Source organism: Acipenser ruthenus, chromosome 50, assembly GCF_902713425.1.
Source record: "Acipenser ruthenus chromosome 50, fAciRut3.2 maternal haplotype, whole genome shotgun sequence".
NCBI lineage: Eukaryota > Metazoa > Chordata > Actinopteri > Acipenseriformes > Acipenseridae > Acipenser > Acipenser ruthenus.
This window is the reverse complement of record NC_081238.1, coordinates 3,181,148-3,296,650: the sequence shown is the minus strand read 5'-3', so window position 1 is coordinate 3,296,650 and position 115,503 is coordinate 3,181,148. Positions and strand designations below refer to the sequence as shown.

Below are 115,503 nucleotides of genomic sequence, written 5' to 3'. Positions count from 1 at the left end.
CTTATGGAAACTATAATAATATCCTATATGGTAACAGTATCCTGGGAGACAGTCAGCATGGTTTTAGGAAAGGGAGATTGTGTCTAACTAATCTGCTTGATTTTTTTTTTTTTGAGGATGCAACATTGACAATGGATAATTGCAAAGCATACAACATGGTTTAATTAGATTTCCAGAAAGCTTTTGACAAAGTCCTGCATAAAAGATTAATTCTCAAACTGAACGCAGTAGGGATTCAAGGAAATGCATGCACAGGGAGTGCATGGATTAGGGAGTGATTAACATGTAGAAAATAGAAAGTACTGATTAGAGGAGAAACCTCAAAATGGAGCGAGGTAACCAGTGGTGTACCACAGGTATCAGTATTGGGTCCTCTGCTATTCCTAATCTACATTAATGATTTAGATTCTGGTATAGTAAGCAAACTTGTTAAATTTGCAGACGACACAAAAATAGGAGGAGTGGCAAACACTGTTGCAGCAGCAAAGGTCATTCAAAATGATCTAGACAGCATTCAGAACTAGGCAGACACGTGGCAAATGACATTTAATAGAGAAAAGTGTAAGGTACTGCATGCAGGTAATAATGTGCCTTATAAATATCATGTGGGAGTGTGGCAAAGTGGTTAACAGTGCAGGTGCAAATGATCAATGAACAGACAGACCATTATAATCTAGGTGCCAAGTAGTTTAATGGGTTTGTATGTTCAGTGCCTGATGGCAAAATAAACAATAATAATGGTAAGTAATACAGTGGTGTGTATTACTTGCTTTGTAATCCCTGGGTTTGTCCCGAAATAAGTCCCGTTTATTGTACACCCGCACGAAACACAAAACACATACACAAGTCTATTAGTGTGTGAATTAGAGATCATGGTGACAATACAGTTATTTGTGCTACAAGTGCAGTGCTGTTCTGGGTTTGTTCTTGGTTTGTGCTGGCCTCTGGCGACAGCTCCAGAACGTGTTAGCTGTCTAATAATAAGAAGTAACAATTAGATAACAAAACAATCACGATACGGATACAGAAAACACAGGTCCTTTCGGGTTCTTTTTTTTAACCAAAACAAAGGAACAGATTACGTCGCTTCGACCCCTGCTTATACCGTCGCTCGTGTCCCCTTGGTAAACAATTGCAGCCGCTCCTCCAATCATTTCCCTTCCGAAGTGTCAGGCCGAAGGAACACTCAGCTGAATCTACCTTTCCCATTGCTCACCCCTCCTGGGAAAAATTATCTGCATTTTGGTGGTCTTTCTGTGCACGATGTACCATGTTGTACATGAAGAGCTGCAATGCCAGATACCACCGAGGTATCCGGGCATTGCTATCCTTCATTGTGCTTAACCACTTGAGTGGGGCGTGATCTGTGACAAGATCAAATGAATGTCCCAGCAGTTAGCATTGTAAGGAGTGAGTAGCCCATTTAATGGCCAAACACTCCTTTTCGACTACGGAGTAGTTGCTCTCCGAAGGGAGCATCTTTTTACTAACATACAATATCGGGTGTTCTACTCCGTCAACCTTTTGGGACAAGACCGCACCCAAACCCACATCCGACGCATTGGTGTGCTCGATGAATCTCTTGGTGACATTAGGTGTGATGAGAGTAGGGGCCTGGCAGAGTCTTCGCTTAACCGTATCAAACGCCCCCTGACACTCTACTGACCATTTAATCACATTTGGAGCACTCTTTTTGGTGAGGTCGACTAAAGGGTTAACCATTGTGGCATACTCAGGGATAAAACGGCAGTAATAACCGGCTAATCCCAGTAGTGACCTCACCTGAGTCTTTGTTTTCGGGATTGCCGCGTCTACCAAAGCTTGGATTTTGGTGACAACAGGTTTCACCCTTCCATTCCCCATTAAAAATCCCAAATACTGAGTCTCGTTTTGGCAAACGCGCATTTTCCCAAGTTAGCTGTCAGCCGGGCTACCCTTAGAGACTGAAGGACAGCTGTAACCCTAGCCAAATGCTCTCGCTGGGTGGAGCTGTAAATAACCACATTATGAATATACAGCAGTGTGTATAACTCTGGTAATTATAATCCCTGGGTTTGACCCGTAACCAAAAGTCCAGTTTTATACACACACCCACACTTAATACAAAACACAAACACAGTTTTTAGTGCCAGTGATAAGTGCTAGTGGTGCAATACAGTTCTCTGTGAATGCAGGGGTGAAGTGATGTCCGGGTTGATGCTGGCTTGCGCTACAGCTCTGGACCGTGTTACTGGTAGTCTATTAACCCTTTGCGGTCCATTTATTCAGAGCGTCTCAGGCACGTCGGGTCCAATTTATTTTCACACGACCAGTTTATTTTAGACGCGCTGTTTAAAAGTATTTCTTTCACAGTAAAACAGGTTTAAAAGGCTCTGCATATCAACAGGACACTCAGTACTGCATCTCCAGCCCCGTCCCACCTTCGCTGTTTTTTCACATACCTCTTGATAGTAGTGCATACCAATAAATCATCTCCTGATCACTCGTTTTATCACCAAACTCCTCAATAATGCGATCCAAGTCATTATTTTATTACTATAACATCTTAAAAAAAGCTCTGCAAATGTCTGTGATATTCTTTGAGCGCTGGATGTGGAAGCAGCTATCATGTTTGTTTATGTCCATGTTATCTATGTGCTGCCGGGTCTATCAGTATTCATGAGATACACCCCTTTTTTTTGGCTTCTCTCAGCTCCTATCGATCTCACTCAGCCATTGAATGGTTTTCTCGACTTTTTCCGGAGATAAAACAACTAGAGACCTGTTTTTTGCATCTTTTTGATGATATCGGACCCTGTCCGGACCGGAAATGGAAAATTGCAATGTCGGAGCATAGGTCCAGCATAGGACTGCAAGGGGTTAAAACAGACAACAGTTACAACAAACACAAGACAAACACTCACAGTTGGCCAACTTCCACCTAACCCAAGGAATAAATTGTCATGCCATTTTGTCCAGGGTACTCTGTTCCCTTTACACAGCGCTCTCACAGGTCGGGAGGGAGATCCAACACCAAGAATCATTCGATCTCTGTCACAGGTGCCCATACTCCAGGCAGGCGAGGCACCATGGAGCCCCTCCTTCCCTCAACCGCCGCTGCTGCTACAGTCTGCTTTCCTTCCATTCCATTCTTTTTCACTTTTTTTCTTTTTCAAATAAGCTAGTAGTTCTGTCTCTGAGTCTCCAAGGCCGCCATCCTACTGTCACGCCATATGTGACCGGGTGCGTGGGCAAGGAGACTCGGAAACCAGAATGCTACAGTTTAAGCGCTCTCACGCATTAATTTATATACGTCACCCGTGATCACCATTTAAAGGGGCAAGAAACGGCAGGACTTTTGTGTGTTAAAATTATTCGTCAAGTGCTGAAGATAACATTTCCCACTCAAACATCCTTGTATTTATCATATAACACAATAAAAATACTTCTAGAACTACGGCAGCAGGCACTTAAATGTTGATGTGTGCTGCCATATTGACAAAGTTTTCCCGTGACATCACTGGTTGGAGCACTGGACAGGCTGGTTTGTAAACAAAGATGGCAAATCTCACAGAGCACTGGAAGTGACAGTTCTTTGTCAGAATTTGAAGAGATAGAATCTATTGGTAAAAACTTTTCAGTGCCGTATGAATTTGAGCTAATCCTAGAGCGCCAAATAGGCCCTACTGAAACTGAAATAAAACACACAATGTGGAGATCCCTGCCTAAAGCAAGAATAATAATAATAATAATAATATTATTATTAATAATAATAATAATAATACATTGATTTACTTACCACAATATGAAGACCCACTATAGGTCAAGCTGATTGTTCCTCCAAAATTGCGTTTAATTTCAGTGATCGTCTATATATAAGATTGTTAAATATTCATTATATAACATTTAATTCAGTTTGTATTTGTGTTTCGTATTTCTCGTACGCATTACATTATTATTACTATTGTAATAATAATCCCCCTTCATAAGTTCATAGGTATTTAATACATATAACAGCTTTCGTGTTTTAAATTAAACAATATGTTGTTAACATATTATTATTATTATTATTATTATTATTATTATCTTTTACCGGTGGGTATAGTTTCTTTCTCACGAAACGGCACCGCTAAAGCCACCGCTTGTCCACCTTTTTTAAATTTTCTATTACACAAATAATATTACAGTTACTAGGAAACCTGTGCATAATGAAAACCAACCAAACAAAACATTATCCAATCACTGGTTAGCCCTGTTGTCTTTGCAGCCAATCATAGTAAGAATTAGAAATTGGAAGCGAGGCAGGTTGCAGCGTACACACCTCTACACAAAACCCAGCTGCAGCTATCGCAGACCAAGTTTTCTTTTCCTCTTTTGCATTAAGTTCTAGAAGGAATAAATGATGTCAGCATGGTAAACAAGTAAGTACTTATTTCTCTTTACTACTTTAAACTGTGTTCTAAGTTTTTTGCACTGTAGAAATACATTTCTAAAACTGCATTCTTGAAAAATACTTAATTTAATTGAGTTTACTGAAAACAAAAACTAATGAAAAATAATCATTTAAGTTATAAATCATACTTTTAGAGCTTCTTAATTCATATCATAAAGTGGTTGTGTGATTAAATATTCTGTTTATTGCTTCTAATATCCACTCGTTCCCAGCACACGCCATCACCGTTTGCAAACAACGTCAATGAATTCACCTGGCAAATTCAGTTGAAAATTGCCTGTCAACCAGATATATCAGACTGATAGGATAGAAGGAGAGATTGATTTAAAAAAAAGAACGACAGAATAACTTAATACCACTTAATTTACCAAAATGAAAATTATTTATTATGGATGTGGGGAAAACACATTAACAATACGCTGTGCAGTCTCAACCTAGAAATCTGTATTGTGTGAACTTCATGTTTTTGTTCCTTTATGAACATACACAAAGGGGAAATACCATGTGCGGACGGTTAACAGTGTTTGCTTGCTCGCTGAACCCCCAGTCTCTTCTTAATGAATTGCACTTTCCTTCTTCTGGGTAATGTGTGTTTCACTTCCCCCTCTCACGTGACATTGGCACATCAACAATGCCGTTCATCCCATCTGTTTAACGGGGTGAAGCCGGGCTGTGTAAATATTTATTTTGAGAAAACAATCAAGAGTAGAGTCCATTATTGTTTATAAACACCCTGTGAATAAATGTGTATTATGTCATTGCAATCACTCAGGTGAAACAATGTCTTGTAATCTGCCCAAACATCAATATTTTTCAACAAAACTTTCAGGAAGTATTGTAAGGTCCCTCAGGTCACAGAATAACACATTTTTATAAACGTACCTCTAAGCAGAATACATAATAAAAATTACTTTTAAAAAATATAAGAAAAAAAAGCAAAAAGTTTATATGGTTTCTGAAGTACTTTAAATGTTCCCCAGAGTGTTCGGAAAACAAGGACACCATTTGCAAGATGCTACTGTAAAATTTAGTAAATTTAGTCAACAACAGCCAAAAAGCACCTGGTCCTGGGGTAGCATCCCACTGAAAAATGTTTGGTCCTGAAAGTGTTAAAGCTTAACTATAAGCTTCAGGTACATTCAAACAGTATTCAAATTCTAAAAGACGATAGTGACAGACAAGTTGAAAAAGGCATGCAAATAGAATAATCTAGCTGGAAAAAAGAAATCAAATGATTTGAGTGTTTCAAGGACTCATACTCGACAATCGGGACCCGGACTCGAAGTTTAAGGACTCTACTACATAGGGTTACCATATGACTCCAGATTAACCAGATACAGTGAGACAGAACGGGATTTCAAAATTTAAATAAATAAATGTGTAAATGAACCATCCTTAGCTACAATTAATAATGTTCGAGAGTGGAGAACGGGAGAGAGAGAGGAGTTAAAATAAGTAAAAGCGTAAATATAAGTGTTTGTACTCACCGTGTTTGTTTGTCTGTCCGTGCACCGTTTGTTAAATGTTAGTGCGTTTTGTTTGTCTTTATTTTGGCGCAAGTGCCGTGTCCTGTTTTGTGTTCAAACCTTGTATTTTCTGTTCTGTCAATTAATTATTAAATGCTGAGCGCGATCACGCACTCAGCTTCACCAAAACCCCAAGTCTCTGTCGTTTTATTTCCTGGATCTGGTCTGACACCACCCACTCCGGCCGTCTTTGTGACAGCGTCAAATAATTGTATTACACTAAGAATGAATTGCAGCCAGTCGCTATTTTTTTCTGTTTGTTAAAATTCAATCGCCCATATTATCCTGCAAATACAATCAAAGCATCATCATCTTGTTGCTCTATCGATAGATTAGCTATTCGTTCATTAAGATCTGATCAGAAGCAGCTGATCAGTGTGACTTGTTTGCTGCGCCCAAGCAATTCCACCACAGCAGGATTAATCTCAGCAAAGGTGGAGCTCATTTATACGTGGATTACTTTCAGTTTAGGGGGAATTTTGAAATCCCGGTCTGTCTCAAAGCGTCCCGTTAATCTGGAGCCATATGGTAACCCTAGACTACAAGTCTGGTATTTATACAATTTGTTCTGATCCTAGTTCCTGAGAGTTGAGGCTACCCCTGCCACTTACATTTTTTGGTAGGAAATCACTAAATTACACTTATGGAGACATCTCTAAAGAAAAATTAAATTTGAGTACATTTTAAAACTTTTTTTTTTACATTCAAACGAGGTAATCGTAGGGTATATTCACCATAGAGTGAAAACGTTATTCTCTTAATAATCTTCAGATTCTCAGCTGTTTAGAAAGTTAGAATAGGGTGTATTTCAGTGGATATTTGTCCTGAATCACAAGCCGAAAGTCACATTATGTCAGTCAGACCTCAAACAGGTCGACTGTTCACCGGAGCGGAAAGGTTAAACTAGAGACGTGTCCGCATCACCGCCCACTTTCTCAAGTGACATAGAAAAATTATTATTACACAGGCACTCATAATGCAAGAATGCATTAAATAATGAGTGAGTGAAAAGTCCCACTGAACATGTGCTTTAAGGTTTCTCTCCTCTGTGAATTCGCTGGTGTATTTTCAGATCTCCTGAATGTCTGAAACTCTTCCCACAGTCAGAACAGTGATACGGTTTCTCTCCTGTGTGAATTCGCTGGTGTATTTTCAGGTCTCCTGAATGTCTGAAACTCTTTCCACAGTCAGAGCAGAGATACGGTTTCTCTCCTGTGTGAATTCGCTGGTGTATTTTCAGGTATCCTGAATATCTGAAACTCTTTCCACAGTCAGAGCAGCAATATGGTTTTTCTCCTCTGTGAATTCGCTGGTGTGCTTTCAGATTTCCTGATTCCCTGAAACTCTTCCCACAGTCAGAGCAGCAATACGGTTTCTCTCCTGTGTGAATTTTCTGGTGCGTTTTTAGGTTATCTAAACGTCTGAAACTCTTCCCACAGTCAGAGCAGTGATACGTTTTCTCTCCTGTGTGAATTGCTGGGTGAGATTTCAGGGGTCCCGATTGACTGAAGCTCTTCCCACAGTCAGAGCAACAATACGGTTTCTGTCCTGTGTGAATTCGCTGGTGTGTTTTCAGGTTTCCTGATTGACTGAAACTCTTCCCACAGTCAGAGCAGCGATACGGTTTCTCTCCTGTGTGAATGCGCTGGTGTTTTTTCAGGTGTTCTGAACGACTGTAACTCTTCCCACAGTCAGAGCAGCGATACAGTTTCTCTCCAGTGTGAATATGCTGGTGTGTTTTCATGTCACCTAACCGTCTGAAACTCTTCCCACAGTCAGAGCAAGGATAAGGTTTCTCTCCTGTGTGAATTCGCTTGTGTGCTTTCAGGATACCGGAGTGACTGAAACGCTTCCCACAGTCAGAGCAGCAATACAGTTTCTCTCCTGTGTGAATTCGCTGGTGTTTTTTAAAATGCCCTAACTGGGTGAAATCTTTCCCACAGTCAGGATATTCTCCACCGCCCACCCTCGCTTTAGTGCCTGGACTGGAACCTGGAAAATATAACCAGTAAATAAAAGTAAAAGGAACTGCTTGTAGGCTTAGGGCATGTAGCTAGGTGGTGGAGTGGATTATACATGTGAATTTAATCTGTAGAGGCTTGCGCTGGGTTACACCAGTTTAAAACACAAAGTTAAACTTAAAGCCTGTAAAAGCAAAGTCAGTAAAGACTGATGCTGGTGAAAGTTGTAAGCACTTTTTTATACAGCCTACTTTATGATTTTAATTCAATAACTATAACTCCCGTTTGAACAAGCGCGAATGATCCATTGATGCCAGCGCATAACTCCAAACCATGTGCAGTTGAGCTGCGCTCTGACAAAAAGACGATTCTCTTTAAAGCTTAGTCGAAGTCCACAGAGCTCCCTGCTGTTTTGTTTAATGCATTTTCTGCTCTCTTGCCACCTGGTGGCAGGACTAAAAGTGCAGCTGACTCAACGGCATTTTTACATTATCGCACTGGGACAGTCTCACGACAGTAAAAGCTGGCTTTGGCTACCACTGTATTCATGCTTTTCTGTACTGAATTTATAATGATATATACAGTACTTTCATTTCTCCCCCTTTGTATAATATCCCCTTCCATCCCAACACAATACAAAGAGAAAAAAACCCTCACCCCCCAGAGCAATGGCAACATTAGATCTGTATCTTAAGTTCACCAGCAGTGAATCATATCTTGAACTGGTTGAGGGGTGCAGGAATAATAAATACCTAGTAATCTAATCTATATGCTCCCTCTCTCTCAACCACACTGTGGATATCATGCAATCTAGAACGACAATGTCATAGCCACTGGGAGTCGCTCACCTGCTAGACTGTATTCTGAATATGACCGCCTGTCTTCCTTTCCACCTCCTTGCGTGCTGTTGAGAGAGTCTTCCTCTCCAGCGTCTTGCTCTCTCATGCAGATTCTCTCCAGCACCATGCTACCCTCCCGCAGGAGTACAGGCTCCAGCTCAGGGTTGTTTGGTTTGAAGTTCTCGTATTCTTCCTTCCCTGGTTCCATGTCGTCAAACTCTTCTTTCAGGGGTTCCTGTTTAATATGGACAATTTCTAGCAGCCCTTCTTCTTCTTTAATAGGAAGCAGTTCTTCTGTCTGGGGGATCTCCAAGTCATCATGCTCAGCTTTAATCTCAGAGACCTCTGGCTGACTGCTGTCACATTGCATCTCACTGAGCTCCTGTTTAATGGGGAGGGAAGCCATCCCAGAGAAAGCCACACTAAAGGGGACAGGTTCATGTTCAGGGAACTCCTCTTTAATTGGGACAGATTCCATCTTCACACTGTCCATGGCATCTGTGTAGCTGCCAAAACAAAAAGCACAAAAAATGTATTTACTTATTTATTTAAATACAGTACTGTTAAGGCTATTCAAGGGACTGACAAAATCTGGCCTTAACCCTTCAAGGACTGGGATCATGTTAACACAATAAAACAGGGCCACCATACTTTGCAGTACAGGCTTGAAACACACATCAATAGATAAGGGAGGGACTGACGTTCACTTCCTGAGTTTTTTTTTTTTTTTTCGTGTGACGTCACTGAGAAGGCCATTTAGTGTCTAAGGGCGGAGACAGTTTACAGCAGCCCGCAGAAGCAAAACATCACAGGAACTTGTTAAGAGCGAATAAAGAAAAAGGGAAACACTGTAAATCTGATGTATTTGACAATTACATTAGAACATTTATTCTGTCTCGTGTTTTAATATATATGTTATTACAACATTTATAAATATCAAGAAATGAGTTGAACTAAATGTATCAGGTATGTTTTTTTTTTTTCCTTATTACTGATAATAATGAAATGAGTAACTTATTTTATTTATAAATATTTACTTTGAGAAAATAAATTGAGAGTAGTGTCCATTATTGCTTATAAAGACCCTGAGAATAAATGTGTATTATGTCATTGCAATCACTCTGGTGAAACAATGTCTTGTAATCTGCCCAAACATCAATATTTATAGAATAACGTGTTTTTATAGATCTATCTCTAAGCAGAAAACATAATACAAATTACTTAAGTTTGTATGGTTTCAGAAGTATTTTATAATGTTCCCAAGAGTGTTCTGAAAAAGGACACCATTTGCAAGATGCTACTGTACAAAATTGATTTTTAGTGAATGTTTATAGGAAGAGAGTCAACTACAGCCAAAAAGCGCCTGGTCCTGGGGCCTCACACGTCATACTGTCATCACCAGGGATCCTAGTTTTCTGCATTAAAAGAAATAATAAAAAAATTCTGATAAACTATAAAAATCTGAGTTATTCCACAATAAAAATGAAAGGCTAAAATTGAGCCCCCACCGTCACATTATAAGACAAACAAATAGTACTACTGAATAACAGTTAACACAGGAAGCATGTATTGGTACTCTTAAATTCTAAGGAAGTTACACGCTCACCAGTGCAATCAATAACCAATATAAACAAACTGACCACTTTCCTTTAATCAGCACAAACACTTCTTTTAAAAATACTTCAATTAAAAAAAAAACACCACTAGATGGTGTTCATGCCAGTTTATCTCCGAGTTAGTCTTTGTTATCTGCATGGCTGTTGCCAAACTCTTTGACCCGATCTTAGGGGTCATTTCTATCGTTTTCTGCATGTTTAAGCAGCTCATTCAGTCGTAACAATGCACTGGATACTGAAGTAAACTGCAGCTATGATTCAGCCTCGTTCAACCTTGACCTCTGTACAACAGGAACAGTTTTATTGAACAAGTATGTTTACGTAAATTTAAAGCTAAATTGCCTGGGGGGATTCCAAAATTTTAGGGGGGAATGGCAAAAGGAAAGGCACTTTTGCATATAAAAAACTATATTATATATATATATATAATATATATATATATTTTTTTTTTTTACTGCATCATCATTTACACTGGTGTTGCTTTAAAATAAGCTGCTTTCAGGAGTCCTAACAGCTGTTCATCTCTGTCACACAGAGCACTCTCCATTGCTTTTGCCATTGCCTGACGTGAACTTTTTGCATGCAAAAGAAAAAGGTGTTTTACTTTTTTACCAGTGCTCCTTTTTTTTTTTTTTAAACTCTTTACACTCAGCTCTATTTCCGCCTGTTTTAAATAAAAATGTGTCACTATCTTTATTTCTAAAAACTAGAAACCCATTTTATAAGCACAATAAGACACTGCCAGGTGTTGGTTGTGGTGGAATAACCACACTTCCAAGGGCTAAAGGCTACGCCCCTGGGCGTCCGGCTATTCTAACACAACTAACTCCCTGTCGTGTCTTATTGCTTACATATGACTTAACCCTGTATACTTAATATGGTTAAATCATGCTAAATATATTTGCCAGATATACAAGTATGTGTAATATGGGATAAGTGTTCCGCAGTATATCGTTAACTACGGTATTTCATGATAACAAAATCCTATGATACCTAATATCGGGTTAAAATAAAAACATCATGAATTATTGAAGTATATATATATATATATATATATATATATATATCTATCTATCTGTATCTATATCTATCTATCTATCTATCTATCTACCTCTCTCTCTCTCTCTCTCTCTCTCTCTCTCTCTCTCTCTCTCTCTCTCTCTCTCTCTCTCTCTCTCTCTATATATATATATATATATATATATATATATATATATATATATATATATAATCAACCAGAACATCACAAATACCAAAAAGCAAAGAATTACACCGTGTAACAAATTATTTTTTTTTTGGTTCCTGGGTAGTAAGTGTTATTTCCTAATTGCTTATGCCTCAAAAGTATAGAAAATGGCTATTATTCCCCACAAACTTTGCTTTTGTGACCAGGACAGTGATATTTTGAAATTTGCCTATTTTCCAGAACATTCCAGATAGATTCAGTGCTGAGTAAACTTGGAGTAACTTCTAGAACTTTCTAGAACTTTCCAGTAATATAAATAGTAGTATAAATACAGGGGCCTTAAGCCCACCAGTTCAGTTTAGTTCCAGCTGCCTAAGTGGATACATATCTGCATTTTTCGGAGATGGCATCAAGGTCATAGGAGACTTCAAAATGGTGGCATTCCTGATGGGTCTCCAAGGCGGTTTTACCAAGTTTCCCTGCTATCTTTGCCTTTGGGACAGCAGGGACACCAAGGCGCACTACCACAGGCGGGACTGGCCACAGCGGACCGAGTTCTCTGTGGGGAGGACTAACATCAAGTGGGAGCCTTATGAAACAATTTGTCAGAGCTCTAGATAAGGAGTTGGCAGCCTTCAAGTACCTTCAAGACTTCTTCCCTAAGCTGTCTGAGGCAAAGGTCAAAGCGGGTGTCTTTGTCGGACCACAGATAAAGAAGATCCTGGAGTGCAATGAATTCCCCAAGAAGCTCACTAGTAAGGAGAAAGCGGCTTGGAACAGCTTTGTCGCAGTGGTTCGGGGCTTCCTGGGCAATTACAAGGCTGAAAACTATGTAGAGCTGGTTGAGACTCTGGTTAAGAACTACGGCACAATGGGCTGTAGGATGTCCCTCAAAGTCCATATCCTTGATGCTCATCTTGATAAATTCAAGGAGAACATGGGAGCGTACTCGGAGGAGCAAGGCGAGCGCTTCCACCAGGATATACTGGACTTTGAACGCCGTTACCAAGGACAGTATAACGACAACATGATGGGAGACTACATTTGGGGGCTGATTCGTGAAAGTGATTTACAGTATAATCGTAAATCTCGAAAAACTACTCACTTCTAAATCTTTTGTAGTCATTTTTGTATTACTTTAGTATAAATACATGTTAATTTGGATTCATATGTTGTTTTTTTCTGACTTTATGTGAACGAAAAGACACAAATTCGCCCGTTTTCTCATTGGAAATAGGTACATTTCAAAATATCACTGTCCTGGTCACAAAAGCAAAGTTTGTGGGGAATAATAGCCATTTTCTATACTTTTGAGGCATAAGCAATTAGGAAATAACACTTACTACCCAGGAACAAAAATTGTGTTACATAGTGTCGCCATTTTAAAAGTCAGCGCTCTCGTGTAGCAGAGCGTTAAATCATTTAAATTCACCTCAGTGTGCTTTCTGAGCGGCATCTCATTACGTTAGGTACGTGATATACATAATACTTTACTTTCTACATGTACTTATACATATGCACATACAAATTAGTTTAAAAATGCTGTGGCAACTTGTCTGTGGAAAAAATCCAAACACCAAGGCGGTCCCTACATTGAAAAGGTTGGGAACCCCTGAACCAACACACATATCTGGGGAGGTTTAGTTCATTGCAATCGGTTCTGTCTTGCAGACTATGAGCCCTGTCACCCGTGCTCACTACGAGATGATCTTACTACACTACTGTGTGAGCGCATTGCTGTCCCATTGCATAAACTGTTACACAAACCCTGCTGTTAAATTATGTGCCTACATAAATGAATACAAATTCACCCGAGGTACAACAAGATTCATTTCCCCGGCGCCTTTAGTTTATTTGTTATATTTTAAATTGAATCGTCCGTGTTCATTTTGTAAACAAAGCCTAGGTCCGCAACCCATGCGTCCAAACAGCTAAACAAAAATGTAACTTACTTTTAATCGTCCACGCCTAGAAAACTGGTGTAATAATAAAAATAATAATACTTCCGAATGGATGAGTCGTTTTATTTTTATTTATTGATTTATTTTTAACTTCTGATGTTTGAAATACGGCGCTTTCTTCTAAACACTTGCAGGCGCCATTTTAATACGTCACTGAAACTCTTATCACCTGACTCGGTCACATCACCGTGTTGCATTCCACAGTCACAGATGCCTAGAGCAAGAAGTAGGGTATTACTGCAGCCTGCAGCTGCTGTCTCATAGCAGAAGTTGAAGTTATCACATATATCTAGGAAATTTTAGTCTTGAAGGGCTACTGCAACAAATACCATCTTGCTTTCTGGTGGATGCGGGCGGGGGTGTTGTAAAGGTTCATTTAAATTGGGCACACGTTGAAGTAAAATGAGAATACTGTAAAGGTACTATGATACTGTACTACAATTACTACTACTGGGTTACAATTACATTACTATTGTACTGTTGTACACAGTATTGCTTGCCCTAATGGTTTATTACAAATAAAAGAAAACAAAAACTCTCCTAAAGAGATTTTTCATGATAGTGTGTTGTTTTGTAGGGACCCTGAAGAAATCCAAACCAGCCTCAAAGTGTGTAGATGTAACAATCAAGTTTATTATACAGAATTCTGGAGAGAAGTAATACAGGCGGTCTGCAATCAGTTCTCTGACAAGTAATCGCAAGATACAACATTTTATACCAGTGCAGACAAGATGATGACCAGTGCAGACAAGATGATGACCAGTGCATAGGCAAGATGATGACCAGTGCAGACAAGATGATGACCAGCGCAGACAAGATGATGACCAGCGCAGACAAGATGATGACCAGTGCAGACAAGATGATGACCAGCGCAGACAAGATGATGACCAGCGCAGACAAGATGAGGACCAGTGCATAGGCAAGATGATGTCCAGTGCACAGACGAGGACCAGTGCAGACAAGATGATGACCAGCGCAGACAAGATGATGACCAGTGCACAGACAAGATGATGACCAGTGCATAGGCAAGATCATGACCAGTGCATAGGCAAGATGATGTCCAGTGCACAGACAAGATGATGACCAGTGCACAGACAAGATGAGGACCAGCGCAGACAAGATGATGACCAGTGCACAGACAAGATGATGACCAGCGCAGACAAGATGATGTCCAGTGCACAGACAAGATGATGACCAGTGCATAGGCAAGATCATGACCAGTGCATAGGCAAGATGATGTCCAGTGCACAGACAAGATGATGACCAGTGCACAGACAAGATGAGGACCAGCGCAGACAAGATGATGACCAGTGCACAGACAAGATGATGACCAGCGCAGACAAGATGATGACCAGTGCACAGACAAGATGATGACCAGCGCAGACAAGATGATGACCAGTGCACAGACAAGATGATGACCAGCGCAGACAAGATGATGACCAGTGCACAGACAAGATGATGACCAGCGCAGACAAGATGATGACCAGTGCATAGGCAAGATGATGTCCAGTACATAGGCAAGATGATGACCAGTGCAGACAAGATGATGACCAGTGCACAGACAAGATGAGGACCAGCGCAGACAAGATGATGACTAGTGCACAGACAAGATGATGACCAGTGCATAGGCAAGATGATGACCAGTGCAGACAAGATGATGACCAGTGCAGACAAGATGAGGACCAGTGCAGACAAGATGATATCCAGTGCACAGACAAGATGATGTCCAGTGCACAGACAAGATGATGACCAGTGCATAGGCAAGATGATGAGCAGTGCATAGGCAAGATGATGAACAGTGCAGACAAGATGATGACCAGTGCAGACAAGATGATGACCAGCGCAGACAAGATGATGACCAGTGCGCAGACAAGATGATGACCAGCACAGACAAGATGATGTCCAGTGCAGACAAGATGATGACCAGTGCACAGACAAGATGATGACCAGCACAGACAAGATGATGTCCAGTGCACAGACAAGATGATGACCAGCGCAGACAAGATGATGACCAGTGCAGACAAGATGATGACCAGTGCGCAGACAAGATGATGACCAGCACAGACAAGATGATGTCCAGTGCAGACAAGATGATGACCAGTGCACAGACAAGATGATGACCGGCGCAGACAAGATGATGACCAGTGCACAGACAAGATTATGATCAAAGAAGCAGACTTGTTTTGTGCACGTACAAGATAACGATCAAAGGAGTAGAACGATCAAAGAAGCAGACCTGTTATCTTGATCGTGCAGTACACCATTTACTCGGGTTCCAAGGGAACCATAAATCACAAGCTGATTTGTGGGGGAAGGTATTGTATTGTCCCTGTTACATTTACGGAGACAGGTTACATAAAACAAAACGCTGACTCACCTATACTAGTTCCACTGTACATATAGGGTGACTAAATGTGGCTAACACATGCTACTCCACCTCCCCAAGTTACTAAATGCTTCCATGCATCATTTTTAAACATTAATTATTATTTTTTAATGTTGTTGTAATTAAGGGACCTATTGGTTTGATGTTCATTCCAAACTTATATATAATTCTTGATTTCATGCTCTGTGTTTTGCTAGGGGTTGTATGGCAGTTAGTTAATCTTTGGTTTGATCCTTCTAGCTCATCAAAACCTTATTCCTTACGTAGATAAGTGGGGAAATTAGACAATGTGTTAGTAAACGTTAAGCTGCCCTCTGAAATAACACCTACACCTCGTTCCTTACAGCAAAGAACATTTTGGAAAGCATCAGAGTGGAGAGCATTTTTACTTTGTATTCAATACCCTTGCTTTCACAGTTTCTACACATGCCATTCATTTGTTATTGGCAGATAAAATGACAAACAGCACAATCAGTAAAGCATGCTCTTAAAAAATGTCTTAAAAAAATGGAAATGCTCAATGACTTAGAAAATGTGTCTTTCAATATACACCTGCTTCTGCACCTGTCAGATAGTTGCAGAGACTGCGGTCCAGCATGGTGTGTGTCTGCATTTCATTATGAAGATAAAACAGAGTACTTCATCATTTATTTAGTATGTCCCTCATCAGATTTGCAGTGCATATCTTAAGAAAAAACATAAGAACATAAGAAAGTTTACAAACAAGAGGAGGCCATTCAGCCAATCTTGCTTGTTTGGTTGTTAGTAGCATATTGATCCCAGAATCTCATCAAGCAGCTTCTTGAAGGATCCCAAGGTGTCAGCTTCAATAACATTATTGGGGAGTTGGTTCCAGACCCTCACAATTCTGTGTAAAAAAGTGCCTCCTATTTTCTGTTCTGCATGCCCCTTTATCTAATCTTCATTTGTGACCCCTGGTCCTTGTTTCTTTCAGGTCAAAAAAGACCCCTGGGTCGACATTGTCAATACCTTTTGAGATTTTGAATGCTTGAATTAGATCACTGTGTAGTCTTCTTTGCTTATATGAGTAAAATCCAGTAAGAACACGTAGTGAATATGATAAATGGATGAGAATGATTTCAAATAAGAACAATTACAAAAAACATGAGTACGGTTACCTACAAGAGTAAAATCAAACACAAGATACAGTGTTATAGTTAGGACCAGTAGCTGAATGTGGCAAGGTATGGAGCAGTTCAGTGCCATGTAGTTAAGAGTTGTGAGGTTTACAGATGCTGTCTGAACAGGTGTGTCTTGAGGAGGCGCTGGAAGGTGGTCAGGGACTCAGCAGTCCTGGTATCCATCAGTAGGTTGTTTCACCATTGAGGAGCAAGGGTGGAGAAGGAGCAGGCTCTGGAGGCAGGGGAATGGAGGGGGGTAACTAGTCTGCCGGAGGTGGAGGAGCGGAGGGGGTGAGAGGAGGTGTAGGGAGAAATGATGAAAGTCTGAAGATAGGAGGGAGCAGAAAGGTCAAGACAGCGAGTTTTGAGTTGGATGCGAGCAGTGATAGCGTATGAGAAATGCAGAAGGGAAAAGACAATGCGAGCAGCAGAATTTTGGATGAGCTGGAGCGGACAGGTACCAGAGGCAGGGAGGTCGGCCAGGAGGGAGTTGCAGTAGTCAAGACGGTATCAGGGCCTGAACTAGGAGCTGCATGGAGTAGTCGGTGAGGAAGGGGCGAATTCTGTGTATGTTGCCAAGGAAGAAGCAATAGGAGGGTGCCAGAGCAGTGATGTGCTGAAAGTAGCCATAGGAGGGTGCCAGAGTAGAGATGTGCTGAGAGTAGGAAGCCTGTTAATTCATGTAGATTTAATTGACCATATGTATTCCATATTCCTTTATAACAAATGCTGTTGATCACATGTATAAGGCATGAGGAAGTGCAGAAGATATTCAGGTCTTATTTCTGTGCTATTCAGCCAGAATTCATTTGGAATGTGCAGCCTTTATTTTAAAGCGTTACAGAGGATTGTATTGAATAATGTAACTCAAGACAACTGGATAATGTAGCCTTAAGCTTCTCTTGCAATTTAAAGTGTGAAACTGTTGATAATATTGTTTGAAATAAATGTTTTTTTTCTGATTTGGCTTTCTGTTACAAACAGACAAAATCACTGAAGTAGAAGCATTATTTTCAAATAGTGATCTCATTTTATATAGAAACAGAAGCGGCATATGCATGAAACAGTTGTTCTTGAATCATGTTTATGGAAACGTGTTTCCTTGCGTATGCTGGGCTGCAGTAGACCAGCTTCTTATTCAGGAAACGCTTTATTTTTCTTCCCTGGCAACGACACTCTTTTCCTGACGAATGTAAAAGGTTGGGACTGATCCAGTGATACTAGGGACTGTTTGCATTGGCTTGGGCCACTCGTGTCAAGCTGAGTTTCTATAAAAGTGTGACACTACAGAGCATTCATTTTTAATTGATCTGACCCATATACCAGCAGCCATGGTCCAGGGAACACATACTGAGAAATACCGTCTTGCTGTGCTGAGGTTGCTACCATAAAAATAACATTCATAGTTCAGTTTTTCACTTGGACCCTTGTTTTGTTTAGGTTAGCTGTGAAACTAAAGGGCTAGGCTTATACATTTACCCATTAGGGGTCTACACAATGCAACACCTCAAACTCTTTGGTTTTATTTTTGAATGGATTATATTTAGAGCAGTGCCCAACCTGTGGTCCGCAGTTCTTGCAAAAACCCATTTCTACACAATCACAGGTTGTGCTACTACTAAGACTACTAAGACAGCTTTAACCACGTGAGATATAATTACAAGATATGTATGAATCTGCATTTCCCCCCTTTATCTATTCTTTTATTATGGGTGAGTTTATAAATTAATATATATTACAGCTCCCTTTGATGCAAGACCAGGCATCGCCTTCAAAGCTGCCATGCACATGTGTCTTTAGCCAGCATTATTTAGAATAAATAAATCAATCAATCTACATCTAACATTCACTAAATGCACATCTTTCTAATCTGTGCTCATTCTTCACTGTTCAAGGGAAAAAACGTAATCTGGCTTTCCCAGCCTTAAAAGTAGCGCACTGCATTGAATATTCCTAACTTGTTGGAATGACTAAATTAAAAAAATACATTAAAACCAGTTTGGTACTTTTCATTTTCAACAATATAAAATATGTGCTACAGTGTTGCCAGGGATATAGAAATACTTATTTCCGTACGTTTTTGGAGAGGTTAGCTGCATACAGTAATAGATGTTAATGTGGTACAAAGAGGCTATATTTGTAGCTTGACTTGTGAACTGTACCATAGCGTGAATGATTGATTTCTGCTCCATGATATTATATGGGTTTATTCAGCCAGGTTTAATATTTCACAAGACTATACCAAAAGAAAATTCTATTAACACTACCTCTGGAAATAATGTCGTCTGTTCTTGACGCTGTCATATTTAACCAAAATGCTATAAATCCCATCGACTGCGTGCCACCAATCACATTTAATTTACACATCACAGCCTACCAGAAGTGGTAACATCCTGTACACTCTCCAATCATTTTTAAATTTTTCAAATTGCTTCCCGCCCAACTCGTCTTTGTATTTCAGTGTTTTATTTATATTACATCGAACAAAGTTTGCACTCAGTGAGCAGAATAAATTGCGTTAGAAATGAATAGGTTAATTTGCTACAGAAGTAGACCAGCACATATTTATATTTACTGGATCTGAGGATGACCTAAGCCCCAGTGCATTATTTGTCACAAGGTTTTGTCAAACAAAACTCTCAAACCTGCAAAATTGAGATACCATTTATTCACAAAGCGTTCAAAATGTGAAAAAAAAATAAATAAACAAAAGAAACAGGAACTTTGCCATCAGCGACGATCCAAGCCCAGGAATATCATTAAAGTTTCTACAATTTCTACATATACACATAAAATGTAGTTGCAAAATGTTGTTGTGAAAAAATGTGGCAAGTGGTCCGTGGGAAAAATCCAAACACCAAGATGGTCCCTACATTGAAAAAGCTTGGGAACCACTGATTTATAGCCTTGAATGTCATTTACTGTTGTATGCTTAACTTGGCTGCCCTCTCAGGACAGATTGTGCACATGCACAGATACTGGTAAGAAGGGATTCTGTTCACCTGGCATCTAGCCAGGTTTGTCTGTTTCGAAATTTACAATACTAGAAATTAATTGTCGATTGTTTTGGGGGTTGAACAAGCAAACTGGTTGCGATTGATCAGTTTTTTTTCAGGTATTTGTTTAAAGTTGGAAAGTTGACCAGTTCTGTGGATTTGCTGAATTATTCTAAAGTAATGCTTCTGTATGTATGGGTGCATAGCTTGCAGAAGGATGTAGACCAGGGGTCTCTAACCCTGGTCCTGGGGGGCTGGTGTCCCTCTTTGATTTTGTTCCAACTGTACCTTAAAATGTATTAATTGGATCAATTAAGTGATTATTAGAAGCTTCATAGGTCAAATTAATTAATTGTGTACAGTTAGAACAAAAAACAGGAGGGGCACCAGCAATCCAGGACCAGGGTTGGAGACCCCTGCTGTAGCCTGATTAAAAGGCACGCCTGTGTTTTATTAACACCTGTATTGGACACTCTTCAAATATACTGAATTAAATATATTAACTAGACCATTAAAAAGCATCTTTTGCACCGGTATTTATTTATCTGTACTAAAGGTAAATAAATCCATTGCAAAATCTACAGAACGTTCTACAGAACGAAGTGACGTCCCAATTAAACAAATAGCATTGAGAAGAACCGCCCCCCCAAAGTTCTGATCCATTTAAGCAGAAGTCCCAATTATTAGTGTCCCGATTAGGCAGTGCCAACTATACAAAAAATAATAATAATAATAATTACACAGGTTAATGGTCCCCCCCCCCCCCCCCCCAAATGAGTGAAAAGTCCCATTGAACATGCTCTTTAAGGTTTCCCTCCTCTAATGAATTCGTTGGTGTTTTTTCAGGTTTCCCGAATCTCTGAAACTCTTCCCACAGTCAGAGCAGGAATACGGTTTCTCTACTGAGTGAATTCGTCGATGTTTTTTCAGGTTTCCCGAATCTCTGAAACTCTTCCCACAGTCAGAGCAGGAATACGGTTTCTCTACTGAGTGAATTCGTTGGTGTTTTTTCAGGTCTCCTGAATCTCTGAAACTCTTCCCACAGTCAGAGCAGCAATACAGTTTCTCTCCTGTGTGAATTCGCTTGTGTGAAACAAGGCTGTGTGACTGACTGAAACTCTTCCCACAGTCAGAGCAGCGATACGGTTTCTCGCCTGTGTGAATTCGCTGGTGCGTTTTCAGCTCTCCTGACTGCTTGAAACTCTTCCCACAGTCAGAGCAGCAATACGGTTTCTCTCCTGTGTGAATTCGTTGGTGTTTTTTCAAGTCTCCTCAATCTCTGAAACTCTTCCCACAGTCAGAGCAGAGATACGGTTTCTCTCCTGTGTGAATTCGTTGGTGTCTTTCAAGGTCTCCTGACTGTCTGAAACTCTTCCCACAGTCAGAGCAGCAATATGGTTTCTTTCCTGTGTGAATTCTCTGGTGTGTTTTCAGGTTTTCTGAACGTCTGAAACTCTTACCACAGTCAGAGCAGTGATACGGTTTCTCTCCTGTGTGAATTCGCTGGTGAGCTTTCAGATTTCCCAATTGACTGAAACTTTTCTCACAGTCAGAGCAGCAATACGGTTTCTTTCCTGTGTGAATTCGCTGGTGTGTTTTCAGGTGTTCTGAACGACTGCAACTCATCCCACAGTCAGCGCAGTGATACGGTTTCTCTCCTGTGTGAATCCTCTGGTGTGTTTTAAGGCTGTGTTTAACACGGAAACTCTTCCCACAGTCCATGCAGCAATACGGTTTCTGTCCTGTGTGAATTCTCATGTGTGCTTTCAGGCCTCCTGAATGACTGAAACTCTTCCCACAGTCAGAGCAGCGATACGGTTTCTCTCCTGTGTGAATTCGCTGGTGTGATTCAAGGTGTGCTAACTGACTGAAACTCTTCCCACAGTCAGAGCAGCGATACGGTTTCTCGCCTGTGTGAATTCGTTGGTGTGTTTTCAGGGAGTGTATCCTACTGAAAATCTTCCCACAATTAATGCAGCGATATGGTTTCTCTCCTGTGTGAATTCGCTGGTGTGTTTTCAGGGCTCCTGAATGACTGAAACGCTTCCCACAGTCAGAGCAGCGATACGGTTTCTCTCCCGTGTGAATTCGCTGGTGTGATTTCAGGTTTCCCGATTGACTGAAACGCTTCCCACAGTCAGGGCAGAGATACGGTTTTTCTCCTGTGGGAATTTGCTGGTGTTTTTTAAAATGCCCTAACTGGGCAAAACCTTTCCCAGAGTCAGGATATTCTCCACCACCCGGCCTCACTTTAGCTGCTGGACTGGAACCTGCAAAATATGAACAGAAAAAAAGTAAGAAGGGCTGCCTGAAGGTATAGGGCATGTTGCTAGGTGGTGGTGGATTAAAGTAAGTGCATTTCCTGTAATGTTTCTGTTCTACCAGGCAATGGTAACCTTCTATCTAGGCTTGCTACTATTCGATTTAAATTTTTTTGCCAAATCGGCGATTAATATCGACATTTATTTTACAAAGAATTTACCGTTTTTTTTGTTTTTTTTTAATCTATTTTTCAATTCAAGCAGCGAATGTGTGAAATCGACCTTTATGCTTTAAAAAAAACACTCTTATGCCATTGAAAAACATGCAACAAAACCATGGTTACCAACATTGTAATTGAAATAATGTTTGGTCACAGTTGAGCTATACATTTACAAACTAGTGTCACTGTATACCTATAGCAAAAGCTTATCTACACCTTACCCTGTTAATTTCAAAGTAGGCGTTTTGAATGACAGGTGCTGTAGCTGGCAAATGAGAGCATTCTAGCACTGCTTCAGTCAACGAGATCTGTCAGAACAGGGTGAAACTACAGTACTAACGGACCACTGAGATGACTGACAGCGACCCCCAGCCATTCAGAGCGGAACGGAGACGGGACAGACAGCAGGTATAAAAACTATACAAACTAGAGATGATTTCTAAATTATTTTTGGTAAGAAAATAAAAAATAGCGAGTGGTTTTACCAACGTTTATCGTATATAAATTGATTTCAGTCAAACTCATATTTTTTTGGGAACTCAACGTTTAACAAGCTTTATCGATTAATATCGAAAAGCAGCAAGCAGGGTTCTATCTGTATCTTAACTTCACCAGTAGTGAATCCTATCTTGAACTGGTTGGAGTGATACAGGAAAAACAAATACTAAGTAATCTAACCAATATGCTCCCTCCATCTCAAGCACACTGTCATTCAAGATTGCAAGATCTCCATAATGTCTCAGCAACTGGGAGTCACTCACATGCTAGACTGCATTCTGAATATGACCACCCGTCTTCCTTTCCAGCGCCTTGCATGGCGTTGGGAGAGCCTTCCTCTCCAGTGCCTCGCTCTCTCATGCAGATTCTCTCCAGCACCACGCTACACTTCCGCAGGTGTACAGGCTCCAGCTCAGGGATGTTTGGTTTGAAGTCCTCAGATTCTTCCTTCCCGGCTTCCATGTGGTCAAACTCTACTGTCAGGGGCTCCTGTTTAATTTCCAGCACCTCTTCTTGTTTAACAGAAAGCAGTTCTCCTGTCTGGGGGATGTCCAATTCATTGTGCTCAGCTTTAATCTCAGAGACATCTTGCTGACTGCTGTCACATTGCACCTCACTGAGCTCCTGTTTAATGGGGGGGCAAGCCAGCCCAAAGAACTCCACACTAAAGGGAACAAGTTCAAGTTCAAAGAGCTCCTCTTTAATTGGGACAGATTCCATCTCCACACTGTCCATGGCATCACACAGGACTCTGTTTAGTAGCGGCTGAAAAAAAAGAAACACAATCCAACCATTTATTTATTTAGTGATTGATTTATTTAAATACAGTGCTAATAAGGCCAGTTCAACATCAAGCATTGCAAACATAGACAACAGTCAGTTGTGCAGTTTTTTGCAATATGCATTATAACCAGATAGGATACATTCATCTCCTTCTCTGAGACAGTGACTATTTTTTTAAGAATGTCTTGCTGTTTAGCTAATTGATCAGGAAAAACTTGTGTCATTTCCCAACGCAATGTGGATGCCGTGTCTCAAGATGCCAGACCTTAGCTTTCATGAGCCAGTACTTCACAACAAATGACACATGAGGACGCGCATCATCCTCGTCACCAATGTAAGAAAAACTGAAGTTACTATAAGATGGTAATTGCGATTTTTTTGTTTTTGTTTCTTTGAGCTGCAGGTAGGATTAGACATTTTTCATTTTGCAGCGATTTTAACAACTGTTTTCAAAATCCCAAGTAACCGGACGTGAAATGTCACCTTATAATATATATATTTTTTTATAATAATTTTTTTTTGTTTCATATTTAAAACAATACATTGTTCACATAATTACTGCTAATGATTTGTTTGCAAATTATATTTATTTTGAATATAAGCATAACAGTTAAACTAAATCTTAATGTGCACTGAATTTCATATCTTTAGATTGTTTGGCGACCCATCAGAAACCTTGCCGCAACCCCCACTTTGGGAAACGTTGGTCTGAAGTGAACCCACCTATTGTACCAGTTAAGCAGTGTGTGCTGGAAAGCCTTGTCAGAACATGTGTCAGGTAAGGGCGCAGTGGCAGCCTTACCTGCCAATTTCCAATTTTGTTTCTGAACTGTCAGCTTTTACAGTCAAGTAAAACATTGTTTTGTGTTTAATATATATTATAGTATCCACCACTTACACCATCCATGGTTACTTCAGGCAGCCGTCTATATCAAGCTAATAGCGTTTGCCATTCCCACTGATTTCAATAACAAAGACATTGTTTATTCTGGGTTAAGCATGCCATATATTTCAGGTTTAAATAATAAAGGAGCACTACTGTGGTAAACACTTGACAGAACGATCAATCAGCTATTTGCACCCCTGTACTCTACCTTGGCTATTTAATCCTTGTATGCAGTGCTGGGTTTATAGTTTGAAAAAAACGTTTTTTTTTTAGTTTAAGTTAGTTTAACCCTTTAAATATAATATTGCCATAATCCAAACACAACATACTTTGAAACAAAATAAGGTAAATTGGAAGATTTAATATTGGCATTCTTTTGAAATGATTACACATAACATAAGATATATGTAGGGCTTCTGATTTTAGGTTTTAACCGATAAAACACCCCAGATCCAAAAAAAACAGCTTTTTGAGATGTTATAGTAATAAAATAATTACTTGGATAGCATTATTGAGGAGTTTGGTGATAAATCGAGTGATCAGGAGAGGATTTATCAGTACGCATGACTATGAAAAATGATATGTGATAAATACAGTGAACAAGGGGTGGGGCGGGTCTGGAGATGCAGTACTGAGTGTCCTGTTGATATGCAGTGCCTTTTAAACCTGTTTTACTGTGAATAAAATTACTTTTAAACAGCGTGTGTAAAATAAACAGCTTGTGTGAAAATAACTTAGACCTGACACGCACTGAATAAATGGACCTCAAAGGGTTAACCCTTGAAAGACAGGGGTGCCAAATATTACAGCCAGCTACACTATCGGACATCACCCCAGGAAAAAACAGCACAGCAGACACCCTTTAGGACGTACTGCCCCAAGGTCATTCCACATTGTATATCGTGTGCGCACATTTATCAATATTAAGAATGTTTTGAGACAATGAGTTTTATACACCTGTATCCATTAATAAAAACATGCCAGCCACAGCCCTCTCTAGTAGTAGTGCATTAAGGCTGGCCTTTCTATATGAAAACACCTTCCCCCGGGATAGTGGCAAGTGTATCATATTGTACGGACATAATGTTTTGAAAAAACCTTGCCAAACTAGCTGAGTAATTCCTAGTCTTGTAATGTTTAGTTTTTCTATAATACTAAGAATTATAAGAAGTGCATGGCCAGATCAAGCAATTTTGTGGTCCCCTGCAAAAAAAAAAGTAAAGATAAATAGGGGCTACAGAAACACATTCATAACACACACAATGTAATACAATATAATGAGCAGGCTGCATCAAAAGATCATATGAGGTAATCCTATATAATACCTAATATGGTTATACAAGGTTGTTGCTATTTTCTTCAATGTCTTTTTATTCACATTTTAGTAAAACTTACATTTTTATTATTAAAATGCCACCTCCCAAGTTATCTGAGGGTGAAATGCGATTGTTTTAAAAAAGAAATGAGACGAGATGCGCTTGCTCATCATACAAATGTTAAACAAAGGTCTTTTTTCTTTACAAAACACATCATTAAGAGACTTGGGCCATATTTACTATTATCGGGATGGTGAGTATTTGGTTAAATGCATTACCCTTCTATATATTCGTTCCATCAGAAGTAAATACAGTATTTAAAATGTATAAGTCCCATGATCAGCTAGTTTATTTGCTGCGTAATATCAATTTAGACTCCCCTTTGTACTCCAGCCCCCCCCCCCCCCCCCATCTCAAACTTATAAATAATGTTATCATTTTACTGGACTTCATTTAATTTAGATTTGTTTTATATAAAGATAAAGGTGGTTTCCACTCAGAATAACAGTCGATGACGTTGTTTGAAAAGTATGGTCTATGTAAAGACCTAGTATGTTTCAAATGTGTTAGGCTTCTATTTTTTTTATACTTTTAGAACTCAATTGACATCTGTTGGAGCCATTCGTGTATCTCAATCGCACAATAATAAAGTCAGAGTAGTGTGATTACACTCTGTCCGAAATCTATTCTCAGGTGTCATTTACACACTTAACTCCCTCCCAGCACACACTGGCGTGTGCTACAGTACCCAGTTTGACCGTCTGAGTTGATTTCTACATGTCATTGTTTAGGTAAATTACTTTACTAATACCAACACATAAATAAATAAATAAATAAATAAATAAATAAATAAATAAATTAATTAATTAATTAATTAATTGATTACACGTCTCCCTAAATTACTACAACTACTTAATGAAACAAAAAAGTCACTCAAAACGAGGCATATTTTACATTTTTCCCCAATAAACAAAGTCCTGTTTGTTTTCAAACAGCGCGGTGTATATCCTCTTGCAACACAATAATGTGCGCGCTCAGTGTCTGAAGGTTTGTAGTCTGTGTCGATATCAATTGTTTTGGCTACAATTAAATTCACCCAAGGTACAAGAGGGTGATAAATACAGTATATACACACATACAAATAAAATACAATTTCTATGTACACAAAAGGTTTGAATGATTCAAATGTTTCGGACAAAAGCCATTTTCTCCGCACTGCGTTTATACTTTTTTTTTTTTTCTACACAGCTGAAAGGCTTTCGTATACACCCAAAAAAAGAAAAAATAAAAGCATTTGTGTACACTGTAGTCATAACTCTTTTCAAACACAAACATACCTTTTGTGCGGGTGTGTATATAAACAACTCATTTTCCATTATTTTTCACCGGCGCTTATTAGTTTATTTGTTACATTTTAAACTGAATCGGCCTTGTACAATTTGTAAATAAAGCCTGGGTCTGCAACACCCGTGCGTCGCAAACAACTCAACTTTATTTAAAAAAAAAAAATGTAACTTACTTTTTTGTTATCGTCCACAACGAGCAAACTGGTGTGCAACACCACTTAAATAAATACTAATATTAATAACTCCAAATGGATGAGTCGAATGACACGGTCACATAACAGGATTTCACTCCACAGTCGCAGACGCCTCACGTTAAATGGCCGACTCGAGATCATTCAAACCAAGGATATTCTACAACGAGACTCAACTCCCCCTTTACTTCCGTCGCGCTGTGCGCAAAGCTAAGAGAGCGCTTGGGAGAAATTGTTCTATTGAGAATCAATGGAGCGTAGCGTGACCACTTTTAAAAAATGCAAAAACGGGACACCTGACATTTCTTATGCTGGGGTATATTTAAATATTTTTAAAACTTTTTTTTATCTGTTCCCCCCGAAGAGCGGGGGATGGGGATGGGGATGGAGGGAGAGGAGTAATGATTAGTTGTAGTGATTGTGAGAGTAAAATGATTAGAAATGGAACCAGCACATATTAGTGAGCTAGTTTTTCCTTTAAGTCTGTATTTCAAATAGGTTTATTTGTAGCTTTTATTGTTGTGGACTATTGGCTGTCACTGTAGTTATGTCATGAATGACCAAGTTGTTGAAATGGTCGGGGTGGAGCAAGTGTTAATCCATTAATATCGGGTCGATCTTGCGGGTCTATATTCCTCCTCCCTTGTCACGGTTCATTCATTTCTCTCTCTTCGCGTTTGTGAGTCGAAGCACTCTTTTTATTGTCTGTGAGGGATAGATTAGGGCAGGTGAAAACACTGGAGATGATTACTGTGGGAGTCGGGAGTCAGGGATCCCAAACTGGTCTCAGGTGTGGTGTTCAAACATGTTAACAATTCATGAATACAACAAAAACAAACCAAGCAGTATAAAAAAAAAGAAAGAAACTTCACACACAAGAATTATAACAATAAAAATCAAACACATCATAATAATAAAAATTAAACACATTAATAATAACCGTGAATATATTAAAAAATATATATTTAGTGCACACAATAATAATAAGTAGGGGAGCAGGTGGACAAGAGTGTGGGAATAGAGCTGTAGAAAGGAAAGAACAACATTTTGTGGATGAAAGAGTACGAAGATTGAGAGAGACGCGACTCAGGCAGCCCGCAGGGAAGTACAATACTAAAAAAAAGCCGTATTGATGCTCATGTTTGGCTGTTTTTTCGGTGTTTTTTTTTCTTTTGCATACTAAGACTTCTAGTTGGTTGCGTTGGACAAGTAGTTGCACCGCGATTTAGTGGACTTTATTCAATTGTTCTGCCAAATGCTGATCTTATCTTTTTAGTTGCTATACCCTCGTTATTGAATGATGTGTTTTAAAAATGTGTACTAAATATGCTATCCTGTGTTAACCAGATGAGCAAGAAAAAGGAATAATACTGTATGTTGTGACTGAAGTTTTTATATTTTAAAGAATTTTGTACTAAATAAAGCCTATTTATAATCGTATCTTGTGTTGTATGGTCCTGGGATAAAAAAAAAAAGAACCTGCAAAGAAGGATTTGGATAAAAGGATTTGGATAAAAGTTTAAGTATATTAATTTCGGGACCTGGTGCCCGTATATTCCACCAGGTGGCGTAGTTTGGCTACCTTCAGTAATTAAAATAATTATACTTACCCCTGACTTAATTGTCCTTCGTGACAGTTGCTGTTCTGTCTCGATGGCAGCACGCTGTGTTTATTCATTTTTAAAAGGGGAAACTCAGACAGAAATGCAGCAGTCTGAAACATGTGGCATATTGAAAAGAGTTGACAAGACCAAGTTTTAGTTCTCACAGAAGCTTTATTGATGCAGACACAAGACGGCCGCTCTGTCACAGGGATCCAACCTCCCGCTTCAACTATTCAGTCCCTTTTTTATATCAACTTGCCCTGCGTGGGGAAAAACCATACCGCAACCAATAAGAAACATGCACCTAACAACAAATAACTGCACAGTAATGCAATAAACATTGCCTTAAAACACAGCCCCCCCTTCTATTTTATTTATTTTCATTATTATTTTTTACAGATTTAACCTAGCAGGAGGTTTTATTACCCTTTTGGGATGCCAATTTACCCCTCCATTAGAAGTAACAGATTCTGTCATTTGCTCTGAAGGCTCCTGGTCTTAAACCTGGGTATTTCCTTCACTTTCCATTTGTTTCCCTAAATCCTCCCAGTCTGAGCAAGCTAACTCCTGAGTCCATTTTTCAATCATTTTGATTCACATGAGATTTTCTGCATTTCCCATTTCTCTCCCCCCTGTAATTTCTTACTAGTACCACCTGACCTGGAGAGAATTTTCTGACAGGTTTTATCTGATGCCTGTCTCTTTTCTCATATTCCCCCAATTTCTTACTTTCCATCACACTTGCTACATTTGGTCTAATCAAGGCTAATCTGGTGCGCACCTGTCTTTTCAGAAATAATTCTGCAGGTGATTTTCCTGTTGTGGCATGGGGGGTATTTCTATAATTAAACAGAAAATTAGCCTCAGTGCTGCAGGGACCATCCTAAATGTGCACTTTTATCCAGAGCTCTTTTAAAACTCTGCACCAGTCTTTCTGCAGAACCATTTGAAGCTGGGTGGTAAGGTGGTGTTTTAGTGTGCTTTACTGAATTTCTGAGTAAAAAGGTCTCAATCATCTGAAGTAAATTGTGGCCCGTTTTCAGAGACAATCTCCTCTGGGAGACCATATGCAGCAAACAAATTCCGCAAAACCTCAAAGGTTGTGTCTGTTACCACCAGAACCCTTTGTTTTTGCTTTTCAAAGTCAATGTGAACTCTTTGCCATGGACTTTCTGGCCACTTCCATGTGTGGAGGGGGGCTGTGGCAGGCATATTCCTGCTAGCTAGGCATACTTCACATTGACTCACCATTTGCTCTATTTCTGCATCCAAGCCAGGCCACCAAAAATAACTACAAGCTAGGGCCTTCATCTTAACTATTCCCCAGTGATTCTGTTGCAAAACTTTTGGCACAATACCTCTTTAACCCCATAACACACAATCCCCTTCCACTGTTAATTCACTTTTTCTGTTTGCAAAAGGCTTCAGTTCTTCATCTGTAACATGGTGTTGCCAGCCAGTTGAAATGTAATGCTTAATCTTGGCCAGCAGGGGGTCTTTTTTTTGTTTCTTTTTTGTTTCTCTAGCTATCTCCTGAGCTGAGATAGTGTCAATTTTAATATGGCAATCTGATATAGCTGCCAGGTAGACCTTAAGCGTGGAGGGAGATTTACCTTCATTAAAAAGGTCCTGCAAAAATTGGAGTAAATCTGCCATTGGGCAAGTCGTGGGGTCCAGTCCACCCATTTGCAACCATACTGGGAGCGTGCAGACGCTGCTCTGGCAGTCTCAAGAGTCTCAATGACTTTATTATTATTATTATTATTATTATTATTATTATTATTATTATTATTATTTATTTCTTAGCAGACGCCCTTATCCAGGGCGACTCACAGTCGTAAACAAAAATACATTTCAAGAATCACAGAACAAGTAATAATACAATTAAGAGCAAGATAAATACAATGACTTTGGTTCTAGCAAGTACAAGTATGACAAAATACGATTCAATAACGGAGCAGATAACAGTGTCAGTGATAGTTACATCAGGATATAATTAAATACAAAATACTACAGATTAAATAACACATGACAGATTACAGTACTCTAAAGTACAGGATTAAATGCAGTAAAATAGGAGGCAGATAAGAGCAAGTAAAGTGCATTTAAGGAAGAGTGATAATGGTCCAGAGGGAAAAAAGAGGAGTTCTACAGGTGCTGTCTGAAGAGGTGAGTCTTAAGGAGGCGCCGGAAGGTGGTCAGGGACTGGGCAGTCCTGACATCTGTAGGAAGGTCATTCCACCACTGCGGGGCGAGGGTGGAGAAGGAGCGGGCTCTGGAGGCAGGGGAGTGTAGAGGAGGTAGAGCCAGTCTTCTAGTGCAGGCGGAGCGGAGAGGTTGATTAGGGGGTGTAGGGAGTGACTCAGCACATATCAGCCAGTTGTCAAGGTAATTAAGCACTCTGATACCTTGAGTCTCAGAGGGGCATGGCGTCCATGCACTTTCAGAAAGAGAGAGACACGGTGCCTTGAAAGGCGAACCGCAAGTAATTGCTGCAGCCGGGTTTTACAGGGATGTGAAAGTAGGCATCCTTGAGGTCCACCATAGTGAACCAGTTGCCTGGCCTGGCTGACTGCAACAGTCAGCATCTTTGCTGGGGGATCGGTCTGAGGCCACCATCTCGTTTTGGCATCAGGAAGTACCAGGAGTAAAACCCTTCTCTCTCTCATTGTGAACAATTGCAATGGCCTGCAGGGCCAACACCTAAGATACAAAATAGTGTCTTGAGGGTTCATAACCGTTTTTTATGATCATGCCCTAAAAGGAAAGGGGGCGGAATCATAACTGCAGAGAGTAGCCGGCCCTGATGGTGGTAGCACCCAGGTGTATGGGTGCATGGACGCCAATAATCCAGCTGGGCCTGATAGAGCAGGTCCAAATTATTAGCATTAGCATTCAAAAATAAAATTAGACAACTCATTTTAAAAGTAAAATGACTTGTTTGTTTTAATGTTACAAAATTAATATCAGTATATTCTTTATAGTAACTAATTTTGTAATTAGTTGTGTTCAGAAAATAATTAAACCATATATTTGATCAGAATTCAAAATCTATCTAAAACATGGTGCATAGAAATTATAGGATTCGTTGTAAATGGTGTATAATGAATACCTGGCTGTGGTATTTTTAGAAACTCAATGATGTCCAGCAGGATAGAATCATGAATCTGTCCTTTCTAACAAGCCGTGCCGTGTTCCAGAAAAAGTTACTCAGATGATGTAGTTTTCAAAGGGATCTCCCCCTTGCAGTGTATTGGTGTGAGGATAGCAAGAGATGAGCAGAGCAGAGATTGTGGAGAGCGTGTTGAATGCAGAGCGTGTTGAATGGAGAGCGTGTTGAATGGAGAGCATGTTGAATGCAAAGCGTGTTGAAGAGAGTGTTGAATGAAGAGCGTGTTGAATGGAGAGTGTGTTGAATGGAGAGCATTCCTTACAAATTCTGGTCTATGATTTGACAGTTTGAAAACAAGCAGAATTGCTCATTCCACTGGTCCAGTGGTTCCCAACCTGTGGTCCGCAAACAACTCCCAAAATTTGGTTCCTCAGTTCTTGCAAAAACCCATTTCTACACAATCACACGTTGTGCTACTACTAAGACAGCTTTAACCACGTGAGATATAATTACAAGATATGTATGAAGTCTGCATTTTCCCCCTTTATCTATTCTTTTATTATGGGTGAGTTTATAAATTAATATATATCACATCTCCCTTTGATGCAATACCAGGCATCACCTTCAAAGCCGGCATTAACTGAAACAGCTTTCTAATGTGAAACAAATACTAACTCAATAACTTACACATTATGAAGGCACATGTGTCTTGTCAGAATTACAGTTTACTGCTCAGGGGGAAAAAAAAAACACCTGATCTGGCTTTCCCAGCCTTTTTGCCTCGCATAAAAGTAGTGCACTGCATTGAATATTATTAACTTGGTTGGAATGACTAATTAAAATAAAAAACACACACACAACTAAAACTACAGTTTTGGTACTTTCATGCCACTGTAGTACACTGTATGTACTACAGTGGCATATAGGAATATATCTATTTCCATACATTTTTGAAGCAGTTGGCTGCATATAGTTACAGAAGTTAATCTGAAACAAAAAGAGGCTATATTTATAGCTTGACTTTTGAACTATACCGTAGTGTGAATGATCAATTTCAGCTCCATGCTATTATATTGGTTTATTCAGCCAGGTTTAATATCTCACAAGACTATGTGCCAAAAATTAAATTAAAACTGCTTCTGGAAATAATGTGTACAGTCTGTTCTTGAAACCGTCATATTTAAGCAAAATCCTATCGACTGTGTGCCACCAATCACGTTTAATTTACACATCACAGCCCACCACAAGTGGTAACATCCTGTACACTCTCCAATCATTTTTAAATTTTTCTCACCCACCTCATCTTCGTATTCGGGTGTTTTTTTATATGTACATCGAGCGATGTTGGCGAATAAAAACTTGTGTTAGAAATAGAGAATTCGTTTGCTACATGAGGTAATGGTTGCAGGGACCAGCACTGGCATTTCCATTTACCGGAGCCCCAGTGCATTATTGGTCTGGAGGTTTTGTCAAACAAAACTCTTAAACCTGTAAAATTGGTATGCCATTTATCTACAAGGCATTCCGAATGTGAAAAATAAACATTTTAAACAAAAGAAACAGGAACTTTGCCATCAACAACTTTCAATGGCAAAATGACAACATTCCTTGCTGACCCGATAGCAAAGATTCAAGCCCAGGAATCTCATTAAGTTAGGTACGTTATATAAATATACTTTACTTTCTACTTTTTTTACTGTACTTGTACATATACACATAACTAGTTTAAAAATGCTGTTGTGAAAAAATGTGTGGCAAGTGGTCCGTGGGAAAAATCCAAACACCAAGGTGGTCCTTACATTGAAAAAAGGTTGGGAACCACAGCACTAGTTCATAGTCACTTCCCATCCTCTCCAGACAATGGCTTTTCACTCCATACCTGAAGACACCATTTCCCAGATGGCCATGGTCTGGTTCTACCACGCTATATGTTAATGGAAACATCCTTTTAATACACTGGTGGGCCAGTCTTTGAAGTACCACCCAAAAGACATTTTGAAAGAGATGGCAGTCTGAGAACAGGCTTTCAGACTTCCCCAGTACATCAGCGATTTTGTTTCAATGGCCTGTATTCATAAAACTTACTGTCTCCTTTATCGCACCATTAACAGTGTTTAACATGACAGTATTTCATCAGGTTATGCATAAACATCATTTACCATCAAAAAACATCACTCATTGCGACGTTAGAATAACGTGCCCTTAGAGACAAATTCTCATTAGCATATCATTTGTCTGATTAATAAATCTCTATTGTGCTGTTAATTGACTCTTACCTGCATCATAATTAACATGTGCCTCAGATCCGGTGTAGAATGAGATGCATCTTAACGGTATCATTTGCTAGCATAATTTCTGCATTTAGGAACACATTTAAGCCAATACTACAAAGAAAGTAGTCTATGTTAAATTATCCAGTAATTATTTTGTTATTTGTAACACATACATTAAATTGCATTCTTAACTCGTCTGAACAGGATAGGTTACTTACTGGTGGGAAAACATAAATCACATTTGTTGTATATTGTTGCTCTAAGAGGCCAGGCTTCGGTGTGCTTGTGTGGCACGATTTTACAGGAGCACAATTATTCACCTTTTTGGAGAACAAACATGTACTGAAGAGTTGAACTGCCAGAAACAAGGCTGACCCCGTATCAACTCATGAGTGCCTGAGCAGGATTCTGATGTTGGTGAGTTTTGCAGGATTAAAAACAAACAAACAAAAAAAAAACCTCTTACAGCTGTGGCCAAAAGTTTTGCATCACCCAATAGAATGAAGTCATTTAGCTTCATAAAGTCGAATGAAACCTGCTGAATAATGTTACATGTAACATATTGAATTACATACCGCTTTGTAGTTTTCCATATACTTAATGAGAAACTGACAAATTGAAAAATGTGTTTTTCAAAATCTAGCATGAAATACTGTACTACTTACAGCTTCAGGTAGACACTTTGTTTTGTAGTTTCTTTGAATAGATGATGTTAAATAAAATATTTAATTTGCCCAAACATCAATATTTCTCAACAAAACTTTCAAAAGTATTGTAAGGTCCCCTCAGGTCATAGAAAAGCATGTATCTCAAAGCAGAATACATCATAATAATTCTTCTTCTTCTTATAATAATACTTAATTTAAAAAAATAAAATAAAGTAAATATTGTTTTGAAAGAAAAAAAAGGGACACATTTGTATTGTTTAAGTACTTTATAATGTTTATATATAAATAAAGGACACCAAGATTCCATTGTAAAAAAAAAAAAGAAAAAAAAAAAAAATGATTTTTTTATAGTAAGAGAGTCAGAAAACGCTCAGTCCTTAGAAGGGTTAATTGTACAGTGACGTCTCAGTAGAACTCTGATTACACAAACATCCTCATTACATAATTTAACAAGGTCCCGGTCTAGCACTGTTATCTATCTATCTACCTCTATCTATATATATTTTTTTTATCTAATTCTCTACTAAAAGGTAAATAAATCCTTTTCAAAATCTATAGCCCCACCACCCACCCAAAACACATGTTTATTTCTATTACCAGACTGCATTTTAGCCTATATTTTTGTGCTCTGTAATGACAGCTTAATCCATTAATAGTAATTAATTGTAATTTGTCAGTCTAAAACATGTATGCCTCTCTGTACCTAAGATCCGTACACATGCTTGCTACACTTGCATTAGTTAGGGCAGTTTAAAAGCAAGCTCAAATAAAAGCATGGACAATGCACAGTGCAAAGCTACACGTTGCACAATATTCAGTGATTCAGCCACAGGACATTATCATTTTTTCATTAGTTCTAGAAACGTGATGAATTTACAAGTCAAATCATCCAGCTGATTGCCCAGTAAGGACGGTGCAGTCTCGTCTCTGGATGCTATATACAGGGTCAGGATAATCGTTCTGATCAATTTATTTATTTTCAGATTAATCAAGTTTAAATGCTAAACCCTGAAACTCATTTACCACACAAGTTACCGATTTCTCCTGACTGGTATATCAGATAAGCTGCGGAATAGTTTCCTTTCTGTATATTCCTGCTCCCAGGCACTGTCTGCATTGACACAGTTAAACTAGACATGTTCGCATCACCACCCACTTTCTCAAGTGCATCTTTACCATTTAAAATGCATGGTCTTAAGAGTGACACAGAAAAATTATTATTACACAGGGACTAATAATGCAAGATGTTTTTTCCCCCTTGAATGAGTAAAAAGTCCCACTGAACATGCGCTTTAAGGTTTTTGTCTGTGAAATCGCTGGTGTTTTTTCCGGCCTCCTGAATCTGTGAAACTCTTCCCACAGTAAAAGCAGAGATACGGTTTCTCTCCTGTGTGAATTCTTTGGTGTGTTTTTAGGTGTTGTGACTGTCTGAAACTCTTCCCACAGTCAGAGCACAAATATGGTTTCTCTCCTGTGTGAATTCGCTGGTGTGTTTTCAGCAGTCTTGAATACCTGAAACTCTTCCCACAGTCAGAGCAGCAATACAGTTTCTCTTCTGTGTGAATTCTCTGGTGTATTTTCAGAGTTCCCGATTCCCTGAAACTCTTCCCACATTCGGAGCAGAGATAAGGTTTCTCTCCTGTGTGAATTCGCTGGTGTATTTTCAGGTGTTCTAAACGTTTGAAACTCTTCCCACAGTCAGAGCAGCAATAAGGACTTTCTCCTGTGTGAATTCTCTGGTGTGTTTTCAGAGTTGCCGATTCCCTGAAACTCTTCCCACAGTCAGAGCAGCAATACAGTTTCTCTTCTGTGTGAATTCGCTGGTGTATTTTCAGGTGTTCTAAACGTTTGAAACTCTTCCCACATTCGGAGCAGAGATAAGGTTTCTCTCCTGTGTGAATTCGCTGGTGTATTTTCAGGTGTTCTAAACGTTTGAAACTCTTCCCACAGTCAGAGCAGTAATACGGTTTCTCTCCTGTGTGAATTCGCTGGTGTCTTTTCAGGTGTTCTGAATGACTGAAACTCTTCCCACATTCACAGCAGCGATACGGTTTCTCTCCTGTGTGAATTCGCTGGTGTTTTTTCAGGTGTTCTGAACGACTGAAACTCTTCCCACAGTCAGAGCAGTGATACACCTTCTCTCCTGTGTGAATTCGCTGGTGTTTTTTCAGGTCTTCTGAATGTCTGAAACTCTTCCCACAGTCAGAACAGTGATACGGTTTCACTACTGTGTGAATTTGCTGGTGGCTTTTCAGGGTTCCTTTATGTCTGAAACTCTTCCCACAGTCAGAGCAGTAATACGGTTTCTCTTCTGTGTGAATTCTCTGGTGTTTTTTCAGGTCTCCCGAATCTCTGAAACTCTTCTCACAGTCAGAGCAGGGATACGGTTTCTCTCCTGTGTGAATGCGCTGGTGTATTTTCAGGTTTTCTAAACGTCTGAAACTCTTCCCACAGTCAGAGCAGGGATACGGTTTCTCTCCTGTGTGAATTCGCTGGTGTCTTTTAAGGTGTGCTGACTGTTTGAAACTCTTTCCACAGTCAGAGCAGCAATACAGTTTCTCACCTGTGTGAATTTGCTGGTTTATTTCAAAATGCCCTAACTGGGTGAAACCTTTCCCACAGTCAGGATATTCTCCACCGCCCATCCTTGCTTTAGCTGCTGGACTGGAACCTGGAAAATATGAACAGGAAAGTAAGTAATTAAGTGTGGCTAGGTGGTAGAGTGGATTAAAGCATGTGAATGTCAGCTATGGAGGCTTGCACTGGGTTACATCAGGTTAGAAAAGCAAACAAATTTAAAACCAAAGCAATGTCAGTAAAGACTAATGCTGGTGAAACTGAGCCCTGAGATCAAAATCTACTTTAGAGTTCTCCTACAACGTTCCAGGTGTATTTCTATCCCACCCCACCCCAAAACAATGACAACATTATATCTATATTTCAAGTTCACCAGTACTGAGTCCCGTCTTGAACTGGTTGGCGTGGTAGTGGAAAAACAAATACCTAGTAATCTTATCTATATGCTCTGTAAGGAAATGTGATAGTCCATATTAATATTTGGGATGTATGGTACATTCAATGGAGAAATATTGAGCAGAGTTTAGGTGGGGTATTTTGGAATGCAGGGTCAGCAAATATGACCATTTATGGGCATTTGTGGAAAGTGTCTCTGTTCTGCTGTGTTTTGGTTGCATGGGGGGATGGGAGAATCTAGAGAAGTGATGCAGGGGAATGTTTGTGAGGCTTGGGGACTGGCCACACACACAGGTTCAGGTGGGGAGGGTCTCAAATGATGGCATTATAGGGGAGTGTTCCATGTATTAAAGTGATTGCAGCCATTGCCTGTTGCACAGTTTCCATCTGCTGTGACCCAGAGCATTTGTCTCTGCTTTCTTCAAATAGTTATATTCTTGTATTACAGCAATAACACATATTTTTGACTTTCACTATTGTTTTTCAGTTTTCATCAATTTTTCCTTATAGCTCCCTCCCATTCAAGCACACTGTAGATATCACGCAACCTAGAATGACAAATGTCACAGCTACTGGGAGTCACTCACCTGCTAGACTGCATTCTGAGTATGACCGCCCGTCTTCCTTTCCACCTCCCTGCATGCTGTTGGGAGAGCCTTCCTCTCCAGTGCCTTGCTCTTTTATGCAGATTCTCTCCAGCACCATACTACCCTCCCACAGGCGTGCAGGCTCTAGCTCTGGGATGTTTGGTTTAAAGTCCTCAGATTCGTCCTTCCCTGGTTCCATGTGGTCAAACTCTACTGTCAGGGGCTCCTGTTTAATTTCCAGCACCTCTTCTTGTTTCACAGGAAGCATTTCTTCTGTCTGGGGGATCTCTAATTCATTGTGCTCAGCTTTAATCTCAGAGACCTCTTGCTGACTGCTGTCACACTGCACCTCACAGAGGGCAGCCAGCCCAGAGAACTCCACACTAAAGGGGACAGGTTCATGTTCAGGGAACTCCTCTTTAATTGGGACAGATTCCATCTTCACACTATCCATGGCATCACACGGTATTCTGTTTAGTAGCTGCTGAAAAAAAAAAAACACACACACATTTATTGAGTGATTTATTTAAATACAGTGCTAATACGGTCATTCAAGGGGCTAAAAAAATCTGACCTTAATAGCAGGGGTGGCTTTACTATTGCAGGGACACAGAATTTCTAGTAATACGCTGTAGCAGGGTGATTGCCCTGCACATGTGTATTTAGTGTTGGTATAATCTGTATGGGAAAATGGGTTTGTGTGTTGTTTTGGAGTGGATTTGTTTAATTGAATTATTGTTTTACAGACGGGCGCTCGATTGAGACTTGCTCCCTGCTAGGCTTGGTTGAGGGGAAGGGCAGCAAGTGATTGGCTGTGCTGGACCTCAATCAACAGGTGGGCGGGTCTTGACTGAGTGTCCGTCAGTTCAAAAGCATCCACGGGAGATGGTTCGAGGCGACTGTAACGCCATGCCAGAGGGGAGCGGCGTATACTCGAGAGGAGAGGATACGCTCTGCAGGAACGACCGCTACGCAACCCTGAGACTGCAAGCGGTGCTTGTGAAGGCAATGCCCAGCCAAGGCCGTATGAAGCAGCACGAGTCATTGTATGAATAGAACATAAGAACATAAGAAAGTTTACAAACGAGAGGAGGCCATTCAGCCCATCTTGCTCGTTTGGTTGTTAGTAGCTTATTGATCCCAGAATCTCATCAAGCAGCTTCTTGAAGGATCCCAGGGTGTCAGCTTCAACAACATTACTGGGGAGTTGGTTCCAGACCCTCACAATTCTCTGTGTAAAAAAGTGCCTCCTATTTTCTGTTCTGAATGCCCCTTTATCTAATCTCCATTTATGACCCCTGGTCCTTTTTTCTTTTTTCAAGTCAAAGAAGTCCCCCGGGTTGACATTGTCTATACCTTTTAGGATTTTGAATGTTTGAATCAGATCGCCGCGTAGTCTTCTTTGTTCAAGACTGAATAGATTCAATTCTTTTAGCCTGTCTGCATACGACATGCCTTTTAAACCCGGGATAATTCTGGTTGCTCTTCTTTGCACTCTTTCTAGAGCAGCAATATCCTTTTTGTAACGAGGTGACCAGAACTGAACACAATATTCTAGGTGAGGTCTTACTAATGCATTGTAGAGTTTTAACATTACTTCCCTTGATTTAAATTCAACACTTCTCACAATATATCCAAGCATCTTGTTAGCCTTTTTTATAGCTTCCCCACATTGTCTAGATGAAGACATTTCTGAGTCAACATAAACTCCTAGGTCTTTTTCATAGTTCCCTTCTTCAATTTCAGTATCTCCCATATGATATTTATAATGCACATTTTTATTGCCCGCATGCAATACTTTACACTTTTCTCTATTAAATTTCATTTGCCATGTGTCTGCCCAATTTTGAATGCTGTCTAGATCATTTTGAATGACCTTTGCTGCTTCAACAGTGTCTGCCACTCCTCCTATTTTTGTGTCGTCTGCAAATTTAACGAGTTTGCTTAATATATCAGAGTCTAAATCATTAATGTAGATTAGGAATAGCAGAGGACCTAATACTGATCCCTGTGGTACACCACTGGTTACCTCACTCCATTTTGAGGTTTCTCCTCTAATCAGTACTTTCTGTTTTCTACCTGTTAACCACTCCCTAATCCATGTGCATGCATTTCCTTGAATCCCTACTGCGTTCAGTTTGAGAATTAATCTTTTATGCGGGACTTTGTCAAAAGCTTTCTGGAAATCTAAATAAACCATGTCGTATGCTTTGCAGTTATCCATTTTCAATGTTGCATCCTACTGGCTCATGAGCCAGTAGGATGCAACTGGCTCATGAGTAGGTTAGTTAGGGGATAGTGATCCCATGTGATGTATAGCGAGGGTTCAGTAGTGTAGCCGGTTCCTGGAGCGGGACACCTCATTTTAAGGCTAGCGCTCGCCCTCTGGGGCACCTTTTATTTGATCTAAGAAGTATACGAATTAACACCTCTACCTTCCCTGTCGCCAGACATTTTAACAGAAATGACCACACTACAGAAGACATCACAATTTGTGGGATGGTTCAATGCTATGGAACTAATGCTGCCAGGAAACAAAAGGAATGTGAACTTATTTTCAAACTAGGCACTTTGGAGCCATTTGGAATGAACATTCTATTCTGAGGTCGTCATCATCATCATCATTCTGGAATTTTGTTTAAAAGACTACTTGTTTGTTTTTTATCAGCTTCTTAAAGCACTGTTTTTTTGTATTCAGCCGATGAAGGACTTGTAGTCCGAAACGTCCTGATAATTGATTTGTAATCAATTATTCAACCTTTTTACGTACCTGAAATATCCTTTTCTTTTTTCTTATATATATAATTTCTGGCAAAGAACAGCTTCTGATAGTACTAAACACGCTGCTAACATTCAATCGTGAAATTCAAAAGTTAAGCATTATATTTAATGCTGCATTTCTAAAACAAAACGGGCTACTAATGTAGATGCCTTCCTCATGTGCCAATAGATGACATTTTACTAGCGAGAGGAGGCCATTTCGGCTCATCTTGCTCGTTTGGTTGTTAAAACTCTTGCAAATAAAGTAAATTAGATAAAAGACAACCCCTCTGGCTACTGTAGTAAACCATGTGCTTTTTATTGCTTTCATGCTGAACCTGCAGCCGTCTGCATTGGCGGACTTTTGCAGTGTGACTCGGAAGCTTCTAAAAGGTCCTGTGCGTTCCTCTGCAGGTGAAAAGTCACGTTGATCCTGTTATCTAGTGTAAGACAGCAGGGAGGGGGTTAGATCCTCCCTGCAGAAAACATGTGCGTAGGCACATTTGTTTAGTTTAATTGTTTAATTAGATTTGTTAATTGTTTTATTATTAATTATCCCCTGCACCTAGTAGTTATTGTTAAATTAGAACCAGGTGCAGGGTATTTAAAGAATGCACTCGATGCTGCTGTGTGTGGAGCCCGCTTGCCAGGGTGTGAAGGCGTACCAAGAGTAAGGTACTGTGAAACCTATGAAGGTGTGTTGGGGAAATCTGTGTTCATTTTGTTTAGAGTTTGTGTAGCAGGTAAACGGCTTAGCCATCCTGCAATTTAGTTAGGTTCCTGTGTGCTTAGTTAGTGCTCGTATAAGAGCTAGGTGTTTATTTTGTTTCGTTTATTAAAATAGCGCGTCAGCGCACTGAAAAATCCATTTTCTGCGTCCTGGGTCAATTTTTAAAGGGGCAACAAACCAGAGTGAGTTCCAGTCGTCTTACACTAAGGAAACTGACATGCTTCCAATGAAGTCTGTATTCATCCTGGTCTTTCCACCACTCATGCATGCAATTTAAAACCCAGGAGGTTCACAGCTATCACATTACTTACACATAAAATACTGATTATCACAAAATCCAAAATATAAAAACATTGCTAAGATTTTTGACATGCAATAATTTTAATGACACATGTCTGCAAAGTATTTTTTGCAGCTTCTAGCAAATGCACTGCAATGATGAAATAAACAAGCATCAATGAACTTCCTTTTGATCAGCTGCAAGCGCATTCCTGTTATGTTATCTTCGCTGTGCCATTTTTCATAAGTAATATGCACTGAACCCTAGAACCACCGAGATTTCAGACTACATACAACCGCCGCACCCGCAAAATGTGCGGCTCCATTTTAAAACAGCTTCAATGTGAAAATGAAAAACAAATCGGCTACAACTTAATATTCTTATTTATGATCATGTATAACATTCAGAGCAGAAACACCGTATTTACATTGAAAATTAAACTTCTTATTTTTTTCCCAAAAGAGCACAAACATGAAAAACTGTAATAAAATAAACTTTACGCAAAAAACTTGCGTAAACAGGTGTAGAAAGCTGTATGCACATATAAAATTATATAACATACATGACTAGTTATAAAAACAGCATAAAACAAAAATATAACAACTTATGCAAAGTGAAAGTGCTTTGAGTGAAACAGAGTTCAAAGGCTCCGTCTGTCTGTTCAGAGTTCTAGTACAGCTTTCCACGTACAATCTACGCAGAAAACACGCTTTTCAACTGTACCAGTGCATTTGTCACAGACTGCCTTTTCACAACGGACGCAGACATCAAAAGTTCTGTTTTTATTGCATTTAGCAACCTGGCATTGTCTTTTATTCCGTGTGCCAGTGGGCGCAGCGCTGGCTGAAGGTTGAGGGGCATTTACCAGCCGGCTTTTGTGCCTCATCAAAATGTTTCTGCCGTAGCTCCAGGGCTAGCTGCAAAATGAAGTCCCTACGAGTGCACTCCTTGTACAAAACCATAGCGCTGATGGCTGCCAGGTCCAAAACATTATAAAAAACAGACACAGGCCAGGTGTGAGTACCACCTTTGACAGAATACAGCCGTGCCATTTGATCCAGTATATCCACACCGTACTTCGTTGCATTTTACAACGCAACGAGTCTCTGGCTTTTGTTTAGCATCAGTGCAGAGAGTTTAGAATACGCATGTAGATGATACTAGACATGTGGGAAAAGGTTTTGTGGTCAGATGAGACGTCTTTTGCACCGTCGCACTCGGGGTGGCACAGTCGTTCTGTCCGAGAAACGTAGAGTAAATAATAATAATAATAATAATAATAATAATAATAATAATAATAATAATAATAATAATAGCGTAGAATGACTTTCATCAGTGTTTCAAGCACTCAACAGGATTATAATACGTTATTTCAAAATGACTTTGATTTTATTACAAAGCCCAGACTAAATTGTTGGCTATATTGTATTGATTTCAATATGCCGCATTAACTGCAGGTCTGGCGATTGAAGAAGCAGGTGCTTATAACTTCATTTTTACGATTCTGCAGCTGAAACACTGTATGGGGTAATTCAAATACTTAACACTTAAGAACGGACGTGCACAAGATATTCACATATGCGGAGATATTTAAATTTGAATTGCAAAAGCCATTCAAAAAGTGGCTATGGTGGTGCTAGTGTTAATCTGGCTTTGTGTACATTTAACATGTTTTGAGATTACAATATAAATAAAATGCATAGTTCTCACAGTAATACAGTACCGGTAAGAAATTAAAGTTACTTTCACTTTCAGATATTTCTGTACATTTTAATATTTGGACATGTAGCTGACAGCAGTTAAATGGATGTTAATATGGACATATTAATTGGACTGTTAGGGAACTTTGAAATTACCTACCTGCTTAACTGTTTTCATGGAGCAGTATTTGAAAGGCATCAGCTGCAATGTTTCGATGTTCAAGTATTCCTTTACAGTTCAAACACAAGCACATTTAAGAGCTTTCAAGCCATGAAAAGCATTTATGGCAACCATGAAGACTTTTCAAAGTTCAGCTGATCTGAACAGTTATAATTTCGTAATACAGTATTTACAAGGCAATCCATAATGATTTGTGGCAAATCGTGAATGTTTTTTTTTTTTTTTTCTGGTATGTGGTCACATTTTTCAAACTACTGTATTTTGCAAAACTACCGGTACCTGCCGATACTCTGACACCGACAACTGATATGAAACTGAAGATCTTGTTTGTGCAAGGTTTCTAGAAAGCCGCATGAGCAAAAACGAGGCCGTGCACAGTGCTCAATTTCAGATTGATATAAAAAAGTAGATTCAAAATATTTGTTTGGAGAACAAATAGAACAAAACTTTCTTGTAGCAGCTGGTACTTGGAAGTCCCAGAAAACAAAAAGATGAATTCCAAATGTGGGCGTGGTTTTAAACAAGCCCAAAAGGAAAGCGCATGGGTCGGGTTCAGCCAGGAAGCTGGACAAGGAAAAAAACTGCACGGAGGATATCTGGAGCTGCACAGAACCGCTTGGATTATTAACGCAAACAGTGTGAGTATCACTCTGAACCTCACGTTAATAATGTGTTTTTAATGCGAGTTTGGTTTGCGTGTCAGTGCGGAAGAAAAAACTAACGTAAAAATCACAGGACAAACACTGGACTTTTTAGTAGGGCATTTACTGGGCTGTTTTGTTGCATGGCAAGCGGCGGAAAGATACAATTAACATCTGCAACTATAAGGAACATTAAATAAGCCACTATGAAAACGGGAATTAATTACCTGGAGGGACTGAAAGAAGTCACTGTTCCTGGTTGGTCCACTGGGAAGCATACAAGTTAAATACTGTCACAGAAAAACCCTATACCGGCAGGGGGTGGTAACTCGACTACTAGAAAGCTCTTAGCTTATCTGGACATTCAATTCAAAAGGGATGGAAGCATATTCTGGGTGCTGCTGTTGTACTTGCACTTTGTAAATAATAAACAAGCCAAGTGGCTTACAAAATACTACGTTTCAGTCTAGTCATTACAAGGTACAGCAGTGACCTTGTCACACTAATGACAGATAGATAGGAGTTAGATACACACTCACACACACAATGAAAATGCAACAGTCTAGATTTTACATCAATAGCTCACTAGGCACATACATAATGTTATTTGCATTTTAAATGGTGAGCAGATAGGTTTGTTGATTGTTTGAGTAGTATTGTTCCTTGGGATAACAAAATACTGAGCTCAAGTGATTTCATAAAAATGCTCAGGGTTTGTTATTTGAGTCAAGTTAAAACGAGTTGATTAAGAATCTCTATAAAGAGCCATTCGAAAAGATTTAATTAACGCAAGAACAGTGAAAGATACGACCATGTCCCGCTTGAGTAATGAAGATCGCACGGTTGCTATCAGCATAATTGAAGGGGGCCTGTCTGTGATAAAAGTTGCCCGGAGAATGAGATGTTCTGCTTCAACAATCAGCAGACTAGTCCAGAAAAACAGGAAACCAGCTCTGTGAGGGACAGGCCACGTCCTGGAAGGCAGCGGGTCACCACACCGGCCCAGGACCGTTATGCCAACCGGTGGGGCAACCGCGACCAGCCAACCTTCGCCAGCTGGCTGCAGCAGCACAGGAAAAGCAGTGGAACATCCCACAGCAGTCTATCCAGAGGCTGATCAGGTCTATGCGTCAACGCTGCCAGGTCTGTGTTATTGCTCAGGGTGGTCATACCCGATACTAACATTGTAATGTTTTCATTTTGACAGTGCATCACGTTTTATACTGAAAAACTTCTTTGATCTGTATTTTTGTTCACATTTTCTATGATTTTTTTTGACATCTGTTTAAAATATCTGATTAAATCCATTACACCCAAGTGTTGCGTTTCTTTTGTGCATCAGTGTGTGTAATTATTATATATATATATATATATATATATATATATATATATATATATATATATAATTACACACATATATATATGTATATGTGTGTGTGTGTATACAGTGGTTTGCAAAATTATTCACCCCCTACTAATAAATGTCACATTTTGTTGAATTACAAATAATGAATGCATTGTTTTAAACAAACTTTTTTTTATTCAAAGCTGTAGTGGTTAAACTGAACACATACGAGGAGGAGGTTAAATGTCAGCAAAACTTGCAAAGAAAATGTACAAAATGAAATTTACTGGTTGCATAAGTATTCAGCCCCTTAAGTCAGTACTTGGTAGAAGCACCTTCTGCAGCAATTACTGCTATTGAGTCTTTTTGGATAGGTCTCTACTAGCTTTGCACAGTAGGATGGTGAAATGTTTGCCCATTCTTCATGGGCAAATTGCTCCAGTTCTGATAAGTTTGTTGGATATCATGGATGGACTGCAATCTTCAAGTCTTGCCATATTGGATTCAAGTCAGGACTTTGACTGGGCCACTCAAGAACATTAATTCTCTTCTTGCTGAACCACTCCAGCATGGCTTTGTGCTTCGGGTCATTGTCCTGCTGAAATGTGAATTTCCTCCCCAGTCTTGGCTGACTCAAACAGGTTTTCCTCAAGGATTCACCTGTACTTTGCACCATCCATTCTCCCCTCTATCCTGTCAAGCTTCCCAGTCCCTGCTGAAGAGAAGCATCCCCATAACATGATGCTGCCACCACCATGCTTGACAGTTGGGATGGTGTTGACTGGGTGATGTGCAGTGCTGGGCTTGCGCCAGAAGTAAAGCTTGGAATTTAGACAGGAAAGTTTAATTTTTGTCTCGTCTGACCACAAAACCTTTTCCCACATGTCTGTGGTATCATCTACATGCTTTTTCGCAAACTCCATACATGCTTTAAGATAAGGCTTTTTGAGTAATGGCTTCTTTCTTGCCACCTGTCCATACAGGCCTGCTTTGTGTAGGGACCAGCTTATTGTTGATGTGCGAACACTGACCCCCATCCCAGACACAGAACTTTGCAGATCTCTCAAGGTCATTGTTGGCTTCAGAGTGACATCTTGAACCAGTTTCCTGCTTGCCCGGCTGCTCAGTTTGGGAGGGCGACCTGATCTGGGTAGTGTCTGGGTTGTATGATGCATCTTCCACTTCTTAATGATGGATTTCACCATGCTGAGAGAGATAATCAGTGCCTTTGAAATGTTCTTGTACCTTTCTCCTGCTCTGTGCCTCTCTACCACTTTATCCCTGACTTGTTTCGAAAGCTCCTTGGTCTTCATGGTTGCTTTGTTGGATCACTATGTGAGTTGCAGCTTGAAAGTCTTTATATACCTGAGGGAGATTATCTACAAGTTAAACCACTTTGAGTACACACAGGATGAAACCATTTCACTAATTTTGTGACCTTTCAAAACACATCATTTGCACCTGAGCTGATTTAGGGCTGCAGTAGCAAAGGGGTTGAATACTTATGCAACTTTTAATCTGTTTTTCTCTGTAAATCTTACTTATTTATATTCTAGATGCATTTTTTAACTTTATCAATGTGGAGTAGTTTGTGTAGATTCTACATGTAAAGTCTAATTTGAAAGTGCCATGGAGTACGCTCAGGTGCCAACAAAATGTGAAAACTTTGCAGGGGTTGAATACTTCTGCAAACCACTGTATATATACACACACACTAAAAAAAGTCTACATCCCAAAAGGGTGTCAATTATTCATACTTTAATTCATTAAAACAAGGTAAAAACAGGTACGCCTACATGTCATCAGAGCATATTGAAAGTAGGACTCATTACATCTATTAAATGCACCCGGTACTTTGTCATTTAACACCATTACCAGATTACTAGAAATAGTTAACTAGCAATCAATGCATTCAATTCACATTGCACATACTTAACAATCTGCTATATATTGTAGTGGCAGCGTTCCTGGTCGGCAGCAGGATGAAATGGAGACGGTACAGGATACAGTTTAAAGCAGTGAAAACTGCTATTTTTACTGAAGCGTTGGAACAGCAGGCAAAGGAACGCTCTTATTAAATGGTTTAGCTCAGATCGACAGCTCCCGGACACAAAGCTACATGAAAACCACAACACGACCGCAAGCTGCACAAAGGAAGCTCCTATTTTTTTGATTGTGTCGTGTCCCCAGCCCCCTCCCGGCCCCCTCCCCTGGGTTCAACATTATTGTGTATTCGATTACCCGAACTCTGGTCCGTTACGCTCCCAAGAATAAAAAGGCAAATGCATGTGTACAAGCAGACAGCATAACAGTGTAAGCCAGTAAAGTTTAGCCGGGTTCACAAAATGTACAAACAAACAATGTCCAAGACGAGAATTTCTTCGTTCAATACCCTATTTCCTTACGCACAAGTTTTTCCTTTTGTTTACTGATTTAAAAATACAAAACTCAATGGAGCAGCAATGTCATAGGGCTCATCTTCCAATTAAAAGCAACAGTAGCATAATATTGCACAAACCACCAAATAAGTTTTGCTGTAGCGTATTGAGAATACAATAACACCCATCATAGAGTAACTTAAATATTCTACACCCGTTTAATTCTAACATATTTATAAAATAATCTTAATAGTGTAAATATTGTAACCTGGCCAAAACAATAGAAAATATTTTCCAACATTACAATAGTTTAACATTACTAATTACAACTAGCCATCAAGTACTGACATCAGATGAATCCAAGTCAAGTTACTTTGTTTATTCGATAACCTGTAAATAATTAAAAACAAGGATACCTGGTTGTAGTTTTAATGGTCAGTGCAAATGTTGACGTTACTCCATCCATTCATAGAAAGTCAACAGTAGATGTTTTACATTGAAATGCAGTCCAGAGTTAAAAAATAATTCCTTTCCAACTCCAAGTATCTTGCCTTTTCTTATTAGTCACTGCGTTGTTCTGCTTAACATTTAGTATGTCTTTATAGTCATCATAACATTTCAGTTCACGCTTTCAAAGTTTGTCGGTACCATGCTCCCAGAAGCTGTTTCACGACCGGCTAGCAACAGCTGCAGAAGCTGCTATGTACAGTCATTACAGCAGAACTCAAGCAGGGATCTGTTAACATTAGCTTTTACAAGGCAATACAATTGGCAACATTTTGAAACAGAATATGATTACTGTAGAATGTTGCCATTACAAGCATTGCATAATTAATTAGTCCTTATGTTTAATATGCAAATAACGGGTTTAAGACTGACAACACGTGTTAAGCGTCGACTTTAAAAAAAAAAAAAAAAAAAAAAAAAAAAACAAAAAAAAACGCGTTTGCTTCTACTAGTAGCTAATGTATAAGGTTTTTTGTGTACTCATAATATGCTATTCAATTTTTTTTTTTTTTTTAATTAGGATTATTATAATTCAGGTTTTAGCGTTGCTGTGACTATATGGTAACAGCTTGGTTGCATGTTTGCTTCTGAATAAAATGAGTATTATTTATACGCATACATTTTCAAATCCTGAATACAACATTTTCATTTTCTGCCAAGCACACTATGTGTGCATGCTAAATGGCTGAAGTAACATACTGAAGGCTTTGTTTAGCCACTTTCTTTTGAGACCTGGGCTCTCTTTGGTTACCATACACAGTTAGAAACATACTGAAAATAAAAAACATCATGAAAAAATATATAAATATATTGGGCTAGATAAAATTGCATCCCGGCCAGTAAAAAGCTCAGTGGCCCAAAGGGCCAGTAGTTAAAAATCTAAACGTAGAGCCCTGGAATGGGTAAAGGACCCAGGGTACAGCCAACACTGACCATGGTATGTTTACAACCTTTAAAAAATAAACAGGTTGACTGATTTGTAACTCTAAAGGAAATGCTTTATGTAACCAACGATTATACAATGTGAATAGCGTCAATTAATGAAGTATAATGTTGTTCCTCCATATGGGAGAGTATTTTCACTTATTTTGACACTTCCTCCAATGATCAATTTTCAGTTTGATTGCATGAATTAAGATTTGTGTGTTGAAGTGTCAATGTAAGGCAAATCAAACTTGTTAAATATCAGACGTGAGTGTTTGTTTGAAACACAGCCTGGTTTACTGACTTCCAGTTTCCAAATATAAGCTGCACAGACGACAACTGGCTGACTTAATCTTTCAAAACAGCACTGACGGTTAACACAACACGCTTCACAACTGAAGGTTGTAGGTTCAAATCCCACGTCTACCAGACCTTTTTATATTTATATAAAAAGTTTTGGGTTTTTTTGCCGGCAAATGTTCCATTTTAAAACAGAAACAATTTTTCACAATTTAATATTGTGATGTCTGTATCATTTATAAGTGTTTTCTCTAATTTCCACGTTGACAAAAACAAGTTAATGGTCATTAAAATCTGATGTCCTGTAACATACATACGTGTGGATAAAAGTGCCAGGGTTTTACAATTATTTTTTATGCCTGCGATGCGTGCGACTAGTCAATTTTTTTATTTTTTTTATTTATTTTTTTAAATCACTAAATCATTTAATACATGATAGACGTCAATAAGTGCGTTCCACTGTATACATATGCGAGGATAAAAGTGCCTGGGGTTTGCAAAAATCTGTAAAAATATATATATATATATATATATCTGGAGAAGGCGATGTACATTTTTACCTTCCTTTGGTGACTTACTTCTCTTACTGTAGGACAGGTGTTTACTTTTTTTTTCTACATTTCACGTAAGTGTTGAGATCTACAAATTAAATGTGGAATGGTGCTTTTGGCCGATTTATTTTTGCTGCGCCAATACCCTGAAAACATGTAAACTATCTGTGCTGTATAGACAGTAACTGGCAGTTCTCACGCGTCGCTGTAACCTGGCACAAGGAACTACCGTTCCTCTCGATATATAGGCTATATATTACACTGTGCATCAAAATAAACTTATCATAACATTTACTATTTTAAAAAAAAAAGTTATATAAATAATGGAATTTGACTAAATGTTTTTGGTTTCTTTTTAATCACCCGATCATTCATCCTTGACCATGACATGCTTGGAGTGACTGTCTGAAGCAGATGCACTTAATCACCTCATTAGTGAGACAGATGATTGGACACTGGATATGGAATGATTTCAGCTTTTGAATTGCAAGCTTGAACAAAAGCAATAAGTTACGTTTAGTTATCCTGGTTTATATAAACGTGTTAAAGCAAACACGTTTCTTCTTGTGAAGTTCTGCACTGAAACGCAATAAAGTACATCGGCTCCAATGATACAAATGCATTGATGTTCCTGTTATTGAAAGACTGTTTGTGGTACTTCGTGGTAACGTTGTGGCAGGTAGGTACGAAACAGATTGTTCTAGCTTTTGCACCCGAGATACAAGCGGGTGGTAATACAGTACCAGCATATACACACACACACACACAATACAATAAAGCAGTTGTTGTTGTTGTTTATGTACACAAAAGGTTTAAATCGTGTTTCTAACAAAAGCCTTTTTTCTCTGCACTGTGTTACTTTTCTTTCTACGCAGCTGAAACGCTCACTTCACCGGCGCCTTTCAGTTTATTTCTTACATTTTAAATTGAACCGGCCTTGTTCATTTAAACAAAGCCTGGGTACCCGTGCGTCGCAAACAACTCAACTTTAGTTAAAAAAAAAAACTTACTTTTTTACCGTCCACGACAAGCACAGTGATGGAACAGTGGTTTTTTTTTTTTTTTTTTTAACTTCTGAATGTTTGAAAAACGTCTCTGTGTTTAATATGCCTGCATGCGAGAAAGGTGAAGCTGCTTCCTCGGAGCCGCCTGGCTGTGATACATGTGCGCGCGCGCGGTCTCCATCCCTACAAAGACGCCCATTAGTATGGAGCGCCGTTTGTGCCAAAACGATTCATACTTAGATTAATTCGTCCATTCGTCCATCAGTTCACAAATTCATTCGTCAATTCGTTCCATTAATTCACAAATTAATTTGTCAATTGAAAAAATTAATTCGTTAATTCGTCCATCAGTTCATAAATTAATGCATCATTATTATAGCATAATAATTTGCACATATTACCTTGCTAAAGCTAAAATGCAAAACTTGTTTAGAACTTTGAGAGTTTAGAGTGTCATAGTTACTATAGAATACACAAATGAATCCATATATGCTCTATTAAAAAATTAACTTGACCGTGACCTTTGACCCGTCCTTAAGGTAAAATGCAAAACTAGCTTATAACGCCTAACAGAGTACAGATAGGGTAATAATTACTATGGAACACATATAGTAACACATATATGCTCTATTAAAAAATTCCATATCCAAAAAATGTGTTTGCATTCTGATTTATTCATATGTATTTATAAATATAACGGCGAAGCCGTATGTTTTTGTTATTGTTTTCCTTTAAATGTGTTCTGGCAGAGGCGCGGTTGGCAGCTCGTCTTCTGCCACTGCTTGATTTTTTTGAGGATGCAACATCTACAATGGATAACTGCAAAGCATATGACATGGTTTATTTAGATTTCCAGAAAACTTCTGACAAAGTCCAACATAAAAGATGAATTCTCAAACTGAACGCAGTAGGGATTCAAGGAAATGCATGCACATGGATTAGGGAGTGGTTAACATGTAGAAAACAGAAAGTACTGATTAGAGGAGAAACCTCAAAATGGAGCGAGGTAACCAGTGGTGTACCACAGGGATCAGTATTAGGTCCTTTGCTATTCCTAATCTACATTAATGATTTAGATTCTGATATAGTAAGCAAACTCGTTGAATTTGCAGACGACACAAAATTGGGGGGGGGGGGGGGGGGGGGGGGTGGGGTGGGGTGGCAAACACTGTTGCAGCAGCAAAGGTCATTCAAAATGATCTAGACAGCATTCAGAACTGTGCAGACACATGGCAAATGACATTTAATAGAAGTGTAAGGTACTGTACGCAGGCAATAAAAATGTGCATTATAAATATCATATGGGGGATGCTGAAATTGAAGAAGGGAACTATGAAAAAGACCTAGGAGTTTATGTTGACTCAGAAATGTCTTCATCTAGACAATGTGGGGAAGCTATACAAAAGGCCAACAAGATGCTCGGATATATTGTGAAAAGTGTCGAATTTAAATCAAGGGAAGTAATGTTAAAATTTTACAATGCATTAGTAAGACCTCATCTAGAATATTGTGTTCAGTTCTGGTCACCTTGTACAAAAAGGATATTGCTGCTCTAGAAAGAGTGCAAAGAAGAGCGACCAGAATTATCCTGAGTTTAAAAGGCATGTCGTATGCAGACAGGCTAAAAGAATTGAATCAATTCAGTCTTGAACAAAGAAGATCTGATTGAAGCATTCAAAATTCTAAAAGGTATTGACAATGTTGACCTAGGGGACTTTTACGACCTGAAAAAAGAAACAAGGACCAGGGGTCACAAATGGAGATTAGATAAAGGGGAATTCAGAACAGAAAATAGGACACACTTTTTTACAGAGAAGTGTGAGGGTCTGGAACCAACTCCCCAGTAATGTTGTTGAAGCTGACACCCTGCGATCCTTCAAAAAGCTGCTTGATGAGATTCTGGGATCAATAAGCTACTACCAACCAAACGAGCAAGATGGGCCGAATGGCCTCCTCTCATTTGTAAACTTTCTTATGTTCCGATGTGCCTGAGATCAGGTGGAGAATGAGATGCATCTTAACGGTATCATTTGCTAGCGTAATTTCTGAATTTAGACACATATTTAAGCCAACACTAGAAATAGTCTATGTTTAATTGTGCAGTAATTAAGTATTTTGTTGAACAGGATAGGTTACTTACTGGTGGGAAAACATAAATCACATTTGTAGTCTATTGTTGCTCTAAGAAGAGGCCAGGCTTCGGTGTGCTTGTGTGGACTGTACATCAAGAGGAGGGAGATATCCTGGAACATGATCCTCCCAGAAGAGTGAGTAGATCCCGCAGTTCTGAGTTGAGACTTGCTCCCTATTCTGATGACGTGACTTGTAGAAGGTACGATTTTACAGGAGCACAATTATTCACCTTTTTGGAGAACAAACATGTACTGAAGAGCTGAACCGCCAGAAACAAGGCTGACCCCGTATCAACTCATAACAAATAAAAGCATAGGAGGGCTTTTTTCTTCCATTTAACAAGTAATTGTATTTTAATATAATTGTGCAGTGCTGTCCTTCTGTGCCTTTTGTCATTTGTCAACCGTAAAGAAAAAAAAATGGCAGTGTGAAACCTGTGTGGTTTATTTTGTTTTATTCAAACCCACGCCTCCAGAGAGACTGGAAGCATGGGTTTGAATCCCACTGCTACCACCATATGTAAACTTGCTGTACTCGCCACGGTTCATTGCCCCTTTAAAAGCAGACCCAGGATTTGTAGTTTTAAAAGTGTTTACGCACTATTTTTAATAAGCAAAATAAACAAAAACCTTTGGAGCACTAAGTACACACTTATGCAGGTCCCTGACTAGCTCGCAGGACGGCTAAGCATTTTACCTGGCATAAATATACCCCCCTCCCTGCTGTGTTACAACATGTATCTCAAAGCAGAATACATAATACATAATAAAAAATAAAAAAAAAAGTAAATTTTTAAAGTAAATTTAAAGCGTTTTGAAAAAAAGGGACACACATGTATGGTTTCTTAAGCACTTTAATGTTTATATCTAAAAAAAGGACACCAAGATTCCATTGTAAAAAAAAACACACAATTAAATAATGTTTTTATTGGAAGTCAGATATAGCAAAGCAAAAAAAACCCCAAAAAAACCAAGTGGTACTGGTGCGCATTCCACTATAAAAAGCTTGGTCCTTAACGGGTTAATTGTACCGTCAAGTCTCATTAGAACTCCGATTACACACGTCCTCATTACACAATTTAACAAGGTCCGGGTCTAGCACTGGTAAATATATATGTACTAAAAGGTAAATAAATCCCTTTCAAAATCTCTAGACCCACCCAAAACACATGTTCATTTCTATTATCACTGCATTTTAGCCTATATCTTTGTGCTCTGTAATGACAGCTTAATCCATTAATAGTAATTAATTGTAATTCGTCACAGAGTGTAAAACCTGTATGCCTCTCTGTACCTAAGATCCGTACACATGCTTGCTACACTTGCATTAGTTGGGGTGTTTAAAAAGGAAGCTCAAATAAAAGCATGGACAATGCACAGTGCAAAGCTACACGTTGCACGATATTCAGTGATTCAGCCACAGGACATTATCATTTTTTCATTAGTTCTAGAAACGTGATGAATTTACAAGTCAAATCATCCAGCTGATTGCCCAGTAAGGACGGTGCAGTCTCATCTCTGGATGCTATATACCGGGTCAGGATACTCGTTCCAATCAATTTATTTATTTTCAGATTAATCAAGTTTAAATGCTAAACCCTGAAACTCATTTACCACACGAGTCACCGATTTCTCCTGACTGGTACATCAGATAAGCTGCGGAATAGTTTCCTTTCTGTACATTCCTGCTCACAGGCTCTGACTGCATTGACACAGTTAAACTAGACATGTTCACATCACCGCCCACTTTCTCAAGTGCATCTTTACCATTTAAAATGCATGCTCTTAAAAGTGACATAGAAAAATTATTATTACACAGGGACTAATAATGCAAGATGTTTTTTTCCCCCCTTGAATGAAAGTCCCATTGAACATGCACTTTAAGGTTTTTGTCCTCTGTGAATTCACTGGTGCTTTTTCCAGCCTCCTGAATCTGTGAAATTCTTCCCACAGTAAAAGCAGAGACACGGTTTCTCTCCTGTGTGAATTCGTTGGTGTGTTTTCAGCAGTCTTGAATACCTGAAAAACTCTTCCCACAGTCAGAGCAGAAATATGGATTTTCTGTGTGAATTCTCTGGTGTGTTTTCAGAGATCCCGATTCCCTGAAACTCTTCCCACAGTCAGAGCAGTGATACACCTTCTCTACTGTGAATTTGCTGGTGTTTTTCCAGGTCTTCTGAATGCCTGAAACTTTTCCCACAGTCAGAGCAGGGATACGGTTTCACTACTATGTGAATTAGTTGGTGGCTTTTCAGGCTTCCATTATGTCTGAAACTCTTCCCACAGTCAAAGCAGCAATACGGTTTCTCTCCCGTGTGAATTCGTTGGTGTTTTTTCAGGTCTCCTGAATCTCTGAAACTCTTCCCACAGTCAGAGCAGGGATACGGCTTCTCTCCTGTGTGAATTCGCTGGTGTATTTTCAGGTTTTCTAAACGTCTGAAACTCTTCCCACAGTCAGAGCAGCAATACGGTTTCTCTCCCGTGTGAATTCGCTGGTGTCTTTCAAGGTCTCCTGAATCTCTGAAACTCTTCCCACAGTCAGAGCAGGGATATGGCTTCTCTCCTGTGTGAATTCGCTGGTGTATTTTCAGGTCTTCTGAACGTCTGAAACTCTTCCCACAGTCAGAGCAGCAATACGGTTTCTCTCCTGTGTGAATTCGCTGGTGTCTTTTAAGGTGTGCTGACTGTCTGAAACTCTTTCCACAGTCAGAGCAGCAGTACAGTTTCTCTCCTGTGTGAATTCGCTGGTTTATTTCAAAATGCCCTAACTGGGTGAAACCTTTCCCACAGTCAGGATATTCTCCACCACCTGCCCTCGTTTTAGCTGATGGACTGGAACCTGGAAAATATGAACAGGAAAGAAAGTAAGTAAGCGGGGCTGCATGTTATGGCATGTGGCTAGGTGGTGGAGTGGATTAAAGCATGTGAATGTCAGCTATGGAGGCTTGCACTGGGTTACATCAGGTTAGAAAAGCAAACAAACTTAAATTCAAAGCAAATGTCAGTAAAGACTAATGCTGGTGAAACTGAGCCCTGAGATCAAAATCTACTTCAAAGTTCTCCTACAACATTTCAGGTCTATTTCTATTCCGCCCCACCCCCCAAAAATGAAAACATTATATCTATATTTCAAGTTCACCAGTACTGAGTCCTGTTTTGAACTGGTTGGAGGTGTAGTGGAAAAACAAATACCTAGTAAATCTAACCTACACGCTCCCTCCCTCTCAACCACACTGTAGATATCACGCAACCTAGAATGACAATGTCACAGCTACTGGGAGTCACTCACCTGCTAGACTGCATTCTGAATATGACCCGGCTTCCTTTCCACCTCCCTGCATGCTGTTGGGAGAGCCTTCCTCTCCAGCGCCTCGCTCTCTCACGCAGATTCTCTCCAGCACCACGCTACACTCCCGCAGGTGTACAGGCTCCAGCTCAGGGATGTTTGGTTTGAAGTCCTCAGATTCTTCCTTCCCTGGTTCCATGTGGTCAAACTCTACTGTCAGAGGCTCTTGTTTAATTTCCAGCACACGGGATTCTGTTTAGTAGCTGCTGAAAAAAAACAAACAAACATTACAACCACTCATTTAAACAGTGTTAATAAGGCCATTCAAGGGGCCGACAAAATTTGAGCGTAATAACAGGGGTGGCTTTACTGTTGAAGGGACACAGAAATTTTAGTAATAAGCTTATAATGCCAACATTTACACAATTTAACCATTCCATATATTATTCATTTTAGATTTATAAGCTGTTTATATATATATATATATATATATATATATATATATATATATATATATATATATATATATATATTGTTTTGTAACAGTTACACACACAGACATGTGTGTGTCTCTCTATATATAGATAGATGATTGATAGATGACAGGATGGCCAGATGTTTCATACAGGGGTATCTTAGAAGTGCTCTAAAAATGTGAGCAAGGAATGAAAAAATGAAGCTTGGTTTTGTGGAAGCTGATTCACACGGGTACTGAATGAAATGGCTTGATGCGGTCCTTGCTTGGATAAATAAACAACCAAAATGAGCAAGATGGGCCAAATAGACCTCCTCTTGTTTGTAACATTTCTTATGTTCTGTACTGTTCAAATATTTTAGAAAGTAAAACAAGTAAACAGTATAATGCTAAACTAGACTAGCCTAACAGATTCACATACACTTTTTAAAAAAAAGTGATGTATTACATTGGGGAATACACACAAACATATTTATTCATTTTAAACACTATACATTCATTTTACAATTTTAGTGTTGGATATTTTGAAAATTACCACTTCCAAATATTTAAATACAATTATATATATATAAAAAAAATTCTGGCAAAGAACAGCTTCTAATAGTACTAACGCTGCGAACATTCAATAGTGAAAAATTCCAGTTAAATCATATTTAATGCTGTATTTCTAAAACAAACGGGCTATTAATGTAGATGCCTTCCTCATGTGCCAATAGAACAGAATTGTGTTTAAGCGTATTCAAGCCAAATGTCTCCATCAAAACAACGCCCCAATGCACCTTAAATAAGAACAGATGACATTTTACTAGTGAGAGGAGGCCATTCAGCCCACCATGCTTGTTTGGCTGTTAATCTTGCAAATAAAGTAAATTAGACAAAAGACAAGCCCTCTGGCTGCTATAGTAAACCATGTGCTTTTTATTGCTTTCATGCTGAACCTGCAGCCGTCTGCATTGGTGGACTTTTGCAGTGTGACTCGGAAGCTTCTAAAGGTCCTGTGCATTCCTCTGCAGGGGACGCGTCACGTTGATCCTGTTATCTAGGGAAACTGATCTGCTGCCAATGAAGTCTGTATTCATCCTGGTCTTTCCTCCACTCATGCATGTAATTTAAAACCCAGGAGGTTCACAGCTATCACAGGGCAGCAGTGTGGAGTAGTGGTTAAGGCCCTCGACTCTTGACCGGAGGGTCGTGGGTTCAATCCCAGGTGGGGGGACACAGCTGCTGTACGAGCAAGGTACTTTACCTAGATTGCTCCAGTAAAAACCCAACTGTATAAATGGGTAATTGTATGTGAAAATAATGTGATATTTTGTAACAATTGTAAGTTGCCCTGGATAAGGGTGTCTGCTAAGAAAAATACTAGTAATGATCTATGAGAGAGAGAGAGGGAGAGAGAGAGAGAGAGAGAGAGAGAGAGAGAGAGAAAGAGAGAGATCCACAGAAAGGCTTACTCTACCCACATACAGGATATTCCATTGGTTTGTATACATGTGGCTTTTTTTTTTTTGTTTGTTTGTTTTTTTTAACAAGCCCTGACAGCCCATAAGTATTGCACTTTAACTATTAGAACATTTACATTAGATGTAAAAACTGCTGTTAGAACCATGCTGCATGATTCGTTTATTAATAGTGCTATAATTACATTATACCAAATCACGTTTTTATTTACAACGAAGGGAAAACATAATGCATGTTTTTGCTGACTTTAGAAGCATTCGGGTGACACAGTATAGGTTCCCTTCATTGTACATAACGTGATTTGGTATAATTTAATTAACGCTATTAATAAAATTAAATCATGATTACAGCAGCAGTTCAATTATGTAAATATTTCATGTAATAGTTATAAAGTTCAATGCTTATGGGGCTGTCAGGTCTTGTTTTCAAAAGATATCGGCACGGACATTGTATACAAACCATTGGAATACCGTGTGTGTGTATTTAATAGAGAGAGAATACATGCATGTCTCCAGTCATATGTGGTTTTCACAATCACTTCGTCTTACTTTCTAGGCAAAATTGTAGATATGTATGCATTAGTACTGCCATAGCCTTGTTCTCCCTAGATTAGTACAAATAGTTAAATCAAGCAAACAAAACATAACTTAAAACGAGGCATACTTTACATTTAATAAACAAACAAGAACATGTTTTAAAACAGCACGGTGTCTAGATATCCTGTTTACAACCCACAATAATGCGCGCAAACAGTGTCGAGGAGGTTTGTAGTCTGTGTCGACATAAAGGGGTCCTGCTATTTACCCCAAAGTACCACAAAGCAGCACAACGTTACCAGAAGTACCCCAAACGATCCTTAAATAACAAACAATGCATTTTACTCTTACAAAATCATGCATTCTACATGAATATAACACATAAATATATAATTTGAGGCGACACACACACTTAATGCTTATTTCCATTACCTGTACAAAAAAAAAACAAAAAAAAACACAAAGTTACGTTTAGTCGTCCTGGTTTATATAAACGTGTTAAGCAAACACTTTTCTTCTTGTGAAGTTCTGCACTTAAACACAATAAAGTACATTGGCTCCAATGATACAAATGCATTGATGTTCATGCTATTTAAAGACTGTTTGTGGTACTTCGTGGTAACGTTGTGGCAGGTAGGTACGAAATAGATTATTCTAGCTTTTACACCCGAGGTACAAAAAAGAACAATGGTAAATACAGTGCCGGTACACACACACTACAATAAAAAAGTTTGTTTTGTTTATGTACACAAAAGGTTTAAATCGTATTTCGGACAAAAGCCTTTTTCTCTGCACTGTGTTACTTTTCTTTCTACACAAACAAAACTTAAATTTGTGTACACTGCACTTATACATCTATTGAAACACACACATATATATAATTATGTCAGTTTCCAAGTGCCTTTTGATGGTGTAGGACACTGTACTCACCGACACCTTGGCTTTCTTTGCAATTTCTCTAAAGGAAAGACCTACACTTTTAAGGGTTATAATGGTCTGTCTGTCTTCCTTTGTTGATTGCCTTTTTCTCGCCATTATGAGAGCAATATACTACTTCCTGCAGTACAATACTGTCCAAATAATGCTTAAGAGAGTGTAGTAACACAGTCTGTTCCAACACTGCCTTTATACAGACAGAGGGTTTGTAAGTAATCAACAAAAGTTGGGACACCTGTAGGAACTGTTAGCATCAACTTTCAAGGCTTAATTTACTTCCATTGCTGCAGAACAGCTGTAAGTTGTTAACCCATTACTTGTTCCCTGAAAAAGGCCTTTTTGTATAACTCTGAAATGTACATTATTTTTCAGTTTTTGGTAACCTAAACTTTTTTTTTTTAACCTCTGGCAGTTTACCGCTTACTTTTGTACCATTTCAGGTTATTCACTGGACTTGAACTGCTTAAATTTCAATAAAAACTGGAAAAATGGGGGTGTTCTAAAACTTTTGACCGGTAGTGTGTAATTATTTATATATATATACACACACACACACACACACACACACACACAGTGCCTTGCAAAAGTATTCAGACCCCTGACCAATTCTCTCATATTACTGAATTACAAATGGTACATTGAAATTTCGTTCTGTTTGATATTTTATTTTAAAACACTTAATAACAAAAAGGTGAATGTCCGACAGTGGCCCAGTCAAAGTCCTGATCTCAATCCCATTGAGAATCTGTGGCACTATTTGAAAATTGCGGTCCACAAGCGTCGTCCAACCAACCTGAACAACCTGGAGCAAATCTGCCAAGAAGAATGGGCCAAAATCACTCCAACACTGTGTGCAAAGCTGGTACATACTTCCCCCAAGAGACTTAAAGCTGTTATTGCAGCGAAAGGTGGCTCTACCAAATATTAATGTGTGGGGGTTGAATACTTATGCAAGCAAGATATTTCAGTTTTTTTATTTTTCTTAAATATTCCCCAACATAAAACCAATGTCACCTTACAATAATTGATTTTGAGTTTCAGTGTTTTAAAATAAAATATCAAACAGAACGAAATTTCAATGTACCATTTGTAATTCAGTAATATGGGAGAATTGGTCAGGGGTCTGAATACTTTTGCAAGGCACTGATTCATCTCAACAGCGCCTTTCAGTGTATTTGTTATATTTTAAATTGAATCGGCTTTGTTCATTTAAACAAAGCCGGGGTCTGCACCCGTGCGTCGCAAACAACTCAACTTTAGTTTAAAAAAAAACGTAACTTACTTTTTTTTATCGTCCACGACAAGCACAGTGATGGAACAGGTATTATAATTCCAAATGGATGAATCGTTTTTTTATCTTCTGAATGTTTGAAAAACGTCTCTGTGTTTAATATGCCCGCATGCGACAAAGGTGAAGCTGCTTCGCTGGAGCCGCCTGTCTGGCACAACCGAGCTAGCAAATGTGCGCATGCGCACACACTGGCTGTGTTCCAATTCATGAAAAAGTGAAGATCGAAGGGCGGAAGTGAGCGGCGGCCATGTTAAGGGGTGTTCCAATCCGTAGTGAGCATAAAATGCTCCCTTCGAAGGGGCCTCCAAGTGGGCGTTCCCGAAGTGTACAAGCACTGTGCGCTTCTGCGGAAGAGATTTTCTATTTTATAAAATACCGACCAAGCATTGCGTGCTTAAAGACAGAGGGGAAGATGGAGCTCAACAATATTATAATGTTTATTGTGTCATAAATAACTCTTATTTGATAAACAAATTAATGTTCTAAATTCAATTGTCTTCTGGTTTTAATTTTAAATACATATTTTAATATTTATATTCACTTTTAATTTTGATTTGTATATTTACATATCTCCGTTGTATTAGTTAGTATTTGCGCATACTTTGCTGTTATTGAATGCAGAAATGTTAACTGGAATTACATTTTTAACTCTACGTGGGTTAATTCCGCCTGGTTTTAGTGTTTTCACTTTATTATGTTTATCTTAAATGACAACATGAAAAGCAAATGTTTTATTAGTGTTGTGTAAATGAATAGCTATAAGCATATATTTAAAAGAGCAGAATCTCTTGCACATACAAACGAAAGTAAGCTATGTTATTCTGTATAGATGAGACCTTGAGGAATAGTTTTGCTAACTAGTTGGCTATCTGTATTGCTAGATAGCTTGTTTGTTCTTGTGAAACAACTTTTTGAGCTCATTCATTTCAATTATTACAGGGACAGGTTTTGAAACCTCTAATTTCATTAGAATTAGGAGTGAGCGGGACGGTATGTTCACGAGGAAGAGGAACACCTCCAAGCTTGGCTGGGAGTAAATCCATTTATAGACAATTACTCCCCTTAAAGATAATAATAAGCAATACACTTATAGGTAATGCTAACAAGATTGATATGAATAATATTAATAGTAATAATGTTATATTCTAGGGCAATAATAAAAGAACTGGAGATGGAGGATAAAGTGTCTCCCAGCCAAGCTGCTAAAAAATGGGAAAAGCTTAAAAAAATATATAAGGTAATGACATGTCAGGAAGCAGTGTAATTCTGTGGTGTAGGAATCAACCAACTTTCACTTTCAGAAATCTAGTATCTACACAATTACTTTTTTATTTTTACAATGCATAATTACTATTGTTTATTTATTTTACTTGCAAGCAATATGCAAGCAATATGCGTTATGTGTTGTTAGTGTTTTATAGTTAAGCATAATGGCTGAATGTTGTTTTCAGTGGAATTAGAAGCTACCTAAAATGATTATTTGATTATTTAAGTTGACATTGTCATAATACTATTTTTGACATGTTATAGACTGTTACACACACAGCCATACAGATACATTATCTACTGTCACAGTGTCTCCATTACTTCTGTTGTAGGAGTTGAAATGCCCTCCAACAGGCACAGGGACAGAGGCAGGGGAGGCCACTGCTGCGTCGTGGCCGTGGTTCACCCTCATGGATGAGGCAATTGGGGGGAGCCCCTCTATTAGGCCTCCAGTCCTGATTGCCTCATCCGTCGAGGATGAATCACCAGGCACGTCTACAGCAGTGGCTTCACAGCAGACAAATAAAAGAAAAGAGAGGGCAGAGGCAGGAAGACACTATTTTACAATTTCTAAAAGAGGAGTCAGAGAGGGAGGAGAGACGAGCAGAGAGGGAGGAGAGAAGAGCAGAGAGGGAGGAGAGAAGAGAGAAGGCAGCCGAGGAGAGGAGCGAGCGCTTCCTATGTTTGTTTGAACGTTTAATTCAAAAACTTTAAATAACAAATATATACCAATAAAAAAATACAATAATTAACATGAGGCTTTGGTTTATTCAATTCATTTTAAAACAAAATCAAAATTAACATTTTAAAACAATTAAAAACAACTATCAGTTAAACTATCATGTTAAATCATGTCAATGTTAAACTACTAACAAAACTATTTACAAGTTAAAATAAACACAGGGATTAAAAACAACTAACAAAACTATATACAATGAACACGGATTGGTGTAGGGATTTGGGGAGAGGGGAGCTCACAGAACTTAAAGGTAATCATGTTGCAGCAAGTGCTGGGGCATGAAAACTGGAGCAGATAGTTCTGCTGCCAGGGCTTCCCTGGTTGTATTTCCATTTTCCTGCAGATGAGGTGGAACAGGTGCCATGTTGTCTTCCCCCTCAGTGGGCTCCGTCAGCAGGAGGTCGCCATGAGCCAGGCACACATTGTGCAAGATGGTACATGCTGCTATCACTTTTGGGGCAAATGATGGGTGAACTTCCAGGGCTTTAAAGAAAATGGCCCTCCATCGGGTTTTCATCATCCCAAAGGCTCGTTCTATGATGGAACGAGCCTTGGAATGATGGCGGTTGAAGCGGGCTTGAACCCTGCCCTGCACAGGCTCCTTGTACGGTGTGATCAGGCACACTGGCTCTTTCAGACAGGGGTACCCGCCATCTCTCAACAAGAAGAACCCTGGTGGAGGGTACAGCCCCCTGGTGTACACAGGGCTGTTCTTCAGTACCCTGGAGTCATGCACTGACCCAGGGTAACCCACAAACACATCCAGGAACCGTCCTGTGTGGTCACAAATCGCTTGGAGCTGAACAGAATAAAATAACTTGCGATTAAAATAGCACTGCGCAGTGGCCTGGCCTGGAGCTTTAATGCAGACGTGACACCCATCAATTGCCCCCACAGCCTTCTGGAATGCTTGATGATTGGTGAGCCGTCCAAATCCCTCTCCCACTGTGCTGAGTTCCTCTTGTTTTGGGAGCCTGATTACTTGAGGAAGGATTTCCATCAGCTCCTCCGCGATGTTGTGCACCGCTCTGTGCACTGTGGTCCGAGGAATAGAAAAGGCTGCTACCACAACCCTGTAGGATGTTCCACAGGCTAGCCAAAACAAAAATAATTAAGACCTCCAGCTGATGGCCCCAGCCGTGACGCCTCTCCCCACTGAGAAGGCCAAACAAGGCACTGAGCGACTCCCTTCTGAGGCGGAAGTGAGGCTGAGTGTCCCGCTCAACGTCAAAAAAGAGGCGCAGAATTGGCACACTGCAGTTAAGCCTTGTGTAGCTTATGTAGCTCTGCAGGCTAAATCTCTGAAAAGTGAATTTGATGACAGTGTTTAATTTTAAAACATTTTTTTAAATATTTAATATCTATATTCACTTTTAATCGTTTGATTTTTTATTGTATATTTACATATCTCAGTTGTATTGGTTAATATTAGTAATTAGTATTTTGTTCCGTGTGTATGTTGGTATTGATGCCTTCTTGGCTGAGTCTCCCTTAAAAAGAGGAATACTAATCGGAATTACATTTTTAATACTCTTTATACGTGGGTTAATTCAGCCTGGTTTTACAGTTTTCTCTTTTATTATGTTTATCTTCCACCTGGTTTAATAGACAGTATTATACATAGCATTTATTTACCATAGAACAATACTCATTATTATGATTATTACTTTATGATTTATTGGTATATCTTTTTGTAGTGAAGATCCAAACTAGATTCACTCCCCTATGAAACATGTATTATATTATATATTATACAGTACCATTGTACTTTTCACACTGATCGTATTAGCTTGTTTTCAAAATCCAGTGGTACACAAGTATCAAGCCATGGTACATTTGTATATAGGGCTGCCTCAGTTTCATAAATAATAATAATAATAATAATAATAATAATAATAATAATAATAATAATAAACACTTCATAAAATCACACACACACTTACTTACTTACTTACTTAATTAATTAACAACTTACTTCTCTGGCCAACCTCATTAATGCCCCTGCACGACGACGGTAATAAGCTCTCCTTCGGATTGCATATCCCATCTTCCGATTTTCATTTATTATTAAAAATATAGCGATGGCTATTGCGGCTACAGCAATTATCTCCATTTTTTCTCTGCTCTCCAGTCTTGGTGCTCGCATTTCATTTTGAGCGCCAAGACTCTGGATAGCAGAGGACATTAAAATTAAAATAACTTAACTGATAAATAACTAGCTAACGTTTTTTTATTGTAGTTCTGCTAATAACCAAGTACCACTGCCCCCCCCCAAAAAACACACACACACACACACACACACACACACACACACACACACATTGCCATCCCCAAAAAAAGACACATGCACGCATATTACAGACAACACGAAAAGTCAATGTTTTATTAGCATGCGCTTTAAAATGGATAGCTACTTTAAGCATAGCAATATGTAACAGCTCTCTTACACACACACACACACACACACACACACATATATATATAATATATATATATATAAACAAAAATGACAATGACCTCCCGAGGTCACATCTTCTTGTCTGTACACATTTCCAGTGCTGATTAATGGCTGTGAATGATGACGCTGAAGTGTGTTTCAACTGAAACACTTTTGCGATCACTACGCCCTATTCCCCTTCGAAGTAATCACTCCTGGAAGTGATCACTTTGAAGGGAAGTAGGGTGTAGGGGCGAGGTTTTGAAATGGAACATAGCCACTGACTCCACCCCTACAAAAACCTCCATTAGTATGGAGCGCCATTTGTTCCAAAACGAGGAGGCACCAAGGGGAAGTTGTGTTATACCAAAAATGAAGGTCATAAGTCACATGATTTGGTGGCCATACTGGATTTTTGATGAATTTTGGCCAATTTAAAAAAAATCTTCTTGTCCAAAACCGCTTATGGTACAGATGTGAAAATTGGGGCACATACTACATCTTTTTCACTGAAACCGTTATGACGATTTAAGCGAAACCTTGCATACATAGCCTTGGCAAGGTTGTCTATCAAGTTTATTCAAAGCAACTCGCTACATAACAAAAAAACATGCCCCCCGTGAGCCAATCAAATTTGAGCTATGGTCAAATTGCACATATTACTTTGCTAAAGCTCAAATGCAAAACGTGTTTAGAACTCCTTTGAGAGTTTAAAGAGTGTCATAGTTACTATAGAATACACAAATGAACCCATATATGCTCCATTCAAAAATTGCCTTGACCGTTACCTTTGACCTCTCCTTAAGGTCAAATGCAAAACTAGCTTATAACTCCTTACAGAGTGCAGATAGGGTCATGGTTACTATATAACAGTGTGACAGGGCGAGGAGCCCTGCACATGAAAAGGGGGCAGGGCAAAGCACTGCCATAAATGGATTTTTTTAGTTTAGTTTTGTTATTTAAAAACAAAGGTATTTGTTGATTTATTTTAGAACGGGGTACCCCTCTGCCCCTGTGCAGTTTATTATTTTGTGTTTGTGTTTGTATTCTGATTTATTCATATGTATTTATAAATATGACGGTGAAGCCGTATGTTTTTGTTATTGTTTTCCTTTAAATGTGTTCTGGCAGAGGCGCGGTTGGCAGCTCGTCCTCTGCCACTGCTTGATTTTTTTGAGGATGCAACATCGACAATGGATAACTGCAAAGCATATGACATGGTTTATTTAGATTTCCAGAAAGCTTTTGACAAAGTCCAACATAAAAGATGAATTCTCAAACTGAACGCAGTAGGGATTCAAGGAAATGCATGCACATGGATTAGGGAGTGGTTAACATGTAGAAAACAGAAAGTACTGATTAGAGGAGAAACCTCAAAATGGAGCAAGGTAACCAGTGGTGTACCACAGGGATCAGTATTAGGTCCCCTGCTATTCCTAATCTACATTAATGATTTAGATTCTGGTATAGTAAGCAAACTTGTTAAATTTGCAGACGACACAAAAATAGGAGGAGTGGCAAACACTGTCGCAGCAGCAAAGGTCATTCAAAATGATCTAGACAGCATTCAGAACTGGGCAGACACATGGCAAATGACATTTAATAGAAAAAAGTGAAAGGTACTGTACGCAGGCAATAAAAATGTGCATTATAAATATCATATGGGAGATACTGAAATTGAAGAAGGGAACTATGAAAAAGACCTAGGAGTTTATGTTGACTCAGAAATGTCTTCATCTAGACAATGTGGGGAAGCTATAAAACAGGCCAACAAGATGCTCGGATATATTGTGAAGTGAGTTGAAATTAAATCAAGGGAAGTAATGTTAAAATTTTACAATGCATTAGTAAGACCTCATCTAGAATATTGTGTTCAGTTCTGGTCACCTCTTACAAAAAGGATATTGCTGCTCTAGAAAGAGTGCAAAGAAAAGCAACCAGAATTATCCCGGGTTTAAAAGGCATGTCGTATGCAGACAGGCTAAAATAATTGAATCTATTCAGTCTTGAACAAAGAAGATCTGATTGAAGCATTCAAAATTCTAAAAGGTATTGACAATGTCGACCCAGGGGACTTTTACGACCTGAAAAAAGAAACAAGGACCAGGGGTCACAAATGGAGATTAGATAAAGGGGCATTCAGAACAGAAAATAGGAGGCACTTTTTTACACAGAGAATTGTGAGGGTCTGGAACCAACTCCCCAGTAATGTTGTTGAAGCTGACACCCTGGGATCCTTCAAGAAGCTGCTTGATGAGATTCTGGGATCAATAAGCTATTAACAACCAAACGAGCAAGATGGGCCGAATGGCCTCCTCTCGTTTGTAAACTTTCTTATGTTCCTATGTGCCTGAGATCAGGTGGAGAATGAGATGTATCTTAACGGTATTATTTGCTAGTGTAATTTCTGAATTTAGACACGTATTTAAGCCAACACTACAAATAGTCTATGTTTAATTGTCCAGTAATTAAGTATTTTGTTGAACAGGATAGGTTACTTACTGGTGGAAAAACATAAATCACATTTGTAGTCTATTGTTGCTCTAAGAGGCCAGGCTTCGGTGTGCTTGTGTGGACTGTACATCAAGAGGAGGGAGATATCCTGGAACATGATCCTCCCAGAAGAGTGAGTAGATCCTGCAGTTCTGAGTTGAGACTTGCTCCCTATTCTGATGATGTGATTTGTAGGAGGTACGATTTTACAGGAGCACAATTATTCACCTTTTGGAGAACAAACATGTACTGAAGAGTTGAACTGCCAGAAACAAGCCTGACCCCGTATCAACTCATGAGTGCCTGAGCAGGATTCTGATGTTGGTGAGTTTTGCAGGATAAAAAAAGAAAACTCTTACAGCTGTGGCCAAAGATTTTGCATCACCCAATAGAATGAAGTAATTTTGCTTCGTAAAGTTGAATGAAACCTGCCGAATAATGTTACATTAACATATTAAATTACATACCATAATTTGTAGTTTTTCGATATACTTAACGAAAAACTAACGAAGTGAAAAATGTGACATTTCAAAATCTAGCATGAAATACTTATGGCTTCATTTTGTAGTTTTTTTGATTAGATGATGTTAAATAAAATATTAAAATTATGTTCTTACAGATATTTGTATTTTTTTTTTTAAATGGTCTCAATGCTAAAATTCTAGGTGATGCAAAACTTTCGACCATAGCTGTATTGAAAAAGACATTCGAGGCAAAGGGGACTGTTACTTAAAAAAAGTTGTACTTATACATTTCAAGCAATATGTAGCGTTTTCTAATCCAGTTTTGCTATTTCTATTTCGTATTGTGTAACAGGCAGGATTTTTTAATCTAACTATTTAATTCAGTTGAAAATAAACTTTTTGTTTGGTAAGGTGCACTGTATGAGAAACAGCTTTGAGATGTTATTGTATTTGAATGAACTGTGCCGGTTCTTGCAAACTGATGGAATACAGTAACAAATAAAAGCTTAGGCATATTTTTCTGCCATTTAACAATGAATTGTATTTTAATGTAATTGTGCAGTGCTGTCCTTCTGTGCCGTTTGTCATTCAAAATGAAAGTTTTAAACAGGATATTATGAGAAAAATAACTGGAGTTTGGCGCCCCAGCCTTCTATACTCTTGTGTGCAAACATTAGAGGATCCATTAAAGGAAGGCATGTGCATATAAGCTATATAAAAAGTAATAATTATTGTACACATTATCGTACACTGCACCTCTCACTCATGTTCAGCAAATTGTCTTGTAATTTGCCCAAACATCAATATTTTTCAACTAAACTTTCAGTATTGTAAGGTCCCCTCAGGTCACAGAATAGCATGTTTTATACATGCATCTCGAAGCAGAATACATAATAATAATAATAAAATAATACTTAATTTAAATAAAAGTAAATCATTTTGAAAGAAAAAAGGGACACATTTGTATGGTTTAAGTACTTTATGTTTATATATAAGAAAAGGACACCAAGATTCCATTGTAAAAAAAAATGATTTCAATAATTTTTTTATAGGAAGAGAGTCAGATACAGCCAAAAAAAAAAGAAGTGGTCTTGGGGAGCATCCCACTAAAAAACGCTTGGTCCTTAAAAGGGGTTAAATTGTACAGTCAAGTCTCATTAGAATTTTGATTACACAAACATCCTCATTTACTAAAAGGTAAATAAATCCCTTGCAAAATCTTTAGACCCCCCCCCCCCAAAAAAAAAACACACACATGTTTATTTCTATTACCAGACTGCATTTTAGCCTATATTTTTGTTCTCTGTAATGATAGCTTAATCCATTAATAGTAATTAACTGTAATTTGTCACAAGAGTGTAAAACCTGTATGCCTCTCTGTACCTAAGATCCGTACACATGCTTGCTACACTTGCATTAGTTAGGGCAGTTTAAAAGCAAGCTCAAATAAAAGCATGGACAATGCACAGTGCAAAGCTACACGTTGCACAATATTCAGTGATTCAGCCACAGGACATTATCATTTTTTCATTAGTTCTAGAAACGTGATGAATTTACAAGTCAAATCACCCAGCTGATTGCCCAGTAAGGACGGTGCCGTCTCGTCTCTGGATGCTATATACCGGGTCAGGATACTCGTTCTGATCAATTTATTTATTTTCAGATTAATCAAGTTTAAATGTAAACGCTGAAACTCATTTACCACACGAGTTACCGATTTCTCCTGACTCGTATATCAGATAAGCTGCGGAATAGTTTCCTTTCTGTATATTCCTGCTCCCAGGCACTGTCTGCATTGACACAGTTAAACTAGACATGATCGCATCACCACCCACTTTCTCAAGTGCATCTTTACCATTTAAAATGCATGCTCTTAAGAGTGACACAGAAAAATTATTATTACACAGGGACTAATAATGCAAGATGTTTGTCCCCCCTTGAATGAAAGTCCCACTGAACATGCGCTTTAAGGTTTTTGTCCTCTGTGAATTCACTGGTGTTTTTTCCAGCCTCTTGAATGTCTGAAACTTCTCACAGTCAGAGCAGAAATACAGTTTCTCTCATAAGAAAGTTTACAAAACGAGAGGAGGCCATTCGGCCCATCTTGCTAGTTTGGTTGTTAGTAGTTTATTGATCCCAGAATCTCATCAAGCAGCTTCTTGCAGGATCACAGGGTGTTGGCTTCAACAACATTACTGGGGAGTTGGTTCCAGACCCTCACAATTCTCTGTGTAAAAAAGTGCCTCCTATTTTCTGTTCTGAATGCCCCTTTATTTAATCTCCATTTGTGACCCCTGGTCCTTGTTTCTTTTTTCAGGTCAAAAAAGTCCCCTGGGTCAACATTGTCAGCACCTTTTAGAATTTTGTCCTCTGTGAATTCGCTGGTGTGTTTTCAGAGTTCCCGATTCCCTGAAAGTCTTCCCACATTCAGAGCAGTAATACGGTTTCTCTCCTGTGTGAATTCGCTGGTGTTTTTTCAGGTATTCTGACAGTCTGAAATGGTTCCCACAGACAGAGCAGCAATGTGGTTTTTCTTCTCTGTGAATTCGCTGGTGTGCTTTCAAATTTCCAGATTCCCTGAAACTCTTCCCACAATCAGAGCAGCGATACGGTTTCACTCCTGTGTGAATATGCTTGTGTTTTTCAAGGTGTGCTGACTGTCTGAAACTTTTCCCACATTCAGAGCAGCGATACGGTTTCTCGTCTGTGTGAATATGCTGGTGTTTTCTCAAGTACTGTGAACGACTGAAACTCTTTCCACACTCAGAGCAGTGATACGGTTTCACTCCTGTGTGTATTCGCTGGTGATTTTCAAGGTGTGCTGACTGTCTGAAACTCTTCCCACAGTCAGAGCAGGGATAAGGTTTCTCTCCTCTGTGAATTCGCTGATGTTTTTTCAGGACTCCTAAATCTCTGAAACTCTTCTCACAGGCAGAGCAGCGATATGGTTTCTCTCCTGTGTGAATTCGCCTGTGTGTTTTCAGGACTGTCGATTGACTAAAACACTTCCCACAGTCAGAGCAGCGAAATGGTTTCTCTCCTGTGTGAATTCGCTTGTGTGCTTTCAGAGTTCCTGAATCTCTGAAACTCTTCCCACAGTCAGAGCAGCGATACGGTTTCTCTCCTGTGTGAATTCGCTGGTGTTTTTTCAGGACTTTTAAATCTCTGAAACTCTTCTCACAGGCAGAGCAGCGATATGGTTTCTCTCCTGTGTGAATTTGCTGGTGTATTTCAAAATGCCCTAACTGGGTGAAACCTTTCCTACTGTCAGGATATTCTCCACTGCCAATCCTTGCTTTAGCTGCTGGACTGGAACCTAGAAAATATGAACAGGAAAGAAAGTATGAGGGGCTGCCTGTTATGGAATGTGGCTAATTGGTGGCGTGGATTAAAGCATGTGAATTTCAGCTGTGGGGGCTTGCACTAGGTTACACCAGTTTATAAAACAAACTTGAAACTGAGCCCTGAGATCAAAATCTACATCAAAAGTTCTCCTACAACATTTCAGGTCTATTTCTATCCCGCCCCACCCCCAAACAATCACATTATATCTATAGTTCAAGTTCACCAGTAGCAAGTCCTATCTTGATCTGGTTGGAGTGGTAGTGGAAAAACAAATACCTAGTAATCTTACCCATATGCTCCATCCCTCTCAAGCACACTGTGGATATCACGCAACCTAGAATGACAATGTCACAGCTACTGGGAGTCACTAACCTGCTAGACTATATTCTGAATATGACCACCCTTCTTCCTTTCCACCTCCTTGTGTGCTGTTGGGAGGAGAGCCTTCCTCTCCAGTGCCTCGCTCTCTCATGCAGACTCTCTCCAGCACCACGCTACACTCCCGCAGGCATATAGGCTCCAGCTCAGGGATGTTTGGTTTGAAGTCCTTGGATTCTTCCTTCCCTGGTTCCATGTGGTCAAACTCTACTTCAGGGGGCTCCTGTTTAATTTCCAGCACCTCTTGTTTAACAGGAAGCAGTTCTTCTGTCTTGGGGATCTCCAATTCATTGTGCTCAGCTTTAATCTCAGAGACCTCTGGCTGACTGCTGTCACATTGCACCTCATAGAGCTCCTCTTTAATGGGGAGGGATGCCAGCCCTGAGAACTCCACATTAAAGGGGACAAGTTCAGGGAACTCCTCTTTAATTGGGACAGATTCCATCTTCACACTGTCCATGGCATCACATGGGATTCTGTTTTGTACCTGCTCAAAAAAAAAAAAAAAATAGGATTTATTTATTTAAATACAGTGCTAATAAGGCCACTGAAGGGGCTGACAAAATCTGGCCTGAATAGCAGGGGTGGCTTTACTATTAAAGGGACACAGAATTTCTAGTAATAAGCTTATAATACCAAAAGTTTACACAATTTAACCATTTCATTTATAATTCATTTTAGATTTCATTTATGCAAGCTGTTCTAATGTTTGTTTTGAAACAGTTACACACACAAATGTATGTGTTTGTGTGTAATATTATATATATATAGTGTTCTGTGATACCTCATTTCAGGAGCCTCGATACGATACCATGCACAGTATCCTGATATGTAATACTATCATGATACTTTGGATCTTTATATATTACACAAAGAAGTATGAAAAAGTATTTGCACCGTGTGATTTTCTGCATTTTTGCATATTTTTGACACTGAATGTTATCAGATCTTCAACCAAAACCTAATATTAGATAAAAGGGACCCGAGTGAACAAATAACACAAAAATGTGATACATATTTCATTTATTTATTAAAGAAAGTTATGCAAAACCCAATGCCCCAGTGTGAAACAGTAAATCGCCCCCTTAGACTCAATAACTGGTTACGCCACCTTTAGCAGCAATATCTGCAACCAAACGCTTCCTGTAGTTATTGATTAGTCTCTCACAGTGCCGTGGAGGAATTTTGGCCCACTCCTCCATGCAGAACTGCTTCATCTCAGTGACATTTGTGGGTTTTCGAGCATGAACTGCTCGTTTCAGGTCCTGCCACAACATCTCAATGGGGTTTAGGTCTGGACTGACCAGGCCATTCCAAAACTTTAAATTTCTTGTTCTTCAACCATTCTGATGTAGACTTGCTTGTTTCGGATCATTGTCTTGCTGCATGACCCAGATGTGCTTCAGCTTCAGCTCACGAACGGGTGGCCTGACATTCTCCTGTAGAATTCTCTTACACAAAACAGAATTCATGGTTCCTTCAATGATGGCAAGGCATCCAGGTCCTGATGCAGCAAAGCATCCCCAAACCATGATACTGCCACCACGCTTGACCGTTGGTAAGAGGTTCTTACTGTGGAATGCAGCGTTTGGTTTTCGTCAGACATAATGGGGCCCATGTCGGCCAAAAAGTTCCACTTTTGACTCATCTGTCCATAGAACATTGTTCCAGAACTCTTGATGATCATCCAGGTGCTTTTTGGCAAACTTGAGACGAGCATTCATGTTCTTCTTAGTGAGCAATGGTTTCCGCCTTGCTACTCTGCCATGAGTCCCATTTTTGCCCAGTGTATTTCTGATGGTGGAGTCATGAACACTGACCTTAGCCGAGGCGAGAGAGGCCTGCATATTCCTGGATGTTGTTCTAGGTTTCTTTGTGACTTCCTGGACGATTTTACGCCTTGCTCTTGAAGAGATTTTGGCAGGACAGCCACTCCTGGGAAGATTCACTACTGTCCCAAACTTTCTTCATTTGGACAATATGGCTCTGAGGTTCGGTGGAGCCCCAGAGCCTTAGAAATGGCTTTGTAACCCTTTCCAGACTGATAGGCATCAACAACATTTTTCCCGGTGGTCTTCAGGAATTTATTTTGTTCGTGGCATGATGTGCCTCTAGAACCTGTGTGCTGACAACTTCACCCTGATGGTAAGGGCCAGAGTTAGTCAGATTTATATTGGAAAGGTCTGGCCCAGATCAGGCCTGGTTGTTAACCAAAGTATTCAAACAGCTGACCCTAATTATCCCTTTAATTGGGTTGAGTTAACTAGGGGGGGCAATAATATATATATATATATATATATATATATATATATATATATATACTGATATGCTGCCAATTAAATCTGTATTCATCCTGGTCTTTCCACCACTCATGCATGTAATTTAAAACCCAGGAGTTTCACAGCTATCACATTACTTACACATAAAATACTGATTATCACAAAATCCAAAGAATAAAAACATTGGTAATATTTTTGGCACGCGTCTGCAAAATATTTTTTGCAGTTTATAGCAAATGCACTGAAATAAATAAATAAACATCAATGCACTTCCTTTTGATCAGCTGCTAGCGCATTCCTGTTTTATTTGTTATCTTAGCTGTGCCATGTTTCATAAGTAATATGCACTGGGATGCACTTACTTAAACTAAAAGAAACTACAGCATTTTCAGCTGTTGAGACCATTTGTGGATGCTGCGGCTCCCTCTGTCCTTGTCCTCCTTGCCCTAACTACTAATCTTGATACCATAGATCATGGCATTCTTCTTAACCGCCTTCAGAAGTATGCTGGTATCTCTGGAACCTGTCTCTCCTGGCTGTCCTCTTGCCTATCTGGACGCATGAAGTCTGTTTTCTATGATGGAAGCAGTGCTGATGCAAACCCGGTCACGTGCTCTGTCCCCCAGGGGTCTGTTCTCAGGCCTCTTCTCCAAGATTTACATGCTTACCTTAGGTCACCTTATCCACCAACACAGCCTCATGTTTCACTCCTATGCAGATGACACCCAGCTCTACCTAAAACTAGACCCTGGATGTCCCTCTGCCATGGACTGGCTCTCAGCTTGCATCCAAGACATCGAGGCCTGGATGTCTGCTAATTTTCTTCAGCTCAACACTAACAAATCTGAACTTCTAGTAGGATCGAAAACTCAACTCAGGAATCTCAACATTGTTGCTGAACCTCAGAAACTGTCTGCTGCTGCCTTCCCCCACTGTACGAAGCCTTGGTGGACAGTAACCTCTCCTTTGACGCCCAAATCTCCTCTGTAGTCAAATCCTCCTTCTACCACCTCTGAAACACCTCAAAGGTCCGTCCCTATCTTTCCCTCCTAGATGCAGAGATACTCTGTCATGCATTTATCACCTCTCGAATCAATTACTGGTCTTCCGTCACGCACCATAAACAGACTGCAGCTGCAGCTGGTTCAAAATGCCACTGCTAGAATCCTTAACAGATGAAAATAACAGTCACATTACCCCCTATCTTGCCCAGCTTCATTGGCTATCTGTTAAGTTCAGGATAACTTTTAAAATTCTCCTGCTTGCCTACAACACCCTCCATCACACAGATCCAGAGTATCTCTCCAACCTGCTAACTCGCTATGTCCCTGCCCGCAAGCTGAGGTCCTCTGACTCAGGCCTGCTTGTTATACCCAAGGAAAAGCTCACCACACTCAGAGTGCGCTCTTTTAGCTTCATGGTCCCTACTCTCTGGAACTCTCTCCCAGCTTTAGTGCGTGCAGCTCCCTCAGTCGCTCGCTTCAAATCAACTCTCAATACCCACTTGTTCTCTCTTGCTTTTAATGCTCTCTAAGCCTGGTATCTGTTATTAGCTGTTCTCTAAATTGCTATTTCAGGTTTTTCACTCCCATCTTATTCGTATGAACAATGTTGAGTAAAAGACCAATCATAGTCCACTTGTTTGTTGTTCACAGAGACTGGGTGGGCAGCACACTCAGGATAGCTCAATGATATCCTTAAAATCATTTAGACTTGATGTTGAAAAAGTCAAAAATAAAGCGGCAAAACATATAGCAGGGTGCGGTTGCTCTGCCACAATCTATATTACATACACACGCTGGAACTCCATTTATTTTTATTTACGTATTTTAGACACCTTATCCAGGGCGACTTACAGTTATTACAAAATATCACACTCATATTTAAGAACGAATTCAACTAAGAGCAGTTAATAAATATCTGCTTATAAAAGAGTAAATTCCATTAGGAGCACGTAGTATGATAAATGGATAAGAACGATTTCAAATAAAAGGTATTACAAAAAGAGCGAATAGAGATACCTTTAAGAGTAAAATCAAGTACAAGATACATAGAAGTTATAATTAAGAGTAGTACAATACAGCAAAATATGGAGCAGTTCAGTGCAAGTAGACTCTTGTACTAGCCTACAGATGCCTTGAATGACCTTCCTACAGATGTCAGGACTGCCCAGTCCCTGACCACATTCCGGCGCCTCCTTAAGACTCACCTCTTCAAAGAGCACCTGTAGAACTCCTCTGTTTGTATCCTGGGACACTATCACCCTTCATGTAAATGTGCTTTATTCTGCTCTTATCTGCCCCCTATTTTACTGCATTTAATCCTGTACTTCAGAATACTGTAATCTGCCAAGTGTTTAACCTGTAGTACTTTGTATTTAATCACATCCTGATGTAACTATCACTATTTAATTATATCCTGATGTAACTATCACTATTATCTGCTGTATTATTGAATTGTGGTTTGTCACACTTGTACTTTGCTTGAACAAAAGTTATTGTATTTCTTGCTCTTATTGTATTACTTGTATTGTAACACTTGAAATGTATTTGCTTATGATTGTAAGTCGCCGTGGATAAGGGCGTCTGCTAAGAAATAAATAATAATAATAATAATAAGTACAATTTGTATCCATGTGGTTGGGGTGACAGGTCCACCGATGTGTGAAATCCGCAGATATATGGGGTGTCATTGCATGTGACTAGAATGCCTGAATAAAATACAGAAACTAGTGATATTTATTGAATATGTATGCAATACAATGCTTAGTTTTTCGGGCGGGTTTACCGCCTCACAGGGGGTTCCAGCGAGATATTCTCTTTTTCTGGGACTCCCCCCAGACCCACCACCAGATGGCACAGTGGTGGGCTTTGCCGCCCCCTGCTTGGCCCCCCATGGATTTGGCCACCTTCTTTTTCTTTTCCGGGGGGTGGTCCACCCGGTGGCCATCTCCCCCTGCGTGATTTCAGGTGGCGCAGAGGGTCCGGTCACCTTGGGGGCCTCATCTTCCTTCCCCTGCTTGAATGTTGTTGGGAGGGAGGCGGGTGTTTTTTTTTATCCCCCTCTGTGGGCCTCTGGGGGGGGGTTGGTGGACTTGGAGGGGTGCGGTGCTTGCGCAGCTGTTTTGGCACCCTGCTTGAGCTTTGGGCACCTTATTTTTTGGTGCCCCACCTCTTTGCAGTGATAACACCGCACCTCCTCCAAAAAATGACGTAATTGGTCGGGACCACTTCCTGCCCCACCAGGTGGATGGTCACCTGGCGGTGGAAGGACAGCACATGGCAGAGGGGCTGGTCCTTGCACCCCAGGGGAATAGGGTGGATGGCAGTTTTTAATTCCCCCAGCGCTTGCAAGTGGGGCTAAAGCATGGCATCCTGTCTGAACGGTGGCAGGTTCGACAGGATGACCCTGCTGCCCAGTCCCATGAGAGGCTCGATGGGGACAAACATGCCCCTGATAGCGAGACCCCTCTCAATAGCCGTGTTTCAGGAAGAACACTGCCTTCCCCACGATGGCAGATGGCCCCACCACCTTCGCCATGGCCTTGACGAAGCCTCTATTGAAAGGGAGTCTCTCAGGAGGCACCTGACCCCGTGCCTCCTGTTGATGTTTTGAAAGGGGGGGCTGCTCCGCTTGTCACCACCTGTGTCCACTTGTTTGGGCTTTGAGGAGCTTGCCCCCTCATTTTTATTTCTTTCTTTATTTTATTTATTTATGTATTTATTTTATTTTTTATTTGTAGTAAACAAACAAATACACAGACACGCCCCTGCACTGACAAAAATTCACAGAGCAGGGGTACACTCACACAATACAAAAAACAAACAGCCACCTACACAACAAATAATGAGCAGTGCAGGGGCACAAACAAAGACAACAAAACAACCAAAGTTAATTAAAATTATTTTAAAAATTTTCAATTAAAAAATAAGAGTAATGTGCCTGCCATTCCCCTACTCTGCATAAGGCAGAAGCAGGGGATTCAAACAATTTTTCTAAAACTAAAACTAAAAACATTTTGTGATTAAAAGTAACAAACAGTGCTTTTTAATAAAAATTAAAAAGCAAAGAAATGTAAATTGTTTAAATGAAGAAAAATAATTTAAACATTAAAAAGAAATAAAACTGTGTGGTCCAGTGGTTAAGGAAAAGGGCTTGTAACCAGAAGGTCCCCGGTTCAAATCCCACCTCAGCCACTGACTCATTGTGTGACCCTGAGCAAGTCAATTATCCTCCTTGTGTTCCGTCTTTCGGGAGAGACATAGTTGTAAGTGACTCTGCAGCTGATGCATAGTTCACACACCCTAGTCTCTGTAAGTCGCCTTGGATAAAGGTGTCTGCTAAATAAACTAATAATAATAAAACTAAAACAAACAAAGGTAAAAGGGCCTCTGACAAAGTGTGACCTGTCAGTAGCAGTCAGAGTAGTAGTAATAATAATAAATCTTTTTTAACAATCTTTTGTTTGTTGTTTTTAATAACACTGTTTTGTGCACTTTATAGAGAAGATTGTTGTTATGGAGGCCTATATTTATAGAACGTTCATTTTAGAGTGCTTATGTGTAAGGATACGTAAAAAAATAAAGAAGAAAAAAAAGGTCTAAAAAGATGCGCTGTGAACACGGTTTATATCCTCTGCACTCTTAAGATAGTTAATACACTACAGAGCGGTCTGTTAGCCCCGTTGAGACTCACTTCTGTGTCGTGGGTTGCTTTGAGCTCCTGAGATATTCGGTTACAAACAAACCCAGTATAAAGTTCATTTGATATGAATCATATGCCAAGTTTGAAATATGTGACTGCACCGTACACATCGTAGGAACCTACTGAAAACCTGTTCATTGCAAGATGAACTTACTTTATTTTCAATGTACACATTTTTTCAATACTAATCAATAATAATGAGAAAGCATTTATTTATTTATTTACTCAGCTTATGCGATTGTAATAAGGAAGATTAAATAGTATTTATTTCTTAATATACACTCTTAGAACAAATGTGTCAAATGTAACAGTTCTGAGTTCTTACAGGGACAAAACAACAAAATTTTGTTTGAAATTAACAAACACCACAATAATGTGTTTCTTACACAATACTGTATTTAGCCACACAGACTTGAGCTAAAGGCACATTATTGTGTTGTGGTTTGTTAATTTCAACACAAAATTGTGTTGTCCCTGTATGAACTCGGAACTGTGTAACATTTAACACATTTGTTCTAAGAGTGTACATTACATCTTTTCATAAGAACATAAGAAAGTTTACAAACGAGAGGAGGGCATTCGGCCCATCTTGCGAACATTTACAGAAGATGTAAAAACTGCTATTAGAACCATGCTGCATGATTAGTTTATTAATAGTGCTATAATTACATTATACAAAATCACGTTTTTATTTACAACGAAGGGAAAACATGTTTTTGCTGACTTTAGAAGCATTCGGGTGACACAGTACAGGTTCCCTTCACTGTACATAACGTGATTTGTTATAATTTAACGCTTAATAAAATTAATCATGGTTATAGCAGCAGTTAAGTATTATGTAAATATTTCATGTAATAGTTATAAAGTACAATGCTTATGGGGCTGTCAAGTCTTAAAAAGATATCGCCACGGACACTGTATTACAAACCAATGGAATACCGTGTGTGTATGTATGTGTGTATTTAATAGAGAGAGAATACATGCATGTGGGTTTCACGATCACGTCGCCGTACGTTCTAGCCAGAATTATAGATACGTATTTTTACACAGAGAATTGTGAGTGTCTGGAACCAACTCCCCAGTAATGTTGTTGAAGCTGACACCCTGGGATCCTTCAATAAGCTGCTTGATGAGATTCTGGGATGAATAAGCTACTAACAACCAAACGAGCAAGATGGGCCGAATGGGCTCCTGTGGTTTGTAAACTTTCTTATGTTCTATTAGTACTGCTATAGACTTGTTTTCCCTAGATTAGTACAAATATTTAATAAAAACAAACCCCCAAATGTCACTCAAAACGAGAGGCATATTGTACATTTTTCCAATAAACAAATTTTTAAAAAACACGTTTCTTATCTTGCTTATGTTTTAAAACAGTGCGGTGTCTAGATATCCTGTTTACAACCCACAATAATGCGCGCACAGAGTGTCGGGAAGGTTTGTAGTCTGTATCGACATAAAGGGGTCCTGCTATTTACACGCGGACACACACACTATTAACGATACACACGACTGACAATCCTATTACCACTACCTGGGTTTCGCGGGTGGGTTGGAGACGGGACGGACGGACACACATTCACTCACTATTATCAATGCTTATTTCCATTACCTGTGTTGTGTGTATATATAAACATAAACATTCATGAAGTTACCGTTAGTTATCCTCGTTTATTTATGGTAAAACACTTCTTGTTAAGTTCTGCACGCAATAAAGTACATCGGCTCCAATGATACAAATGCATTGATGTTCCTGCTATTTAATGATTGTTTGTGGTTCTTTGTAGTAATTCGCAGGACCAACACAGATTGTCCTAGCTTTTGTACCCGAGATACAAGAGGGTGGTAAATACAGTACCAGCATATAAACACAAACAATAAAACAAAACGTATTTATTAATTTAGTACACAGCCGACAGGCTTTTGTGTACATCAAAAAAACTTTCAATTTTTGTACACTGCAATTATACCTCTTCAAACACACACACACACATATATATATATATATATATATATATATATATATATATATATATACACACAACGTTGCCTCATTTTCGATTCATTTCACCTGGGCGCCTTTTAGTTTATTTCTTACATTTTAAATTGAATCGGCCTTGTTCATTTTGTAAACAAAGCCTGGGTCTGCAACACCCGTGCGTCGTAAACAACTCAACTTTATTTAAAAAAAAAAAATGCAACTTACTTTTTTTTATCGTCCACGACTAGCAAAGTGTTGTGCAAAACAATTTAAATAATAATAATTCCAAATGGATGAGTCGATTTTTAACTTCTAATGTTTGAAAAACGTCGCTATGTCTTTAAAATACCTGCATGCAATAAGGTTAAAGCTGCTGCTGCAGCAGCCTGGCACCACCGAGCTAATACATGCACGCACACACTGACTCCACCCCTACAAAGACGCACATTAGTATGGAGCGACATTTTTGCCAAAACTAGTCATCAATTAATTCATCAGTTCGTGCACAAATTCATAGATTTATTCGTCCATTAGTCCATCAATTCAGAAATGAATTCCTCAATTTGTCCGTCAATTCAGAAATTAATGAATCAATTCAGAAATGAATTTTTCAATTCAGAAATTAATTCGGCAATTCGTCCATCAATTCATCAATTAATTTGGCAATTCATCCATACGAAAGGCTTGACGGGTTTCTGGGTGAATCGATTGCTCCACGATTGACCTGCGAATTAATTAATTGAAAGGTGAATTGCAACCAATGAGAATCCAGTCTCAAGAAATTCTGCTTCAGCCAGTAACCTTGCAGCTTACTAGAAAAGGCATTTCAATCACCCACAAAAAAAAAAAAAAACGAACACGCTTTACTTTGGTGCATACTGAAGCCCTGAATAACATGAAAAAAGAAAACTGAGATAATATTATTATTATTTATTCATACAACAGAAGTATTTATCCAATGTTACTTACAGTTTACTTTGCAGTAAGTGAGAAATACAATAAATAAGTCAAATATAGAATTACAACAAATTAATAAGAAAGCAGTATTCTAATAAGAAGTAGTTTGCAGAATGCATGAGTGCAGTGGGGTGGCAGGGTATAGCTGGGGATGCACTGCTGTATCCAGGCTGCTGTAAATCACTGAGCGAGATCAGAGGGGTAGGTCAGCAGTGTGGAGTAGTGGTTAGGGCTCTGGACTCTTGACCAGAGAATCGTGGGTTCAATCCCAGGTGGGGGACACTGCTGCTGTACCCTTGAGCAAGGTACTTTACCTAGATTGCTCCAGTAAACACAACTGTATAAATGTGTAATTATATGTAAAATAAATAATGTAATTGTAAGTAAAAAATAAGGTGATATCTTGTAACAATTTTAAGTCACCCTGGATGAGGGCATCTGCTAAAAAATAAATAATAATAATCACTGTGATCAGAGGTATAGATCAGTGTGTAGAGTGAGATCAGAGGGGTAAATCAGTGTGATCAGAGACTCTACAAAGCTGATAATTTCCAAGACATCAACATAGCTACCAGTACTCATGGGTCACCCATAAATAACACAGCGATACAAATGTGTGTTAAGAGAAAACCTTAAAAAAACTATTTTAATCAGGACTCTATTAAATTAAATATTAGTTCCAATATGACATAAGCCGATAAAACGACCCGGCATCTCATTTGTGAATCAACATAGATAATCTTGTGTTTTGCACTGTTCTATGGAAGCCCATATGTATTCTTTAATTATATAATCAATATTGTGAACGTTACTCCACTGGTATATCTCTATTTACCCTATGCAATTAACATAGGTGGAATTTCTAAGCATGCTTTTTTTTTACCTGGAGACATTTTCTGGAGTAAAATGTCTCGTGCAAAATGCTTTTTTGGGTTTCCATTCGCTCAGTTCATTTTACTCGAGAAAACCCGACTTTTCACCCGACATCATGCAAATGAAGGGGAAAGGTGAGGCTTGATATGTAAATTAGCTGTGTGTAAAGTTCTCGTGCTGTTTTCTCAGAGGGATCCTGTAAATACAGTTTCCATAGGCACAGAGAACTGGTACACAAAGTAATGTCAGGATGTAAGGTGGCTCTTAGCCAAGGATGGTTTACTTGGCGCCATGACCAGGTGCTGCAATGTTTGGCCTTAGCATTGGAAGACAAGCGTAACATGACCAATAAGTTGCCACCAGTTCCATCAAAACATTACACACAAAAGACAACATTCCTCCGCCCCGGAAAAGCAACCTCCAAGAAAAGGTGTTAAAACCAAGCCTCACCCAGGACAACTGGAAGCTGCTAGAGACTGGAAAATGCTGGCAGATATTGGTCAACGGCTTATTTTTCCACCTGAGATTGCCATCACTAACCTTTGACCAGATAGTGTCATGTGGTCTAGATCAGCACGCCTTGTTCACGTGGTAGAGATAACAGTGCCATGGGAGGATGCTGTAGATGAGGCGTATGAGAGGAAGAAACTGCAGTATGCTCTGTCACAGGTGACGCTGAACTAGTTATTCCATATAGTAAAACATTAGACTCCATTGCATGGAGGATCTTAGTAAGCTACAGTAAATGGTTCATCAAATGAAACAGATTCAGTTGTATTGTGTCTGCCAACGGGTGATGTAAGGCAGAACAGTAATTGGATACCAGAAAATATGAATAACAGTGAGTTTTGGCCTCCTTCAGTGTTCTGGATGGAAGGCGTACCTCGCAAAGTGACTCTGTGTGAACAGAAGGGAATGTATAGTAACAATGTATACAGATCCAGAACTATTGTACATGGTGCAGAATTAACCCTGACACACAAATTGAAACATAATCCTCTTGTTATGTGTGCATGTAACATGTGCCAAAGCAAGTCATCAGTGACTGGGCCCAAACTTTGTCCAGCCTGTAGTCATTTAGCTAAACACTGTAGAATCTTGTTTGAATGTAATGATTCTGAAGGAATTTCTTTTTCTCATCTAAATGTAGATCCAAAGGATATTAAGAGGATTGAATGCATAAATTGTGAAGGAGGTCATTTAGTGAAATGGGCTCATCTAGGTAAATTGGAATGTGTAGAAGGTGTCCCAGCTAAACGTGTCCAAGTATCTTGTAGGTACGAAGTGAGGAAGATGGTGTCTCACACCTGTGATGCTAAAGGGGCCTGTTGTCGTTTTCGCAGAACCAACAAGAGCTGAACCCGGCACAGAAGAATCCTGCTGGAAACGTGGGGATATGCTGAATATGTACTAGGCAATTTTAAATATGGAATGTACTTTAACATAACAATGAAGTATTAGAGTTTTTGTAGGAAGGATGGAGAGAGAGTATCCTTGTACCACTAGTAGGTGGCTCTCTTGCTCCATGAAATAGGTCAGTCCACTCTTGTTTGGAATTACACATGTATTCAATTAAATACTTAGTAGTCTGAGAATCCCTAAGAAAATATATATAATGAATGATTTACCACTAGTATATCTTATCTTCAGAAAGCATGACGCTTGATAAAAAGCACCATTCCGGCTAAAAGTGAACGTTAATCTACAAATTTATGTCCTAAAAACACAAGATAAGAAGAGACTCTTTATGACCAAAAGATTAACTAACAAGCCAGAGGTCTTGAGAAAAAAATCCTGTCTCGGCTGGATTTTGTATGAACAAAGAGAAGGGTCAAGCCTAGTTGAATGCAGTTATACTGGCCTATATTTGGATTTAAATCTTAAGAGAGATTCACCAAAGTAATATTATAGCAACTGATAAACAGAGGTACATTAATTGAAAGATTATCTTATAATGAAACAGGTTCAGTGCTAATTGACACTGTTTATAGTTCATAACAGTTATTTCATAAGATTAATAATATGTTGTAAGTATTTGCTATAATGAGAAAACATATTATTTACAACTGACAAGTATTATTGCTTGTTCACGACTTTGCTGTAGTGATAAGAAGATTAAAACCTGGAGCAGTATTCGATTTACTTAAATGGGAAAATGGTACAAGTTTATTCTTCTTTCTATTGAACAATAAGACTTCTAGACATTATGATATCCATTGAATTATAGAAGTTAAAAGGTGTTGTGTTATGTTTTTGTGTTAAGTTTGTAATAATATATTATAATGTACCTTGTTATTAATCCACTATACTATTGTCTAATGATGGTAGATGGAATCCTTATAATGTGGTTATTTGAAACTGCTGCAGTAAAAAAGGGCCTCATATGGGCCGTAGAGAAAGGAGGGGGTCATCTTACATTCCGCTTCAGCAAAATTGCAAATCTCATAGACTTGTAGTGTTAAGGTTTATGGAGTTAGTGGTTTAGTACTGATAAGTAAATGTCTTGAAATAATATGCACAAATCATGGCTTAATAGACAGGTCATATATCTAATAAAGTGCTTTGCACAGACTCTGACCTTGGAAAAAAAACAAGAGACTGTGGAAACTGCTAGCAGTAACATATTCCCAGTGAGGTACAGGTCAGAGCCTGGTCAGTGCATCTCTTAATGGATACATAATTGTAATGAAAACTATTACCACTTAAACTTAGTGAAACTAAATGACTTGAATATTGTATGAGACAAACTTTTGTCAAATACTCTGTTAGACAATGGTATATGGAATCAAAACTGACTCATTAACAAAATGATGAAACAATATGAAGTTAAAAGAAACACATACCTTTAATTTAGCATAATATAATCACTTAGAAGATGATGTCACATATTAAGAACATCTCTCATATATAACACATATAAAATTAGTGTTTTGCATGCAGTAGTGTTTTTATATTATATTATAAACCAAGATCCTGGGAACCTTGGTTCACTTAACTTTTCAGATAAAGGAGGGGCTCGGAGGAAAGCAAAGAAATGAGATCATAGGTTTGGAGTTAGACAAGAAATGAGATATTGAATTTATTGAGTACATGACACCTATTAATTCTGAAAAGTTAGTCCAGATCTTTTGAAAACTATTATTTGTAAAATGGATAAGAACTGTCCCACCTGATTAATGATTGGATTTAATTGAGGTGTCCCATGTATTCCAATGAGACGAAAAACCTATTTAACTCCAGAGTAATTTCAATGGAGTACCACACTCATCCCAGACAGGGCAAGGTGGTCCATCTTCTGCAAACCAAAAACACAATTGAACTGATTTAACTCAGTTTAATTTGCCTGGTGAAGACAGTCATATCCTTTTACGATCTATATTAAAGGGTAAGCATTAATCAATTATTATTTTATCTCACGTATTGCATGTATTGCTATAAGGGACTCACACTATGTTTAGAAGATAGGAGAACATTTGTTGAATGTGCTGAAAGAGGCTACTGGGTGTATTTAGTGTCGTGGTCGTGGCCAGGCCTGCAGGCTGCACGAATACATAAAGATGTATTAAAGTGTTAACGTCAACATCTGTTAAGACACTGGACTGACCAGAACGTCTGTCAGCTGGGGATATGAAGTAGCCTGTAGCTACTCAATCCAATATTTAACTGTTAATAAACCAAAGGAGTACTGATCATACTCTGATTCGTAAAAACACTTTAGATACATGAGTCTGTCAATTTCTTGGGTACTATATTGGTCATCTGGATATATTGCGGGTCCAGAGCACGAACTATATCCCACTAGGAGTAATAACATCTCTGTCCTCCTAACGTCTCCCCCGAGATAAGAGTGTGTGCTGAGCAAATAAAAAGAGTACGTAAAAGAATCTGAACACGCGGATTTCGTGACAGCTCAACTAGCCGCTGAAGCAGAACAGCGAGGATGGAGAGTCCGGGTTTACCCAGTGAACGTGGGTTGTCGAGGATTTGTGGCACACTCTACAACCCGGTTTTCTCAGAGACGTCGGATTCAGTGGCCAAGAGTTGCGTCGCACAGTGAAGAATTTATCTGAAGCAGCAGAGAGGAGCAGCAACTGGCTGTGGTTGAGACGGAAAGATTCTGGTTGGGAACCTCAAGCACAATAGAAAGAAAGAAACGCTGATGTGCAGGTAAGTAAGCTGGGCTGAGTTGAGTGGGGGACGGAGGGGGTGATGCTGGGACGCCAGAATCACCGTCGAGCCCTCTTGAGGTTTCGTGGGCTAGTCGACGAGGATGGAAGGATCCCACTTGAAGACCCCAGAGATGTACCCTACTTAGCTCAATCCAGACGGTTGTCATGCTGATGCGCTGGGGAGACCGCACTGTGGTTGATCCCCAGAGCCAGCATCGCAGCCGTTGTGTGTGCTGATGCGCCAGGGAGGCAAAATAAGATGAACCCTGGAGCCAGCATTACACTTCAGCCATCAACACCAGACAGAAGGATATCATCATATGGAAGGAAATGCAAATGGATGAATACACAGATGGATCACATTAGTTTACTGTAAAGCTACGTCTTCGTTGGTGCTTATCTTGGTGAGAGCCGAGTTCAAATCACCATGAAGTTGTAACATCTACTCTCATGTGATGGAAATCATAAGCTGGTGTAATAAAGCTGCGATTTCTAAATACCTCCTGCATTGTTTAATAATACACTACGTAAAAAGGGTTCTCTAAGGTTCTACATAGAACCTTTTGGTTCTATGGTTACTGTGACGGAAATATGAGTTCTGTTTGTAAATCTCCCTCTCGACCTGTGAGGGTAATAAGGGAAAGGGAAAGGCTTTGGACAGGTTGTCCTGACAGTTCATTCCAGTGCGGGAATGTATTGACCTGGAAGGTAAACAAGGTAGCAGCTGCAGGCAATAGAATCAGCTGCAATCGTTTACCAAGGGGTCATGCATAATCGCATAAAAGGGGCTGGAGAATTGTAAATCTTTTCCTTCACTTTTGGTTTTGAAATAGACCCGGAAGGACACGTGCACTGTGTATTAAGAGTATCGTGAGTGTTTGTTTGTTTGTCTTGTCTATAATTGTTACTTGTGTGTTTATAGACGGCTAACACGTTCCGGAGCTGTCGCTAAGAGCCAGCACTGAACCCGGAACTGTATCACCCACCACGAGCACTACAGCACGCACCCAGGACTGGTGACCGTGGTTGTATATTGTGGGAGAGATACTGTGTTTATTGTTTAGGGGTGCAATCCCTGTTACTGTTCTCCGTGTTTTATGCATCGCTGTGTATAACCAGAGTTTATTATTTGGTCACCAGACCTAAAAATAAAACGTATATTTTTCCATACCAGATTACAAATCTCTGTCCGTTTATTCCTGCACTGCATCACCTCTGCACCTGTACATAATCAGCAACCACTTTGCCACAGTACCCATAAAAAAAACCCTTGGGTTAAAATGGTTCTTTATAGAAGTACCCATAAAGGGGAATTATTTAAATCCCTGTACAGTTAATATGTTTATACAGTTAGATAACGTTTTTCCATTATTATATGGAAAGATAATATTTTACGTTTTAGATGGGTTGATATAGAGAGACGTTTTATTAGTATTAACATTGTAAATACGTTTAGAAATATTCGTAGGACTATAAAAAAAAAATCTGTTGAGAATTAAAAAAAATAAGTAAAAAATGTTGAGGTGTATTCTCTGTGGTATAGGCAATGTTACCTTAACTTAAAATGCTTAGAAGTACTGCCGCAGCTGTTCTTAACGTTGTAATGTACTATTTAAATTATTAGAATGATAACGTACAAGTTGGAATATTAATTGTGAATATATGGCGGTGACTTTTCCAAGAGCTCATACTTTAATAAAAATAATATCTTGTAATTACAGTTGATACTAAAATATCCATAAATGCTATCCTTTTATAAGCATTATTTAAATAGTGAAATTATTGTAAATCAATTTTTTGAAATTAAAACAAACTTTATATTTCACTCAGCTTTATGCATATTAGATGGACAGGGAGATGCAGAGAGGTGGACAGGTACACGCAGAGAGAGCTGCACAGAGAGACAGAGAGTTGGACATATTTAGTCTTTTCAAATAATGAAGACAGAGTAACTAAAACAGAGGTCAGAGAGCCATTGGCAAACTCAGTCCACAACATGGTCTCATTTGAAGTGTTTTTTTAAAACCTCAAAAGTAAAGACTAAAGCTAAGTTTTACAATTTTAGAAAAGCAAACTATGAAGGTATGAAACATAATCTAACAGAAGTAGATTGGAGTAAAATAGAGAAAACATCCACAGAAAAAGGATGGCTGTTTTTTTTAAAAATGTAGTACTAGAGGCGCAAAACAATTACACCCCAAAAGTAAACAAATCTAAATATAAAATAAAATGGCCAAAATGGTTTAATAGATCAATTAAAAAAAAAAAAAAAAAAGCAAAAGGCACTTTACAGAGCGTTTAAAAGGGACCAAAAACAAAGCACACAGAAAGAGTACTTGGAACTACAAACACAAGTCAAAAAGGAAGTTAGAAAGGCCAAGGGAGAGATAGAAATCAATATTGCTAAGGGGGCTAAAACCAATTCCAAAATGTTTTTCCAATATTATAACAGCACGAGAACATTCAAAGAGGAGGTTAAATGTCTACGAGACACAAATGGCAAAATCATAGATGAAGGAAATAAATAGCAAATATATTAAATGATTACTTTTCACAGGTTTTTACAAAGGAGGACACGGACAACATGCCCCACATGTCGACCTGTTCCTATCCAATTTTAAATAACTTTAGCATAACAGAGGCAGAAGTGTTAAAGGGACTAGGAGCTCTTAAAATAAACAAATCCCCTGGGCCGGATAAGATCCTCCCAATAGTACTCAAAGAAATGAAAGAAGTGATTTACAAACCACTAACCAAGATCATGCAACAGTCTCTTGACACAGGGGTTGTACCGACAGACTGGAAAATAGCAAACGTAATACCGATCCACAAAAAGGGAGACAAAACCGAACCAGGTAACTACAGACTAATAAGCCTGACTTCTATTATATGTAAACTTATGGAAACTATAATAAGGTCCAAAATGGAAAATTACCTATATGGTAACAATATCCTGGGAGACAGTCAGCATGGTTTTAGGAAAGGGAGATCGTGTCTAACTAACCTGCTTGATTTTTTTGAGGATGCAACAGACAATGGATAATTGCAAAGCATATGACATGGTTTATTTAGATTTTCAGAAAGCTTTTGACAAAGTCCCGCATAAAAGATTAATTCTCAAACTGAACACAGTAGGGATACAAGGAAATATATGCACATGGATTAGGGAGTGGTTAACATGTAGAAAACAGAAAGTACTGATTAGAGGAGAAACCTCAAAATGTCAAAATGGAGCGAGGTAACCAGTGGTGTACCACAGGGATCAGTATTAGGTCCTCTGCTATTCCTAATCTACATTAATGATTTAGATTCTGGTATAGTAAGCAAACTTGTTAAATTTGCAGATGACACAAAGTAGGAGGAGTGATAAACACTGTTGCAGCAGCAAAGGTCATTCAAAATGATCTACACAGCATTCAGCACTGGGCAGAAACATAGCAAATGATATTTAATAGAGAAAAGTGTAAGGTACTGCACGCAGGCAATAAAAATGTGCATTATAAATATCATATGGGAGATACTGAAATTAAAGAAGGAATCTATGAAAAAGACCTAGGAGTTTATGTTGACTCAGAAATGTCTTCATCTAGACAATGTGGGGAAGCTATAAAAAAAAGGCCAACAAGATGCTCAGATATATTGTGAGAAGTGTTGAATTTAAATCAAGGGAAGTAATATTAAAACTTTACAATGCATTACTAAGACCTCACCTAGAATATTGTGTTCAGTTCTGGTCACCTCGTTACAAAAAGGATATTGCTGCTCTAGAAAGAGTGCAAAGAAGAGCAACCAGAATTATCCCGGGTTTAAATGGCATGTCGTATGCAGACAGGCTAAAAGAATTGAATCGATTCAGTCTTGAACAAAGAAAACTAGGCGGTGTTCTGATTCAAGCATTCAAAATCCTAAAAGGTATAGACAATGTCGACGCAGGGGACTTTTTTGACCTGAAAAAAGAAACAAGAACTAGGGGTCACAAATGGAGATTAGATATAGGGTCATTCAGAACAGAAAATAGGAGGCACTTTTTTACACAGAGAATTATGAGGGTCTGGAACCAACTCCCCAGTAATGTTGTTGAAGCTGACACCCTGGGATCCTTCAAAAAGCTGCTTGATGAGATTCTGGGATCAAGAAGCTACTAACAACCAAATGAGCAAGAGGGGCTGAATGGCCTCCTCTCGTTTGTAAACTTTCTTATGTTCATACTAAGCAACAGAGCAAACAGCTTTAACCATGTGATATATTATGATGATATGTATGAAGTCTGCATTTTCCCCCTTTGTCTGTTTTCTTTTATTACAGCCATGTTTATATGGGAGGCTGTGTGGTCCAGTGGTTAAAGAAAAGGGCTTGTAACCAGGAGTTCTACGGTTCAAATCCTACCTCAGCCAGACTCATTGTGTGACCCTGAACAAGTCACTTAATTATTATTATTATTATTTATTTCTTAGCAGACGCCCTTATCCAGGGCGACTTACAATCGCAAGCAAATACAAATACATTCAAGTGTTACAATATAAGTCATACAATAAGAACAAGAAATACAATAATTCTCAAGTGTGACAAACCACAATTCAATAATACAGCAGATAATAGTGAAAGTTACATCAGGATATGATTAAATAGTGATAGTTACATCAGGATATGATTAAGTACAAAATACTACAGATTAAACACTTGGCAGATTACAATATTCTGAGGTACAGGATTAAATGCAGTAAAATAGGGGGCAGATAAGAGCAAAATAAAGCATATTTAAATGAAGGGTGATAGTGTCCCAGGATACAACAGAGGAGTTCTACAGGTGCTGTTTGAAGAGGTGAGTCTTAAGGAGGCGCCGGAATGTGGTCAGGGACTGGGCAGTCCTGACATCTGTAGGAAGGTCATTCCACCACTGCGGAGCGAGGGTGGAGAAGGAGTGGGCTCTGGAGGCAGGGGAGCGTAGCGGAGGTAGAGACAGTCTTCTAGTGCAGGCGGAGCGGAGAGGTCGGGTGGGGGTGTAGGGAGAGATGAGGGTCTGGAGGTAGCTGGGTGCAGTCTGATCAAGGCATCTGTAGGCTAGTACAAGAGTCTTGAACTGGATGCGAGCGGTGATCGGGAGCCAGTGGAGCGAGCGGAGTAGTGGAGTAGCGTGGGCGAAGCGAGGTAGAGAGAACACCAGGCGAGCAGCAGAGTTCTGGATGAGCTGGAGCGGACGGGTGGCGGACGCAGGGAGGCCAGCCAGGAGGGAGTTGCAGTAGTCTAGACGGGAGAGTACCAGGGCCTGGACCAGGAGCTGGGTAGCATAGTTGGTGAGGAAGGGTCGGATTCTTCGGATGTTGCTCAGGAAGAATCTGCAAGTGCGTGCCAGAGTGGAGATGTGCTGGGAATAAGAGAGGCAGGGGTCCAGGGTGACTCCAAGGTTCTTAGCTGAGGAAGAGGGAGAGAGTGTGGTAGATTCCAGAGGAACAGAGATAGAGAGATCAGAGGAGGGGGAGGAGGAGGGAAAGAAAAGGAGGTCAGATTTAGAGAGGTTGAGTTTGAGGTGATGCGAGTGCATCCAGGAAGAAATAGCAGACAGACAGGTAGAGATACGGGAGGAGATGGTGGAGTCAGAGGTGGGGAAGGAGAGGAAAATCTGAGCATCATCAGCATAGAAATGGTATGAGAAACCATAGGATGCGATGAGGGGGCCCAGGGAGCGGGTGTAGAGAGAGAACAGGAGAGGACCCAAGACTGACCCTTGGGGGACTCCAGTTAAGAGAGGGTGAGGTGTGGAGGTTGCTCCACGCCAGGTTACCTGGTAAGTGCGGTTGGAGAGGTAGGAGGAGAACCAGGCCAGAGCAGTGCCAGAGATCCCCAGGTCAGCAAGAGATGATAGTAGAATAGAGTGATCAACAGTGTCAAAGGCAGCAGAGAGGTCGAGGAGAATTAGGACAGAGGAGAGAGAGGCAGCTCGGGCACACTTAAGTGAGTTGGTGACAGACAGAAGGGCGGTTTCAGTGGAGTGAGCAGAGCGGAAGCCAGATTGGAGAGGGTCAAGCAGAGAGCTGGCGGTGTACAGTCCGCTCGAGGGTTTTGGAGAGGAAGGGTAGGAGGGAGACAGGACGGTAGCTCTGGAGGGAGGTGGGGTCGAGGGTAGGTTTTTTGAGGAGGGGAGTGATAGAGGCTTTTTTGAAGGCAGAGGGGAAGATGCCAGAAAGTAGAGAGGTGTTGAGGAGGGAGGAGATGAAGGGGAGTAGAGCAGGAGCAGCAGCTTGAAAGAGGTGAGTGGGGAGGGGGTCCAAGGCACACGTGGTGGGTTTGTGACCCTGGAGCAGGGAGGAGAGGTCAGAGTCTGAGAGGGGCAAGAAGGTGGAGAGGGAGGGCGAGTTAGTAGGGGATGTAGTGGGTGTAGGGGTTGGAGCAGGAGGGGGGAGGGAGAGGTGTTAAAGAGTTTGCGGATATCTGAGATTTTAGAAGAGAAGAAGGAGGCAAAGTCGTCAGGGGAGATAGAGGAGGGAGGAGGAGGGGGGGGAGGGTTTAGGAGGGAGGAGAAGGTAGAGAATAGTTTACGTGGGTTGTTAGTGGAGGCTTGGATTACAGATTGGAAATAAGCACATTTAGCAGAGGAGAGAGTAGAGGAGAAGGAGGAGAGGAGAGTGCGGTAAAGGTCTAGGGCAGCAGGGAGTTTGGTTCTCTTCCATTTCTTTTCAGCAGATCGCAGTGCGATTCTTGCCGAGCGGAGCACAGAGGAGAGCCAGGGATGGGGAGGGGAGGGGCGAGCAGGTCGGGAGGTGAGGGGACAGAGGGAGTCGAGGGAGGAGGTGAGTGAGGAGAAGAGGGTGGAGGTAGCAGAGTCTACGGAGAGTTGTGAGAAGGAGTCGATAGGAGGGAGGTGAGAGAGAGCAGTGGAGGCAAGGACAGAGGGGGAGAGAGAGCGGAGGTTACGGCGAGAGGTGACAGTGGGGGTAGGAGGAGCAGGGAGAGGGGGGAGAGACAGAGAAAAAGAGATGAAATAGTGATCAGAGAGGTCCAGGGGGGTGACAGAGAGGTTGGAGGGGCAGCAGGCCCTGGAGAAGGTGAGGTCCAGTTGACGGCCAGCTTTGTGGGTAGGAGGGGACGGAGAGAGACAGAAGTCGAAGGAGTGAAGGAGAGGGAGGAATCCAGCAGAGTGGCTGGGGTTGGAGAGATGGATGTTGAAGTCACCCAACAGGACAGTCGGGGTAGACAGAGAGGGGAGGGAGGAGAGTAGATAGTCGAGTTCATCCAGAAAGTGAGTGAGAGGCCCAGGGGGGCGGTACAGAACAATGAGCAGGAGTTGACAGGGAGAGGTTAGTTGGACTGCATGAAATTCAAAGGTAGTGACAGAGAGGGAGGTGAGATCGGAGGGGACAGAAAAGAGTAAGGAGGGAGAGAGGAGAAGACCCGTCCCACCTCCCCGTCCGGTGAGACGCGGGGTATGGGACAGGACGTAGAGAGAGGACAGGGCAGCAGGAGTAACAGTGTTATCAGGGGACAGCCATGTTTCAGTGAGAGCAAGGAAATCGAGCGAGAGGTGGGAGGCAAAGGCAGAGATGAAATCAGCTTTGTTAGCAGAAGAGTGACAGTTCCAGAGTGCACCAGAGAGTTTGCGGGAGGGGGGGAGAGGCAGAGAAATGAGGTTAGAGGGGTTGGAGGAGCAACAGCGGAGGGAGGGCAGAGGACGAGGACGGGAGGACAGAACAGGGATGTGAGAGACAGTCATAGCAGGACAAGCAAGACAAAAGGCACAGTAGGAGCAGTGGGGTGGAGGATACAGACCTGACTAGTAGATGGCTTCTTCCAGAGCGCTGTTAGGTTCGGATCTAGTCGAACAGCGTCTCAGCGCAGGCCTCTCCTCGCTGGACTCCCACAGCTAGACTCCCGGCTCTTTTGTTGAGGCTCTTCTGTTTGCTGGCGCTTCGTGCTGGCGCTAAAATAAGCTGCTTGAATAAATGTTGTTACCCCTGCTTGGCAAAAGAACCAACTAAACTGTGTGGAAACCAATCAAATAGCAAAATCAACTGCTAATCAATTTAGCCACTCACCTGGTACTAATCACACACAAACTCAGCCAATTCAAACACCACCTTACAATGTCACCAAATGTAGTAGTTACAATTACAAAAAGCAGGAACTTATCTATCTGCCTCTCTCCCTGGTTCCCTGTAGACACTTAACCTCCTTGTGCTCTGTCTTTCGGGTGAGACGTAGTTGTAAGTGACTCTGCAGCTGATGCATAGTTCACACACCCTAGTCTCTGTAAGTCGCCTTGGATAAAGGTGTCTGCTAAATAAACAAATAATAATAATAATAAATTCATTATATTACAGCTCCCTTTGATGCAATACCAAGCATTGCCTTCTAAGCCGCCATTAAGTGAAACCGCTTTCTAATGTGAAACAAATACTAACTCAATAACTTACACATTATGAAGGCACATTTGTATGGGATGCCATGTGTAAAAAAAAAAAAAAAAAAAAAAAGCATTAATATTTTGACGTCTTTTTTATCCAGATTTAACTTAAATCTTGTATTTTTTCCCCAGATTTATAAATGTTGTGGAAATAAATATATTTTTTAAATGTGTACATTCAGATATAATTGTTAAATCTTGTAACTAGATTTATAATTTAGCTTAATAATTAACTAAATAAAATATCTTCACAAGATTTAACATTTAGCTAAATATTTAAATAAATCTTAAATCTCTTAAGATTTAACATTGAGATGTTCTTGTATGGAATACAGTAACAAATAAAATAATAGGCAGGTTTTCTTTTCTGCCATTTAACAATGAATTGTATTTTAATGTAATTGTGCAGTGCTGTGCTATTTGTCATTCAAACAAAAGTTTTAAAAAGGATATGAGAAAAATAACTGGAGTTTGACGCTCCAGTGCCTTCTATACTCTTGTGTGGTAACATTAGAGGATCCTTTTTTTCTCAACCAAATATAAAATATCATTAACTGTAACACATTACATTTCTGGTGGTTACAGTTCTTTCAGGAAGACATGTGCATATAAACTATATAAAAAGTCATAATTATTGTAATCAAAAAGCGTACACTGCACCTCTCACTCGTTTTCAGCAAATTGTCTTGTAATTTGCCCAAACATCAATATGTTTCAACACAACTTTCAGAAGTATTGTAAGGTCCCTCAGGTCATAGAATATCATGTTTTATACATGTATCTCGAAGCAGAATACATAATAATAATACAATACTTAATTTAAATAAAAGTAAATCATTTTGAAAGAAAAAAAGGGACACATTTGTATGGTTCAAGTACTTTATGTTTATATATAAAAAAGGACACCAAGATTCCATTGTAAAAAAAAATGATTTTAATAATTTTTTTATAGGAAGAGATACAGCCAAAAAAAAAAAAAAAGAAGTGGTCTTGGGGAGCATCCCACTAAAAAACGCTTGGTCCTTAAAAGGGGTTAAATTGTACAGTCAAGTCTCATTAGAATTCTGATTACACAAACATCCTCATTTACTAAAAGGTAAATAAATCCCTTGCAAAATCTTTAGACTCCCCCCCCCCCCCCCCCCCAAAAAAAAACACACACACATGTTTATTTCTATTACCAGACTGCATTTTAGCCTATATTTTTGTGCTCTGTAATGATAGCTTAATCCATTAATAGTAATTAACTGTAATTTGTCACAAGAGTGTAAAACCTGTATGCCTCTCTGTACCCAAGATCCGTACACATGCTTGCTACACTTGCATTAGTTAGGGCAGTTTAAAAGCAAGCTCAAATAAAAGCATGGACAATGCACAGTGCAAAGCTACACGTTGCACAATATTCAGTGATTCAGCCACAGGACATTATCATTTTTTCATTAGTTCTAGAAACGTGATGAATTTACAAGTCAAATCATCCAGCTGATTGCCCAGTAAGGACGGTGCCGTCTCGTCTCTGGATGCTATATACCGGGTCAGGATACTCGTTCCAATCAATTTATTTATTTTCAGATTAATCAAGTTTAAATGCTAAACCCTGAAACTCATTTACCACACGAGTTACCGATTTCTCCTGACTGGTATATCAGATAAGCTGCGGAATAGTTTCCTTTCTGCATATTCCTGCTCCCAGGCTCTGTCTGCATTGGCAGAGTTAAACTAGACATGTTTGCGTCATCGCCCACTTTATTATTATTATTATTTATTTCTTAGCAGACGGCCTTATCCAGGGCGACTTACAATTGATACAAGATATCACATTACTTTTACATACAATTACCCTTTATGCAGTTGGGTTTTTACTGGAGCAATCAGGGTAAAGTACCTTGCTCAAGGGTACAGCAGCAGTGCCCCCCACCTGGGATTGAACCCATGGCCCTCCGGTCAAGAGTCCAGAGCCCTAACCACTACTCCAAGTGCATCTTTACCATTTAAAATACATGCTCTTAAGAGTGATATAGAACAATTATTATTAAACAGGAACTCATAATGCAAGATGTTTTTCCCCCCTGGATGAGTGAAAAGTCCCAATTGAACATGCGCTTTAAGGTTTTTGTCCTTTGTGAATTCGCTGGTGTTTTTTCCGGTCGCCTGAATCTCTAAAACTCTTCCCACAGTCAGAGCAGCAATAAGGTTTCTCTCCTGTGTGAATTCGCTGGTGTGTTTTTAGGTGTTGTGACTGTCTGAAGCTCTTCCCACAGTCAGAGCAGAAATATGGTTTCTCTCCTCTGTGAATTCCCTGGTGTGTTTTCAGCTGTCTTGAATGCTTGAAACTCTTCCCACAGTCAGAGCAGCAATACAGTTTCTCTTCTATGTGAATTCTCTGGTGTTTTTTCAGATCTCCTGAATGTCTGAAATTCTTCTCACAGTCAGAGCAGAAATACGGTTTCTCTCCTGTGTGAATTCGCTGGTGTAATTTCAGGTTTTCTGAATGTCTGAAACTCTTCCCACAGTCAGAGCAGCAATATGGTTTTTCTCCTGTGTGAATTCGCTGGTGTTTTTTCAGAGTTCCCGATTCCCTGAAACTCTTCCCACAGTCAGAGCAGGAATACGGTTTCTCTCCTGTGTGAATACGCTGGTGTCTTTTCAGGTATTCTGACATTCTGAAATGGTTCCCACAGTCAGAGCAGCAATATGGTTTTTCTCCTTTGTGAATTCGCTGGTGTGCTTTCAAATTTCCCGATTCCCTGAAACTCTGCCCACATTCAGAGCAGCGATACGGTTTCTTGCCTGTGTGAATATACTGGTGCTTTTTCAAGTGTTCTGAACGACTGAAACTCTTTCCACATTCAGAGCAGCGATACGGTTTCTCTCCTGTGTGAATTCGCTTGTGTTTTTCAAGGTGTGCTGACTGTCTGAAACTCTTCCCACAGTCAGAGCAGAGGTACGGTTTCTCTCCTGTGTGAATTCGCTTGTGTGCTTTTAGAATTCCCGAATCCCTGAAACTCTTCCCACAGTCAGAGCAGCGATACAGTTTCTCTCCTGTGTGAATTCGTTGGTGTTTTTCAAAATGCCCTAACTGGGTGAAACCTTTCCTACTGTCAGGATATTCTCCACTGCCCATCCTTGCTTTAGCTGTGGGACTGGAACCTAGAAAATATGAACAGGAAAGAAAGTATGAGGGGCTGCCTGTTATGAAATGTGGCTAGGTGGTAGAGTGGATTAAAGCATGTTAATTTTAGCTGTGCAGGCTTGCATTGGGTTACACCAGTTTATAAAAGCAAACAAACTTAAAACCAAAGCAATGTCAGTAAAGACTAATGTTGGTGAAACTGAGCACTGAGATCAAAATCTACTTCAAAGTTCTCCTACAACAATTCAGGTCTATTTCTATCCCGCCCCATCCCCAAACAATGACAACATTATATCTATATTTCAAGTTCACCAGTATTGAGTCCTATCTTGATCTGGTTTGAGTGGTAGTGGAAAAAACAAATACCTAGTAATCTTATATATATGCTCCCTCCGTCTCAAGCACACTGTGGATATCACGCAACCTAAAATGACAATGTCACAGCTACTGGAAGTCACTCACCTGCTAGACTGCATTCGGAATGGGAGCGCCCGCCTTCCTTTCCACCTCCTTGCGTGCTGTTGGGAGAGCCTTCCTCTCCAGTGCCTCGCTCTCTCATGCAGATCCTCTCCACCACCACGCTACACTCCCGCAGGCGTACAGACTTCAGCTCAGGGATGTTTGGTTTGAAGTCCTCGGATTCTTCCTTCCCTGGTTCCATATGGTCAAACTCTACTGTCAGACACTCCTGTTTAAATTCCAGTACCTCTTGTTTCACAGGAAGCAGTTCTTCTGTCTGGGGGATCTCCAATTCATTGTGCTCAGCTTTAATCTCAGAGACCTCTGTCTGACTTCTGTCACATTGCACCTCATAGAGCTCCTGTTTAACTGGGAGGGAAGCCAGCCCAGAGAACTCCACACTAAAGGGGACAAGTTCAGGGAACTCCTCTTTAATTGGGACAGATTCCATCTCCACACTGTCCATGGCATCACATGGGCATCTGTTTAGTAGCTGCTGAAAAAAAAAAAAACATTCCAACCATGTATTTATTTATTTAAACACAGTGCTAATAGAACCATTGAAGGGGCTGACAAAATCTGGCCTTAAATAGCTGGGGTGGTTTTACTATTGAAAGGACACAGAATCTCTAGTAATAAGCTTATAATACCAAAAGTTTACACAATTTAACCATTTCATTTATAATTCATTTTAGATTTCATTTATGCAAGCTGTTCTAATGTTTGTTTTGTAACAGTTACACACACAAATGTATGTGTTTGTGTGTAATATTATATATATAGTGTTCTGTGATACCTCATTTCAGGAGCCTCGATACGATACCATGCACAGTATCCTGATATGTAATACTATCATGATACTTTGGATCTTAGGTCCATTACATGTTAAATGGCTGCAAAATACCTTATACAGAGTTAATAATGCTACAGCAGAGTTAATAATGCTACAGCATGGTGGAATGCTTGCTGTTATATTATATAGACGTAGTGTCCGTTTAGTCAACAATGTTGAGACTAAACATAGTCCACTTGTTTGTTGTTCACAGAGACTGGGTAGCACATTCAGGATAGCTCAATTATATCCTTAAAATCATTTTAGACTTGATGTTGAAAAAGTTATTAAAAAAAGGCAAAAAATATAGCAGGGTGCGGTTTCTCTGTCACAATATATTATTATTATTATTATTATTTGTTTATTCAGCAGACGCCTTCATCCAAGGCGACTTACAGAGACTAGGGTGTGTGAAATATGCATCACCTGCAGAGTCACTTACAACTACGTCTCACCCGAAAAACGGAGCACAAGGAGGTTAAGTGACTTGCTCAGGGTCACACAATGAGTCAGTGGCTGAGGTGGGATTTGAACCGGGAACCTCCTGATTACAAGCCCTTTTCTTTAACCACTGGACCACACAGCCTCCATATTATATAAACACATTGGAACTCCATTTATTTTTATTTATTAGCGTTTATTGATGTATGCAATACAATATTACAAAGACAGTAATATTACAGAATATTTGACTGACAGCTTTACTCCTAGCAAAATACTTTCAGAATGCAATACACCATCCCATTTCCCTATCATTTTCTGTTCCCAAAAATAAATAAATACGAATAAAAAAAAATACTACAAAACTAAACGAGAAGACATTTTGACAGGAATAAGCTATTTAGCCCATCAGAGCTCTCAGTTTTTCTATAAACTAAGTTGTGTGTGTCTCGCAGCTAGAAATATCACAAGGTATTATTGCTAATTTATTCCACGCATTAATATTAAATAATGGTAGCTAAGTGATGCTAGTTTTCTGGGATTTCGAACAAAAAATACAATTCTATTATTTTTTTTTTTTACTTTAAAACTAAGCCTGTGTAATTTTTACTTTTCTTACATTAATAAAATACGTACCAACAAAAGTGGGTTTTTCTTTCCATAAACAATTCACTGTTGCAAGTCATGCTTTTGAATCTTGACAAAGTCCAACATAAGTCTTTTGTTTCAGTGAGGCAAAATATGTTTGCTGGGCTTCACCAAGTAACTTCCTCGAGAAAACTAATTTTACAGAATCTGCATCATTCTGCTATTCATACCATGAAATTAATCCTCATATGTGTTGTGCTGCTCACTTGACGTGTGCTGCACAGGTTTTAGACTGACGCATGCATCCTTGTGTGTGTGTATAATATAAATATATTTGTGTGTGTGTATACAGTGCCTTGCGAAAGTATTCGGCCCCCTTGAACTTTGCGACCTTTTGCCACATTTCAGGCTTCAAACATAAAGATATGAAACTGTAATTTTTTGTGAATAATCAACAACAAGTGGGACACAATCATGAAGTGGAATGAAATTTATTGGATATTTCAAACTTTTTTAACAAATAAAAAACTGAAAAATTGGGCGTGCAAAATTATTCAGCCCCTTTACTTTCAGTGCAGCAAACTCTCTCCAGAAGTTCAGTGAGGATCTCTGAATGATCCAATGTTGACCTAAATGACTAATGATGATAAATAGAATCCACCTGTGTGTAATCAAGTCTCCGTATAAATGCACCTGCACTGTGATAGTCTCAGAGGTCCGTTTAAAGCGCAGAGAGCATCATGAAGAACAAGGAACACACCAGGCAGGTCCGAGATACTGTTGTGGAGAAGTTTAAAGCCGGATTTGAATACAAAAAGATTTCCCAAGCTTTAAACATCCCAAGGAGCACTGTGCAAGCGATAATATTGAAATGGAAGGAGTATCAGACCACTGCAAATCTACCAAGACCTGGCCGTCCCTCTAAACTTTCAGCTCATACAAGGAGAAGACTGATCAGAGATGCAGCCAAGAGGCCCATGATCACTCTGGATGAACTGCAGAGATCTACAGCTGAGGTGGGAGACTCTGTCCATAGGACAACAATCAGTCGTATACTGCACAAATCTGGCCTTTATGGAAGAGTGGCAAGAAGAAAGCCATTTCTTAAAGATATCTATAAAAAGTGTCATTTACAGTTTGCCACAAGCCACCTGGGAGACACACCAAACATGTGGAAGAAGGTGCTCTGGTCAGATGAAACCAAAATCGAACTTTTTGGCAACAATGCAAAACGTTATGTTTGGCGTAAAAGCAACACAGCTCATCACCCTGAACACACCATCCCCACTGTCAAACATGGTTGTGGCAGCATCATGGTTTGGGCCTGCTTTTCTTCAGCAGGGACAGGGAAGATGGTTAAAATTGATGGGAAGATGGATGGAGCCAAATACAGGACCATTCTGGAAGAAAACCTGATGGAGTCTGCAAAAGACCTGAGACTGGGACGGAGATTTGTCTTCCAACAAGACAATGATCCAAAACATAAAGCAAAATCTACAATGGAATGGTTCACAAATAAACATATCCAGGTGTTAGAATGGCCAAGTCAAAGTCCAGACCTGAATCCAATCGAGAATCTGTGGAAAGAACTGAAAACTGCTGTTCACAAATGCTCTCCATCCAACCTCACTGAGCTCGAGCTGTTTTGCAAGGAGGAATGGGCAAAAATTTCAGTCTCTCGATGTGCAAAACTGATAGAGACATACCCCAAGCGACTTACAGCTGTAATCGCAGCAAAAGGTGGCGCTACAAAGTATTAACTTAAGGGGGCTGAATAATTTTGCACGCCCAATTTTTCAGTTTTTTATTTGTTAAAAAAGTTTGAAATATCCAATAAATTTCGTTCCACTTCATGATTGTGTCCCACTTGTTGTTGATTCTTCACAAAAAATTACAGTTTCATATCTTTATGTTTGAAGCCTGAAATGTGGCAAAAGGTCGCAAAGTTCAAGGGGGCCGAATACTTTCGCAAGGCACTGTATATATGAATGGGGTGCGGATAAATTGCCCCAGTTGTAGCATTCAAAAGAGAAGCTAATTTAGGCGATATTTTAGTTCACAGTAAGCATAAAAGAATAACTAACAGCATAGGTTCTACAAATACTTGCACTAGTACATGTAAAGTGTGTAAATACATGGAAAAAAGTAAAGAATATAATAAAACTCAACCTCAAACTCAACCTCTCTAAATCTGACCTCCTTTTCTTTCCCTCCTCCTCCCCCTCCTCTGATCTCTCTATCTCTGTTCCTCTGGAATCTACCACACTCTCTCCCTCTTCCTCAGCTAAGAACCTTGGAGTCACCCTGGACCCCTGCCTCTCTTATTCCCAGCACATCTCCACTCTGGCACGCACTTGCCGATTCTTCCTGAGCAACATCCGAAGAATCCGACCCTTCCTCACCAACTATGCTACCCAGCTCCTGGTCCAGGCCCTGGTACTCTCCCGCCTAGACTACTGCAACTCCCTCCTGGCTGGCCTCCCTGCGTCCGCCACCCGTCCGCTCCAGCTCATCCATAACTCTGCTGCCCGCCTGGTGTTCTCTCTGCCTCTCTTCGCCCACGCTACTCCACTACTCTGCTCGCTCCACTGGCTCCCGATCACCGCTCGCATCCAGTTCAAGACTCTTGTACTAGCCTACAGATGCCTTGACCAGACTGCACCCAGCTACCTCCAGACCCTCATCTCTCCCTACACCCCCACTCGACCTCTCCGCTCCGCCTGCACTAGAAGACTAGCTCTACCTCCGCTACGCTCCCCTGCCTCCAGAGCCCGCTCCTTCTCCACCCTTGCTCCGCAGTGGTGGAATGACCTTCCTACAGATGTCAGGACTGCCCAGTCCCTGACCACATTCCGGCACCTCCTTAAGACTCACCTCTTCAAGGAGCACCTGTAGAACTCCTCTGTTTGTATCCTGGGACACTATCGCCCTTCATGTAAATGTGCTTTATTTTGCTCTTATCTGCCCCCTATTTTACTGCATTTAATCCTGTACTTCAGAATACTGTAATCTGCCAAGTGTTTAACCTGTAGTACTTTGTATTTAATCATATCCTGATGTAACTATCACTATTTAATCATATCCTGATGTAACTATCACTATTATCTGCTGTATTATTGAATTGTGGTTTGTCACACTTGAACAAAAGTTATTGTATTTCTTGCTCTTATTGTATTACTTGTATTGTAACACTTGAAATGTATTTGCTTACGATTGTAAGTCGCCCTGGATAAGGGCGTCTGCTAAGAAATAAATAATAATAATAATAAAAACAGAAGAACACCACATATCCACTGAAAACGAATACCTATTGTAAAAATAGCAATGTTTATGGAATAGCCTATGAAAAATGTGATGAAATAAAATATGTTGGAGAGACTGGAACTACTTTATATAAAATAATTCAGAACCACCTTTCATTAATTAGAATTAAGAAAATTAATGAACCAATAGTTCAGCACTTCACCAGTCAAGGACATGACAAATGATTATAAATATAATTTATAGTATTAGAGCAGCTAAAATTAGACAATGCGACATATAGAAGAATAAATGAAAGTACATGGATAAATAGACTGAACATGATTATGCCAGCGGGATTCAACAGAAAAGAAAAAGCTAATTAACTCCAATAAATACATAACATATAAATGAATGAATGAATAAATAAAATAAATAAATAAATAAATAAATAAATTCATTCATTCTGACGTTGTGAATGCTGATGCACTGGGGCGGCCAAATCAAGGCTGATCCTCAGAGCCAGCATTGCATGATTATATAAACTTATTCTAATTAACATTAGTTAGTATAAATATGAATACAGATTTAACCCTTTCCGTTCCAATGTCGGACCCTGTCCGACATGATCAAAAAGACGTATAACAAAGGTCTCTAGTTGTTTTTTCTCCAGAAAAAGCAGATAAAACCATTCAATGGCCGAGTGAGACCGATAGGAGCTGAAAGAAGCCGAAAAAAAAGGGGTGGATCTGAGCAATACACATAGCCCCGGCACCACAGAGATAACACAGACATAAACAAGATAGCTGCTTCCAAATCCAGCCCTCAAAGAATATCATGGACATTTGCCAAGCTTTGCGAGATGTCATAGTAATAAAATAAATGACTTGGATTGCATTATTGAGGAGTTCGGTGATAAAACGAGTGATAAGGAGATGATTTAAATCAGTATGCACGACTATGAAGAGGTATGTGAAAAATACAGAGAATAAGGGGTGGAGCAGGGCTGGAGATGCAGTACCGAGTGTCCTGTTGATATGCAGTGCCTTTTAAACCTATTTTACTGTGAAAAAAGAAAAGTTTTAAATAGCGCGTCTAAAATAAACTGTGCTTGTGAAAATAAATTGGACAGCTGGCTGTGGTCCGTGAACGGCGGCGGCCTTATGTCGGAGGAGCAAACGCAATGCGCATGGTTCCGCAACACGAAGAACCTGTCAATCCGGGACTGAGACACCTGCCCCTCCCTCACCCTGGTGTCAGTGAAGGCGGAGGCGTCCGGGTGTTGCCATCGCCAGATATCGACCAGAGTGTGCAGAGTGATCAGCTCCCTCAGAGCTGCCGATGAAAGCGGGTAGGGTTCTTGCCCCATCCAGTCCGCGCCCTCGAGGGTGCATTTGAAATCCCCCCCTCCCCCCACACCCCGAGGGCCACAAGCTCGTCGGCGCTGATGATAGTCATGTAGGTCGACATCCAGCGAAACAACTGGACCCCCAGACTGAGCGTACATGTTCAAGAGGTGAACGATAGCGTCTCCGTCCTGGATCCGGTGGTGTCACAGACGGCCCGGCACGACGTTTACCACAGAGTACCATGGGAAGAAAGGACCGGGAGAAGAATGTCGACACCGCACAAGACAATTCAGTGAGGTGGAGGAACAACACTCCCCCCTCCACGCCCCCACTCCAGAAGCCAGTTGGCTTTAGCCTCTGGAGTTGTGTGGGTTTCCTGCAGGAAGCACACAGAGTAACCTCCTTTTTTCAGATAGGAGATTACCAGGGCCCTGCAAAAACGGTCCTTGCACCCCTTGACGTTCACATTACCGATGTGATACATGGTCTTCTGTCACGATTTGTTGGCGACACTCACGGGAGATCCCGAGTTCTCCCGAAGTTCACCAACCGGTTGTGTAACTTACGGGCTCGAATGTGCATGTTCAAGCCTGAAGTTTTATTGGTGTGGCTGGCCCTGCGGAAGGATCTCACAGAGTTTAGAATCCTCTGAAAATCTCCCCCATTTGTCCAGGGCCAGCTGTACCTTGTCCCTGCGGTGGATGGTCTCAGGCCCGTCCTCTGTCCGCGGAGGGAGGGATCTACCCTCTCAGGTTCTTCCCCTCCCTCTGGTCGGGTAGTGGCAGTCACTGGACCAGGCTCCGCCATCTCTGCAGAGCCCGGGACCACCTCAGACGTTGGTTAAGTTTCTCACCCAAGTAGTAGCACAAGGACCACGACCCTTGTTGCCAGCAGAGGGGGCAACCTGAGGCGGTTGTTCTTTCAGAGGCCCTTCCTGTGCCCCCTCAGTGGTGGGCTGTGGACCGGTTTTCTGGTCTTTCTGTTCCGGGGGAAGGGATCTCCCCCAAGAGCACTACCTTGTGCGCTCTCTGGTTCTTCTGCTACCTCCGGCCCCTCAGTGGGGGTTGCTTGCATGGGCTCCGTGTTGTCTGCAGAGCCAACGCCTGCGGAGGTGTTTCTTCCACCCCCTTCTCGGCAACACAGGGTTCAGGACCCGTGTCACTGCTGGAAGGGGATGGAGCCCGAGGCAGTTGTTCTTTTGGGGGCCCCTCCTGGGCCCCCTCGGCGACCCCCGCTGCAGTTGGCCCCTCTGTGGTAGATTCAGGGTCGGCTTCAGGGTCTCTTGTGTTTTCAGGAGGGGATCTACCCCGAGGGTGCTGCCTGCCCCTCAGGGTTCCCCCCCCCCTACCTCCGGCCTCTCTTAGGGGGCCTCTTCCTCAGCGGAGCCCTGAACCACCTTGGGGGATGATCTTTTTCCCCCTCTGCGGCAGCACAAGGGCCGGGACCCTCGTCACCAGAAGAGGGGTACACTGAGGCAGTTGCTTTTGTTTTGCAGGACCCCTAGTGCAAGGCCAGTTTTTGTGCACTTGTGTGCACACGTGGGAAGGCGCACCTGTGCCTTGTTTTTCCCCCCGATGCTACTGGAGGCGGACCCCTGCCTTGTTGCGGCAGTGGGGATGTAGCGCCTTGCTCCTCTCCCAGAGGGTGAGGTGCTTAGTTTTACGGGATGCTTTACCGCCCTGCCTCACAGGGGGTTCCAGCGAGAGTCTGTTTTTCTGGGACTCCCCCAGACCCACCACCAGCTGTTGCAGAGGTGGGCTTTGCCGCCCGCTGCTTGTCCCCCCCCCTTGTTTTTGAAAGGGGGGGGGGCTGCTCTGCTCGTCGCCACCTGTGCTCGCTCATTTCTTTCTTTCTCTCTTTCTCTTTTATTTATGTATTTATTTTATTTTTCATTTGTAATAAAGAAACAAATACACAGACACACCCCTGCACTGACAAAAGCTCACAGAGCAGGGGTACACTCACACTGTACAAAAAAACAAACAGCCACCTACACGCAAATAATGAGCAGTGCAGGGGCACAAAGACAAAAGAAATACTGATGAATTATGTTACTAAAAAAATTCCTTTTCTTAAAAGAAAAATAAACAATGAAAAAACAAAACAAAGTTGAAGGTAATTATTTTAAAAACCTTTAACTAAAAAATAAGGAAATAGGGCAGAGCAAATATGTCTGCCCTTCCCCCACTCTGCATAAGGCAGAATCAGGAGATTAAACTAAATTTTAAAAACTAAAACAGTTTTGAGATTAAAAGTAACAAAAAAGTGCTTTTTAATAATAAAAAAAATTGAGCAAAGAAATGTAAATTGTTTAAATGAAGAGAACAGTACACAGAAACAAAACAAAACACAAACAAAGGCAAAATGGCCACCCTCCTACACTTGCAAACAAATGGAAGTGCAGGGAGAACAAAAGAGAAAAGAAAAAACACTAACCAATAAAACCAAACGATTTAACAAAAAAAGGTGCCCTTCTACTTTAGGAAGAATAAAATGTAAAAAGATTTTGAAAACAAAAAAAAAAAATTAAATAACTGTTTTAATTGTTTTTATTTCACTGCTGGAAGAGGTCTGGAAAAGGGTGACCTTTCAGTAGCAGTAGCAGCAATAATAATAAATATTTTTGTTATGGAGGCCTATATTTATAGAACGTTCATTTTAGAGTGCTTATGTGAAAGGATATGTAAAAAAGAAGAACCTAAATAAATTCAGTTAAAATCAATAAAAATTACAGATAATTGTTCTGCAACATTTAAGTATATAAGCAATAAGACCCTCCGCATCAGGCATTAGCAGGCATTCTACGACTAGATAAGATTAATAGATGAGCTACTACTCAGTGTTCAACAGTGTGCGGAGGCAAACTTCAGATGTAAATGAACTGTACTAAACTGAGTTAATCAAAACATGTTTGTACTGTATTTGAAAACAGTATATCCGGCGATACCCATTGCTTACCACACCATCTATCTCTTATCCCCTTTCACTATGCTAGGCCCCTTTTCAGTCCCCGATATTTTCCTCTCAGTATAGTTATGTTTTCACTGCGGTCTTTTTTTAACAAACCACAAGGAATTGTATGAAGGTTAATAAGTAAATGTGAACTAAAAAACAAACAGAAAACTTATTAAAATCATGTATGTTAAAGGACTTGCCGGGAATATCCTCTCTTTCCTTATCCAGGACGACTTACAATTGTTACAAGATATCACATTATTTTTACATACAATTACCCATTTATACAGTTGGGTTTTTACTGGAGCAATCTAGGTAAAGTACCTTGCTCAAGGGTACAGCAGCAGTGTCCCCCACCTGGGATTGAACCCACGACCCTCCGGTCAAGAGTCCAGAGCCCTAACCACTACTCCACACTGCTGCACACTGTATTATGTACATATTTCATGTAATAGTTATAAAGTACAATGCTTATGGGGCTGTCAGGTCTTGTTTTCAAAAGATATCGGACATTGTATTACAAACCAATGGAATACAGTGTGTATGTATGTGTGTATTTAATAGAGAGAGAATACATGCATGTCTCCAGTCATATGCGGTTTTCACTATCACGTCGCCTTACGTTCTAGCCAAAATTATAGACCTGTATTTTCACACAGAGAATTGTGAGTGTCTGAAACCAACTCCCTAGTAATGTTGTTGAAGCTGACACCCTGGGATCCTTCAAGAAGCTGCTTGATGAGATTCTGGGATCAATAAGCTACAAACAACCAAACGAGCAAGATGGGCTGAATGGCCTCCTCTCGTTTGTAAACTTTCTTATGTTCTATTAGTACTGCTATAGACTTGTTTTCCCTAGATTAGTACAAATATTTAATAAAAACAAACCCCCAAAGTGTCACTCAAAACGAGAGGCATATTGTACATTTTTCCAATAAACACATTTAAAAAAAACACGTTTCTTATCTTGCTTATGTTTTAAAACAGCACGGTGTCTAGATATCCTGTTTACAATCCACAATAATGCGCGCACAGAGTGTCGGGAAGGTTTGTAGTCTGTGTCGACATGAAGGGGTCCTGCTATTTACACGCGGACACACACACTATTATCGACACACACTATTGACAATCCTATTACCACTACCTGTGTTTCGAGGGTGGGTTGGAGACGGGACGGACGGACACACATTCACTCACTATTATCAATGCTTACTTCAATTACCTGTGTTGTGTGTGATAGAAAGATTATATATAATCACATTAATGAAGTTACGTTTAGTTAGACTTTTCTACTTGTAAAGCACTCCACTAAAACGCAATAAAGTACATCGGCTCAAATGATACAACTGCACTGAAAGACTTGTGTGTACTTCCAAACAAAACTTTTCATTTTTGTACACTGGAGTTATACCTCTTCAAACACACACACACACACACACACACATATATATATATATATAACAACGTTGCCTCATTTTCGATTCATTTCACCAGCGCCTTTAAAGTTTATTTGTTACAATTGAATCGGCCTTGTTCATTTCGTAAACAAAGCCTGGGTCTGCAACACCCGTGCGTCGCAAACAACTAAACTTTATTTAAAAAAGAAAATGCAACTAACTTTTTTTTTTTATCGTCCACGAGTAGCAAAGTGTAGTACAGCACCGTTTACATATGGATGAGTCGATTTTTAAGTTCTGATGTTTGAAATCCGTCGCTGTATCTTTAAAATACCTGCACGCAATGAGGTTAAAGCTGCCGCACCCTGGCACCACCGAGCAGTAAATATGTGCGCACACACTGACTCCACCCCTACAAAGACGCGCATTAGTATGGAGCGCCGTTTGTGCCAAAACTAGTCATCAATTAACTCATCAGTTCGTGCACAAATTCATAAATGTATTCGTCCATCAATTCAGAAATGAATTTGTCAATTCATCCATGCGAAAGGCTTGACGGGTTTCTGGGTGAACTGATTCCTCCACGATTGAACTGCGAATTAATGAATTGAAAGGTGAATTGTAACCAATGAGAATCTAGTCTCAAGCAATTCTGCTTCAGCCAGTAACCTTGCAGCTTACTAGAAAAGGGATTTCAATCACCCACTAAAAAAAACCCTCTTTACTTTGGTGCATACTGAAGCCCTGAATAACATGAAAAAAAAACAAAAACTGAGATAATAATAATAATAATAAATGATTATTATTATTATTATTATTATTATTATTATTATTATTATTATTATTATTATTATTATTACCAAATATAGAATTACAATAAATTAATAAGAAAGCAGTATTCTAATAAGAAAAAGTTTGCAGAATGCATTAGTGCAGTGGGATGGAAGGGTATAGCTGGGGATGCACTGCTGTATCCAGCCTGCTGTAAATCAGTGAGTGAGATCAGAGGGGTAGATCGCTGTGATCATTGAGATCAGAGGGGTAGATCAGTGAGATCAGAGGGGTAGATCAGTGTTATCAGTGAGATAAGAGGGGTAGATCAGTGTGATCAGTGAGATCAGAGGGGTAGATCAGTGTGATCAGTGAGATCAGAAGGGTAGATCGGTGTGATCAGTGAGATCAGAAGGGTAGATCGGTGTGTAGAGTGAGATCAGAGGGGTAGATCAGTGTGATCAGTGAGATCAGAGGGGTAGATCAGTGTGATCAGTGAGATCAGAAGGGTAGATCGGTGTGTAGAGTGAGATCAGAGGGGTAGATCAGTGTGATCAGTGAGATCAGAGGGGTAGATCAGTGAGATTAGAGGGGTAGATCAGTGTGTAGAGTGAGATCAGAGGGGTAGATCGGTGTGTAGAGTGAGATCTGAGGGGTAGATCAGTGTGTTGAGTGAGATCAGAGGGGTAGATCAGTGTGATCAGTGAGATCAGAGGGGTAGATCAGTGAGATCAGAGGGGTAGATCTTGTTATCAGTGAGATAAGAGGGGTAGATCAGTGTGATCAGTGAGATCAGAGGGGTAGATCAGTGTGATCAGTGAGATCAGAAGGGTAGATCGGTGTGTAGAGTGAGATCAGAGGGGTAGATCAGTGTGATCAGTGAGATCAGAGGGGTAGATCAGTGAGATTAGAGGGGTAGATCAGTGTGTAGAGTGAGATCAGAGGGGTAGATCGGTGTGTAGAGTGAGATCTGAGGGGTAGATCAGTGTGTTGAGTGAGATCAGAGGGGTAGATCAGTGTGATCAGTGAGATCAGAGGGGTAGATCAGTGTGTAGAGTGAGATCAGAGGGGTAGATCAGTGTGATCAGTGAGATCAGAGGGGTAGATCAGTGTGTAGAGTGAGATCAGAGGGGTAGATTTGTGTGATCAGTGACTCTACAAAGCTGGTAATTGCCAAGACATCAACATAGCTACCAGTATTCATGGGTCACCCATAAATAACACAGCGATACAAATGTTTAAACAAATGTGTGTTAAGAGAAAAACCATAAGAAAACTATTTTATTCAGGACTCTATTAGTTCCAATATGACATAAGCAGATAAAACTACACGGCATCTCATTTGTGACTCAAAATAGATAAGGTCGTGTTTTACACTGTTCTATGGAAGCCCATATGTATTCTTTAATTATATAATCAATATCGTGAACGTTACTCTACTGAAAAAAATACCTTTGTACCCCAATGCAGTTAATATAGGTGGAATTTCCATGTGTGCTTTTTGTTAGCTGGAGACATTTGCTGGAGTAAAATGTCTCGTGCTAAATGCTTTTTCGTGTTTCCATTAGCTCAGTTCATTTTACTTGAGAAAACCTGACTTTTCACTCGACATCATGCAAATGAATGGGAAAGGTGGGGGTTGATATGTAAATGAGCTGAGCGTAAAGTTCTCGTGCTGTTTTCTCAGAGGGCTCCTGTAAATGTTGTGCGTTAACAGTGCCATGAGAGGATGCTGTAGATGAGGCGTATGAGAGGAAGAAACTGCGGTATGCTCAACTAGCCACTGAAGCGGAACAGCGAGGATAGAGAGTCTGGGTTTACCCAGTGGAGGTGGGTTGTCGAGGATTTGTGGCACGCTCTACAACCCTGTTTTTCAGAGACGTCGGATTCAGTGGCCAAGAGTTGTGTCGCACAGCGAAGAACTTATCTGAAGCAGCAGAGAGGAGCAGCAACTGACTGTGGTTGAAACGGAAAGATTCTGGCTGGGGATCTCAAGCACAATAGAAAGAAAGAAACGCTGATGTACAGGTAGGTAAGCTGGGCTAAGTTGAGTGGGGGACGGAGGGGGGTGATGCTGGGATGCCAGAATCACCGTCGAGCCCTCTTGAGGTGTCGTGGGCTAGTGAACGAGGATGGTAGGTGCCACTTGAAGACCCCAGAGATGTACCCTATTTAGCTCAATCCAGACGGTTGTCATGCTGATGTGCTGGGGAGACCGCACTGTGGTATCACAGATGCTGTGTGGACTGATGCGCTAGCGAGGCAAAATAAGCTGATCCCTGGAGCCAGCATTACACTTCAGCCATCAACACCAGGCAGAAGGATATCTACATCATCATATGGAAGGAAACACAAGTGGATGGAGATGCAGATGGATCACATTAGTTTACTGTAAAGCTACGTCTTAGTTGGTGCTTATCTTGGCGAGAGCCGAGTTCAAATCAGCATGAAGTTTTAACATCTACTCTCATGTAATGGAAATCATAAAGCTGGTGTAATAAAGCTGTGATTTCTAAATACCTTGTGCGTTGTTTAATAATACACTCTAAGAAAAAAGGATTCTTTAAGGTTCTATATAGAACCTTTAGGTATCCATAAAAAGAACCCTTAGGTTAAAATGGTTCTTTATAGAACCCTAAGGGTAAAGGGTTCTCTACAGAACCATTTTAGATAGGATTTCTGGCATGCATATCTCCATGTTGACGTTGCTCAAGAAAATCTCGTTATTTTCAGTTTCTGTCAGAGAAGTTTCTGAGATAAGCGGTAGGGAAATTATCTAAATCCCTGTACGGTAAGATAATGTTTTACGTTTTAGATGGGTTGATATAGAGAGATGTTTTATTAGTATTAACTTTGTAAATACGTTAAGAATATTCGTAGGACTATAAAAAAAATTCCGTTGAGAATTAAAAAAATAAGTTAAAAATGTTGAGGTATATTCTCTGTGGTATAGGCAATATTACTGTAACTTAAAATGCATAGAAGTACTGCCACAGCTATTCTTAACATAATGCTAACGTTTAAATTATTAGAATGATAACGTACAAGTTGGAATATTAATTGTGAATATATGGCGTTGACTTTTCCAAGAGCTCACCCTTTTAAAAACAAAAAAGGATAAATTAATCTCACAGTTCCCGCAACAAACTGCATAAGTGGTAGGCCTATACTACTTTAATTTAGACAATAAAAATATAATTACAGTTGATACTAATATCCACTTTCATAAGCATTATTTAAATAGTAAATTTATTTTATATAAATCTATTGAATTAAAATAAACTTTATATTTCACTCAGCAGGTTGGATGGGCAGGGAGAAGCAGAGAGCTGGACAGGGACACAGAGAGCTGGACAGAGAGAACTGGACATGGACACAGAGAGAGCTGCATAGAGAGAGCTGCACAGAGAGACAGAGAGCTGGACAGGGACACAGAGAGAGCTGCACAGAGAGACAGAGTCCTATCCACGTAGCATCTCAATGACCGCACTGGGCAGAGGAAATTCAATCTCTCATCCTCCATTGAAGCAAACAGGGCTGGATAGAAGGACTCCAGTTCCACAGACTGATTAATGTGGAAGGCTGTGATCAAAGGGTTGTGATCACAGCCTTATGTGTATGTGTATTTGGGAGGAAAGCAAGGTTGGTGCGCAGAGACACTCTGCTGCCTTCC

The 115,503-nt window shown here is 39.9% G+C and overlaps 3 protein-coding genes and 1 pseudogene across 4 annotated transcripts; all 4 read right to left on the bottom strand.

Moving 5' to 3' along the window:
- Positions 1–4,293: 4,293 nt before the first annotated feature.
- LOC131721998 (zinc finger protein OZF-like) lies at positions 4,294–13,671 on the bottom strand. The gene is made up of 3 exons (XM_059015494.1): positions 13,513–13,671; positions 8,768–9,264; positions 4,294–7,950 (listed from the first exon to the last, which is right to left on the bottom strand). Exons 2-3 carry the CDS (start codon positions 9,249–9,251, stop codon positions 6,989–6,991), a joined length of 1,446 nt encoding a protein of 481 aa, XP_058871477.1. The 5' UTR covers positions 9,252–9,264; positions 13,513–13,671; the 3' UTR covers positions 4,294–6,988.
- A 7,149-nt stretch (positions 13,672–20,820) lies between these two features.
- LOC117404772 (zinc finger protein 271-like) lies at positions 20,821–62,376 on the bottom strand (annotated as a pseudogene).
- LOC117404773 (zinc finger protein 616-like) lies at positions 55,034–82,960 on the bottom strand. Its single transcript, XM_059015363.1, has 7 exons — positions 82,494–82,960; positions 73,299–73,791; positions 71,930–72,897; positions 64,626–64,986; positions 63,770–63,955; positions 57,487–57,735; positions 55,034–57,036 (listed from the first exon to the last, which is right to left on the bottom strand). The coding sequence occupies exons 2-7, from the start codon at positions 73,762–73,764 to the stop codon at positions 56,318–56,320; spliced, it is 2,949 nt and encodes a 982-aa protein (XP_058871346.1). The 5' UTR covers positions 73,765–73,791; positions 82,494–82,960; the 3' UTR covers positions 55,034–56,317.
- A 14,843-nt stretch (positions 82,961–97,803) lies between these two features.
- Positions 97,804–111,458, bottom strand: LOC117407901 (zinc finger protein 501-like). Of its 2 annotated transcripts, none has more exons than XM_059015492.1 (3): positions 111,281–111,458; positions 100,261–100,753; positions 97,804–99,815 (listed from the first exon to the last, which is right to left on the bottom strand). In XM_059015492.1, exons 2-3 carry the CDS (start codon positions 100,721–100,723, stop codon positions 98,770–98,772), a joined length of 1,509 nt encoding a protein of 502 aa, XP_058871475.1. In that variant the 5' UTR covers positions 100,724–100,753; positions 111,281–111,458; the 3' UTR covers positions 97,804–98,769. The 2 variants fall into 2 exon arrangements, with proteins under 2 accessions (XP_058871475.1, XP_058871476.1); XM_059015493.1 differs by having other exon boundaries at positions 100,261–100,750.
- Positions 111,459–115,503: the final 4,045 nt, after the last annotated feature.

What these genes read in the sequence shown, in the direction of transcription:
- LOC131721998 (XM_059015494.1), bottom strand. Translation starts at nt 9,251, where the DNA reads ATGGACAGTGTGAAGATGGAATCTGTCCCAATTAAAGAGGAGTTCCCT. An exon ending in TTCAGAATACAGTCTAGCAG is followed by an intron (nt 7,951 to 8,767) that starts GTGAGCGACTCC and finishes TATATTTTCCAG; the next exon opens with GTTCCAGTCCAGGCACTAAA.
- LOC117407901 (XM_059015492.1), bottom strand. Translation starts at nt 100,723, where the DNA reads ATGGACAGTGTGGAGATGGAATCTGTCCCAATTAAAGAGGAGTTCCCT. An exon ending in TTCCGAATGCAGTCTAGCAG is followed by an intron (nt 99,816 to 100,260) that starts GTGAGTGACTTC and finishes CATATTTTCTAG; the next exon opens with GTTCCAGTCCCACAGCTAAA.
- LOC117404773 (XM_059015363.1), bottom strand. Translation starts at nt 73,764, where the DNA reads ATGGACAGTGTGAAGATGGAATCTGTCCCAATTAAAGAGGAGTTCCCT. An exon ending in TTTCAACTCCTACAACAGAA is followed by an intron (nt 57,736 to 63,769) that starts GTAATGGAGACA and finishes GCTACTAAACAG; the next exon opens with AATCCCGTGTGCTGGAAATT. An exon ending in TTCAGAATGCAGTCTAGCAG is followed by an intron (nt 57,037 to 57,486) that starts GTGAGTGACTCC and finishes CATATTTTCCAG; the next exon opens with GTTCCAGTCCATCAGCTAAA.